Below are 143,104 nucleotides of genomic sequence, written 5' to 3'. Positions count from 1 at the left end.
CAGCTTTGATCTCAAATAATTAAATGTGAGAGCATTTTTGTCTAATAAAATAGACTTTATCTGAATTCATTAACAAGGTCAATTTATTAGTTAAGATGTATCAAACCAAAAGTAATGTTTAAACAATGTTAATTACCTTTTAACCAATTATATCTTATTTTCATCTCCAATTTTGCTGATCATTGAATAAATATTATTGATTGATTCATTCATTGGTAGTCAACAAATTAATAATTACCCAGAGAACTTTGCTAAAAGCAGCATTATTAAACAACAATAGCATGCTAACTATTACTTTAATAATTATCCCAAATTTTGTGATGACCATACAATACATTAAGTTATTTTTGTTTCTTTATATCTGCAAACATCTTTATATCTTGTTTCCTGCAAATTTGACATAAACTTGCATCACACTGCATTCTGACATAGTTCAAAAGAATTCCAATACAGCCTTCAAAGAAACAATCTTCATATGTTATCTTACATTTCCATCAGTTCCTAAACAATAATCATCCACATTAATATGGATAGAAAACAACAGCTGGGCTGTAGATAAACATTCTGTTTGGATGTAAATCTATAATACTATTAAAAATATCATATACTAGGTTATGATATCAACATAGATTGTTGTATATTCATCCTTTACAATAGTTCAGAACATTTTTTTAAAAGGAGTGAAAAAGGGAATCAGGCAGAGTTTGGTTTCATTTGTGCAAAAAAAAAAAAAGTCCTTACAATCTTATAATAGCTGCAGTAAGTTCTCTTTTTTCTGTCAAAAAGTTTCCTTTCTTTGCCTTCCTTTTGGATAATAGCTTGGCAAAAGTTACATGCCAATAATGAGATGGAACCAGATATTGTCCCATTTCTGAGGTCCCCCTGAAATTTCAAGCACATAAAAACAGCCAGACAGTCTTTATAGGAGTAAAGTGTAGTTTGTACTCTCAAACTACACTTTGTCAGCTGTTCTATTTGTTTTTCCTGTCTGTGATTAAATCACCTCCTGGGCAATTAATGATTCATTAAGTCAGAGTATGCAGTTTTATTTCATTTCTTTTCACAACTTCTTTCCTTCCAAATGAACCTCTTTTAGGAAGGTGTAATGCTGAGCTTACATATCTTCTATCCCTAAATCAGGCAAGCATATTGTGGGAACCCAGCTGCAGAGAGATTACCTTGCAGAAGCTATGGAACACCAATTACAAAAACACATTACATATATTTTAAACCTGGTTAACAAAAAAAAAAACTTTAGGAAGAAATTCTGATGGTTTGTCCGTTAATTTCAATAGAGTTCCAATCAAATTGATGGAGTTGGTTTTCTGGTCTGGCTTTTCTCCAAACCCTGAGTCCAGCCCTTGATGGGACCTCCAAGTCACTAGCTTCAATGTATGACACTTTCTATCTTTTCTTATACTTTACTTTTGCAGACAGATAGTGGGCTGATTTGAATTAAAGGAGATACTAAACAATCCACACATTACTTCTAACTCTTAGGAATGCAGTCTTGCTTCCTTTTATCTGAGCTAGTGCTCCTCTTTTAATTTAAATATGTTCTGTATAGGCAAAGAAAAATATCACCACAAAAAACTAAGGTTCTTAAAAATTAAAAAATTGTGTAGCAGTGCTGAATTGTTTGTACATTAATATGTGTATTGCATATATGTGTACTTTCCAATCACTCTGGATTCCTGCTTCGACTAGTCCCCTACATTTTCTTGGCAAAGTTAGCAAGAAATGATTTACCAGATTCTTCTTCCAAGAGCTGAAAGAGAACAACTGGCCCAAAGTCAACATAGCTGGCTTCATGTCTAAGGCAGAACTAGAATTTACAGTCTTGTAATTTCCAGCCTGGTGCTTTTAACTACAGTATTATACCAAATTGACTCACCACATAATGGATTATAGATGCATGGCATTTAATCAGAAACTGTTACTATTTGGTACACATAAGGAATTAACACTCTTTGCTGTTAGATGGAAAGGTTAATTCCAAGAATATGGCTTTGTGTTAGTATGTTCTTTGTCATTTAATCAAACATTTTTCTAATTTGATGCAAACAGCTTGGAGAGAAAAATTGGATAAATTACCCATAGCAGAAAAAAAGAAACAAAGCCAGTGGCTCCCTGATATCCATATCACATCCATTGTGGACTGAAGCAGAAACTAAATTAAAATTTAAAATGTCTTTACAGTACATTCAGAACCATTTTCTTCCATTCCAGTAGCCTATCATGTCTTCTTGTTTAATGTTTAAACCACCAATGTTAAACCAAAGAGTGGAATCAAATGGAATGCCACATGGCTTGGTCTGGCCATGTCCTATTCAACATTTTTATTAATGACTGGATGAAGAGGTTTACTAAAGTTGCAGATGACATAAAACTGGGTGAGCTGGCTAATACCATTGAAGACAAAAACATAATTCAAAATGAATTTGTAAGTTAGACAAGTGGACCAATATTAGACAATGAAGTTCAACAGACACAATTGCGAAGTTCTTCATTAGGAAAAAGAAACCAAGTGCATTGGTTTAGAATGAGGGCTATTTGATCTGGTTGTACTACAGTACTTGTGAAAAGAATCTTGAAATACAACAGTGAAACCCAGCTGCTAAAAAATAAATGCTATTTTAGGCTGTACCAGTAGAAGCACTATTTCCAAATCACAAAAACAGTTTCACTATTGATCAGATTTCACTTTAAGTTGTTTACCCAGTTTTAGATACTGGACCTAAAGAAGACTTTGGACAACCTGGAACAAGTTCAATGATAGATAATCAAGACATTGGAAATTAAGTCCTCTGAAGAGAGTGGGAAGTATTAGGAATACTTATCTTGAAAAAAGATAGTACTATAAACTTTAATAACATATTAAAATATATTATTTACTATCTCATAATATTTTCTCCAGTGAGGGGCAAATGAGAATGCTTTTCAAGTTCTAAAAGGGTGTCAGAAAATCCAGATGTTCTCTGTTCTCTGAAATCCAAAAGAGTTACGGTAAGCATTCTACCAATCATTAATGCTATGCAATGTTTTGGATTTAGTTCCAGAAAGATGTTTCAAAACATGTGACAGCACAAACATAAACTCAAAGCAATCACATCTTTTCTTGGAACGCACAGATACCTACAAACATTATGTCTATATGTAGCACAACCATCCCTTCCATGCAATTGGAATATGATTCTCTCCATGTCTTACATTTGTTTTGTTTTTAAACATCTTGAGTAAAATTATTAAATGACTAGATATTTTCATAAGTAAAGTTTAATATTTTATGATTTTGTTTCATTTCTGTTGAAGAACAGTTCCTAAATATTTCAAGTCATTTCTATAGTAACAAGATTGTTCTAGTCATCAAAGCCTATAATCAAAGGGCTTTTTTTTTACTGATTTGAGCAAAAAAAATCTAGAAGCGACAATGCACTGCTATTAAATGATTCCTTTTTGTTCTATGCCTGGACTTAAAACAAAATATAGAAAAAATAAACAGATTTGGTGCCCCTTGTTGCCCTTTAAAATTATCTAAAAGTGGAACAATTGTATACCATAAACGATTTAGATCTAGAACACCCAACAGACACATAAAAATAAATCACATGTAGTGCTTTGTGCTTTGGCATGGCATTCTTCAGGGTAGGAAGGACTAAGCTCATTGTATGAACTAACTATTCTTATTAGTAAACTATGATAGCTTAGTATAAGCCTATATCTTTGTTTCCTATGATCTCTGAAACCAAGTTCTCTTTCTGTTTCTCTCATTCTGCCATTTCCCTGAAAACAAGTGAATATATTTTATCAGTGGATAATTCCAGTTATTTTTAATTAGAAATCCTATCTGATCCATGATATAATTAAGTTCTCTATCCTACCTGTCACTTCTTTTTATATAATAATTTTATTGAAGTTTTTAATAAACTTAATAAAAATAATAAAAACTAAACTAGAAGAAAAAAGAAAAAGTAAAATGTGGGAAAGAAAAAGACCACAAAAACAATAATGAAGAAGTGGCTTTCAACCTTTAGCACGCTAAGCATAAGCTAATATTGTAACTATTTACATTTTTTAAAAGTTACAAGTAAATTAGACCTCTTCTCCCCATTTTTTAAATCTATACACAATCCAGATATCACTTTTTTCAAATCTAGTTCAGCAAAAGATCCATTAGGAATTACCAGAAATATTGAACAGTTTATCTCTTGTCAAATAGTCTAGGTTGATATTCCTTCTTTTTGCTCTGCTCAGTATCGATCTTTAAATCTTTCCTATTTCATTATATCTGATCTTTCATCACTCTGGCATCAAACTTTCACCAGCCTACTTTAAGTTCCATAAAGAGGCATCCACCTAGTTTTCTTGTTGTAACTGTTCCATATCCAGATTCTTTTCTTGATTTGTCTTTTGTATTCCCATTTTGATAATCTCAATTTTATTATCTTCCATGGCTTCAAACTCAATAAAGTTTGTGTAAGTTAAAAAACATTTAATCTCTATTTCTTCTAAGATATTAGTTATTAACATTTCAGGTCATATTTTAAAAACCAAAAATAAGTTATAACTGGATTAGTCATTTTTGCCTAGTTCTTTAGTTCCCTCTAGTGTTCGTTTGCAATTTTCATCAAGCCTCTGTTCCTAATACAAGTTTAGTTCTATTTCAGTCATTTGTCATGGGTGTATTATTTAATTATATACTAATTTTTCAAATCTTACAGCAAAATAACCAATATTACAAATCTTTCTGGTTTCCCAAACCATTTAAAACTTTGATAAATTTTGGGGGCTTTTTGCCAATTGTATATTATTTTAAATTCTTTTCTCTATTTAAAATTTCTTAAATCCAAAGAAGGTAAAACTCACCAAATGTGAAATTAAACTTGCTATTTTGAAGGTCGCATTAATTTAAGAGATTAAATTAAACATTTCTGAATGTGATCAGAAAGTGAGGAGGGCTCCTTATAAAAAGCTTCGCTGCTGCTGAGGCAGAAGACGTTGTCTTCCTTGTTTTGTGGTTCTCAAATCTGCAGGAGACGGTTGCTTTTATGGTCTCCTTAGAGTACTTATGAGCAACCTCCCCTCCTCCAGGGAGATTTGAAGGACTGGTCAACTCACCAGTCTTTTATCTTCACAGTGGTCATCATCTTCAATCAGCCATGACTCAAACCAGAAGTCCCCATTTTGTCACTTCCAACATACATTGTTTCTGTTTGCTGCATTTACTTGGAATGAATGTGAGCTTTCTCTTTTCTTTTGCCTTTTGCAGATCTTAAATAAGCATGTTGTTTGGCTATGATTGTCCAAATAGGCTATTTCTGCTTCCTGAATTATGTTTATTTATTTGAAGAATTATAAATAAAAATCCTGGACTACAGCTAACACCATTCTCAAAATTCTTGGTGGTAGAAATACAGCCATATCCACATACTAATCTATTTCTGTAAATTCTATGCAGGCATTCAAGTATACATTAGTCAAGGCAGGGGTCTACAATCTTGCATACCCTACATCTATTTTCATACTTTTATCTTGAGTTTATATATAATAAACTGTTCAGTTCAAAGTTCAAACGAAGTTTGAAGAATGCTCTTTTTTCTTTTCTTCCCTACACTAATTTTTCATAAATTATGTAGGAAGAATTACAAACAGAGTTGTCCTTGTGAAGGTATTTTCTGTATATTCACTGAGTCTTGTTTAAATGCCCAAAAAGGGCTATACTTTGTGAACTGCAATGTAATCTCTTGTATCTATGCATTGTCAGAGCTAGCAACTAAGCTCTTTTAATATACTGACCATAGAAACTGTTTTTAAAACAGCATACAATGTATAGCACTGTACTGCAGGTATGAAAATTCATAGTAAAATATAGATTTTATTATAACAATGTTGTTGTTATACTAATATAGATTCAGATATTGCCTAAGGTCACATTTCCTTGTTTTGTAAGTAAAATTGCAGGCAACCCATCTGGCTTCTAGAGTGTGGCCAAGTTCATTTTCATTCCAGCAATACTTTTTACTGAACATGAATTCACTAAATATGTATCTGACTATCCCTAGGATGGAATACAACAATAATTTCCATACAATTCCAGAGACACAATTTATTGTTTGGGTTCTATTTTTACCAAATAAATCTGAATCCTGAGAGTACTTCTTGGACTAGATATCCTCATGGATATTGATTGTAGCTTTAGACAAGTGAGTTCTTTATATGTAACATAATAGTTGATATTTGTAAAACAATATGAATTATTGTCTTCTGTTCTCTGGTAAGATACCTTCTAACTGTCTACATACCCATGTGCAGTGCTTTTTTTTTCTAAAAAAAAAAAAAGGTGCCGGAACTCACACGTCATACAACCTGCCTTGCCTACCCCACAAGGTTCCATCCAAAAAAGGTGTCAGAACCCCCGTTCTGGGCATTATATGAGAAAAAAAGCCCTGCCCATGTGGTATAGCTATGGCATTATTATTTTGTTTTAGGCCCAGTACTCTTCAACATCTTCATCAATGATTTGGATGGGGGGATAGATGAGGAACTCATCAAATTTGCAGATGACACCAAGCTGGCAGGAATAGCCAACGCTCTAGAAGATAGGCTTAAGATTCAGAAGGATCTTTGTGGGTTTTCATGCGCCCAGCGGTCTCCCATGGGTGTTGAAGAACAGACACGTACACGTGGTTTCCTCGGGATGGGAGCCTCGAACAAAGCTGAAGCATCCCTTTTATTGTGTTATCAGAAGGCGGGTTTATATGCACCTGGTGACCACCTTACACCAACCACATTTGTTATGACACAGCATATTAGCATATTACACGTGCTAACTTTGTTTTGCACACACTACTATACAGCTGTTACACACGGCACCAACAAAACACCAAAACACATTACTCCAATCTTTTTACTCTCGACTTCCTCATACCTTGGCCTACTGCAGCTGATGACTCAGCCTAACAGGCCAGATAACCCAATAATTCCAACATCTCCTACTTTTCTGTTTTATTTAAAATAAGGAGGTTGCGCTTTATAGGAAGTCATCCTCAGTGTCGCTTGGCAAAGTGAAGGCTGGTTTAGTTAGCAGGGGTTGCTGAACTGCAGTGATAGGTGTAGTTACTAAATTGACCTGTTGGTGGGTGACAGTTCCTGAAGATTACAGTTTATTGCAAAAAGATGGTTCTTCAGGAAATTGCAGAGGAGAGAGAAGGGCAGAGAGAGAGAGAGAGCACATGGGGGCATGATGGGGCTGACTCCTAGAGTTTGGGTGGGGTATGCAGATATTCTCTTTTGTCTTCTTGATTGCTCTGGCTTCAACTTTCTGATGGTGTTACATTTGCATTTGTATGCGCCTAGCTCTTGCTTGGGGCAGAGAGATAGATTTGGGGCCAGGTTTGGTTTTAAAAAGTCCTTTTGAGGAAAAATATATTTTTCTGCCCTTTTTAATATTTCCTTCTGGGGGGGCTAACTTCCATCAATATCCCCACTTTGTGCCTTAAGTGTGTAAATATATGACATTAAAATTGATCTGGTCAGGGAGACTTGGTAGGCAAGCTTTTAAACTGTTAAGCAAAAAAAGAAAAAAAAAGAAGACATTAATGGAGGCAGCAGAAAAAGATCCCTTTAGTGGCTCCCAAAAGGGGAGCTTGCACCCATAAAGTTCTAAAAGTCAGGGCAAAATTTTGTTAGGTGGAAAAGAAATTTATAGTATCCAATATTCTGTGCCAATCATTTTCAAATGTTGGATGTCACCTTTAGCTTCCAGTCAGGTTTGCATACCTCCCAAAATTCTTCACAGCCATGGTTTTCCTTAGTACATGACCACTGGCTGCACAATTTCAAGGGTTGTTTCCTGCCTTAGCTCTTAATTCAGTGCATCCAGGTTTGTAATGTCCAATATGCCAGTCTATTAAATTTTCTTTAAATTGCACATAATGAGTTCTAGGAATCCAAATCTGAGCTCAACAGTGCAAAATATTTAGGGCATAAGTTTGGGATTTTTCCTGTTGCTTCCTTAGTCAGGGCATATGAATTGCAAATCACCTGAGGGGGCCTAGTTCCCTCCCCCTTGGTATCTGTTGAAAGTTGGTCCCACAAAGCTTTGGTGCAATAGAGCAAAAATCAGCCTGGGGGGAACTTTACTAAAGGTAGGTGGAGGGGACTCAAGTATGATTCTGAATGGTGTGTGTGTGTGTGCACTTTTACAAAATAGTCAATACAAACATTCTGGATAAATTTTCCCTCCCGCAGATAGAAGTCCAAGATGTTCAGTACTTGTTCTGCCACTTATTCCTAAATGCCATCTCTCCATTAATACATTCAACTGGCTTGTTACAATACAAATGGGGCAAGAAAGAAAAGTTTACAATGAGTTTCCACCCTCCCCCCACAGTCTTAATTTTCTCTTCTGAGGCTTCACATGGCACCACCTTCCTTCTGCAGCTCTCACAGGCATCTGGGGAAATGGTAGGACTTGGGAAGATGTTCCACTTAGATTACATGGTGGCTTTTTAGTGGATGGCTGGATTCAGAACTCAATTCCATGGCTCAAATGGATGGAGGCAGCATCTGGGTCTGTGTGTTCTGCTTCCAAAGGCTTGGGAGAGGGTTTCAGGGCTAAAAGATACAAGAACAAGGTCTCCCCCCCCCTTTCTGGGTGGACTCTACCAGGAGAAGCAGACAAAAGGTATGGAGAACAAAGGACAGGAAAAGAATTGGAAGGGGGGTAGCTTGCAGGCAGTTTGAAAATGCTGAAAACTCCAAATAATTTTAAAAGCCTAATATTTTAAGGTGTGCAACTTGCCAAGGGTAGGAGAACATTTATTCTAAAATAGACCACATCGTTTTAGAGATTGAGAAATGCTTGTATATTTGGGATAAGAAAAGTTTCATAGTAGCATCACCAATAAGTGATAGGATATGAAAAGTAATTTTAAAAAATTATTTCCCCACACAAGCAGACTTGAGTTTCAAAAGGCTCTTGTAGATAGACACACATTTTTCAGGAAAAGGATAGATAAAACACATACAGTAAATGCAAGTGAAACTTTTCCAACAGATAAACTTAAAACAATCCCTCCTAGTAACTTAAGGCTATTCTTGAGAGTACACAGAGAGAAAGAGGAAAACAAACAAACAAATAAACAAACAAACAAACAAACACATTTCTTTTTCTTCACTCTGTTTGTTGGCCAGACAAACAGAGTGAGGTTTTTCCTTTTTGTGGCTTATTTTAAGCAGAATTTCTAGCAGACTTTAAAATTCTTTTTCCTTTGGATTTGAAACAGTTAACAGTCACAGTTTTATACATCCTGGTCATTCATGAAAATACTTTCCTAATTTAACCCACACAGACATTTTTAGGGATCCTCCTTCGGGCTATGCAGGGCAATTTAGATATACATATTTTAAGAGGAGGATCAAATCCCTTTTAGTGGGAAGCAGCAAATCTTTCCCATTGTTTTTCAAAACAATTATTGATGACTTGGTCAATTCCCTAAGTTCTGGGAGGTGCGCAACCTGAGGCTTAGAGAATCCTGTCCCCATACTCACGGTAATGTTTTGGGAGGGTGCTTTGTCTAGCTCTGACGACCGGCCCTGAGTTGCAGTAAGCTCTTCTGCTGAGTGAGTAAGAGGGTACCAAGAGACGTAATATTTTGGGAGGGTGCTTCGTCTATCCTGACGACTGGCTCTGAGTTGCAGTACCAAGAGACGTGCTCAGAAACTTGAATCACGTCGGGGTCACCAGTTGTGGGTTTTCACACGCCCAGCGGTCTCCCATGGGTGTTGAAGAACAGACACGTACACGTGGTTTCCTCGGGATGGGAGCCTCGAACAAAGCTGAAGCATCCCTTTTATTGTGTTATCAGAAGGCGGGTTTATATGCACCTGGTGACCACCTTACACCAACCACATTTGTTATGACACAGCATATTAGCATATTACACGTGCTAACTTTGTTTTGCACACGCTACTATACAGCTGTTACACACGGCACCAACAAAACACCAAAACACATTACTCCAATCTTTTTACTCTCGACTTCCTCATACCTTGGCCTACTGCAGCTGATGACTCAGCCTAACAGGCCAGATAACCCAATAATTCCAACAGATCTTGACAGACTTGAACACCGGGCACTATCTAACAAAATGAAATTCAATGGTGAAAAAAATAATTTAGGCAAGAAAAACCAAATGGACAGATACAGACTAGATGGTACCTGGTTCCAACAATTACAGACCTATCAGCCTGACCTCAATACCTGGGAAGATTCTGGAAAAGATAATCAAACAACGAATCAGCGAACACCTAGAGGCAAACAAAGTCATTACTAAAAGCCAACATGGGTTTGTCAAAAACAGATCATGCCAGACAAACCTTATTGCATTCTTTGACCAAGTGACAAAATTAGTGGAACAGAGGAATGCTGTGGATATAATTTACTTGGACTTCAGTAAGGCATTTGATAAAGTAGATCACAACCTACTACTCGATAAGATAGAAAAATATGGGTTACACAGCATCACCACAAGATGGATTCATAGCTGGCTGACGGGCCGTACTCAGCGTGTGGTCCTCAATGGAACCGCATCTACAGGGAGGGAAGTGTGTAGTGGGTGCCCCAGGGCTCTATTCTAGGCCCAGTGTTCTTCAACATCTTCATCAATGATTTGGATGAGGGGATAGATGGGGAACTCATCAAATTTACGGAAGACACCAAGCTGGCAGGAATAGCCAACACTGCAGAAGACAGGCTTAAGATACAGGAAGACCTGGACAGACTTGAACACTGGTGCTATCTAACAAAATGAAATTCAATGGTGAAAAAAGTAAGGTTCTACATTTAGGCAAGAAAAATCAAATGTACAGGTATAGTATAGCGGTACCCTGCTCAATAGTAACTGTGAGAGGGATCTCGGAGTCCTTGTCGTCGATCACTTAAATATGAGCCAGCAGTTGCCAAAAAAGCCAACAAAGATCTAGGCTGCATTAACAGAGGGAGAGAATCAAGATCACATGAAGTGTTAATACCATTTTATAATGCCTTGGTAAAGCCACACTTGGAATACTGCATCCAGTTTTGGTCACCATGATATAAAAAAGATGTTGAGACTCTATAAAGAGTGAAGAAAAGAGCAACAAAGATGATCAGGGGACCGGAGGCTAAAACATATAAACAATGGTTGCTGGAATTATGTCTAATTTAATGAAAAGAAAGAGTAGGAGTGACATGATAGCAGTGTTCCAATATCTCTGGGGTTGGCACAAAGAAGAGGGAGTCAAGCTATTTTCCAAAGCACCTGAAGGCAGGACAAGAAGTAATGGATGGAAACTAATCAAGGAGAGAAGCAACCTGGAAATAAGAAAAACAATTCCTGACAGTTAGAAGAGTTAATCAGTGGAATGACTTACCTCCAGAAGTTGTAGGTGCTCCAACACTGGAAGTTTTTAAGAAGAGATTGTCTGAAATGGTATAGGGTTTCCTGCCTAAGCAGGGGGCTGGACTAGAAGACCTTCAAGGTCATTTCCAGATTCTATTCTATTCTATTCTATTCTATTCTATTCTATTCTATTCTATTCTATTCTATTCTATTCTATTCTATTCACTAACGGTTGGAGGTTTGAATCCAATAGTACTGATTCTTCAACACTTCTTGGCCTAGTGACTGTAAGGGGACAGAGTAGTATTAATAGAGAGCTAAGAATTTACCTGAGCCCTTTTTTGACTGTCATTCTGCAATTTTGTTTCACAAGATTGATGATTCCACCACTTTCTGCTTTTCTTCCTAGAAATACACAGACGCACATAAAGCACATGCTCTTGGACTCTCCTCCTGGAGAGTCATTATGTAATTACCCTAAGTGCTAGGTTCTTCCTATTTTTATTATCCATTGCCTGTAAATAAATCACCTTCTGTTACAGTTATAAACGTTTCCGATTCCTGCTGCCAATAATGTTCATGTACACATCTAGAAATGTCAGTTTCCAGAGTTAGGAGGCATAAGCTTTTTCTTTCCACATAAGCATAAGCCATTTCTCTCTACTAGCACTATGTTTGCGTGGTTCTTTCCAGCCCTATCATCTGCCCAACTCCTCCTTTTGATACCAATTTTTCTGCAGGCCTCCACTAAAGCACTGGAAAGGTAAGCATAGCCCTCAACTTTATCTGTGGAAGAAAAGTGATTGTATTACTCATATACTAATTAAACTATATTCTGAAATGACCTCCACTGTTATGTTAGGGAAGTTATGTTTTTACACTATTCCATTTAACTACATTCTCAAATCTGCACTTACTTTTAGGTATTATAGCCTATTTTTTCTTTATTGCAGTGTACAAAAATAACGAGGTATACCAAATTGAGCTTGTGGCTTTAGACAGTTTCTCAATTTTTCACAGATTATTTTGTCAATTTCAATCATTTTCTCCCTATTCCTAGTGAAATAAGTGATCTGATTGTCCAACTATTAGTTTTAAATATTTCAGGATCATGAGAGTATATAGTGATGGCAGGATTTGCAATCCTCTCCCTTACACTATTTCTGCTTTGGTATCTTTCCATATCTTCATTTATTTCATATTATTTTTAATTCAATAGTGGATAAATGCTATAATGTGGAGCAATAATCAGGCATCCTAAGTGTAGGAGACACTGCTCCCCATTATTAGAGAGATAAATCTTGTTCAATATGAGATAGACCCAAAGTTACACTTAAGGAGTAACATTCCTCCACCTCCCCCCCCCTTTTTTTTCAGTTGTGGAACAACTGGCATTGAGTAAAGTTTGCTGTTGGAACCTGAAAGTTTGTGATAGGTTAAGCATTAGGAATATAGTTATAGAAGTTTTTAAGCTGACTGAGAACAGGTTGTTTTCTGTCATGAACATTTTCTTTTCTCCCACGTGTACTTCTATATGGTATAGCCTTTACAAAACCAAAACTCTCTAGTCTTCAGTGTGGAGTTTTCGTAGTGATGAAACCATTAACAACTGTGTTCTCATGATACCATCTTTGTAATTTAAATGATGTGCTAAATATTTTCTTCCCAAAATTTACACACATAGGCTTCTCTTTGGAGGTATGGGCCAGGCAGTTCCTTGGAACCAATGGAACAAATGCCTCTTCCATATACCATGTATTTTAGTTTGAAGCCTCTATTTTCTATTCCCCACAGAACATAAGGTTGAGTACATGGTACACTAAATTTTTACATGGCTTAACAGAAAAGGCATCCTCCCAGTGCCCTTCATCCATTTCACCATTCTCAGGGAGGAGCAAGTGGGACAGGCAGGTAGTAAGTCAGATATGTTTACTGCCAAGCCATATATGGCTAAGTGTGTCATTTGAAAAAGCCAGAGTATCACTGCTGTACTTTAGCATTAATCAAGCAATGTTTTACATTCTGGATTCTGTTTTTTAAACTTTTGATAGCTATATGTTCATCTGAACAGAAAATAAACTGCAAATAATTATTAAATTATTAAAAATAACAACTGGGTGAAGATTGAATGATTATTGAAAAAGTCAAAGTGTGAGGGCCACTCAGTGCAGGAAGTGAAACATCAGAGGATATTTTGGCAAAGGTTCCTAGAGGTCAAGAAAAAAAGTCTCTTTCTGTAGTACTTGGATGAAAATACATTATTGTTATCTTTCAAGTTTTTCCAAAAAGAAAAATTGTGATTTTAATATCCTAAAACATATAAAAAGGGAAAGAGAGATGACCCTGCCAATTACAGACCAATAAGTCCGCTAAATATAATCAGCAAACTCTATGCCAAACACCTTCAAGATAAATTAAAGGAATGGCTGGATCTTGAGAACTTGATTGCTGAAGAACGAGCCAGATTTAGAAAGTGGAGAGACACCATAGATCAGTGCTTAGTCCTTATTTATTTTATTTATTTATTTATTTATGAGACTTATATACCGCTTTAAGTGCAAGCACTCTCTAAGCGGTGTACACCAGTAAGCAATGGATATATATATTTACTATACTGACCCAAATTCAAAAGTGTTATATTTCAAATCCAGTCAGTTAACTCAAAAGAAACGATCTTATAACAAACAAATATATTTTAATGAGAAAGATTACTTGCGTTCACGTTGAGATTGGTGCTGCTGGGAATACATGTTTGTTCATCTTTCAGATCCTTTCCTTAGGTAAGAAGATTTTGCTCTTTATACCATCTTATAGGGAGACCTTCCATGGCCCATGCTTCTTACAGACAAAGAGATTCCCATGTGGCTTGTGTCCAGGAAGTCTCCCCAAGACCTTTGGAACTCCTCCCACTGACCCATCCACATACCTAGCATTTAACCCAATAACTGCCAGACCTTCCAACATAGAGCTGGGCCATAGAGCTATATGGGCCATAGAGCTATATGGGCCAGAACACTCCCCGCTTGGAAATTTATATTTCCACTATTAAAATAGTGAAAACGTAGCATCAAGGCATGCAATACTCATTGTGGTTAACTTGTGACTAAATAGGTAAAAACTTGGTATCAAACATGCATAACTATAAGGTAAACATAAAACATGCACAATTATGAAAAAGGCAAGTGTTACATCAAACAATGCATAAGACAATACATAATTTGAGGTTTAATCTTCTGGTTCAGTCTTCATCGGCGATGGACCAGTGTCTTTGAGTCACGACCTGACTCACGTGGCTTCATGATCTGGATCTCAGCTGGGTAAACTAGTTCATCAAGTGGGTGGGCCCGGTGCGCAGGAACCGTGGGCCAATAGTTCTGGTATGCAGCCTTGTCTCCCAATGAGACAAGGTCTTCTTCCTGAGAAGGAAACTGGAACCAAATCTGGAACAGAAAAAACTGGAACCCAAGCTTCTCTGGAATGAGGGGAACTGGATTCACAGGATACTCAGGAACTGAAAAACCTGGAAAGACATAAACAGCTGGATCTGGAAATTCAGGAACAGTTGGGGCTGAAGAATCAAGATCAGGAACATCAGGAAACTCAGGAACAGCTGGAAACTCAGGATCAGGAACATCTGGAAACTCAGGAACAGCCGGAGCTGAAGAATCAGGAACAACAGCTGGGACTGAAGGGTCAGGAACAGCAGCTGGAAGTGAAGAATCAGGAACAACAGCTTGAGCAGAAGACTCAGGATACTCAAGAACCGAAGGGTCTGGAGCCACCGGTGGAGTACTGAAGAGGACTGCTACTGTTGTTGTCAGGGTGAGGACTTCATGTGTGGGTGTCAGTGTATTTAATGACATGGAGTCCATGAAAGGCAGTAAGTCCTTGCAGGCTTCTACAAGGCTAATTCTTGGGGTGCTGAGACAAGTGATCAAGACGATCAAAACTATGCCTAACTTCAGTTGTCTGCGCTTAGACAGGGTTTTGAAGCGGATTGGTTGACGTTTACCGGGTGTCTGAGGTTGAGGGTTGGCACTTTGATCTGAAGCTGGAAGTGCATAATGTTTTGGTCTATGTGGCATCTGTCTATTTGGACAGGCCAAGAGCTGAAGACTTTCTAGCCAGATCAGTTCTGTTATCTGTGTGGCAAGGTTGGGCCACTTTACTTGGTTAACAAAGTTCTTATTTGTTGGCACATGTTGCCATTGTTCAGGGCTTAAGGATGTTTCAATCCTTTTCTCTCTGTTGTTTACATGGATGTAGAAGTGTCCACTTTGTTTGCAGATGTAGCTTGACATCACCTTGCTGTCTGCGTAGAAGGTGGTGGACTGTAGTTCAAGGCACAACGTCTTTGCTGTCAAGTTGGTCAGCTTTACAGCCAAAGTGGTGCCATATAGCTGTAACCTTGGTACGGTGTGGCCTTCTTGTATTGTTAGTCTCGCTTTTCCTAAGAAGACATCAAGACTGCAGCACTCCCCGCTGTAGACCCTGATGCATCTTATGGTTGCAAACAAGATAACATAAGTGTGGCTCTCCCCGCTGTAGAGTGAGACGTATCTTAAGGCTGCAGGCACCTTCGTAGGAACATCTAAGGAAGCGTACAACTCTTTCTTCTGCACTGGGGCAGGTGAGCTGGAGACATACATGCGCTGCACTTGCATGCTTTGGAGACATTTTGGGAGTATGCTCCATGACTCCCAGTCTTGGGGGCGCTGTTTGTCTTGTTTGTCCTTTATGGACAAAGCTAAATTGTAGTAAGTCTTGCTTGTCTGGAACACGGTTGCTTCCAAAACAGGTTTGGTTGTTACAAGCGTGCAGTGTTGTTCTAGGCGCGGTTGGAACACTGTTGCTACCAAAACAGGTTTGGTTGTCACAAGCATGCAGTGTTGTTCTAGGCGCGGTTGAAACACTGTTGCTACCAAAACAGGTGTGGTTGTCACAAGCGTGCAGTGTTGTTCTAGGCGCGGTTGGAACACTGTTGCTACCAAAACAGGTTTGGTTGTCACAAGCATGCAGTGTTGTAGGTGTGGTTTTATGGGGTTCAATGGGGTAATAACTGTGGAAAGATCTTGTGGCACTCCCCGCTGTGCAGTTGTTGCCATCAACAAACATGTATTCCCAGCAGCACCAATCTCAATGTGAACGCAAGTAATCTTTCTCATTAAAATATATTTGTTTGTTATAAGATCGTTTCTTTTGAGTTAACTATCTGACTGGATTTGAAATATAACACTTTTGAATTTGGGTCAGTATAGTAAGAAGATTTTGCTCTTTATACCATCTTATAAGGAGACCTTCCATGGCCCATGCTTCTTACAAAGAGATTCCCATGTGGCTTGTGTCCAGGAAGTCTCCCCAAGACCTTTGGAACTCCTCCCACTGACCCATCCACATACCTAGCATTTAACCCAATAACTGCCAGACCTTCCAACATAGAGCTGGGCCATAGAGCTATATGGGCCATAGAGCTATATGGGCCAGAACATTTACATTGCCCCCAACAATCTGGGTCCTCATTTTACCTACCTCGGAAGGATGGAAGGCTGAGTCAACCTTGAGCCGGTGAGATTTGAACCGCTGACCTGCTGAACACAGTCAGCAGGGGATTCGATCAGGAAGCATTGATCATTCGGAAAATATTTATCTCCAGTGACTGCTTAAGGATGAGCAGGCAGTGATCATTGCACAGGTGGCTAGATTCTGTGCAGCAGTATTGGGGATTCGCCAGAAACATAAATAAACATTTTAGGTCTTTTTAATAATCTTTTATAATTAATTTTATTACGTGTTTTTATCCAGTTTTAGACTATACTCAATGTATTTTTATTGTCAGGTCAGTTTGATTCAGTTTTTCTGAAGGTAGCTAGTTTTTGTTATACTGTCTGTAAAACCAGGCAGACCTTGGTCACCCATTGATTACATCATTAATTATAATATATTGCTATGTTTTCTTGTGCTGGTTCTGTTTAGTTTTGTTTATTTGAATGTTTAATTTATGTGTTGGCCTTTGGCTGTAATAATAAATTGATTGATTGAAAACATATTAATATTTCACTATTACAAAATCAAAGCATTGTTTTATTTTCTTATAATTTTTTTTCAATATAATTTCTTAGGCAAGCTTAATATTAAAAGGCATGCTATGATTTTAATAGTACTCTAAGCTATGGATACTAGGTATTTCTGTACAAAGCCACTAGGTGTCATAATTTTTAATCGTTCATTCCACAATGATAAGTTTTAACCATCAACTCTGGACAATTAATACCTCACTTAAATTCAGTGAAATAAATTATAAATATACAAGACTGACTATTATCATTTTTTTCAATTTTTTTCCTTCTTTGCTCATATAACATTACCAACTTTTGCTTGCTTAATCATTTATAAATTTGATAAATTAAATTAATGGATTAGTATCACATTAATAAATTATTATTTATTAGTATACTTGGCAGACTCATACAACACAGAACTAAAACAACAGAGGATGGTTTCATTTAATATTTAAGCTGCTATAAAGCAGATCATATCTTACTTAAATGCACTATGTTATATAAATACCTTCTTGAAAGGAAAATGAATTAAAAGGATTAACTAAAGTTGTTCTTGCCTTCATGCTTCCTAGCTATTTTTTTTCATATTTGACATATTAAGTTAAAACAGTAAACATATATGTACATGACACCATTCTACCCTCCATGTACTGGATTTTAACTAAACAATGAGATATGATGCTATCAGAATTCAAAATACCCATCATTGGGTAAATGGTGGGATCTAGTGGAGTGCATGAAAGTAAAAATAAAAATGAATAAATGATGTGGGATGAAAATGAAGTTCAGAATGCTAGAAGGAATATCTTAAAGATTTGGGGATATTGAAGAATGGAATTGAAATAAATGTGATAAATGTTAGTATCCAAGAAAAGACTGATAGAAATACTCATAAATACTACCAGAATATGGAAAAAATGATAAGGCTGTAGGGAAGTGGGTGTAAGTGATCTTTAAGCATTAATATATGGATGCGAATTGCTTATTGGTATGGTTGTTGAACTTGTTTAACAGGTTTGTGAAGACTGCATATCTGTCCAGAACTGTGATTGAAAGGATACAAAACATGACAAAGAACAAAATGTGCAAGTTTCTACCAAGCAAAGACATGCAATCTATTCTCTTTGGCAGACATGAGAAATGTATTAAAATGAAAAAGAAAGCTAATTACATGTTCATTGATTCAGAAAAAGGATATGACAAAATGAATAATTTTGAATTATAGAATGTTTTACATGAATATGGAGTTGAGGAATGTGGTAAAGATTATGTAGGGATGAAAGTCAAGCATATATGAGAGTAAATGGAAGATAGGACAATTTTGTATGATGTGCCTTTCGTTGTTAAATGATGTATAAAACATTAAATGAATGTTGATTGGGAAATACATGTATATGAACTTTTGTATGCAGATGATTCTATGTTGTTGACTGAGAAGAGAAGCAGAATATTGGCTGTGAATTTTGGAGAAATTGTTTTATTTTATTGTTTTATTTATTGTTTTATTTTATTTATCAAATTTGGACACTGCCCATATCACTAGCTAAGTCAGTGGTTCTCAACCTTTCTAATGCCGCGACCCCAAAATACAAGTCCCCATGTTGTGGTGACCCCCAACCACTTATACATCACCGGGTGCCAGGGGTGTGGCCAAAGAAAAGGGGGAAAAAATGGTGGACAGCCTTGTTTGGCGACCCCCGTGAAATGGTCGTTCGACCCCAAATGGGGTCCCGACCCACAGGTTGAGAACCACTGAGTTAAGTGATTCTGTAATCACAAACCATTAAAATATATAAAAGAAACAGAATTTTAAAAAACAGAATTAAAGTGTGAAATAAAATAAGAAAAGAATTTAACAGGCAAGTTACAAGATAAAGGGAGCACCTCAAGTCACCAACCAACCCCAGGGTTATGTGCTACTCTTCAATCCCATGGCAGTTGCCAAAGCTAGGTCTTCATGTTCTTCCAAAAGGCCAAAGAGTGGGGGCCAACTTCACCTCTGGGGGCAAAATATTCCATAGGGCGGGAGCAACATCAGAGAAGGCTCTTTTCTTAGACCCTGCCAGACAAAATTTTTAACTGACAAGGTCCATAACATATCCTCTCTCCCTGACGGGGTGAGACAGGTTGATGTAATTGGGACAAGACAGTTCCTCGAGTAACCTAGCTGTGAAGGGTTTTAAAGATAATACCCAACATCCTGAATTTAACACAGAAGCAAACTGAGACCCAGTGCAACTCATACAGCAGAGATGTTACATGCATGGTCCTCAGAGCACTCAAACCTGCTTATATGGCCACATTCTGAAGCTTCTGGATACTCTTCAAAGGTAGCCCCATGTAGACCACATTGCACAATCCATATGGTTGATGACCAGGGCATGAGTGACTTTAGAGGAAGGCCTCTTGAACCAGGAAAGGGCACAACTGCACACAACACAAAATTGTGTTCTAAGATCTCACGCAAGTTCCAATTATCAATCATTTAGGCCCAGCAAAAGAAATTTATTCTCCTGTATTCTTGAATAAGGCCTTGCTCAGAACTTAATTTATTCTTCATATTGCCCTGTGTTTTGGATCCAATTATATATTTTCTCATGCTTGGCTTGAGCCTGTCCTTCAAACTCAGAATTCTATATGTTGGAAAAGTCCAAATCTTTGTTTTTGCCAAATTATGTTACTTAACCCAGCATATAACATATAGGAAGTAATGTATAGCAACCAAACATTGACGTAAATAGCATCTGATTGGTTATATTTTTGTTTTTCCATATTTTATCCTTTAAATTCCTAATATTGTTATCTGAACAAAAATATTACAAGTATTAAAACTTTCGAAAGCCTAGGACAATAGGTTTTGCTTACTGTTCAAAATATTTAATTATTCGGACCAGGTTAGTCTCCTATAAAGAGCAACGTTATTCTCACAGAGAATTCCCATAATGTTTAATAAACCAAAAGAATATACTAGTATATGAACTTTTGCAAATGTTGTTTTTAGTTTCAGAAAAAAAATTGTTCATATCAACAGTCCCTAAATAAAGATTATCTGTCTTCATCAGTGTCCATTTAACAAGGTTTACATTAATTGAAAATATTTACAAAGTTACCTTTCAATTTTCATATTGTTGTTGTTGCTGTTATTGTTAATTGCGAAGTTGTGTCCGACCCATCACGACCCCATGGACAATGTTCCTCCAGGTCTTCCTGTCCTCTACCATCTTCTGGAGTCCATTTAAGTTCACACCTACTGCTTCAGTGACTCCATCCAGCCATCTCATTCTCTGTCGTCCCTTCTTCTATTGCCCTCAATCTTTCCCAGCATTAGGCCCTTCTCCAGTGAGTCCTTCCTTCTCATTAGGTGGCCAAAGTATTTGAGTTTCAACTTCAGGATCTGGCCTTCTAAAGAGCAGTCGGGTTGATCTCTTCTAGGACTGACCGGTTTGAACGCCTTGCAGTCCAAGGGACTCGCAGGAGTCTTCTCCAGCACCATAGTTCAAAGGCCTCAATTCTTTGGCGCTCAGTCTTTCTTATGGTCCAACTTTCACAGCCATACATTGCAACTGGGAAAACCATGGCCTGGACTATACGCACTTTTGTTGGCAGGGTGATTTTCATATAAATGTAGATAATTTTCATATAAATGTAGATAAATACAATTAGTTACTTTATGGAAGCTTTCATAGAAAAATATTAATTTTATTACATATGAACAGGTGAGATAATGCTATTACCATTCTGTGCATAATTGTATCTCATGCATATTCAACGTAAGAACATGATTTTTAAAAAAAAGATGGTCAGTGAATGATGAAATCTGGTTAAAGGAGGGTATCATCCTTCTCAGCAGTTTCTTTTTCTAATCTGTTTCTGACTCATCTACATATAATTTCTATGCCTTCTTGCATCTTCCTTTCTTTTCACTAGTACATCACAAATATTTTTAATGAAAGAAGAACAATATAATGGTTAAAAATACGGATAGTCCTTGAGTTATGACTGTAATGGAGCAGTTGCATTTTATCAAGTTTTTTATGGCAGTCTTTAAAGATGTAATAGTAATAGTAATAGTAGTAAAGTTGGAAGGGACCTTGGAGGTCATCTAGTCCAACCCCCTGCTCGGGCAGGAAACCCTACACCATTTCGGACAAATGGCTGTCCAGTCTCTTCTTAAAAACTTCCAGTGTTGGAGCATTTACTGCTTCTGGAGGCAAGCTGTTCCACTGATTAATTGTTCTCACTGTCAGGAAGTTTCTCCTTAGTTCTAGGTTGCTTCTCTCCTTGATTAGTTTCCACCCGTTGCTTCTTGTCCTGCCTTCAGGTGCTTTGGAAAATAGCTTAATTCCCTCTTCTTTATGGCAGCCCCTGAGATATTGGAATACTGCTATCATGTCCCCCCTTGTCCTTCGCTTCGTTAAACTAGACATACCCAATTCTCGCAACCGTTCCTTATATGTTTTAGCCTCCAGTCCCCTAATCATCTTTGTTGCTCTTCTCTGTACTCTTTCTAGAGTCTCACATCTTTTTTACATCGTGGTGACCAAAACTGGATGCAGTATTCCAAGTGTGGCCTTACCAAGGCATTGAAGAGTGGTATTAATACTTCACGTGATCTTGATTCTATCCCTCTGTTAATGCAGCCTAGCACTGTGTTGGCCTGTTTGGCAGCTGCCGCACACTGCTGGCTCATATTTAAGTGATTGTCTACTAGGACTCCGAGGTCCCTCTCACAGTTACTACTATTGAGCATGGTGCCACCTATGCTGTACTTGTGCATTTGGTTTTTCTTGCCTAAATGTAGAAAAATGTGGTGGTCCTTAAGCAGACGCTTAAGCAAACCCATTGTTTGCTTTGGTGTGGCTTTGCCAAAAACCAGAGATAAATGCTGTTTTAAGGCCATCTCCACTTCTCTCATACATGCATTCATACATTTACACTCATGGGCATTCAGGCTGGCACTGCAGCTGCCTTTGACAACTGAGCCACACCCTGGAGTTTTCAAGCAAATGCTGGTGTCCAGAGGCACCCTCACCCCACCAAGGCCCTTAGCTTACAAAAACAAATGCTAAGACTGAGTGGGAAAGAGAGGAAAGATGGGGAAGCGAAGGTGCTCTCTAAAGATTGACAGCTATTACAAGCAGACAAGGGGACTATCATTCAACTGCCAGAATCACAAACTATGGCGACCAGCATATCCTGATGGGAGTTCTACCTGGAGCTTGGAGTTTTGCCAAGAGATTGGAAGCAACTGGAAGAAGAGCAACCATACTGAGACTGTATCTCATCCTAACTAGTGTAAGAACATTTGGAGAAAGACAAAAGTTGTGTATAGACTTTGAGACTTGTTTGAACTGAATATTGAAATATTGAGTATAAAGGATTGAGTATTAAAAACATATTTATGTAGTAACATCACCTTGCCAAATCTAAAAGGGTGGAGTTGACCTAGAACAATAGCTTGTTGCTAGTTTAGTTGTGTGCTGCAATAAAGCATTGTGTACAGATTTGCTATGTTGTGATGTGTCCAGTCCTTGGAAAGCAAAGAACTTTACACAATGCAGTCCCCTTATTAAATCTTAGGGGAAAAAGGAAATGAAAGGAAAGGAAGTTCCAACTGTATGAATAAGATTGTGAGAAAGAGGAGGAGAGAGGGAATATGTGTGCATGGACAGCAGGTCTATGAGAAAAGAGGGGAAGAATGCTGTCCATTCTTTGCTTCTGGTTTAGAAGATAAATAGCATTTATCCATTAGTCTTAAATCCAGGACAACACCTTGAACATGTGCTTTTTTTCCCCTTGCTTCTTCATATGCAAACTAGTTCCTAATCTAGCCACTTCGTAGACCCAGTTACAATATGTAATGGCCAAGAGAAAGTTCCTTTCATTGATTTTCATGGTGTTATTTCAACTTATAGCCATTTGTGAATTTAATTTAATGTTTTATTTTTTTATTTTTTTTATTAGATCTCTTTTTAAATATTGGAGATACTTGGAGATTAGATTAGATGAAATGTCTTCTTTACGAAGCTGAAAAAATGTAGTTATTCAAAACCAGATGTTCTAAATACATAAAGAGAGTGCAAGGAAGCATTATAATACCAGACAAACAAGTCGTTATAATTGAACTTAATTGATGCTTTTAGACGATGCAGCATTACAACTAGTTTACATATCATACCAAAGAATTAGAATATACCTTTCAAATATATTTTAACAATATTTTTCTAAGTCCTAGCTGAACATAATTGAAATTAGCTTTCAAAATAAAACTTAACAGTAAATTTGTGACTTCACTGATTGATCTGTAATATTTTGTGATTCAAATAAAAAAATGAAAATATAAAACCTATGAACCTGCCTGATGATTATGCACCATCAAGTCAATGTCTTAGTGACCACCTAGACATATTTTCTCCAGGATAATCTGTCCCAACCTAGACCTTCAGATCTTTCAATAGTGCACTATATCTGAATCCATCCATTTTGCTGGTGGTCTTTTCTTTCTGCTTCCACCTTTGTCAGTTTTATAGACTTCTCAAGGGAGCCGTTTGATAATTTGAATATGGTCATTTGTGCCTTGAATGAGAATATTGATTTGTTCTACATGAATTTGTTCTTTTCTTGTCTAGCCATGAGCAGGGAGTTGGATTAGAATATCTTCTAGTCCCTTCCAACTCTCTTATTCCGTTATTATCAGGAATCTTCTCCAAAATCAAAGTTGAAAGAATAAATACTCTTCCTATCCTGCTTCTTCAAGTCCATATTTCGTTTCCAAAAAATTGTTACAGGGAATACTGTTACCTACATAACACTGATTTGCAGGACTGAAGAGAAAATGCTGTCTAGAAAGCTAAAATGTCCCGAACTCTTTTAGTGATGTGGTACAAATATAGTGCAATGTGATTAGTGATACACATAGCAACTCTCTAAATATAGTTTAATTTGTGCTTATGATATCAATGACATAACTCACAATCTCTTATCTTATAGTAGAACAAAAGTAATGTGATACCTACTATCTTGCTAATATTAAATAAACATCAAATTAAAAAAAATAATGTAGCACAAATAATCAATTAAATAGAAAGCTACTTTGGTGAGGATTAATGACGTATCCAACAATAAATGGAACATTTTTTAAAATAGTAATGGACACACTATTCGTTGTATATCTGCCTATCTGCCTATATATTATTATATATTATTATGATTAAAATACACATAAAGCTCAATGTATCAGCCAATGTGATACAAGACATAGTCTTATATTTACAGTGTTTCAAATCTGAAGACAAATCTTTTTTATGATGTAGACAACACATGATGGCTGCGATTGCTACCCACAATAATAGATTGGTGGAAGTGAGAAAGACAACTGCACTCCATTGAGATTGAAAGCATTATTTAAGTGTGTGTGCCTTTGAGTCAGTTTTTGACTCTTGGCAACTGCCTGGACTAGTCCCTGAAGTTCTATTATTTAAGGAGACTGCAAGTAATCATATTTTATAAAGTGGGATTAGACCAGTGATGGCAAACCTTTTAGAGACTGAGTGCCCAAACTGCAAACCAAACCCCACTTATTTATCGTTGGGTGCCAGATGGGCGTGGCCCACTAGGTGGGCGTGGCCCACTACTGGGTGAGCGTGGTTGGCATGGGTGTGGCCTACTGGGTGGGCATGGCCATCTCACTGTCACTCACATAGGGGGCACTTGTGCGGGCCTGGGCAGGACTGGGCCAGATCTGAGAGTCTCCGGCGGAGGGGTGGGTGGGATTGGGGCAAGCGCCGGGGGATGGTCCATTGGAGGAGCATCACTGCACCTCAGGCAATGCAGGGGACCCATGGACAGTGGCACGGACTGCCTGGAGCCCTGGGCAGCGGAGGTCAAGCACCCAGCCTGGCCCTTGAGCTCCCACGGCACCAGGACCCCACAGTCCTGCCTAACCTAGCCGCATTTCCCTGAGGGGGTGTCCAACTGCATGGTGAGTGCAGAAGGGCAAATTGCATGGGTCAGAGGGAAGTCCATTCCCTCTCCATGTGAGGAGACCTGGCTTTGTAACCAAAGCATCCTCAGCAATAGAATGGGAGACCACCAGGGGATGGCAAAAGGGCCACAGGGGTGCTGGTGGCCAAGTGCTAAGGCAGGACTTTCCTCAGGCCCTCCCTCTCATTCCAATCTCTCTGCCTCCCTCCCCCCTCCTTCCTTCCTCCCTCCCCTCTTCCCTGCCTCCCTCCTTTTCATTCCCATCTCCTTTCTTCCTCTCTCCCTCCCTCCTTCCTCTATCTCTCTTTCTCCCCCTTTCTCCAAAGTCCAAACACGCGTGTGCTACTTTCCTCGCTCACCCTGTTCATGCTGCGCATGCCCACAGAAAAGGCTCTGTGATAGAGGATTAAACAGCTGGGTGATTTTGGGCCAGTCATTCTCTCTCAGCCCAATCCACCTCCCAGGTGTGTTGTGAGGAAAATAGGAGGACAAAGGTATGTTGGATATGTTTGTTGCCTTGAGCTATTTATAAAAATATTATAGGCCAGATATCAATAAAAATAAAATTAATTCATTAAATAAATACTGGATTTCAGGACCTGTACTGATTTTCTAGACACGTAGGGAAACCAATCCAAAGTAAGCAGCAGGTTGCCTAGAAGAAGACTCCACTTTGCAAAAGATAAGAGAGATAGAGAGGGGGGGGGAGAGAGAGGGAGAGAGAGTTTCATTCTGTGTTTCACAGCCTCATGAGTTTAATGAGATTTATTCCTAGATATAGATGTGCAGGACTGGTGTCTTAAAAATAGCTGCCCTCTCGGCGCACACAGATTGAAATGTTGGGTAGCGTTGGATAGATTAGATTTTTCCTTGTTGCAAAGGATGGCTTCAAGCAGGGATGATGCAAGCAGCCCAATAATTTTCCTCCCTTTCTCTTTTTTTGAAAGCATAACCAGCCTTTTAATGCTGGGAAAGATTGAGGGCAATAGAAGAAGGGGACGACAGAGAATGAGATGGCTGGATGGAGTCACTGAAGCAGTAGGTGTGAATTTAAATGGACTCCAGAAGATGGTACAGGAAGACCTGGAGGAACGTTGTCCATGGGGTCGCGATGGGTCGGACACGACTTCGCAATTAACAACAACAACAAACCAGCCTTTTATATTAAGACTCTGCTCGCCTTCCCAAACTCCAAACTCACGCATCCTACTTTCCTCGCTCACTTTCCCAAACTCCAAACTGGAGTAGGAGGAGGGAAATAGGACGCGTGTGCAAGTTTGGAGTTCGGGAAGGCGAGCGTAGGACGCGCAAATTTGGAGTTTGAGAAGGCAAGCTAATGTTAGAAGTAAGTCTTCATCCTGGTTCATCCAAGCCAGAAATAAATAAGCAAACATGGCGACTGCTTTGGGAAGAAGGTTACAGTTTATTGCAGAAAGATGGTTCTTCAGGAAAGAACAGAGGAGAGAAGAAGAGAGAGATTGAGCACATGGGCAGTAGGTTTTATACCCCCCTAGCCTTTTGTTTGGAATAGTTTCCTGTTCCTGTGGCATGAATCTTGAGGCTGTTTCTGAGTGTTTGTCTAGGCCTTGATATCTGTGGTTTAATTCTATTATCATATCCTGCTTCCCAGGTGATGGGGCTGACTCCTAGAGTTTGGGTGGGGTATGCAGATCTTCTCTTTTGTCTTCTTGATTGCTCTGGCTCCAACTTTCTGATGGTTTTACATCTGCATTTTTATGGGCCTAGCTCTTGCTTGGGGCAGAGAGATAGATTTGGGGCCAGGTTTGGTTTTAAAAAGTCCTTTTGAGGAAAAATATATATTTCTGCCCTTTTTAATATTTCTTTCTCTGGGCTAACTTCCCTCACTAGGAAAGTAGGACACGCAAGTTTGGAGTTTGGGAAGACGAGCCTAGGATGCGTCTCCAAACATGATAGTAAAGGGGGTGGGGGAAGAAATGATTAATAAGGGGGTGGGGTGCGTGTGTGTGTGTGAGAGAGAGAGAAAGAGAAAGAGAAAGAGATCCCCTTTCTGTAAGTTTGCTTACTTTGCAATGCTTTCCTTTCCTGATACTTTTGCTTCCCTGCTGGCTCAATCTTTCTTTCTCTCTGCTGCTTCTGCCGCCCAGATCTAGGGCTGTACAGCAATTTTGCTCCCCCCCCCCGGCCGATCTGGGCAGCAGAAGTGTTTTCAAAGTCTCTGGAACTCACATCCATGGCCATGGAGTGATTGTATGATGCTTCAGCGGCTCGATGCGGGCGCCGGAGACCTGGAAAATGCGGCAGGGGGAGAAAGTAGCAGTGCAATCTGCACGGTGGGTGGGGGGAAACGGCGGCGATCCAGGCAACAGAGGCCTTTTCCCACCATCCAGCCCAGGCTCTCAATGCAGAGAAAGAGAGCCGAGAGCGCAGACGCACATGGAGAGACGGAAGGGAGCGGTCTGGCCCTGCCTCCCTCCAGGGTGATTGCATGCGTGCCCATATGGACGGCTCTGCGTGCCGCCTGTGGCACACGTGCCATAGGTTCGCCACCACTGGATTAGATAAAGCGCAGTGAATAACACATATATCTTATAAAAATGTATTGGAATTTTTGCTGAAGAGAAATAATATAATCCCATTTTAAAACCTTTTTGATATTTAGTTTTATTATGTGAAAAAAACAATAGGAAGAAACATAAGGAAAGACAACAGAAAAAATATTGTGATTGTAGGTTTATCAATGAATACCACAAATATTCATTTTTCCCAAAAAAATAAGTGCATCTCCTGCCACAAACATTTTGCTCATCCTGGCTAAATACCCAGTTTTCTAGGTTCCATGTTTCTATATTTTATGTTTCTATGATGATAGGGTATGCACTATATTCTAAGCTAAAATTAAGCAACCAGGCTTCTGCCTTAATATGATAAGTGAACCAGACAGGCTAACTTTAGCTATATCTTGTTTAGGCACAGGAATTTCTTCACCAGTGGTAGGTTCCACTTTGTGAGATCAATCCAGATTAGACCAATCCCAATGTCTATTTGGGAAGCTGAATCAGTTTATTTCTGACTCTGCTCTACTTTCCTAGAAAATGCTGTAGACAGTCAATTTCTGTCTTGGTGATCATCCTTGCCTTGTGTCACCTTCTGGAGCTTAAGTCACTTATTAGTGCCTCTTTCTCCCCCACCTCACCCCACCCCCAGGATTTCAGCATTATATTTCTATCTTAATATTGGTTAGAACTGATTATATGCTGATAGACCCAAACACACATCCCAAAGCCATTGCGGTAATTTCAACATTGCATACAGTTATACAGGAATTAGCAGATGATAAAATTGCTGATATACTATTCTTTTACCTTCACAACTTAGCTAGGCTCTTAAACATAGAAAAATGATAGCAAAGCAGCTGGGAAGCCTTTGGAAAAGATAAACTTTTACTGGTTTTTGTTATAAATAAAAACTTTCTTTGCATAACTTCTCATTGTAGCCCTTCTCAGCCACCAAATTTATGCAAATACATATACTGGAAAGCATGAGAGAGGAGAGTCGTAGTCCTGTTTTGTTTCCCCCTTTTTTATGGGATAGAAGTGACACTGGAGCAGGAGACTGATTAGATTAATTTCTTTTCATGTAGTTTCAAACTGCTTTGTAGGGAATTAAAGTGTGGAAATGCTGGTGATGTGGCAGTGCTTGTAGTCTTTTGGAAATTAGTACAACTAAGGATTACACAAGAATTTAAAGGCATTTTGTCACTGTTTCTTTTTTCTTCTTTCTTAACAGATTATTTCTGGTATCGAGAAAGAATGGGAATGTGGTAGGAAAATACAAAAGAGTTACAAAGAGGAGACATTATTGTCTACACATTCTGTATAATTCTGAACTTTTAGCTAGGCATGGTATTTCAAGCATCATTTAGCAGCACACACAGCAGAAGACATTTACTATATATTCTGTGGAATTTACATATTTTATATTCTTATTTTTCACTCAATAAACAGTCAGCAAATCATTAATACTTTGTCAGAGAGGACATGTTTTGTATGGAGAATGATTATGAACTGAATAATGCCTGGAATTATAATAATATCTAATTATTCTTTCTTGTGTACACTATTATATCACATATGAAATTGTTTAAGATTTTACTACATTTTCCAGGCATAATGGTACTTTTAAAAATATAAACAAATTAATAAAGAAGCTATCAATGGCAACTTATCATATATGATTAATCATTATATGTCAAGTATTGGAAACTGTATGCCTCTCAATACTAGTTGTAAGGAAATACATAAGAGGCTGTACATATACTCATGGTCTACTGTAAACTTCCAAAGGCATTCAGTCAATCTCAGCAAGGAAAGAATGCTAGATAGACCACAGATTCTTCCAGACGGGTACAAATCCAATAATGGGTGACCACAATATATCTGATTGTGATTATTACTGAATTATTCCTGTATTCATGGTGTTCTATTCACTGATGACGAAATAACATTTTAAGCAGAAATGGCCCCTATGGAAGCTATAGCATATGACTACATTGTATTTTAAGGAGTGGTCTGTGTTCCCATTGGTGGTTGGTTATCAGACCTGTATTGCAAAAAACTGGAATGATCCTAATTTTTATAACTGTATTATAAGGGATGCTTAGTTTGATGTTTTTTCCCAGGCCCTCCTATAACTTTACTATGGTGGTATGATGGCATGGGACTAACATAAAGAGTAGTATTTAAATCAGCCTAAGGAGCTTGAAAGGCAAATGAGGTTTTGTCACATAAATGCTAGCAATTTTCTCCCTGTGTATGTTTGTGTTTAAGAAGGGATGTATTTTTAGGTGCAATACTCAGGAACAGGATGATATTCTGAGCAATTGGCAGTTAAGTGAGTACTGATTGGCTCATGATTCTCTGTGTTCAGTTACAGGCCTGAAAAGGCAAGTACTAACTGGCTTTAATTTTTAGAGTGCTCTGTATACTTAAAAAGGATAAACATTCCCATGCTCTAAGCCTCTGTGTCTACAATCAAACCAACCTGGATCAACCTAGCTTGAAATGGAATCAGAGAACTTGGAAGACAGAAAGGCTGTTCCTGAGTACCATAATATGATCTAGCACTGCTTGTCCTACTGTAGTTGACAGGACAAATTGAGCAAATCAACCTGATGAATAAAAACATACATGCAGTTTCTTATTCCTCACTGTGATTAAAAAGCATACCTTAGGCTAATTGTGTTAAGTAAATCTAGAATGGCTGCCATCTATTAATTTATTGAATTTATATTCTATCTTTCCTCTAGGACTCAAGGCCAAATGTTCCACAACTGGCTTTTGAATTTACACAAGGTAATAAGTGTTAAGTAAGCCTTTTACCCTATTTAAAGGAGTGATTTAGTAGGGGGCGAGAGTAGCACAAGGAGTGTCTATGTATGTGTGGATGGAGGGGGGAAAATATGGTACTATATTATGCTTTAATATGTCATGCAAACTGTGCTATTATAGAACTATTTAATTTTTAAAGAGAAAGTAAACAGCTCAGGCTGCCTATCTGCCCTACAGAAAGGTCCATATTGTTAAGCTTTTACCAATGTATTTTAAATATCGTATTTTTTTTCTTAAAGGTTACGATAATTCTCCTACAATACCTCACACCCTGATTTTTTTTCTCTTTTGGAAATAAATGAAAAAAGTTGTTTTCTACAGCTGTGCCAGGCTTGATAACAGCTTGCTATATCTAACCTATCAAATGAGTAGCACTGTTTTGATTGTATAGATGGTGATAAAGGGGGAAAGGTTTTTCTTCTGCTACTTTGGAAAAGCTATATAATGTTTTACAAACATCACCGCACAACATCTCAATATTTATTTACTAAATACAAAAGAACGCGCTGAGGCCATTTTAAAGAGAGGAGCCATGTCAGTCTGGGCTAGTTAAAAATAAAGGAGTTGAGCCACAAGACTTTTTATTATTCAGGAAGGAGATCTTATATTGAATCTGGATAATATAGAAGGACATTCAAAATCTGAAACCACAGAGCCTCAGAAAAAGAATATTTTTTTATTTTAGAAAGAGATCCAAGTGAGTATACCATTTATTAGTATATCTACCTGCAGCCTTTCCCTACTCCCTATATGGACATCTGAAGCGAGTCAAGCCGAATCATCGCCAGGAAGTCCCCTCCCCCGGCAGGTGTTATGACAAAAGCCTTCTGAGTCGGGGGTCTGCGCCCGCCCAGGGGGTAGTGCTGTAGAGACCGTCCCGTGCTCCTCCGCCGCCGTACCCCGAAGCCTACCCCAGGCGGCGGCGGCGGAAGTGAGTGAAGGGGCAGTATAGGAATTTCCTGTGACGTCCCGGCCCAGACTCCATTAGGCTGCAGCTAGGCAGAAGAGCCTCAAACCGACCAGCGAGTGGAGAGGAACGGGCTGTGTGCCTGGGCTGCCAGGCGGGGGCTGTTTCGGGCCGCGTTCCCTGGCGGGACCATAGAAAGGGTAGCAGCAGCTGCTGCTGTCTAAGAACCCCGGGGAGAGGAACAGCTCCCCGTTCCTTACCCCGCCACCTCCCCCATCCCACCCTACCCCTCCTCCCCTTCCTCACTCCCCCCCCCCCGGCTTCCCACCACGGCCGCTCTCGGCGAGGAAACTCTGGCCTCCGCTTCCTCCTCCTCCGACTCGGACACCGGCGGAGCCTCCCCGCCACCGCGGAAGAAAGCGCGGGCTTCCCCGGCGGCGGCGGCGGAGGGAGCAGGAGAGCCCGGGGCTTCCGCGGGCAGAGCAGGCCTCACCTCGTCTTCATCCCCCTCGCTCTCCTGCGGGCTTGCCCCCCCGGCTGCCACCCCCCTCAGAGCCAGCGGCAGCGCCATGCAGGCCAACGGAGCAGGAGGGGGTCAGCAACAACCGCCGCCGCCGCCGTCGTCGTCGTCACAGGGTCCGGATCTGGGCTGCCTCAACGCCCAAAACGGCGAGGCCTCGTCGGGATTGACCACTGGAGAGCAGTTAGCTCACGCCAATGGGTTGCTGCCGTCGGCCAACAACGGCGACGGTGGCGGCGGACCGAGTGTCAATAATGGGGTCTCGGCCCCCGGCGGGTCTGCGCTTGAGCTGGGGGGAGGTAGCGGCGTCGGCAGCAGCGCCCTGAAGAAGAAGAAGCGACTTTCGCAATCCGATGAGGACGTGATCCGGCTCATCGGGCAGCACCTCCACGGTTTGGGACTCAAGTAAGTGGGGCGACTATGAGTTGCAATGCATCCCGGCTCCCAAATAAACCTGAGGAATATGTGGGGGGAGATCGTCCGGAGGATGACTTTGCCCACCATGTTGTACTTCCAGCCCCTTTCCTCGCGTTGCCTTTGGGAAGGGGGAGGGAGATTTTGAGAGGAGGTGGATGATATTCCTCTTGTTAATATCTGTTTTTGTAGGAAGCAACATCGGATGATTGTTTGGCGAGAATATGGATCTAGGTTTGTGTTGATGAGAACAATAACTCTGACAAGAACAATAACTCTGACAGACTTGTTTATATTAAGATCAATTATATACCTGGGGGGGGGAAGCCAACATTTTGTATGTTGATTTATACTTCTCCAATGGAGAGAATGTTTATTCAAAATTAGTATGTTACAATTTAATACCAAAGACAGAAATGTGAGGGATAAGTAAAAACAGTGAATGTAGAGTTGAAGGCAGTGAGACAACAGGGCCTATTTTTCAGGCCTAGTCCAATGTGAATTTCATTTTAAGAGAACCGGTAAAATTTCTGAGAGACCCAACAGCACTTTATTTAAAGACAAGTAAAATACAGAGATTATATTGGTAAACTAGCATTTAAATACAATAGTGTATGAACATTTTTCAGATGGGTCTAATACAGAAGTGTTTTAGATTACAGCAAAACAGCCTACACATACAGATGTTCTATAATTTTAAACTAACATTTTAAACTGTAGATTGATAGTATTACCTATTGAATATACCTATGTCTAACCCCCTTGGAATGTACTTAAAATTAATGTCAGCTATGTTGACTCTTATGTAGCTTGCAGCACTGCAGTACTTTGAGCTGAGTAATAGGCATGCACTGGAATGGGGGAAGGGTGAAAAGCAAATAAACATGGTTCATCAGTAATTTGAATTACTAAAACAAACCTGAGAGTAGTGTAATATAATAGCAACTGGTTTAATGTTGAGAATATATGGATAGTGTATCCTTGGAAAACTAAGGTCTTTATAAGGTGAAAACTTGAACCACTGCAGGAATGAGCTGATATTAACTTAGAACACAGAATAAACTTGATTGACACAAGTTAAGTTTATAGTAAGAGGCAAACTTTTTGATAGTTATAGAGTTTAACACAGGGAAAATAGCACTTTTCATTTTAAATAATTGGGGAACTAATAATGTAAGTTTATGGATTATTAAGTAAAGTATTTCCTGACAGAAAATATTTTTTTTATCATGACAATAGTAGAAAAATATGTCATATTTGTTAGAATGTATTGAGAAAGCCCAGGCATTTTTTGTTACATTTTTAAAATATGTTGGACTAAGGCTACACTGGATGGCTTATCTGTAAGAATAAGAATAAAGACTGGTCAACTTTTTAAGAACACTATGCCTCTCTCTCACAGCCAGACTGTTGATCTTCTCATGCAAGAGTCAGGATGTCGTTTAGAACACCCTTCTGCCACCAAATTCCGCAATCATGTCATGGAAGGAGAATGGGATAAGGTAATAAAAGAAGCATAAGGTTACCTAATTGTAACATTAATTGCAACCTTATGCATAGTATCTTAAAAGTAAAGCCAATCTGTTCATTACAATGAGGCTTAATTCTGAGTAAACAAAAAAGTCTAGGTTATTAATTTATAGATAATACAGTATATTTCACCAACTTTGGTTTACCTTCTTTATTTCTCTTAACTGTTTTTAACATTACATTTTGTAGGCTGAAAACGACCTGAATGAACTGAAGCCATTGGTGCATTCTTCTAATGCAATTGTGGTAAGAGAGGCTCTTCAACAAACTCTAGATATAAATAATATATTTTAATAGTTTAAGTTATATTAATGAGATATTCATGCTAAGTTATATATGTAAGTCAAGAGCAATATATTTTAAAATTTTTCAATTTAAAAAATGAAATAGCTTATGCTTAGTATGCAAACATCCTGATGTAACAATGTAGCTAAACATTACATATATTTTTGGGATATATATATATCTGTGAGATGTTGCTTAACTTGCAACTAAATAATACATACTGTTTTTACATTTTACTTTCTATTGAAATCATTGGTGTGTGAAGTTTAGAGGCATGGTTATTGTACAGGGTTGGCATATTTGCAGTTACCTAGAATGTCATCTTGCTTTTCACTTAATAAAGCAATAAAGTGATCACTTTAATGATTACTGAGGGCTGTAATATGTAGAATTATGCCTCAATTTTGTAATTAACAGCATTTTAAAGAGACACTAAAAATATTTCTACCACTCCTCGTTTCTTGATGTTTTTTTTGTTTTGGGCTTACATTTGATAAAAGTGCAGCATATTTTCCTCTGATTCAAATGGAAAATAGCCCTGTTTCTAAAAACAGGAATTTACTGATGTCTGCTTAGCTTTCTTGTGGTTTCTTTATTATCAAAAGGATACTTTTCCTGTTCTTTGCACCCTCCCTCTTCAGGGAGGAAGTGGTGTGCAAAACACATGTTTTGCTACATTTACTCTTCACTGTAAAAGTATATGTTGTTTACTCAATCTGAAGGCTAATTAAGTTAAATCTTTCCTTGCAATCCTAACCCTATGCATAGGTAGACGATAATGTAAATGTAGTATACAAAAAAGGATAAGTACTGTACTAAAAAGTGAAGAGGTCATTTAAGGCCTAATAGAAAATGACAAAGTATACTTTCTGTAGAACACTGTTTTTTGTAAAAGTTAAAATAGTTCTTTGTGGATTGGTATCCTTTCAGTAATTTTGAGCATCATCTTGTGTTTGGATACCAGATAATGTTGAATTACATGTCCCATTACTTTTAAATATTGAATAGAAAGTATTAGTCTTAAAATTTATCTATCTGTAGATTTTTGTTCAGGATGCCTTAGGGAGCAATGTTATTTATATAAGTATACACAGGCTAATTTTCTAAAGGTATATGCTCAAATTGTCTTTTTTTGTAAATGAAATAAAACATTCTTAAGGCTCTTGAATAGGTGAAATAAATATATTTCAAATATTTCTATATAAGAAGACTAATAATTTATACTTACCTGGCAGGGGAGATACCTTGATCATGAAGACTAATAATTTATAATAAGAAAAATCATTGTATAAGATATTGGTGTGTAAAATCCATTCGATTGATAAGTAATTATAACTGAAATCTGGAGTACATTGAGAATCTTTCTTCAGTGGCCTTCAGTTGATTTATAATAATGGAAACAGCAATATTGCCTGGAACAGTCATGTTCATCTTCATACCTAAATTACTGTATTGTGTGAAATGGGAAGACTCAAAATCATGTCCATTTAATTATTTTCCTGAATGTATTAATTGGATTTATTTTGCTTATATTCATGTTACACTCTGAAATATGTTGCAGGAAAGTAGCTCAGTGACTTGTGAAGTACTACTCTATGGGAAGTGATAACCTGTTTTGTAAAGGAACTCAACTATTTAAAAAAAAAACATTTAGAATGTTTACAAGAATCCTTGTTTGGGCAACTAATTCTAAATTTTGGTTTAGGCGAGTATTTATTAGGAAAACAGTTGATTCTTTAAGTGAACCTTGGAACTAATTTATGGGGACCCTGTATGACATAAGAGATGGAAGTAAAGTGATGGAAGATTTCTCTGATTTGTGGGGGCTGAGTAAAACTGACATTTTGGATATTATTTTACAATATTTATATTGGATTATGTTATAGTTGTTATCTGCTAATTAAAAGGTAGTATTCTCTTGTAAAGCTCTATTTCCTTTCATGTAATCCTGAAGACCAAAGACAAATATGCAGTACCATGCTTTCCCTTCGTGTAAAATCATATGTGTCTCATCCTATTTGCCCTTTTATTGACATGGTATCCAAAACTAACATAATTTTTTAATAATATTTTTAAAAAATGTTTATACCTGAATTTTGATGGATTGTCAGAAAAAAAATTCTGCACATGGGCCAGTTATTTTTCAAATCTTCTACATATGCATCCATATTCCCAAAATTTCTGTTGCTAAGCAAGAAGTGGTTTAGTGAGTTTTGCCCAATTATATGACTTTTCTTGTTATAGTTGCTAAGTGAATCACTGCAGTTATTAAGTTAGCAAGCAACAGGGTTGTTAAGTGAATCTGGCTTCCCCATTGACTTTGCTTGTCAGAAGGTCGCCAAAGGTAATCACACTGCAGTCATCATAAATACATGTCAGTTGCCAAGCATCCAAATTCTAATCACATACTAAAGGAATGCTGCACTGGTTACAAGTGTGAAAACTGGTCATAAGTCACTTTTTTCAGTGCCTGTGTAATTTCAAATAGTCACTAAACCAGTGGTTCTCAACCTGTGGATCGGGACCCCATTTGGGGTCGAACGACCATTTCACAGGGGTCGCCAAACAACGCAGTCCGCCATTTTTTCCCCTTTTCCTTAGCTGTGCTACTCCCTTTCATTCTATTGGCTTTTGAAAGCCAATAGAATAGACCAGTGGTTCTCAACCTATGGGTCGGGACCCCATTTGGGGTCGAACGACCACTTCACGGGGGTCGCCAGCCCAAGCTGTCCGCCATTTTTTTCCCTTTTCCCTAGCTGTCCTACTCCCTCTTATTGGTGGCCACACCCACTTGGGGGTCACCACAACATGGGGAACTGTATTATGGGGTCACGGCATTAGAAAGGTTGAGAACCACTGGAATAGACTCTCTTGAATAGAGTCTAATTCTATTGGCTTTCAAAAGCCAATAGGAATTGTCCAGGCTGTCTCTGCCCTGCTGAGCCCGCCAAAAGTCCCATTCTGCAAATGGTGCTGCACCAGTTGAGTGGTCCTCGACTTACGACTGGTTGAGTAATCCTCGACTTACGACCGGTTGGGGGGTCGCAGCATTAAAAAGGTTGAGAACCACTGCACTAAACAATGGTTCTAAGTTGAGGGCTACCTATATAAAGCTGTAACAAAAAGCTGTAGTCTGTTGATATTTTGGATCTTTATAAGAATTTCCAGATAGACTATGCTGAGCTCAAATTATTTGATGTTGACAGCCTAATCTTCTAAATGTTTAGGAGCAAGACTCGATGTTTCTAGGAGGCTTATTATTAAATACAAAATCAAAGGTTTATGATGAGTTCTGAATTTTATCAATTTTTCTGTCCTCATTTCATTTCAAACAATTGTCATATAACTGAAGGTAGACATTTAATTGTCTAGACAACCAATACTCATTATGGAAGTCTAAGCTAAAATATCCCATACAGCTAGTTGTCCAGTCTTTGAATGCATTTAGTACAGAATAATGTATCAATTATAATCTTACATGAATTCATTTTTGTGTGGTTTCCTAGCATCTTGTTTTATAAGAGTATTGAAGATTTAGGGATGTGCAAAATGCTTCAAAGTTGAACCATTTTGAAATCAGAAATCACATTTCAAGTATGAAATGGCTATTATGAGTATAGAACAAGCTGTTATAGGAATGTTCTATATGCATAGTGTTTAAACCACTATGATATGGACACGGGATATTTCTTAAGCAATTGAAACACCCCAATTTTCTATCCAAAATGGTGCTTTGAATTTGGAATAATTCAATTTGAAATCTTTTACATATTTTTAGGAAACCACCCAGATAAAACCACAAGTCATCATGCTAATAGCATTGAAAACCAGGGTTCCTCAAGGCAATCCACAACTAAAGCATGCAGTCATCATTATTACTCTGACATTGCTTGGTATCTATTATTTATATCTAATATTTAGTTTATTGCCATGTCAGTATTTTTAATCCTGATCTACCAACAAGCACTTTTAGGACTGCAGAACTTAGGTTGGATGAATGAGGTAGAGCACAATGATGAACCCCAGTGACATTTCTCTATTCTTCCATCCATCCATTTTGATGAGACCTGCAGGAGCTTGTCAAGATGGTTTCTTAAGGGGTCTACTTGTAGCATTGTTACCATATTTTATATGCTTTTCTTTTAAGACAAAGCATGCAACACTGAGGAGGAGGCACAACACACTTAGAGTTGCCATGCCACCCAAAAGTCTAATGAGATCAATAAGATTTGGTTTCCCTTAACAATTTTTAAACAGAACTCATCAGTAAGGGCCACAACTACAGTTTGGTAGTCATACATAAATATGTATGCTTCTAGAGAAAATGCATTCCTTTAGTGGTTAGGTATATTTCATAAATATATCCAGCTGGCAGCTCTTCACAATTTTATTCACAAATTGCCATCAACATAAGCTATTTCTTAATATAGCACTCCAAACAGTCCTTTAATATGTGTCATTGGACTTCTTATGGGAGAGTTGATTTGGATCCTCTGCATTCTTTAGAGCAGCTGCTGCCAAATTATTGTTGTGAACATGTTTTGCAATGCATTTGTCTTAGTTTTTGGAGTATTGAAGTCTTTTGCTAAGAAATATGTAAAATCAGTTCTTCATTGTATGTTGAGATCCTTTTAAACAGTTTATCTTGGATTCATTTACGCTATGAATGGTAATGCTGGTAAACATTTGAAATTATTTGTAGGGCTGATATTTGTAAATATATAGCAGTGTTTGCATTCTCTGATATAGCAGATATTTCATAGGAAAGATTGCTCTATGAGTACACGAGTCCCAAATTAATGAATTATTGTTAGTATTGACTAACACATACTCATCAGTTTATTTCCTGTAAATGCTGTAATGGATCGAGTGTCCCCTGGTTGAAGTGATTGAACCATATTAATGAAAGATACATGCTCAGATATATGGAAAGAGTTCAGTCTGTTTTGCATTAGTTTATTGCTGTTTTTATTACAAACTATTTATGCCTATTTCTGTGTGATGGGAGTTTATTTTTGTGAATGAAGTGATATGCTAGATCTTATAGCGTATGTGATGTTGAAACAATACTGTCCAAGAGCTCCGAAATAGTAGACAGTGATCATAATATTAAAAATGGTGCAGGTGGACCTATTGTATTTTGAGGATAGATCCAACTGATCCAGCCATGTTATTGCAGTTAGTTTACCAACTGTTTCTTTAGCAGTACTGAATATGTGCACTTATAAAAATAGAACAGTAAGAATGATATCTGCCTATTTAATTGTGTTAAACTACCAAAATATTTTTGTTCAGCTATGCAAATTGCAAAGACACATAACCACCCTGTGACAGGAAAAAGAGCATGATGACATGCTAATCTAAAATATCCTATAGATCAGCTTTGCTGGCTGAGGAATTCTGGGAGTTGAAGTGCACAAGTCTTAAAGTTGCCAAGGTTGAGGACCCCTGCTATAGATGCTGTCTTCAGGATCTTCAAAGCAGGAGCAATTCTAATGATGCTTCAGTTGGACATCCAAGCTTTGCAAGGAAGGGCAAGCACACAAAATACAAACCTAATCCCAAGCACAGGAACTGTATACCTCCAAAATTATAAATGTTATAAATAATAAAATAAAAAACACTTAACATTTGGGGGGGGGTCCTTTAATACCTACTTTCATGATTAGGTTTTAATCCAGTGGTTCTCAACGTTTGTGTGACGGCGACCCCGTCACACAAACATGCGCGGCGCCGCCCCCTGAGGAGGAAAAATGGCGGATCGCCTTGTTTGGCGACCCCCGTGAAATGGTCGATCGACCCCAAATGGGGTCGCGACCCATAGGTTGAGAACCGCTGTTTTAATCAAATAAAAAATACTCTCAGGACTAGAAACATATTCCTCAAATCATCAGAATTGTGAGAAAATGTTCTGCTCACATTTTGTTTACATGGAAACTCTTCTTCCTCAAATATGTATCTTTCTTGCACAAATCTCTTTTGTCACCTCATTCTGTAAGCTATTTTTCTACTTCTAAAGCATGAACAGTTACCAGATCTATTAACTTTTATTTCTGCTAGCAAGTAGAATGTATAATCAATTATATTTATGATTACCTCTTAGAACTTTTTAAAAACCTAAGAAAAAAATTAATCTTATTTTTAAAAAAAAAATAAAGAAAACTTTTTACTATCTTGTAGATAAGTCATCTATTTATAATTCCATAAAATATTCTAAACCCACTATTAATCTTTCAGATGTAGTAATTTGGGCAATTGAAATAATTTTTAAAAACATTTATGTTTTAGGATATTCTACAAAATGTTGTAGACATAGATATGACTTATAAGTAAACAGTGCAAGTGTGTTTAGAGTTTGTTATAGTTGCGAAAGAAGCAGGGCAGAAAAGTCCTTTGTCAAATGTAATTTGTTCTAGTTGTCCATTCACATGTGCATCATAACAATTGCTTTTTATATTCCATAATAGCATTTTCACTTGTGGAGTGTGCCTCTTTAGTAAGCACTGGAGATTTTGTTAGGAAGAGCACAATTCTTCCAGATATGTTATCTATTTTAAATAGATAGATGAAAAGGTTACATTGTGAAAAAGATTTGTAAGTGAAAATTTATTTTCCTTCTCTTTATATATGGTTGTAAGATATATTAGTGAGGTATGCAGTCTCAAATAATTAGATTCTGAAATGGAACAATTAATATCTTTTCCATTATTTAAGATATATTAGTGAGGTCTGCAGTCTCAAATAATTAGGAGATTCTGAAATGGAACAATTAATATCTTCTTTTCCATTATGTACGAGACAGAGTGTAGATGTTTCATTATGTAAATGTTTGTGAAACTATGAGTAATATATTTAATTGTGATTTTAAAATGCCTTGTAAGCTGCCCTGGAAAGGCTTTGTTATGAAGGGTGGTGTTCACATTTTAAATAAACAAACATGTTGGCCTACTTCTTGCATAACAGCATGATCTTTTCGTTTGCTTTTGGCTTAGAATAACGTGTGAACTGTTGTTTAGCATGATGTATAAATCAGTTTACTATAACTTTTTCAACAAACTAAAGCTAAAAAATTCTGGATTAGTGGTATTAAAAAAATAACTTTTTTAAAAAAAACATTTACTTTAGACTTGGTTTAATAACTTGATCATATAAATGAAAGTTGGAAAAAAGCTATAATTTACATGAGTGCAAATTTAAGTGAATGGCATAGTCTTTCCTGAAGTTTAAGTTTAAAAATAGGTGACAGAAGTCTATGGGGAGCCTATAGAATGAAAAAATGGCATGCACACAATGCTACCATATTTCTTACTTCAAGATTCTTCAGTGTTTTGTTTGGAAATTTGAGATAATGTGGGAGTACTATTAGAAAAGGCTTCTGGATGGCTGTCCTGTTCACAGAACTGTTATGGGAGATACAACCAATTAAAAAAACACATCTATAATGATATTTTTTCCTTGTAGGTCCCTATTTCTCATTAGGACTTCCCCCTGCTACTGTTGCTTATTTTTGTCCCTTCTCTAGGCTGATGAACATATTTCCAAGCAAAGCCATACATAGCCACCATTATTTTATTTTCTAAAAAAGCTAATGGGTCTCATTTGGCATCCAAAGACATTCTCTTTAAAAAAAAAATGTTGGTGTTGGACATGGTCTTTGCAGCATGACAACTTCCCATTTTTAATAATATTTGTTTTAACTGGTAAAAATAGGCAAGGGAAAGGACCTGCCAGGTACCAAACAAGTTGTCTGTATTGACATTGGTACTTCTGAGTACCACTTTAGGAATCTCAATCCTAAATAAGTCTTTTAATTTATGTTTTGGAATATTTTCTCAGACAGTATAATAAAATTTTGTCTGGCTTAATCATGATACCAGTAGACAACATGGCAACTGTAACATATATAGAAAAATGTCCACATGCTCTCCAGATTAAATGAAAAGTAAATTTTAAAAGTTTCAGAGTAAAGAGCCTTAAGAAATTACTAAATCTAATCAGATTTCTTTGTTTCCACTTAACAATGTGGAATTTTCCAGGTTGAGATTTATTGATCTTTCAACTTTTGGGGCAAATTATTTTATTTTACCAGACTCCAAAGGTACCTATTTTTTTTACAGTAAATACATGTTATTTTTCTTAAATTGTATGAAATATTTTTCATTTCTGCTTTAATTTGGGTTGTTATGATTTTTATTACTTTTTAATCTCTTATTCTGGTGGTTTGTACTAAAAAGAATGTTTCAAGCGATATTTTAACACGGACAATAACAATACAGTCTGTTAACTTCTACTTTCTGCATTGTATTGCCAGCTGATGTAGTTTGTGAACCAATCCATTTTTTTTTTTATCTTTGTGACCTAGCTGTTAGATTGCTACTTTACCATATTTCCGTAAAGAGAAGCAAGCTTTATAAAAGATTTGGGACAAGTTGTTAGGATTCAAGTCTGTTCTAGTTGATGTGTGAAATACGTTTTTTTCTTCCATTTAATCATGTTGTACAGAGTCTGCCTGGACAAAACACTGCAGTTTTCTTGGCAACATTTTTCAGGAGTGTTTGGCCATTGCCTCCTAAGGCTGAGAGAAAGTGGCTGATCCAAGATTCCCCAGCTAGCTGTACAGCAAAGGCAGTACAGTCCTAGAAATCAGGTCGCCCAGTTTCTAGATTACTATCTTAAGCACTTTTCAGAATGAAATTTCTCCAGCCTGACAATTATAGCTCTGCTTTTCTAAATATTTGGTTTCCTGGTGGAGGCCATGTTTTTATATCACTATTAATTGTAAAGGTATGTTGTGATGCATTAGATAATTTTTAAATTACATTATTCATATTAGATCATATATGGTATTCTGTGCTAGGACTATAAAATCAAACATGATTTATAATTGATACTGAATTTATCATAAAATATTAAACTTAACAATCAAATATTTATTTGTGTGTCTTTCATTAAAAAGGTGTAAATAATTCTCCAAAGTAGAAAAACTAGGTGCAAATATAGTATACCCAAAGGTTTAAAAAAAATCATACTTTTTATAGAAACTGTAAAAATTCTTAGTACAGATTTCTATATAAACTGTAGAACAAGAATTCATTAAAATATAAACCATATACTATATATAGATAATCCTCACATAACAATGGTAAATTGAGATTATGTAATTTCTGTCACCAAACTATGTGGTCGTAAAACATGATGTCACATAATGTCACAGCTTAACAATAGAAATTCTGCACTTCCAGTTGTTGACGTTAAGTGACCATTGCAGTCATTAAATAAGAACATAACGTGGTTGCTTTATGCAACCTGCTGGCTTCCCCATTGATTTTGTTTGTCGGAAACCAGTGAAAAAGGCCACAAATGATGATCACACATGACTGCAGGATATTGCAACATTTTAGTTGCAAACTAGGTATCTAGATCGTGATCATGTAACTGTGGGGATGCTGTAGTTTACGTAAGTATGATGATAGCTTGTAACTACAACTTATTCAGCACTGTCGTAAGTTTGAATGGTTGAAAAATAAATGGTGGTTAACTGAGAACCTACCTATAGCTTCAGGTAAATATTTATATGAAATACATAGTATTGTACAGTTCTTCATTCCTTGTGGAAAGCACGGAAGCCATTGTCATTCACAAGCAGTTTTACTCCATTTCTAATATTGAGACATTTTACCATTTTAGAATAGCACCTCACAACCATTATAATACAGGCATACTTTGACACTCAGCTGCTTCAAAACTCGTCAGATTGGTATTCAGCATGTTTTGAAGCAGAAATCTTGTCCCGACACTTGACGCATAAGGAAGAACTTGCTGATATCGGCTGCCTCGTGACATGCTATTTCTTCTGGCCAAAACAGTGGGTCACATGGTAAGTCATGTGGTTTTCCTGGTACCCGTCATTTTTAGTATTCGTCACGTCTTCCGGAATGAATTACCGACGAGTATCAAGGTATCACTGATACAATAGATGATATAGTTAAAGTCATTTGTACAAGATTTTAATTTTTACAACATTTAAACTTGTGATCATGTGAAAGGAAAGAGTCTGGTATGAGTCACATGGAGACATATATTACTATTATTACCACCGTATTGCTACATCTCCTTGGAATGTTGTTATACAGGTTTCTCCCATGTAGCTGGAATTAGTGGATTTCAAGTCATATTATTGTTTCCTGTTTATAATTTGTGTTCTTCCTAAACAAATGTACAAAGTGATTGTTTTAGCAATTAAAACTTTACTTACAAATAATTAAAAGCTTTAATGCTGTCAAGGGGCATATTATAAACTTCTGGTCCCAGAGTTTACACAAGTACTCAAGCAGGCTAAGGAAAATTATTTATTGGACTTGTAAAGTGGTTAGATGGCAAGATGGCGAACAAAGCAAAAGCTGAGATAGGGAGAACAATAAAAAATGGGGGGAAATCTAAAATTGTGACATGGCTTATATAGTCGTAGTTAGTAGAAATTGGTTGAAATATGGGGGATGAAAATGTGTAGATGTTAATACTGTTTCATGTATCAAAATTATCATACGGTGAGTTAGAGTGATTACACTTTCTCAGGTATGGAATGTAATGTGCTAATTTTCTTTTGAGTTAGTAATGAACTAGTATTTATTAACAGACATTCACAAAAAGAAAACTTCCTGATCATATGAGTTTTTGAATGTTAGAGTAACATGCCTTTTCCAAACTTAGCACACAGTTGCTTTGAAATAAGAGTCTGCTTATGATTACTCAGCAGTGACTTATATTTGAGTTTAGAGATCATTTACATTTCCAAGATTTAGCCATAACCTTGATACAGGATCTAATACTCCTGATACGGATTTTTTTTCAGAATAAAGTTTCTTTATGTATCAGAGTTAATTCCTTTTCATTTAATAAAGAGTTATATCTGGTGATTGAGGAGCTGCAAGATTTTGGTGTTTTCAACTGCGTGCATTTAGAAGCAAATAATATGCTGCATTATTATTAGGGCTATGTAACACTTAGTATTCAATTCCAAATGACTGCTTAGGAACATGCGAGAAAATGAACTAGTCTTCAACTCATTAAAACAACCTTTTTTCTGTTTTTTACAAGTTTCATTTGGAATTCAAAGCACTGTATAGGCCTTCCATACAAATTTGCATAGGTTTGGGCAAAAGCTATGTATGTTTCCATTATAAAAATATACTGTAAATGTGACTGAAATAAGAGAAACTTGGCTTTTGAAGACATACTGTTTCTCATCATTTAGAAACTTTCTTTTGTATGTGCATTCGTGTTTGGAGGAGGAAAAAATGCACATTTAAAGGCACGGGTTCCTTATCAATACTGAGGTATGAAAGAGTGATGTGTAAAAATTTTACCCCATCGGTTATGGTTTTTTGTAACAAAATGGATGCAGATATCTCTGAGCCTTTTTTCATTCATAAAGCAATTACATCATGAAACAAGAGAAAATTATGCTGAAGTTATGTGTTGCTGCTGCTGTTGTCTTTCTGGCTTCCCAGTAGCTAAGAGGATCTAACAATGCGACTGAGGCAGGATCTGGAGACTTGTTTTGTTTTACTGATTTAGTAACTTTCATTATCAAAGGTGCTTTTTTCACGAGGCAATTGGATTTTCTTGTTTTTCTCATCCAAGAAGCTTCTTCAGCTCTAACTGGATGGCGGGGAATGGCAGGATTTATACTCCTTGCAGACAGTTGGTTATTTGCATTCTTTTAGCAAGGCCTTGAAGCCCCTGGAAGCTTATTTGCGTTGTCAGGGGCACCTGCATAGTGTAAATGGGTGTGCAGCCATTCTTGGAACTGTTGAGAGGACTGTGTTGTAGACTGGAGATAGATGATGTCATATCCCTCCCCCTCTGTTGAGAGAGGGCTGTTCAATTTTGACATAGATGGCTTCAGTTACCACATCTTTTCCCTGAAATCTGATTTTATGCTTATTGGTAATATTCTAAAATGAGCTTGCATTAAGATCAGATTGCAGAGGAACGTGCAATATGAGTCAATAAATATTATTGGTCATAGATAGTTAGAAATTGGACAAAGATAATTCAGGCTCCCATCACTCTTTAATTTGAATGACATCTAACAAATATAACTATAAATCAGTGCATCTTTTCAAACCACCTATTTGTCATGAAAGTGTACCTATTTCTATTTTTAAAGGGCAAAGTAAAAGTGTATCTTGTTTAGATATATCTTATTTAGGTTGAAATGTTTTCTGAAATTTCAGTCAGCCTTTTCTTCCCACCTGATTATCTGCTTTTTGTCATGTCAGAAGATGAAGTTTTTGCTGCTGCAACAAAAATATCTAGAATATCTGGAGGATGGTAAAGTTTTGGAGGCACTTCAAGTTCTGCGTGGTGAGTTGACACCGCTGAAGTACAACACTGAGCGCATTCACATCCTTAGTGGGTAAGTGTTTTAGACTGAAATTTTATGCATACTTGAATTTAGATCTGCATAGTTGAATGCACAGCATAGGGCAAGTTTGTGGAGATGCCTAGGAAGTGAACTTACCCTGTTATTTGGAAACAATTTGATTCTGTTGCACCCAAGAAAATAGGCAGGGCCTTTTGGAGTATAGTGCCTCTGGTGAATTAGATCCATGTCCCTCTTGGCTGGCCGAGGCTGCTTAGGAGGTCACAGTTTCCAAGTGATGGTGAATTTATCCTTGATGGAGGGAGTGTTTCCAGCTTCTTTTAAAGAGGCACTAATGTGCCCTCTTCTCAAGAAGCCACCACTGGATTTACCATTCTGGATAACTTTTGTCCACCTTCCACCTTTTTAGGGAAGGTGGTTGAAAAGGTGATAGCCTTGCAAATCTAGAGGATCCTACATGAAACAGATTGTCTGGATTCCTTTCAATTGATTTCAGGCTGGGATATGGGACAGAAACAGCATTGGTCACACTTTTGGATGATTTCTGGCAAGAGTGGGATGGGGGTTGTGCACCCATCCTTGCTATTTTTGACATCTTTTGATACCATAAACCATGGTATCTTTGGTCCAATTTAGGGAATTGGAAGTGGGGGCCACAACTTTGTGCTAGTTCACCTCCTTCCTCCGAAACTAGTCCCAGGTGTATTGATAGGGTGAAAGAAGTCCAGCCCACAGCTTTTTTGTGGGATTCTGCTATATGCAATGCTCTCTCCATTTCCATGTACATGAAACCACTAGGAGAGATCAACCATCATAACAAGATGAGGTATCATCAGTATGCTGATAGTACTCAATTATACATCTTCATCCTGGGTGAATTAAGTAATGCTGTGAATGTTCTTTTGTGGTGCTTGGATGGGGAAGAACAGGCTTCAGCTGAACCTTGAAGAGACAGAATGGCTATGGGTAGGGGGCTCCTCAATATTCAGGGGTTTATCATGGTTGCACATGAGTAATCTGGGGGACCTCCGGGATTTATGATTTCTGCTTGAGGTGCAGGTGGCAGTTGTGGCTGGGGATGGTGGTGGCTGGGATTTGCTCAGCTTCATGTTGTGCACCTTCCTAGACCAGGAGGCCCTTGTTTGGATCATTCACATTGATTGCATACTTGAACCCCCTTTGAGTTCTATATTTTTAAAATACTTTAAACAGCTACTTAAGCGATAAATGTATTTGAACATTGCAGATTAAACTTTTTCCTCATATATTAAAGTGTGCTTAGGATTCAGACTCCTGTGTTAAACAGCTCCTTAGCTAAATCAGTCTCTTGAGCATTTGTTCATATAAATTCAGTATGTAGTTCCAGAATGCTTAATCCTTGTGTTTCTTTTCAATATATAGATATCTGATGTGTAGTCATCCAGAAGACTTACGCACTAAAGCAGAATGGGAAGGGAAAGGAACAACGTCTAGATCTAAACTTTTGGACAAGCTCCAAAGTAAGAAAAAATTGTTTTCAAAAGGACACATATATCCCTGTTTAGATTTCCAGGATATTTCATTCTGAACAGACAAATTTTGATCTGAAAGTATAAATTCACGAGATGGTTTGTACCTGTGAAGGGGGAGGTGGCTTGATAGACTACAGTGAAGTGGCAGTTTCCCAGGAAGGAGGAAGCATATTCCGGGGGGGGGGGGGGACAAAACGAGGCAACGCAGTCTAGAGCTGGATCAGAGAAAGAGGAAGAGAGTGAGGATAGTTATTCCCTAAAATCTCCCAAAGTATATCTGTTAAATGAGAATTATATAGATTTAGTTTAGCAAGATTCTGACTTAGTGTGTGCAAATGAAGAACTGAGCTTTGAATGGATGGTTCTAATCTACATCATTCTTGGGCTGGGCTGCTTGTTAGGCAGTTTTCACTTCAGTACTCATAAAGACAGAGTAGAACTAACTAGGTGCTATGCTATCAAATTAGGGGCTATTTTTTCCAGTAGAATGGAGAAATGCATACTTTTGCTTCTCTGAGATATTCCCACTTTTACAATCCCTAAATCTGTTTTGGAGAGTTGGTAGATTTTTGGGCAGATTGGGATGTATTAGAGACTAAAGGGTGCAGTGAAGAAGAAAATGCCATTACGTGAACAGAACCTTACTCACAGAATGATAATATTTCATTTGTTACCTAGGAGTCTTTGGTTTAAATAAGTTAGACACATATATGGAAAATGTACTTCACAAATTTATTTTTTTTAATGAATTGATTGCACTGAAATTGCCTTTTTATTTATTTAAGCTTACCTACCCCCATCAGTGATGCTCCCCCCAAGGCGTCTGCAGAATCTGCTACGTCAAGCCGTAGAGCTACAACGGGACCGGTGCCTCTATCACAATACTAAACTTGATAATAATCTAGAATCTGTATCACTACTCATAGACCATGTTTGTAATAGGTAAGAGATTTTTTTTATTTTAAGGGCAATGGTAATATCTTTTAATGAAACAAAATTACTTTTAATTTTAAACAATTAAAAGTAATTAACTTGTGATAGTTGATTTTATGCTTTATACAAATAAGTATTCATGGTGGCTAACAAGAATATAAAAAATTAGTTTTAGTGTTTTAATTTATATTCAACAATTTAAAAATTAAATATTGTATATTTTTATTTAAGTATGTAATAAGTGGAGGGAAAATATTTTACCTAGCCAGTTTACTTCTTGAAGAATATTGCATTTTTACAAATGTATTAAGGATCAGCTTGAAAACACAATAATAATCAAGATGTAGAATTATATAGGCTTTATATCCTGATTTACTGACCATAAGATATTTGTTAACCACATTTATCTGAAGTAGTTGAGCATGTCTGAATTCTGCCTTTTGGACAATAGTGGTCTCCTGTAATATTAAGTTAGAAGCAAGTTTCACTTAATGGAGCTTACTTCCATCAAACAATATGACAAAGACTGCAGAAAAAGATTTCAGTTTTTTAAAAAAGGAGAATGGTAACATGAATGACAGTTAACATTTATTATGCATTATGTTAAATCCTATTGAACTCAGGAAGATCCAGGCAGCCTTGCTGTATGCAGGATTGCAAGAATAAATTCCTCTACCAGACTTTAAAGTGGTAAACTAGAAATGAAGCTTGGAGGACAAGGCTTTATTTCAGAAATTCTTAATTTTTAAAATATATTTAAGAATTCTTTCTATAAATCTGAAAAATTATAAAAATAAATCTTTGAAGCTAGTTTTGCAGTGAGGCTTGAGTCTGATCAATAGAGAGATGCAAAACATTTGAAAGACCACTCTGCAAAGTGTAGACATCAAAGCATCAGACCTTTTCTCTGGTCATAGCTGCATGCACAATTGCTTTGTTTTGTAGTTTCAGCAATTGCATTGACAGACATGCACAGACAATTTAAGAAAGCCCCCAGAGTTGTTGCTTCAGCCTTTCTGGACCATGCAGCTGCCTCAGTGCTTCAAGGAAGGGTGTTTTATTCATGCCAACATGGTTTGCAAAGTGTTCTTTCAAATGCATTGGACAACCCTGCTGATCAAAAATGAGGCCATACTTGTCTTCATATTTTCAAGGTGTTGATTCAGAGCTCATGTCAGGAGTCATGACGTGAGGTGAGGATAGGAAGGTTTATAATAATATACTCATATGCATTTTCACCAACTGATTTTGAAAGTTGGTTATATTTTAAAACTAATTTATTTTGCATCATGGGAACTGTCTTTGAAACAACTAAAGTTTCATATCCCTTTGGATCCTGGTCATATTTGGTAGTCCCCATATCCATCTCTGCACAAAGAAATAGTATGACAAGTAGGAAAAAAATAAGATAGGAGATAGGAAAACTGTACATTTGATAAGAAGCATTTATAATGTGTTTTTCTTTTTTGTGTATACTCTAGTAATCATTTTCCTGATGCTGATATGGATATTTATAATGGTGACAGAATATTTGTGAACCTTTAGTACTATCTGCAATCCTGTAGTATTTGGCCTACAGTGTAATCAAAGCGTCATCTAAGCCCAAAAGAGAGATGTTAATTAAACAAATATAGAATACAATAATATTATATCTTCACTGAACACATTGAATTGATATTCACTATTATGGGAAAAACATGTAAAATTCTAATATAATCAGCTCTCAAGTGGTTCAGTGATATTGATTGATTAGATTTATAGGGCCATCCAACTAGAACAATGACTTCGAGCATCATACAACAAACTTCTAATCAAACTTCTAATCAGATGTGATTTTGAATAGCTTCCTCATTAAACACACACATACACACATAGACATGAAATTGTGGCCTTACTTTAAGTGGACAGTTTATGCAAGATAGCCTAATAATGGGCAATATATTTATCTCAATCAATGACTGTGGGTGGCTTACAATTCCAAAACTATAAAAACAAAACAATAAAAATCATTTTAAAAACAATAAAAATGTACTTCCAAAATGATGTGCAAGATTGTTAAGTTGGTACAAGAAACATTGGGCTGAAGTCATTATTGCTAAAGGAAATGCCACCAGTTATTAAATCTGATGCATTGCATACTTTTTTCAACAAAGATTATGAAGTTGGCTTAGTATGTTCAGTGGAGATATGATACCATATGCTTTCTTATGCATTGTTTGTTTAATTAAACTCTTTTTACTGATTAATAAGAAATTCAGTTCAGTTTGTAGGTTTCAGTCTGCAAGATGATAGATTGTTCTAAAAGTTCACAAACTCTTGGTTTCCATTGTATATTAGTTCAATAAAACTGATTACTACGTAACCATTGGTTTGTTTTTTAGGAAACATTTTCCATGTTATACTCAGCAGATACTTACAGAGCACTGTAATGAAGTATGGTTCTGTAAATTCGCCAATGATGGCACTAAACTAGCAACAGGATCCAAGGATACAACTGTTATTATATGGCAGGTGGACTCTGTAAGTATCATTCTGTTTCCATAAAATTAAATGCTTTTTTCCCCTCTCAGTTTGATTTCCAATTACTATGTCATTTTTAAATATCTTGGCATGGTCTGTTTGCATGCATTTTTGCCTTAAGCCTTTTATCTCTTGTTTAATTTATCTGCTTTTTTATAGAAAGTATAGTCCAACAAAAGATATGCAAATTAGCTGCAATTTAAATAACTGCAATATTCTGTCTCAATTTCTTGTATAAGAATAAGAACACGAGCATTGTTTGTGATTTGGTGACCAATGTCAGAAGCCAAAAAAAAACATAGATAGGAAAAAAATAGCTGTCTTCCAGTTTTCACTAGGTGCTTTGCAGAAGCCTTCCACTTATTTAATAGCTGCAATAGTAATATTCCCACTAAATTATTGAAATAAAGACTTGACGTAGTCAGGAATATCCAAATATAATAAGTTCAATTCTATTGCAAATATTGCAGTTCACAAAAAATACATCTCAAATTGTGGTTGAGTAAATTGCTTAGAATATATACAGTTAATTAACATCTGTAACAGTTTAAAATGTTCTGAAAAAAGTATTTTTAGGCTTACATTGGATTGATGAGTGTTGAAAGTAAGGTAATCTCCTATTTGTCTTATTTTCCTCTAGTTCTTTTTTCAGTATTCCAAAACTTGTGTTACTCCTTTTAATTTTACGTGTGCATGTTCATTTAGTAGTTACAGTAAATATGTTCCATTAATAATTAATATATGAAGAAATTTAACATTTTAAAATTAAAAAAGCTTAAAGTTTAAATATACAGTGGTGCTTAAAAGTTTGTGAATGCTTTTGAATTTTCAACATTTCTGCATTAATGTGAACCTAAATGTTAACTGTTTTCCACACAAGTCCTGAAACTAGGTAAAGAGAACCAATTAACCAAATGAGTCAAACATACTTTTTATTTATTAATGAAAATTATACAAAGCTACGTATTTATGCATATACAAATGGGACCCAGAGTAAGCAAAAAATCATTTTTCTCATGTATATTTTATTAAAAAATGTTTCTAAAGCTATTACTTCTTCTGTTGTAATTATGCAGATTAGACAGATAGAATTTTCCCTTTTTGTTATGGTTGTTTGAGAGTGGTTGTTTTTGTTTGGTGCTCTATAGCTTATTTTCTTTAATGTTTCTTTTTCCATCACAGTACTATTTTAATCTATTTGAGAATATTTTGCTTTGCATGAATTAGTGTTGAGAAAAGCCACTGACATTTTTAAGAGAGTTACTGGTTACCTCATTTTTGGTTTTTCCCAGTGTAGCCTTTCCAGACTTCTGGACTTCTAGATAGGAAAAAATGAGTTTGTGTCAACTCTTTTTTTTTTTTTTTTTTTAGATAAGTGAACATTAAAAACAACATTTCTGAATTCTACTTCCTAATACGTTGCTTTGCTAAATGTTTTGTGGGATTATGAGAATAAATTACTCTTTTAGATAAGCTACTTAAGCTATATAAAAGGCTTACCAACCAATTAAATTACTTAAATGTTTATATTTCCTGTTTTTAAAGGATACACATCAACTAAAATTGCTCAAGACATTGGAAGGTCATGCATATGGTGTCTCTTATATCGCTTGGAGTCCTGATGACAACTACCTGGTTGCCTGTGGTCCAGATGACTGCTCTGAGCTTTGGCTCTGGAATGTACAAGTAAGAATGATAAATGTATAGTGTTAGCATGCCATATTAAATAACATAGATATATGGACCATACTCAGGTTATTTGATACTTTTAGAGGGAATCCTTGGCTATTATGGATGTTAGAGCCCCATATGGAAAATTTCAAATGTTGACATTTTGACAAAACTTAGAATGAGAGTTCCATGTTGCAATGAAGCAATATTCTGAATGATTTTAGTGTTTTGTCTATAGGAAGTCATGGGGTAAGCCCTTTATTTTCTTGTTTTTCACATTAAGGCCATGAGAGTATAAGTAGTAGCTACTGTCTTCCATCCAACATGCAGACGCACTGGCCCAACATGCTCTACTGTTTGAGAGGTGCTTGTTGGAAAACATTACTTTAGAATGTATTTTATTCATAGATGTGTGAGTTAATAGTAGTATGCTGGGCACACCTGATGTTTATATTTCAGTTTAAGATAAAAGACAGGTTGAGAATAAATGAAGTTAAATTCAGACTGGGTGAGATATTAATGGTGGGAAGATTTGAAAGTGATATCACCTTTCCTCTAGACAAGAATTGTATTTTCCTAGAACATCAATTACTGGCATTATGCTAGACTTGCATGTATCAGCAATAGCCAAAACAGTTTTGAAGCATTTTTAATTAAATATGAACTTTTGATTAAATATGAACTTAAAGTAAGAATGGTCTGAGTTATGTACTGTAATAACTTTTAGTTGGTTGTTACAAGTTACTAAGATAACTTTAAAACATGTTCTTTGTAATACTATTTTTGTTTAGAACTTTAAAATTATTAAATTGGGAACTGCTCCTATAATTTTGGGAATGAACTGAAATAAGCCTACCATATTGGTAGTAGATTATAATAGCACTATATTTGTTAATTAGCATAATTGATTTGATAATTAAAGGCTTACATAGCCTATTTAATGTATATTTTTGCTTTATTGTCTCACCACACGAATTGATCTTTGTGTTCTAAGTTTGTTCTGTCCATTGGAAACAGTGCTGTTTCAGCAATGGCCTTCTTGCTTGGGAACTCTCTGAAATTAATCCAACTTCACTTTCTAAAAATCTCTAGAAGCTGGCTTGTTTTTAAAGTGATCCCTGTTATTATTTTGCTGACATGGTTTTTTTATATGAAAATGTGTGTATATATATCTCACAGACTTCCTTGCCCCCTCCCAGGTGTACTGAAATTAAAATTGCCCGAAGACATTAAGGAAGTTTGATTTATGCTAAGTACTCAATAGCTACTTTATTATATAGCTGAAAGCACTTTTGGATTTTTTCGCCAATTTTGTAAACAATGATTAGACAAATGGTATTTAAGTGTGTCAACTATACTGATGCCCGTGTATATTACAGTTTCAAAGAACCTTAACTATATAACTTCATCTGCAGACGGGGGAGCTAAGGACAAAGATGAGTCAGTCCCATGAGGATAGCTTAACCAGTGTGGCCTGGAATCCAGATGGAAAACGTTTTGTGACAGGAGGACAGCGTGGGCAATTTTACCAATGTGTAAGTTGGAGTGGGCAACCTTGAGGCCAGTGGCTACATTGTTATTCTTGTTTAGTTGTTTGCAAAGAACTACATGGGGGGCTGCATGTTGAAGCCACTGGAGTGGGTGGAGATAGAATTTTCACTCTATTTTGTGGGCTTTCCATGGGTGCTGTGGATTGGAGTTCACTGGAAAACAGATTTGTTAAACCTAGAAAAGGCTCAACATTTTTTATAAACAAAAAGGATACCCTCTAGAACAGTGATTCTCAACCTGTGGATCGGGACCCCATTTAGGGTCGAACAACCACTTCACGGGGGTCGCCAAACAAGGCTGACCGCCATTTTTTTCCCCTTTGGCCACGCCCCTGGCACCCGGTGATGTATAAGTGGTTGGGGGTCACCACAACATGGGGAACTGTATTATGGGATCGCGGCATTAGAAAGGTTGAGAACCACTGCATTAGGGGAATTCAGGCAATCCACCTCCACAGATTGCCCATTCCTGCTATAAAGAAACTGGTTTTTTACTATGCCAAAATGCATCGGTACCTGATATAGGGACTCTCACTGCTGATATGTTTTTGATATGCCTAAAAATATTTTTTCCAATGAAAAGCTCTTTAGAAGTGGCTTGTTACAAACGTTTGGTAAAAACCATGTTAATATTAATGGATCTTATTACCTGAAATATATATGTAATTGTCTATATTGCTGTTCTTACAAAAAAAAAAAAGGAATTCCATGGTGTCAGTCAAATAATGTATTCAACATGACGTACCTGTTCATGTACTAGAGCTTATGTTGGCATATAATCAGTATGTATATAATAAGGATTCTCGTCATTATAATTACTATCATCATTAGCTAGTAAACATTTCACATGATATAAACAAAATTGGTAGGTCCAACCCATGAAATGCAAAATGAACCGTCTATATCCCGCATTCCTTTCTACATTTTCTAAGCAAAGCAAAAGTTGCATCCCTGAATATTCATCAAAAACAAAACAGAGTATGTTAAAATGACACTATTCCTGTGCCCCCCCCCCACACACACACTGTGGTCTTGAGGTTGTGAAGCATCGTGCCCTACTTAGAGAGGCAAGAAACAAAGTTGCACAGAACAAAGTCTGCTTTTTAAATTTTGAGTGACACCCATGGAATCTGTATTTACAATACAACCCCACCTGTTTCATGATGGAGGTAAAATATAATTTTCATGTTTTTGGTAGCTTTTTATAAGTGTTTTACTTTATCTATTTCCTGTCTAGGATTTAGATGGTAATCTCCTAGACTCCTGGGAAGGAGTAAGAGTGCAGTGCCTGTGGTGCTTGAGTGATGGAAAGACTGTGCTGGCATCGGACACACACCAGCGAATTCGGGGTTATAACTTTGAGGACCTTACAGACAGAAATATGTAACTATATTGTTTTTCTGTTGCACTAGATAAATTAATCCTGTGGTTGGCTAAACATTTAAACTGAGCTAATGAAAATAATATTCCATATGACTTCTGGATCATGTGTTAATTCTAAATTGGGCTTTTCAAAATAAAATCCTATATAAATAATAATATAAATGTCAGGAATAAATAAATAAAAAATAAACCTTGAAATGTGAACTACTAGTGCAGTCATAATTGGGCTCATTGTAAGACTCCAATAATAACATTGAAACTATATTTACATTTTTGTACAAATGATAATTTTGACTCATGATTCTAATACAATTGTTTATATTTTCAGAGTACAAGAAGATCATCCAATTATGTCTTTTACTATTTCAAAAAATGGCCGGCTAGCTTTGTTAAATGTCGCAACTCAGGTAAGGGGATATTGTTGTTGTTTTAAATATGCATATTCTTTTGAGAAATATTTACAGTTTTTCACACACAAAAAAATCTTATGGCAAATATGCTCTACAACCTGGCTTGTCAATAGAACTCTTAACTATGGCTCTTTCTTGTCAGAGTGGGAAAAGTCAGAATTTCTTTACTTTGTTCTCATAGTGGCCAACACAATGAGGGCTATTGGCAGTGTTCCTTTCTGAAAAGCTGAATGAAAAAAACCCATTAAATTACTGTGGATAATTATACATGAACCTACATTGATTCTTTTTCTTCTAATTCAGAGGAACTTGTTTGGAATCACTCAATGTCTGAGGACTGCCATACCAAAATTCAGTTTCAAATTGATACTTTTTTGCAGTGCAATTTAAAAAGATTAAAAAGGGTGGGAATGAGAGTGGATGAATAATTCTCATTTTCATCTTTAATTCTCTAAATTTGTCACTTTTGACTATTTGCCTTTGTATGATAAGACTGATTTATATTTACTGTTACTATGTTGTTAATATTTTTCTTTTTGATTGCTATTTGTATTTATTAGATTTTTATCCTGTTTCTATTATTTTTATAAACAATTCAAGGCAGTGAATATACCTAATTCTCCCTCCTCGTCCTTTTTTCCCCATAACAACCCTGTGAGGTGGGTTGGGCTGAGAGTGGGTTGGGTTAAGGCAAGACTAGAATTCAATCTCCTGGTTTCTAGCCTAGTGCCTTAACCGATAGGCCACTGTTGTATTGCATTGCTATACTTTTGTTCTGTTGTATTTTTATCTATTGGGATTGGAACGTATGCTGCTTTGAAATGAAATGGCATATAGGTAGTCCTCGACTTATGAGCACAATTGAGCCCAAAATTTCTGTTGCTACGTGAGACATTTGTTTTGCTCCATTTTATTTCTTGCCACAATTGTTAAGTGAATCACTGCAGGTGTTATGTTAGTACAGATAGTCCTTGAGTTACAAATATAATGGCACCTGCCCATTACAGTTGTAACATTAATTGAATCACATTAAATAAACTAGCTCTATCCCTCTTATCACCAATGCATTTGTTAAATATGGGAGGCCTATAGCACTGCCTCTGACCACCAAAGGTCTCCCCCCACCTACTGAGATATCCCATGCTCCTCTTCCCACCCCTTGGGGTCCCCACCGCTGCTTGGGCCTTCTCTCCACCCCATCACCGATCGCTCACTTACACTTGGAAAATCTCCAGAGTTCTAGATTAGCAGTCCTCAACCTTTCTGGTTTTGGGGACCGGCAGTGGCAGTGTGAGATGGCTCCATGCCAGTGTGAGATAGCTCCACCTCTTGCACAAGTGGAGCTTTGCACACTTGCCGGCTGCTTGCGCGGCCTGGTTCCAAACGGGCTGCAGTGGGGGGGGGTGTTTGGGGACTTCTGCTCTAGATGATGGTACAAAGCTGTTTTTGTTAGATCTCATGTCCTTACACATGCTTCCATCCTCTTTGGAAAAGCGTTTTTAAGCACTTTATCTTAGTTGTTAAGTGAATCACATGGTTGTTAAGCAAATCTGACTTTCTTCCATTGACTTTGCTTGTTGGAAACTGGCTGGGAAGGCTGCAAATGGTGACCACATGAGTCAGGGATGCTGTAACCATCTAAAGTGTATGCCATTTCCCAAGCGCCCAAAGTTTATGTGATTGGGGGGGGGGGTGCTGCGAAGGTTGGAAGTATGACGAGTGGTCATAATTGTCACTTTTTTCAGTGCAATTGTAAGTTTGCATAGCCACTAAGGGTCCTAGGTCAAGGACTATCTGTATACTTTCCAGTCCAAGAGGACTCTGAGCAATTTACATTCTCTTTCTACAGATAGTGTTAAAATGTAAAACTAGTATCATAAAATGATGAGGACAATCCTAGGTGGATGTTCTAGCTTATATTGGGTATCCTCTTAGGACTCTCTTAAAAAAGTCAGACTTCAGCAGCTTTCCCAAAACAACAAGTTAACTATATCAGAAAGTCTTTTTATTTCTCCAGTTCAAATAGTTAAATCTGTTTTGGTTTTTTTTTTTTAAAAAAAAAGTTGTATAAGGAAATGAAGCTTGCTTAAACCAAAATGTTTGCAATAGGATAGGCTCTAGACATTTGAATAGATACAGTGGTTGGCAAATACAAGAGGGCTATTGGAAGTTTATATTCAAACATTATCAAGTAAAAGGCAATTCATGCAATATCTTTTGTCCTTTCTACAATTTAGGAAAAGACCCAGAGTAGTAGAACAAGTATTTTTCTTAAGAAAGATCCCTTGTTCAGTCCATGACATCTCTTGGAGCAACAAGGAAATCTTACTGAAAGCTGAAAAGGCTATTATCAATTGGTGTGATGTTTTGAAACAGTTATGATGGCTTCCTATATTCTGCTTCACCTTCCCACATGTAAAGCATCTACTATAAGCTTTTAAGATGTGACACATGGTATAGTGGGTGGGGAGAATTGGAGAAAATGTTATGGCACCTGGTCTATGTGGGAAACAGCATCTGCTCACATTTTACTGGTGATTGTTTTCATACTGCAGCCCCTATATCACTTATTTCTCTTTCCTGAAGATTCCAGATAGGAGCTTTCAGGAAATGTAAATGGGTTCTTCTTTGTGGAGAAATAAGAAGAAAAGTCCTTCTGTATACAAGACATGTGCTCATGTGATTTTTGCTTGTGGAGAAAAATAGTCCTTTTTTAGTTTTATATTGATGTAATAATGAATCTTATTCGCATTAAATGATATTATTTCTATCATGCTTTTTGTCCTCAGGGAGTTCATTTATGGGATTTGCAAGACAGAGTTTTAGTGAGAAAATACCAAGGTGTTACACAAGGGTTTTACACAATTCATTCATGTTTTGGAGGCCATAATGAAGACTTCATCGCTAGTGGCAGTGAAGGTAATATTTTAAAAAAAAACAAATTTTCCCTCTCCCTCTCTGTCTTTGTCTCTCTGTTTTGTGTCCCCCCCCCTCTCTCGTACTTTCTGCATTAGTGAATATTATAGTCTTCTCACTCTCTGAGTTTTAATAAACAGAATGGGTTGCCTTACATTTCCATAAATTGTGATAATTAAATACTCATTAAAAAAAGGATTCTACTTCAGAGAACAGTGGGATCCACAAGTAGAATGTGTTATACCTTTATTGATAGCAACTTCTATAATTTTGATATGATTTGTACATTACTGAGTATTGTTGCTCTGAGATATTAACTTTTATTTGCTATAGATGTGTTTTCTAAAGGTAGGTGTGGGTATGTAAATTCATATGTCATTTCAATTATTATCAATTATGGTAAGAGAATTATGGTCTCCTATATTGCAGCAGAATTTACTGTATTCAGTATCTTCCATTGTGAGCAACTTGAAACAAATATGGTTGTCTTTTAGCAGATTCTTTTGTCAATTATGTGAGAAGCCAGTTTATCAAATGTCCCAAAGGTGCTTTTTCAAGAGGTAACTGGACTTTTTGTTTTTCTTTGAAAACATTTCGCTTTTCATCCAAGAAGCTTCTTCAGCTCTGAAAAAGCTTCTTGGATGAGAAGCAAAACATCTTCAAACAAAGCAAGAAAATCCAGTTGCCTCTTTAAAAAGCACATTTGGGACAACCATGACGTGGATGACTGAGAATCTCCGTAGACATTTAGCTATGCAGTTTATCAGATGTTCTTGGCATTAAGGGTGCTGATTCACTCAGGTTCTTGCTCTGTGTTGCTAGTAGAACTGTAGCTAATACAGAGTGGGCAACAATACTCCTGTACCCCCAAAACTTCAGGAAGATGTGATTTTGGTCTGAACAGTCATAGGTCAAGTCAACAAAAATAGTATCTTAAAGCATTATTTGTCTTTAACTGGTGAAATGCTCAATTGAGAACAGCACCTTTATTGGACCTGATATTAATAATTTGCCATTGTAAATATTTGTCAGTCATCATATGCATGCATTTTTAATTCCCTTCCCCTTCCAAACAATCTCTGGCCCAGAAATATCTGTAGCTCTGTTGACTTTTGGTGTATTGAATAATTCATACACCACTTAGGATAGCATGGACAAGTCACTTAGCTACAGCCTACTGTTTGTTTGACATGAATATGCCGATTAACTTATCCAGGTCAACTTAGAACAGCTTTTTATTTTTTTCATTTTCAGTGTCTAAAAACTACCCAGCTGTAGTTGAAGCTGATGGCACCTTATTTAGATTCGGACTGCCTGAGGCTGTTGCCTCTTTGCACTGAATTGTTGCAAATATAGCTGCTGTGAAAGTCTCTATGTACAAAAAAAGTAACAGATTTAAATGTCATAACCTCTTAAATGTAAAGGTATGTTTTCAGCTAGGTAGGCATTTCACCTACCAGCCCCAAACATCAAATGGTCTACCCTGGGAGTAAAGTTCACATCTAATTCTGTAAATAAGCATTAAGGTACCATAAAAAACTCGCATGGAAGTAAGTGCTAAGTGTTGTTGCCTTAAGATGAATAACGATCCTTGAAGTTATGCAGATAATGTGTAATCAGATTAAAAATTTTAATCAGATTAAAATTGGCAGAATAAACAGAAATATAAACAAGGGTGTTTGATGTAATTTAGATGTCATGCACTTATTTTTAAAAATCTTATATGAGTAGAAGGATTTGTAATACTTGGGAAGAGACTAAAATACTTTGGATCCTTTATCATTGTCTGAATTTATTGTTAAAGCAAATGATATTAACACTTTTGCACATCTTAAAGTTTTTCTTACGGTGCTTCTATTTAATCATATATTTAAATAAAGCCACAAACTTATTTTAGTACTTAGCAAAAAATATAGTTACTGGCAATTACTTTAATATGTGATTTTTTTACAGTGCAGACGGTTGCACATGTAAGATTTCACCAATCCTTGCTATGATCATTTGACGGGTGTATCAGGATTAGCAGCGGCATAGAAGTTTCCATTTATATGTTCAGCTTTGTAAACGTATATGAGTGTAATAGAATGCACCAACAAGTTACAGCTGTAAATTGCAATTTGGCTGTGTTGTGAACTTCATTCGAACGGTAAAATGGATCGCTTATTGGCTAAAATTTGTTTTTATTGGGCATTATACTTAAAACCAAACAAGAGCTATCTGCATGTGGACTGGCATTGCCTGGTTTCTCCACTGTCTTTTTGATGCAGCAGTAAGTGCCTGAATAGGATATCTCACAGATAATTTAGTGTAGGATGGCTCACTAAAGTCATAGATAAAGTATCATGTTTAAAAACATTTTATTTTCCAATCACAAATGGAATCCTTTATGCAAAAGGCGGAGGGTTTTCTGTGGAAATCCCCATACCTATCACTAAAATAGTCAAATTAAAAAATTCAAGAATTAGAATCCAAAGCTTTTCAATTTTGTATTTCAATTTCAGTCTTGTATGTAAATGTATTATGAGTCAAAATTAGCATTTAAACAGACTCCTAATTAGTTAATATAAATCCTGCCTTTATATTTAATTCTCTACAAATATCTTCATTTTGGAAAGAAAATCAGTACATGCTATTAGTTTAAATACGGAATTTTAAAGGCCTTCTTGAAACTGTTGGATGTAGGATTCAGCAGTTTTTGGTTTTGGGATATGCATGGAAATCTTTAAATGGAAACATGGATCATCAAGTTGATTACAGAGCATATTTTAAATTTTAGGATGGATCTCATGTTTTTTTAAACCTATCTGTCTTAGATCATAAAGTATATATTTGGCACAAACGTAGTGAGCTGCCAATTGCGGAACTGACGGGGCACACACGTACAGTCAACTGCGTGAGCTGGAACCCACAAATTCCATCCATGATGGCCAGCGCCTCTGATGATGGCACTGTTAGAATATGGGGACCATCACCTTTTGTAGACAGCCAGGATATTGAAGGTAAAAAAAAAAAATAAACTAATTTTATGAGAAAGATTTTAAGATTCAATTATCTTATGTTAATATTTTCTTATTGCATTTAAATACAGTGATTTGCAAAGTTTATGGTGTATGCATAGTTTAATCATACAGTGAAAAGTTTGAATAGCCTTAGGTATCTTCTAATCCAACCTTCCGCCCAATATAGGAATTGATCTTATAATACCCCTCCCCCTCCAAATTTTCATCCAGCCTTGGTTCATATGTCTCCAGCAAAGCATTTTGCTAGTATCATAAAACGTAAGGTCTGGAAGGGACAGGGTAAGGAGGAATAAAATAGTGGGTTAAGTCCATCATCCCCAAAAAAGAAGAATCATATGATTTAGATTTCTTCAGTCCTTTCAAAGATTGTACCTAAGTAATTTAGATCTCATCCATACCTAAAAAAATTAAAGAACATTACTAAGCAGAGGGCTAATATTAAGTGATTCTAATGGATATGGAAGTAAGGCAAAGTCTCTATTACATTTTTCTCAGCCTTTTCATGCCTTTGAGGAGACGTTTCTTGACTGAATGGTTGGAACCTACATTCAATATTCAAGGCTTTAATACTTAACCTTTTTTCCCTTGCCTGTTCTTGGAGGAATGGCTGTAACCACTGCAAGAGCCAGATGGATTTAGATGTACATGTACAGCAACATTTGACTAAGTTATTCCATATCTCAATTCATATTACTACAGCAGTGACTATATTCAATACCTTTTTCAGTGATACACCTTATGTAGTGACAGGCAAGGCTACAATCTCATATATTTATGTATTTACTAAACATTACAGACTGAATGCATTTGTCAAAGCAGAAACAGTTTTTTAAAAATGCTAAAGCACATTTCTCTTCTTTTGCAGAATTCATTACTTTTTATTTTTCTCTGTAAAATGGGTTAGCTTTCATATATCATTACTGGATGACCTCAGACATCAAGGAAATGTTGGACATGGAATATGATTGATTGTTGTGGGTTGCCGTGATAGACAAACCACACAAAGATTTTAGATTACTCATTTGATCCAAAGCTAGTTGTGGTTAATATTGAACCACAATTTGTGCTATTCTTAATAGATAAAGACCTTTTTAAATAAATTTCCCAGGATATGCTCTGTGAAAGTAGAAAGAAATCTTGCTACTTTTACTGTATGATCCTATTCAACACTGGGGGATAGCAATAATTGGATCTACCAGTCACATCAGACTAGCTTAAATGCTATTTATTTATTAAACTTCTGGACCACCCATTTTACCCAAGTGACTCTGGGCAGGTTCCAACAACATAAAGATTTATTTCCAAGTCAGATTACAGCTGTGGAGGTTTGAAACTCATCTCCCTGGTGTTAATATAAACTACTGAGGTTAGGCTAGATTTTACAATTACTATATTATGACTGTACGAGGGCTTATGAATGCATTAGAAATAGGAGTCAGTGAAATCCAGTAGCTTACGCAATCGTGTAAGACCACATTTTAAAGAATTGCAAGCTCCTTTTAAAAATTGCAAAAATTCAGGAAATATATATTTCACACAGCTGATAGACTGGTTATGCTTTGTTGTTGATGGATTGAAGTACTGGTTTATGTGTGGTGTAGAATAGTAGATGCTGGCTGCTTGGATAGAAGAGTGTTCAATTCTGAAACTGGATGAACATTTTGTTAAAGGGTAGGATTGCAGCTGTTTGAGTTGGAATTTAAATGAGCTCTCAGTTTTTAGCCGGAGGCCAATCTCTTAGGCACTGCTACTGCCTCCTTCCTTATCCTTGATTGAGCTGAGTTAAAAGGTAGCCTTGACAGTATCACCTAGAACAGTTTGGCAGAGAGGCTGAGCCCATCTTTGTAATGAGTAGATTAATCTTCATCTTTTTTTTCTGTTTTGCCATTTGTATTCTCATAAATTTTATATTTTCAACAGTATCATAATCCACATCATTTCCAAACAGACAATGAAGTATATACATTTTTGTATCTATGTAAAAACGTCTGCCCAACCCATCTCACCCATCTGTGTTTTGGTACTGCTTTCAGGTTATTATTCATGATAGACAGCCATCATATCCTGAATTGTTGTCAAGTGAGCAACCTTCAAAACTGATTTAATAAACAAAATTTTCTCCTGATTCTGCTGCACTTGTAACCCTTCTCACTTTTGTCATTTGAATAACTTGAGCTCCATCAGGTGGGATTACAGTCCTGGCTGTGCCTTTTCTAATATTTCTAGTTCAAATATATTTGGGAAAGAAAATTATATAAAACAGCTTTAGCATAAAAACTTTCTGAAAACTAAATAGAATCAAACCAAATTGTTGTTGAAGGAAAACTCAATCCCCTCCCTGAAAGCCAGTTTGAAAATGGGCTTAGACAGAGGTCTACAGCTCAGTAAATCAGTCAGCGCTCTGTCCCAAGATCTCCTCCTCCTCCTCAGTAATGTGATCAAGAATGGCATATATGCAGTTTGCCCCAAGGTTTCTGGTGCACACAAACAGAGAAGCATGTGGTCACAATTGATTGAGGATTGGAAATAATTCCAGACATCAGTTGCAGAAGCCAGTTTGGTACACAACCTTTGCTGGAATGTGGATTCTGTCTATCACCTGCCTATAATTGCTATAAAGGAGAAAATTCTCAAGGACTGGTTTCAGCTGATTTGGCAATATACATTGATATGGAAACTATATATTGCCCATTTTTTTTGTCTCTGCATATACTTTTTCTATCAATTGCTCTTTCATTCCATTTCATTTCATTTCTTGCACAGTATTGCACAAGAACCTTGTAAAAGCTCTTGCTGGGTAGCCAGAATGAGTGCAATCTTTATTGTTGCTGTTCAGTTAGTTTACAGTAAATTAACTTAATTTACAGTGAATGATGTTTTGTGTGATTAAAATATGCATATATCATGACTGAGATACACAGGATAATATGGACGTTCTTAATATTTTTTTTGTTTACATTTTATCTCTTCCCCTTAGAGGAATGCAGTAGCATGGATAGTTGATGGTGAATTTGGAGCAGACGACTTCTGTTTAACTTAAATTTAGTCGTATTTTAAATGGCTTGGGATTTGGTGCAAACAAACATGATTGATAGCTGGACAGACATGCTCATCATGAAAATGAACCATTTTTTAAGCCCGACTGGGGCCAAACATTTTACCACCTTGCTTCATAGTAAACAGTTGAGATGAAGCACGTCGTTAGAACGTTGTTGGACACCATGTTGAAGTAACCCCCCATCGGTTGTGAAGAACTGTGCTACATTCAGGCTAACCATTGAACTCCGTATATACATTTTCCCCTTCTGCCATTTTGTCAGGCAGACTACTGTTCTTGTTGCTCTTCTGTGTAATGAAGTTTAAATGCTTGTTTGGAAAACCTTTTATTTAACAGTTTAGAAAGCTTGATAGAAAGAGTGCTTTAGTCTGAAGAGTACATGTTGGATAGGAAAGTATTTCCTTCTCTTGTTTCTCTGAGTCTGCCTTATTTAGCTCGAGATCTTTGCAGCTTGGTTCATGGATTCTAGCCTTGCCCGTTGCGCAGTATATCCAAATCCAGATGTAAAACCAGTGAATGACATGAAAAGCACTCTCAGTATCACACTTGACAAAAGGTTTTGTACTTTTCACGTAGCTTGTAACCCTATAAATGGGTGAACAGCACAAATTTTTTTAAGAATAAATTATTTATAGCATTAAAATGACTTTGATTTGTATACGTTTGGAAAATAAACCAGCTTAAAAAGTGTCATCTACAAGTTAATGCAGTATAATTGGTGCTCCTCTGAGTGTTGTGTAAGACCATTTGGCTAGGAGTTTTACACAGATTATATAAAGTATTATTTTAAAAAAAGCCTTTGTTTACCAACAAAATAATTCGAAAGGTTTCAGAATCACCAATAAAACTATTACAATGTAATTTCTGAAGTTAATAAAATGAAAATTCTAGATTGGCTAAAAGTTGTGCAATGATTCTTATGTCTTTCATTAGCCGGAACCATAACATCTTATTTGAAACATTAAAAACTAAAATGGGGATGGAGTAATATTTTAGGATCATTTTCCAAAATTAGTGGATTGACTTTGTGAATTTAAATATGTACATTATACAAATGTTCCACATAATGTTCACCCCGTAATTGTTTTCTCAGGGGATGCTTGTTAATAGTTTGATGTTAGGAATGGGTTGTTGTCTTTAGTTTTTTTTATACAACCCGCCCCCCCCCTCCTCCATGGCCTGGTATTTGCCCTGAGTAACTGTTCTAAATTAAAAGATGGAAAGACACCTCTGTGTAGCAATGAAATAACAACAAATCATATGGAAAAAAAATCAAGCCCAATCAAGCTAAAATAAATGGAAAGCTCTTTAATTTTGGGAGGAAAGTCCCATATTTGGAAGAAAACGTACATTGCTTGAGCTTAAGCATGATCTTTCATACTCAGATTCTGTGATAAGCAATCACAGTCAGTGCACTTCAGTGTATTTCATAACTCAGATTTAACACATGCTTCATAGCATTTGATTTAATCAGTTATGTCTCACAAATTTTCTTTAAATACTGTCAAATTAGGAAAGCTGGTACTCCAATTACTTAATGTAATAACTTAGTTTTTATAATTCAAATGACAAAAACTATCTTAGAAAACCAGGCCTACAGAAGTCTTTTAAAGTAACATTGCTTTCCTCTTATGTTCTCTAATAGATTGAACTCATTTTATTTCAGCTCATTTTATGCCATAGTGTTTTTTTCTGTTTGCTATAGTCAATTCATATATATATTCTGTTCATTTGGCATTAAGTTCTTTTATTTGAAATTGCTTAATAGTTATTTTTGAGCTTCTGTAATTCTTATTTATTACAGATACTTGCAGATACTCCCATTCAACATCTTGAAATGCTTTACATCTCTATAACCAACCTGGTACTGGCACTAAAATTGCATATTAACTCAAAACTATTTTAGGAGATTAGAGCAAAAATTAAGACTGGCTGAACCTGAAACGGCTTGCATAATTTAATTTATTCAGGTTATTCAAAGCAATCTGATGCTGGCAAATAAAATTTCATGCATAGACTTTAATGAACATGTCTGAACCTATAATTTACCCTTCTTTGAAATATAACACTAAAGGGAAACTAAGTTAAAAGCACTGAAGGGAGCATATTACTGAGTTTTCTTCTAAGGAATTAAAAAAAAATACTTGTGAAAGCATTTCAGAAGCTATGCAGTTCTTAAGTAGCTGCTCCAGATGTAGAATTAACATTTGTTGCCAAGCTGAACTTCTTATGACTACATTGTGAGACAAATTGTCCCACAGTGTTAACACTGCTAGGACTTTTTGTGAGTGGACAAAACAGTGTTTTCTGGCATGTAGATTGGAAAGCATCTGTGTCACTTTTTATATAAACTAAAAACTAAATTCACCATTATAAAAAGATATGGAAGAGGCGTATCTGCAATATTCTCATTTTCATACAGTAGATATTTCTCAATCTCAGCTATAAATTCTAGAGCAATCATTAATTGTTCATACAACAGAGATGATCAATGAAAACAAGTTAGCATTTTGACCATCAATTCCAAACTAGGCATGCCAACCATAAATTATCTTGCCACAATGCTTCTCATCTTTATCAGGTAAGTCACTTTAAAAATAGCACAAAAGAGGAAAAGGAATTTAATTTTTATGTAACCCATAAATAGCCTTGTAAATGTGTAGCTAGCTTTTCTCAGTTTTGAAATGAGGGGAACACAAGAAAAAGTTAATATAGAGTCACAGGTAGAAAACTACCCAATTTTTTCCCAATAATTTCATTCTGATTTCCAAACTGGTATTGTTGAATGACATTTAAATAATGCTAGGTGTTTAGTGCCATGTTAACTACAAAAATCTCCCACCCTTTTAAAATGGCTTAAAATTATTTCTTGTACTAATTTTATGCTGGCAATATATTAGGGAAAGGAGAATTAGTAACCTTTTTAACAGCAAAAGAATGTCTTAATTTGTAATTTGGGCAGAAAGGGAAAATAAACCAATTTTCAGTAAGATTTGGTTCCCTTTATCTGTACCCCAAAGCACACAAGTTGCCTCGGATTGATGCATTTCAGATAAATTACTAACCATGTATCGTTAATACTCCATATATGTAGATATATTTATATCTATATCTATATATCTTGCATTGGCTTGCATCCATTTTCAGCTGCCATACAAAAAACCACTCTTATGACAGATAATTATAATTTTGGAAACATTCTGGAATAGGGAGGACTAATTGATGTATGCAGTGTTGTCTGCAATAGCTGCTCTTGTTGCTGGAACACAAACTAGAAACCTGTTTGCTACTTGCTGACTTCATATAGTTGGATTCAGCAAAGTGTGTATGGTATGAATGTGTGTGTAAAACAGAATCAGTCATGGAACCAACTAGGTACATGTCATGTTTTACTGAATAATTTTAAGTCATGTTGTGTGTATTTGTCTTGTCCTCTAACATTAAGATTTGGTTCATACAAATATATTTTTATAAATTTGAAGTACAGTGTGCCCCATTTTTTAAGTGTTTCATTGTTAAAAATAAGTGTACTAGATTTGATTCTTAACACTTACTGGCACAGATGGAAAAAGCTATTGGCTCCAAAAATGTAAGAGGAAGAAACATTCTCAAACGTATGTGTGTATTTACAAACCAAGCTGTAGAGATCAAGAAAAGAACATTTTACTGTTCTCAAATTTCTAAATTGTCAAGATTTATATGGAGTTGTGGTGGAACTAGTTAACACTTAGAGCTTTTGGTATGTAATGACTATTTGCTATGGACTGATATTAAATGTTTCAAAGGATTGCGTTATTAAATTTTCTGGATTTTGTTACTTTCCTCTTGAATTATATTAAGTAGTTTAAATTTCTTTTCTGACATTAAAACCTGAATTTTGGGGCTCCGTATTTATTTTCACTAGTTTTACTAATTATTTATGGGGCACATTAATTTTTTATTTTATAAATATGTAGTATATTAAACATATCTTAAATCGTTCAATTCAAGCTACATTAATTCCTGATTTGTCTATTGGAGTTTTTTTAATTAAACTTTTCCATGTTGGTGCACAGCACTTATCAAATATTTGTATTCCCTCTTTCCAGTTCAATAAACAAAATAAATAACTGGATTTGATTAGTAGTTCTTAGCTTCATAAGCTTTGACATCTGTTTCATACTAGAAAGGAACAAAAGTTCCTTTCTTTTCTAAGATGTATACATACACATATGATCATACAACTGCTCAACCCATGAATAATCCAGCAAGAATTCTTGTGAGAATGGATCCCATACTGCTCAGACTGAACATGAGTTACTCACTTGGAGCACAAAGCCATCCCCATAAATCTTACCTATTGTAGCCTAACAGGCAAGCAAAATCAGGCTGTTTGTTGAACCAGTGGCTATAGGCTGTAGTTTGAGATTGCAAACTCTATTGAATTGATTAGTACCAAGTGTCCAACAGCAAATGGGATTGCAGATATAACACAGCTTCAATTTGGATCTGGCCTACTACCATTATAATACATACAAACTATGAATATATATACTGTCTGCAAAATATATTCATATATTAAAAAAGGGTGTTTGAAAAATCATTTCACAAAGTATTATAGCAGCTATGTGTGACCTGAATGTTAGAAGTGAACTTCAACAGTCTAAATAGAAGGACACTGGTTGTGCACGTGGAGGGTAACACTGAACTGACAAATGTTTGGCCATTGAACATACTTCAGCCTTCAGTTAAAACACATAAATGAACTATATTTAAAATGTTGCCTATAGGAAGGAAAACATTGGTCATTCGTCTCTGATAAGATTCCTTTTATATGATAAAACCTTCTTCAATGAAACTTATACCTGTTGCTTCACTCTTAATAGATGAATCTGCTGCATTGGGTAACCAGTATTCTTGCAAAATCTTTACATTACATAAGAATTAAATACAGTAAGAAAATGGATTTGAGTAAGAACAAAACAATAGTTGCAAAAACATAGTATTGTAGTTTCTAAAATATTTTATATGTTAAAAATACAGCAAAAATATGTTTTGTTCAAAGAGGAAAAAATATACTGCATGACATCACTGGTCTTGATTTTCTTGAGAGTTGCTCATGGCTTCATAGTATTCAATGGAGTAACATCAATTTGGCAACCATAATACTGCCACTTCAGTTTCAATCATTTATTAAAGCCAGGATCATACTATAAAGAGTGAAAAGACAAGACCATGTCAAAAGGTGTAAAGCTTGAAATAACCTGATTGCTCTTTGAAATTTATGTCAGCAAAACTATCAATGCTTCTAAAGGGACAGAAAAGAGTATTTTTAATAAAATTTAAAATCCATGAAACTACAGTTTCTATGAAGTAAAGTGGTATATAATCAATTAGATTTCGTAGTTTAAAAAAGTATCCCCATCAGATGCAGAAAATGTAGCATAAACAGAGAAAGCTAACAGTTTGGGATATTTTATACTACTCTGCAATGATAAAAAATAACATTGCTTCCACCAAGGCTCTTCCAAAGAGTTAAACCACATTAAAATTATAACAAACTATTCTAATAGGAATCTTAAGAATAGCTTTACTAATCTTTACTAATCTCAAAATGCAAGCTTTGAAACCTACCTGTAAAGATACATGAAGAAACAAAGGAGATGAAAACCAAGCTTTATCATAGCCTCCTTCATGTGTGATTTTAACTGCCCTCTGTTATGGATTTCTGTAGGGTCAAATACTCCCATGTTTCCACTGGGAACCATAATACACCTGAAATGGTTTCAGGAAAATTGTTTCATTATCAATTGTGTGCCAGCTCAACAAATTAATGATCTCCATATCAAAAAAGACAAAACATGCAAAATAAAGTGAACTGAATTGGTGGTTGAGTTCTTTCCAACAATACATCATAATGTTAAAGTGTTGCATAAGGGTTTCAGAAAAATGAAACAAAATTAGATCATTTGAGCTTCATTTGAAAAGTTTTAAATTCCAGTAGCAGCAATGCTAGGAGAAATCGCTTTTCTGCATTTTTCAGCAATTTCTGCAGGGCTCCATCTAGCATTACTCAAATACACCCTGCTTTTGCAACTTCCTTTGTAGTCAACATGTATCCCAAAACTGTTCAATACATGTCTGCCGTAAATAGCAGGACAGACAAATGCCTTTGTGCAGTGGAAGTGCATTACTGGCATTAATCAAAAGATCTTTCAAATCTGATGCCAGCCTGTTTTCTCCAATAAATATGAATATCTGAATTTGCCATGTTAAAATTAATATGCAGTTTTCAATCAGTCTTAAATCATCTTTTAAAGCAGACATGTCAAACACAAGGCCTGAGTGCCGGATGCGGCCCGTGAAGTGATTTCATGTGGCCCACAAAACCATCCTAGAAACAGTGAGGGAATGCCCCCCCTCTGCCTTGGCCCTGGCCCAGACCAGCTGGGAGCCAATGTACAATTTTGTGGTGGCCATCTATGCTGAAACACATTCAGTCTTAGCTCCATAAGCCCCCCCCCCGCATGGCCTGAGAGGAACAGTGAGGCTTCACCAGTGGACCATGCCTTGGCACTTGCCCTGGTCCCACCCCCTTCTGCCAGAGACCCTCAGATCTATCCCACTCTTGCCCAGGCCCACACAGGCACCCTTGACACGAACGGTGTGGGGCTGGCCACACCCACCAAGTAGGCCACACCCACTCCATCCACACCCACCCAGTAGGCCGCACCCTCCCAGCCCTCAATGAAATTGAGTTTGACACCCCTGTTTTAAAGCTTGGGCACTGTTTAGAAATGGTGAGCTCATTACCAAAAAATTTGTTAAAATATTTGACTTATTAAACAAATTTTACATTTAAATGACTTTCTGTTCAATATATTGCATTAGAAATAAATATATGCATAAAAAACTTGAGACACTTAAAACAATATCCTACGCTTTTTTATTTGCTTACTAAATATAAATTGATTCAGCCCACAGTCATTTCAAAGTAGAAATATTGCATTTTTTTTCTTCCAGGACACCCACATCAAAGAAATTATTAATACTCTGATTTGCTTCAAAAGGGCTATACCCTCAAGCATTATTATGAGGCTATGTACATGAGACTTTAATGCATCTTATATAAATCCTAAATCTGAAGTATTGCCAAAATTGAAAAATAAAAATAAGTATATTTATTAGAGGCAAATTTAAGCCTGGGCAGTAATTTGCAAACAAACTCTTAAAAGGAATTCAATTTTCTTCTTTTTTCCCTTTAGGTGAAAGCAAAATTGATAAAATTCCAAAAGTACTGGTTCATGCCATCTGAACATTCAAGATATATATATATATGTACTTCGTTAGAGTTACATATATCCTGCCTTCCCAGGATTGTTTTTACCATCCAAAACCACTCTATGAACAAGGTTGAGCTGAGAGAGATTGGTTCACGATCTTCCAGTAACTTTTACAGCTAAGCAGAGCTGAATCTAAATATTTCCAGTACTGGTTCAATGCTTAACTTCTAATTACTACATTACTAGATATTTTTTGCACCAGCAAATAATGATACTTGCTCCTGGCAAAGTACAAAAGTGGCTTTATACTATTTACTTCTCAGGATGGGGTAAAAAATGAGTTTTGAGTAAGATTAATGATGCACTAGATTTTCACATGATCATGCTCAAAGTCAGTTTTTAAACTTAACACTTTTAACAACAATGTAGTGAGAATATGCCCGTATACTTGTGAAAAGGAAAGTCTAGTATATCTATTGTTGGTGTTATCCAAAATTCATGCTGAAATCCAATGAGAAAGGAAAAGTAATAATTACGTTTCTCTCACTTCCTGCTGACATGGCTGGACTAGTAAGTGCTTGAAGAAGGCAGAGTTTATAAAAATATTCATTAAAAGAGAAAAACAATATGAGCAACATCATGTAATTCTTAAGTCACCAAAATAATGGTCTTACCTGTATATGTTCCACGTTGCCACGGGAAAATTGAGAAGGAAGATGAACCAGTGCAGTGAAATAAGCATTAATACAGTGACAATGGTATGGCCGATCAATTCAGGGATCACCCACTAGAAAGATTTTTAAAACAATTTAAAAAGTAAAAACTATTATAAAGATTTTGCAGGAATCTTCTACCAGCAAGTTGACAAGGGCTGCAAAACTGTTATTTCATTAAAAAGAATCAGTAATTGATCTCTACCAGATGTTTCAGATATAAATTGTAAATGTAATTACAAAGCAGCAATTTACAAAATAAGGATTTCTTTCTAGGATACCATCAGAAATTTTGAAATACTTTACGAGAACCTGATCAGCATTTCTAATATCAATAAGAAATACGAGCAAGCAACAGTTTCGAGTTAAATCCTGTATATTCAACAGTTCTGGATAAACCAAAATGCTAGTACCAGGTTTATATATTTCAGCCTAATTTTCAAATTAGCTTTATTTTTCATGATTGAGAATTTGCTATCCATCAATCTGAAATCTTGCATCAAGATGGTACTATAAAAAGGGTGAGTATAGACATTTGGCATAGGCTAGCAATGGATTCTAATCCGTACAAGGTTAAATAAAATAATTTATAAAGATTTCTTATTTCAGACAACTCAAATGTGACTGACGATAAACTAGTAGATAAGAATAGGGAAAGGCAAGCAGAAAAAAATATCTTCTGAGACCAAGCTACACATAAAACACTGGAATGCTGCAAGAGGAGAAGATTATATATAGTCAGCATTCAGCAAAGTATATGAAACACTGAAGGAAAAAAAATGAGATAGGGAAATAAATAGAGGCTGGTCTGAAAATCTAATACTATCATACAGACAATTCAGATTCTAGTATTAGGCCTTCAAGATTATTTCTTGTTTTTTATATTAAGAAAACTATGCTAAGGAAGCAATTCTAGGTTCACTATTGTTCCTCTCTGAATTAACAATACAGGCAGTCCTTGATTTAAGACTAAGTAAAGTGGTTAAGTAAATAGCACCCAATTTCATTAACTTTTTGCCATGGTTGTTAAATCATGCAGTTGTTAAGCAAATCTGGCTTCCTCTATTAACTTTGTCAGAATCCAGCTGGGAATGGTGATCACATTACTCCGGGGATGCTACAACTGTTGTAAGTACATGCCATTTGCCAAGTGCCCAAATTTTAATCATGACCATGAGGATGCTGCAACTATCATAAGTACAAGGACAGGTTGAAAGTCACTGTTTTAATGCCATTATAACTTAGAACAGCCGCTAAAGAAATGGTTGTCAGTCAAGGACCACCTGCAGAAAGGAGATATTTTTTGAAAACTTAAAACAGTGCAAACAATTTAGTACTGGATATAAATTTGAACTGCAAGTTCCGCAATATTTTGGTAATGAGGCTGATGGGTTAATTCAAAATCTCTGAAGAAACTAACTTAACTACTACTGCTCTAGAAAGACATTTGTCCAAAGCACTCTTTAGTGAGTTTATGAATTACATATAATAACAATATGCCTTCCAACTCCCATCAGCGTAGTCCTATGCTTGCCAATCATACTGAGTATAACAGTAATTATTCTCAGATGGTACTAGAACTACAGTCTATATATATTCTTATATGCCTAGAAATAGGAATTGCCAATGTCCCCAAAGAACCTATCATTGGACTATGTTGGTTTGCATATTCTACTTACTAAATAAAACAGAGAAAACTAAAATATCCCTCAAATCAGTAACTAATATAGAAGCCATTCTCTGGCAACATACATTTTACAGTTGAGGCCAACAGTACAATATTTGTAAAAAATTGCATTTACTACATTACTGTATTAACAATAATACAACATTTAAAATAATTAAAGAGAGAAAAACAACTTACTTTATTTAGTTTTGAGCAGCAAGATCTGGCATTAATGTAATCACATTCCAAATCTGATAGTGTAATTATCTGATGATCAAGATAAGAACAACTATTATGTCAGCTATACCCCTGCCTCTTCTAAATAAGAATTAAACTAATTGTGCAAATTGTAAATAGCACCATAAGAAGATTTTGTATAAAAATCAGCAAGCAGGCCTCCAACTTAGGACTTCCAGAAAGAAAGCATATAGACAACAGCAGAATCCATACCCCTGTTACCTGTTGGTGTCTTCACTCAATGCCACCCAAATTCCAAATTATAATATGCACAATATAGATGTAGCTGGGACACAATGATCACTCATTATTTCCCCAGCAGCTTGTTTTGTGACTTCAAAATTTGAGTAAGTATGGTAGAACTTCTGCTGGCGCATAAGCACAGTCACTTACTGATCTGATTCAGATGTTGCCCCTCCCCCATTAAGACAGTTTCCCATTATCAATACGAATATTTGAGTTCAAATTCTCCCCCCTTCTTTTTATCATATATTTATTTTAGTTTATTATAGCCACCCAACTCCAATGGATTCTGGAGAGGGCACAAAACCAATTGCTCTATAAAAACGGGGGGGGGGGGGAATCTACCACACAGCCTGGACTAAAACAATCTAAAAATGACACAAATCAAAACACACACACCCAACACAACACATTAATCCCAGGCCTGGGACCAAAGCCAGATTTTAAGAGCTTTTCAGAACCTTAAGAGAGGATGCCGTCCTCTGAGGGGCTGCTGTTTCAGACAGTGGGGGCTATGATAGAGAAGGTACACTTCCTCAGTCCCCTTAATAGAGTGCACCCACTCTGCTGGAACATACTTTATGGGCAGAAACCATTGAAGATAAGCAGTCCCTCAGATATCCAGGTTCCATGCCATACAGGGGTTGATAGATAACCATACCTTGAATTGCACTTGGAAGTCAATTGCCAACTGGCTATGCAGTAAAAAGTTAAAACATTTACTTCAAGATTTAAAGTAACCAGAATTTGCTAATGTCTGAATTTGGAGAACCTGAGCTATTTAAAATCTAACAAGCACAATTTGAACCCACTGTTAGATACTCATTGTTCAAAGAAACATTTGTTGAAAGCAAAAAATTCTAAAGTTTAAACTTCAGGGCAAAATGTGGATTGGGCGTTCATAAAAAATGTGGCGTAATATGTAGGCTTATCCATTTCCATAAGAAATTATGGTTTTCTGATACATACATATCAGGTCATTAGAATTTTATGTTGAGCAACAGCAGAGATATTCTTCTAAAATTTTGGAACAGGAGCCTAACACAAGCCACTATCAAATATGCTGCCTAAGACCAAAGTCAATTGGTGTAAGACTTATTTAACAGAATAATAGAGCTGGAAGGGACTTTAGAGGTCATCTAGTCCAACCGTCTGATCAAGCAGGAGACCTCTGTACCATTTCAGACAAATGGTTGTCCAGGAAATTTTTCCTTATTCCTAAATTACTTCTACTAATATTTCATGTGATCTTGATTCTGTCCCTCTGTTAATACATCCTAGGACTGCATTTATAGTATTATAAAAGAATATTATAGTATTATAATATTACAGTATATAGTATTTATAGTATTATGCCTCACAGATGAAATGATGCACACCATATTTTGGCATATCAAATTTTGCTACATGTACAGTATGTTGGTATATATGTAATATATATATATTTATACAAATGGATAAGCCTACCTGCATATTACAGCACATTTTTTATGACTGCGGAGTCCACACACTATAAGTAACCTTTTGTTGCTCTTTAAAGTTTTACAAAATCCTCTAATTCCTAAATAAACTGTAGCAAAATTTTATTCATGAAATTAAAAAAATCTGTTGAAGAGCTTCTTTTAGAAAATTCAGTCTTCTAATGACAACATAAAAAAGTTTTATAATTTTCAGGATAATTTAAGTGCTTGGAAAGGTATCTAAAATACATGTTTAAAAACTGTCCCTTCATATATCCTATATGAAATAACCACCAAAGTGTTTATACAATAGTCAGAATGATAAAGATCATAATGTACAGATTTAATTCTAAGCACACACATCTATCACTACTGTGAAACTTCATCGCAATTCTACATATCTTAATCTATATTAATTAATCTGTCACAATCAGGTCAACAGAGGTCAATTTTTAAAAATATGTTGTTTCAAGTGGAAAACTAAAAAGTATCATTGAATAGAACAGACCCCAAGCAATAAGCTTTACACTTCAAAGAATGCATTACAGAATATCACAATAACTGGGGTTTATGCGAACTTTAAGACAGGAGGGTGTATTACACTGGAAATAAATCTTACATTTTAGCAGGAACCAGGCTTTTTGCCATATCCAAACAGAACGTAACCAGAAAGTTGAATGGTAGATCAAACAATCTAGTGAACAAATTATCAAAAGAGAATGAAGCACTGTATCTTTCTTCTATAGCCAATCTAAAAACTGCCCTTCTTGTTCATCTTGTCCGCTGCAACCAATGCAGAATACAAGGCTTCAACCTCCTTCTACAAGACCTCGACTACATGTAATCAACCCCCTGCAAAAATATAGCTAGGGGACGGGGATTTGTAAAAGGCTGGTGCAGTTGTATTTTTGACAAGATATTTAGCTAAGTAAGAAACAGGACACACCATGCCCAACCTGCGCAGGTTCTGGACATAGGGAAAACATGCTTTAGAGTCCGTATAGCTTTGAGATAGATCCTGCCTTCTCTTCCCTTGGCCATGCCTTCAATTCCTCTCACACCCTCCGAGAAGCCCAACCTTTCTTCCAACCGCGCCTCCTAAGGCTCAGCCTGTCACCCACCTTACTCGAAAAGCCGCTTCTCTCTCGCTTTCCCCAACCAACGCTCGTTGCTGCTGGTCCCCGCACTCTTATGCCACCGCCACCGCCGCCGCCGCCGCCGCTACCCCTGCCCCAGCCAGACCGCCATTAACGCCCCCGCCTCAGCCAGTCCTCTCAACTGCAGACCGGAGGAAAGAGCCAAAGAGCGGGTCGCCAGCGCTCTCGGGCTCCGACCCCCCCTCGCCCAAACAAATAAAGAGGATACAAAGTAAACAGAAAGGAAAATCAGGGCGCAGCAATCAATGAGCGAAAAAATGAACACCATCGACTCCATCGTGCTGCGGAAATTGCCGCCCTGTCGTCCTCTCGGCCGCCGTACAGCGCCCCGCCTCTCTAGTCCGTTCGCAGCTGCCGGAGCAGAGCTTCCGCCTCTTCTTTCAAGTTCCTGTGATTTATCCCTATTATACATTTATTTGGAAAAGATTTCTTCGCACAGCACGCTGGGACTTGAAGTCCCTTTTTAGGCGTCTAAAGGAGGCGCCCGTTCTCTCGAAAACCCAAAGAAATTACGGGTAAAATTGACAAGAACATCCGAGGGAACTACAAAACATGGACTTCTGGTGACTCTTTTTTTAGGCGTCTAAGAAAGTGCCTGTGTAGAAATACGAAGGAATTGCCTTCTGCCTATTTTCCCCCCTCTGTACTGAAACGTGACAATTTATCTTCTAGATAATCATAGTCCATCGTTTAGTGAAACGGCCTGAAAAACCTCGCTGCTGCCAGTACATTTAGGGTTTTTAAAGGCAGCCTTAGCTGGGGTCCTACTTTAGTCCGGAAAAACTTTGCCTGAAAAAAAGGGAGGAATTTGCACGTGGGAAACTGCGATGCGGAATCGGGGAGGAAATCACTCTTTTGGAGGGGATCCCAGACTGAAACAGCGAGTTAAACAGGTGATTTCGCCGTTCTTGTTACATTCCTATTTGGCTTTATCGTGATGAGCAGCCGCCCTTGTATAAGAGGCAGGTTACGGTTGAATCCCATCTTCTTTTTCATAGCGGGCTTAGGACACGAAATGAAGAAGTTTTCTCGTGAGTGTAACCGTTAATTTAATTTATACGCCGTCCGACTCCCAGTGCTGTTGGCGGTTCACAAAAGAACACGGAAAACTATAAAATAATATAGTTATAAAAAAAAGGAGGAAGGATGACAAAACCGGGCAGCAACTCAGTCATGTCCTTCCGAGCCAAAGATCTGGGTGAAGAGCCAGGCCTTCAAGGCCCTCCGAAATGCCTGTAGGTGAGACTCCCTCCCCCGGTCATCCCAGAGGACCAGCACTGCGACAAGGTATACTTCTGGGGTCGCAATACGTGGCATTGTTTAATCGAAAGAACCTGAAGCCAACCCTACTGGAAGGAAGCTTAGAGGAGATAGGAATTCCTCAAATAAGTGGACCTTATGGTATGCTTGACTTACAGCCACAATTGAGCCCAAAATTTATGTTAAGTGAGTTTTACCTCATTTTATGACCTTGCCACAGTTGTTAAGTGAATCACTATTATTAAGGTAGTAACATGATTGTTAAGCGAATCTGGTATTCCCATTGACTTTGCTTGTCAGAAAGTTGGAAAAGGTGATTACATGACTGCAGGACATAGCAACCATCATAAATATAAACCAATTGCCAAGCAGCTGAATTTGATCACATGACCATAGGGAGCTGCAGTGGTTTTAAGTAAAAAACTATAATAATTCACTTTTTTCAGTGCTGTTGTAACTTTGAATGATCACTAAATGGATGGTTATATTGAGTTTTATAGATAATGACCAGCACTTTCAATTGTCTTAGAAGCAAACTGACAAGCAGTGCAGCTCATAGTGCAAAAATGTTACATGGGCATATCATAGCATCCCCATCAGTGCTTGTGCTGCCGTATTCTGATCAAAGCATTTGTATGGTTTTCAAGGGTAGACCACTTTGCAGAAGTCAAGTTGCAAGGCGACCAAGGTGTGAATGACTATCTGAAACATTTCGCAAACTGAGAAGGCTTTTAAAGGGTTTGAATACACCCATGAGAAATAAGTTTATTATGGATTGTTAATTCTTCCTCAGAGTAGGGTTAACATGCTTCCAAATTCCATTTGTGAGCACTCCATAAGTATTATTCTGGCAACCATGACAAATGAAATGCTGGCTAAGATGGGCGTTGAGTTGATTTGAAAGAGCTGCTCTTATTTGTACATATTAAGTTAAAGGACTGATTAATGACCAGTTAACAGCAACCCTATCTCTATTAGTCAAGACTCCTCAAACACTTAGACTAGGTCAAAAATGTGGTGTTTGGCTTCATTATAAATTCTGCTTTATGTAATGCCAACATGGCATCAGTTCCAGGTTTGATATTTTGATAAAGAGTATATAAAACTGTAGCTTTTTGAGGGGAGAAGACAAAGTCATAATACAGGTGGTCCTCCTACAATTAGGACTGGCAACTCCTAAGTGACATGGTTATTAAGTGAGACATTATATGACCCTGATGGAGTTAGTCTCATTTCTGCTACAGTTGTTAAGCAAGATATCATATAACCCTGATTTGCAGTTTTACTGCCAGCTTTTCTATTGACTCTGCTTGTCAAAAGTGAGCCATGACCAAGGGACCTGTGACAATCATAATCACTTATTGGTTATGAAGCAATCAAATCTCGATCACATGACCATGGGATGTTGCAATGGTCATAATTACTCATTGGTTACAAAGCAACCAAATCTCAATAATGTGACCATAGGGATACAATACTGAGACACTTGTAAAGTTAGTTTTTCGGTGCCATATCTTTGAATGGCCGCTAAATGGGGACAATTAGGTTTTAATCTTGTGGAAGCGCAATCAGTTGTTATTTATTTGACAAATTGGTTTAGCACATGTATGAGTAATGGATAGTGTTATCTTAATCCCTGACAATGTTATTGTTCTGTGACATATCTTGAGGTAACTAAATTTCAGAAGATTACTTCAACAAATTGGTTTTTGAATTATTAAAATGTAGAAGGTTGATTACGTATTCCATAGTATTGGATCTAGTTTTTTTGCTTCACAAGTAAATTAAGATACTATTCTTGGGGGTGTGATTATTGTTTCCACTTGAATTCTTACCCAAGGAAAGGACTAGAATCTTGGACCAGAATCTTTTGACTGGATTCTTATTGTTGTAACTCAATACATGCATCTATTCATTTCATATATAATGCCATTCCTAGTATTGTATTTATATCTGAATAAATTATATTCTTTAATTCTTTGATCCCACCTCTGACTTTCATCCTACCAAATTTCAGTAATGCCTGCTATGTCACACTTATCTGCCTGCGTTACGTTTTCCAGTTCTTCCTGGTTTTTTTCTCCTATACTCTATTTTACCATCTCCATGTTCTTTTGATAAACAAATAGTAACAAAAGTCACTTTCCTATTAGATCACCTCTAGGAGGTTGATTCCTTATATATACTCCTCTGATGCTATATCCCAACTAGGTCAACAGCAAGCAATGCTCCAGTCAAACAGTTACCATTTAGTAGCATAATGTGCATTCACAACTCTTAGGAAACAGCAGAATCATTCAGTTAGCAGTCTCCTCTGCCTTGATTCTTCCCTTCTGTTCTTCCTACTCTTCCTTTGTTCACTTGCTTGTCCTGCCAAATTCCACTAGTTTGCTCACTCAGAGAGCTCAGTAATTTGAAAAGAAAGATAAAAATCAGTATGGCCATCCTTCACTAGATTTATTTACAATTAAATATTCTAGTTTGCCTTTGAAATTGCTTAATTTAATTCTCACGATGTTGCAAAATTAATATACACTTAATAGTCCATTATCTGGACAAAAAATTGATCTTGCAATCAAAATCTGCTAAATGGGGATCTGGTAAATTAAGATTTTACTTTAATCTCTTTGCTTTTAAAAACCAGTGTAGATAATTGCTGTGCTGCATCTATTTTAAATTGTTCACATATGATTTTATGCTAGTACTATTTTTCATATTGTAAAGAATTGTATGCATCTTTAAATATGCTAACTTAGTTATATTTATTACAGTATCTAAGCAGTAATAAATGTGGCCAGTATGTTAACACTGAAATTCTAGCAGCAGAACTACAGAAAATATATAGGTGAGTAGTAAGAGATTTAATACTTTACATTTTCTATGAAAGGGGCAGTGGAATAGTGCATGTATAATAATAAATGGCATAATAATTAAACTTGTAAAGGTATAAACCTCAGGGCTTAATGATCTTCTCTATTTCTTACATTGTGTAGCTGCAAGAATGAAATCAATACAGATATACAAACATAAGAGATAAGCATAAGTATACAAAGCACATAAAGAATAAATAGCAAGCAAAACAAATTAGAAGCATGAAAGAAGAGAAAGGGAAATTCAACAAAAACTCTAACCCTAATTATTTACTACATCTCTCTATATCTTTAAAACTATTCTTGCTATACCATGTTTATATACTAATTCTTGCATTGTCTTTTGTTCCTTACGTCCTTTCCGCATAGGATTAATGTTAAGATTAGTCTAATCTTTTCAAACAGAAGCTGCAGATGACCAAACCTGGATAATTTACACAATATAATATAATATTTATTCTAATATGTATTTGAATGTATTTATTGGTCTTTTTTTTTTTACTCTGACATTGGTAATTATGCATTAGGCTACTTTTCCTTATGATGCTTACACTGGGCTTCTACACTGAAAATGAGGTATACAAAGAAATATTCACTGTGGCTTTTAAAATTGATTTTCAGTGCTGATTATGGACGAAGAAAAAGAAATGCCTTTAGAATACAGGTTGAGAAAGGTATGTTTGTTAATATTGTATTTGAAGTGAAATTAGGCCATGCAAGCTAGCTTATGTAAATAATGTAAAATATCTTGGAGAAAGAGAAAGAAAGAAAGAAAGGTGTATATGAACTTGGTCATGTGAGAACCAGCTAGCTTTAATATTTTAGATTGTGTTTTTAATTTAAGACCAATATCTTTGAATACTCTAATCTCTCTAGTGCTGGCTGTTGGTTGCATTCTGTACAAAATATAATTTGATTCTTGTTTCACATATGAGCAAGTTATTATTATTATTGATTCCATATGTATTTTTCTTTCTAGTTATTGGGATAATCAAAGATGAGGTAAAATCTACAGATTTAGCCATTCTAGAAGATGAATATTTAACAAAGAAAGCAAAAAGGGATGAAAAGTAAGTTGCAATCACTATAGTAAAAAAAAAAACCTTCAAAGTAGCTTTACGGCACTTTAAAGATTAACAAATTTATTATCGTGTACACCTCCTTAGACACAATGCACTTCCTCAAATGCATGGTGACCTTCCAGAACGTTTTTGGTAGTTAATCTAGTGTAATTTATACACTTTGCAAGCAAATATTAGGCAGTTCGGAATACTTTTGTCCCTTCTTTATTTTTATGTAAGTATTGATATAATTAATTTTTAGCTTTGGAGTAACTGTGGCTAGCATTATATGTGCACTTGTGTTTTTTCTAATCCCACATTTAGATAAATAAAATTCTGATTTGCTTCTAGCTGTAGTAACAAAGTATATGAATTAGAAAAATATGAATATATAGAATTGGAGGCTGATAATATTTGGAAAAAGGGGAAAGGATCTGAAGCTTAATTATGGAAAATTTACACAGCACTACATCTTACTAAAAGTTTTAATTTTCTACTATGCACTACTATTATTCGTTCCTTAGGCACGAAAAACTAGGAACTATTGCAGCTGATCCTTGAAATAGAAGGATTACACATTATATTAATATACCGTCAATAATATGGGGAAAATAAATTGCAACTTTTTGAACAGACCATTTTTTTAAAAAAAAATGCGTTCTTCATTCACAATATGACTTGATTTAAGGGAGATGCAAACAGTTCTGCTTTTTAAAAAAATATATATTAGAATCTTTATTTTTAATTCTCTCTCTCCAAAAGTGATTCAGAGACCAGCATGGATACTTCTGATACCGATACTGAACATCCTGTAAGTGTGATTGCTTACATAAGCCACTAGTAGTAACAGTTAGTTTTTTAAAATCTGTATTTATAATTCTGAAAACAAACGTATGCACCGACAGATTCTTTGTTTTTTTTAATCTTGGTCAAGCCAATTGTGGGACTTATATAACTACAGATAGACCTCAAAACAACAAATGAGCCCAGATTTGGGGCAAAAGTCATAGTGGTTGTTAAGCAAGGCACGCATGTGATCATTTCGCTCAACAGTCATGATCCTGGCTCTCCCTGCTGTAGTCATTCAGATTGCATGAGTCATTAAGTGGAGCATGGGGTGCCTCAGGGTGGTGCAGTCCCTGGGAAGCCCGTATATTTTTTTATTGTTTGTAAGCCACCCAGAGTCACTGCGAGTGAGTGGGCGGCCATATAAATCCTGTAAATAAAAATGAAATAAAATAATAAAATAAATAATAAAATAATAATGCTTCAGGCCCAGCCCATACTGTGCCACCTCCCCCCAACTTGCATTTGGCCTGCACTAGGCCTTCCAGGGAATCCACCCTCAGATACCCCCTGAGTATATAATGGTACTCAGTGGCAGCACTAAGGCTTGAAGCAGAAGTCCAATCCTTGACATTATCTCTAGCACTACCACTGACATTTGCAAAGCTTCCTTAGGGAATAGTACTTACCTTCAAGCTCCAAATTGCACAAGGCCTTTGTTATTGAAGCAGCTTTGGAGCATGATTTTGTGCAGTTTCTGCAGCTTCTGAAAACTAAGGAGTATGCCAAATTTTGTGAGAATTAGCCAAGAAATAATACTCCAGAGTTTGCGGCCAATGTAGTATTATATTGCAGTCATCCTAAAGCAAATGATTCTGAGACTACTTATAAGCAAAGTCTGTACTGAATAGTGGATCTAGGTCCAGGAGAACTATACATGCCTATTAATGGTGACTTTCAGTATTGGGAATGAGCGTCCTCTAAGATTATTGGAACCTCAAACTTAATTTCTAGTTGGACTTTTCATAAGTGATATGTTTCTAGGATGTTTTAAATGCTGGGTCTGCTTCTACTTTGTTCCAATTTTTGTTTTTATGCTTTTGACTGTCTTTGAATTTTAAATAATGGATTTTAGGAATCATTGTGATTAAATAGCTTTTAAAATATACAACAGTATTTGTTGTGTCTATAATTCATATTCTATTTATGATCAACATGATTTTGAAAATATTTACATTTGAAAAAGTCAGTTTCCTGTTGACATCTGTACCTGATTTCTCTTTCAGCATTCAAATCACATGAATACCTCTTTGTTAACCTTATATCGGGAAAGAAATCCGGATTCTTTGCCTTCATCTCCTAAAAATGATTTAATGATGTCTATCACTCCTTCACAATCAATGTCTAGATCAGATATTATTGCCTCTCCTCAAGCTCCATCAGTGACTAAAATTTCAGAAGGTGGATGGTTTATTGATAAGACCCCAGGCCCAAAGGAGGAAAACTTTTTAATTGATCTTTGTGCAGAAGAAGAATGTGATAACATTAAGCAGAAAGCTGAGGTATTTTTCTTAATGTCTCTGTGCCCTTTTCTATTATCCCATACAAAAAGCCTCACGATCAACGATAACTTTTAAAAAATATTTTGGTACCATAGAATTAAAGAGGAGAATATGAGAAAAGATTGAATTACATATAGACTAATATATTTAAAATGTGGTATTGTAACATTAAAATTAAGATATAGGGAGGGATACAAAACTTAATAATATGTGATGAAATTGCTTGAAAATCCTGTTTCCCCTGTGTCAAAAAAGGATCAATATGGGTATTAAAACACACACATTAAGAATCTAGTATTTGAAATAAAATGAAAATGTATCTTTCCAATATTCTGTAACAATTCTTTTTTTCACCAGCACCATCTGAGGAAAACTTTCATAATTCTTGATATCTTAATAAATTTGGGGTACGGTGATTAACCAGAAAAATGCTCATATTCTTAACATGAAACAAATGCTCTACAACAGGGGTGTCAAACTCAATTTCACTGAGGGCCGCATCAGCATTGCGGTTGCTCTCGGGGGGCTGGGTGGGTGTGGACTACTGGGTGGGCATAGATGGAGTGGGTGTGGCCTACTGGGTGGGCGTGGTTTCGACAGGCAGCGGGGCACTCTCCTCACAGCGCTGAGAGGTTGAGCTGGGCGTTGCGAAGCCCTCCAACTTTGCATCTTGCCGCCTGCTGAAACTAGGCAGGCTGGGGGCTAGGCAGAATTGCACTTCTCATCAGATTCATGTCACCCAGCCCAGTTCTTGGCGCTGTGAGGAGAGCGCCTTGTTGCCTGCTAAAACCGGGCAGGCTGGGAGCTGGGTGGCCTTGCATTTCTTTTTGGATTTGCGCCGCCTGGCTCAGCCTCTTGGCACTGTGAGGAGAGCGCCCCGCTGCCTGTTAAAACCCCTCCCCCAGAGCCCATCAAGCTGAATATGTGAAGTAGGCGAGGGCCACTTCCAGGTGATGGTGCATTTCTTCATTCCTCACAAAGGATGACACCTCCCCAGCATGCACCCAGGGGGCAGGGCTGACACGGCAGGGGCTGGTTCCTCACTGTTTCCAGACAGCCTTGTGGAGCTAAGACTGAATGTGTTTCAGCATAGATGGCCACCACAAAATTATACATTGGCTTCCTCCCGGCCGGCCTGGGCCAGGGCTAAGGCAGCAGGGGCCGTTCCCTCACTGTTTCCAGGATAGCTTCACGGGCCACATGAAACCACTTTGTGGGCCGCATCCGGCCCCCGGGCCTTGTGTTTGACATGTCTACTCTACAACTATATTAGTAATATTTTGGATTTCAGCTCAAAATGTGAGAATTAGGATAAATCCAATCCATTTAATTTCCAGGTCATGGATTGTATCCATCAGCTAAATGATGCCATTTAATAAATAATCCTTACTAAATATTTTCTGAGATCTTAGCAAGATTAATACATTTTTCTGTGTGTTAATTTCATAAGATGAAAGGAGACCGATTCTTTAAATTTTGTTCCACTGATTTACAAGAACACAGTGTTCAGATCTGTTACCCTAAATATACTAATGCTATTACATTATTTCAGTTTCTCATAAAAATGGAATGTTGGCTTTGGAGCCAACATTAATTCCTCCAATAGATATAAAACTATTGAAACAACAGTAGCGCCACGATCTAATAATTCACATAACAAAAGCATAAGTTAAAATGACTAGGAAGCTTCCTGAAATAAATGAAATTTGTTTTTTTTTAAAGTTTTGCAAGATTTTTAAGAATGGACTTGTTTTAAAAAAAACTGATTCAGTCCAAAAAAAATAATAGTCTGAGAGGTTTATCTAAAAATGGATGATCAGCTTTACTAGATATTTTTAACTGTGGCTATCATGTAATAGCAGCTATTTAGGCAGAGGTTTAAAGATATCTATATTTTAAAAACTAAAATGAATAAAAAAAAGGGAGAAGCGTGCCATAAAAAGTGTTGAAGTGCTAGGGAAGCCGCAGAAGCTCTTTCAGTGGTGGGATTCATCTGGTTCGCACCACTTCAGCAGAACCAGTAGCTAATTTTTTGTTGCCCAGGCCAAGAATAGATTTCTGGAAGTGGCATTCACACAGAGAACCAGTTGTTCACATATTTGAATCCCACCACTGAGCTCTTTGTATCTTAGTTTAAAATCCCATTATATTGCCCAGACTTTGCAATTGTATCTTGCTGGATAAAATGTATCAAGAGACTTTTCTTTGTGATGTAGAATGCAGGAAACATTTCTATTTTGGAGACCGTGAGAAAGAAGTCCAAGAATAAAAAATATAAACGGAGAAAAGTTGAATTTCCTAACGTAGATGAAGAAATAGAGTCAGTTTTGAAGCAACAGAAAGGTAAGAGATGGCCTGTTTGTATTTATATAGGAAAAATGCAAAGTGATATTTCACTGTTTGTCAGTATAAAATTTGTTCAGTTTAATCTTTATGAAGTTTGTGGCTGTTTTTCTTCTGTTTAAAACAACCCATCAGCTGTGATTGTTCTTTTAATATTTTCTTATTTTTTATGCAGTTAAATCAAGAGAAATAGAGCTGCAAACTTCCTCAGTGACATTTGAGGATATAGGAGGCAATGATGAGATTTTGAAGGTTAGATTTAACTAATCTCTTTTTTAAAAATTTCAGCCGAAATAGTGTGAAGTTTAGAAGGCTTTAACCATAAATTTAATTTAAAATGATGAGTACTAAGTGTGCTATGTTGGAAAGCAACTATAATTCTTTGTTAAATGAAATCCAGTTATCTTAACAAGCCTGTTAAGTTACATATTCCTGTTTTTACCAATTGGAAGGGGCATTGAAACTCAGGCCTCCTTAACAGTTAATTGGGCATCTTTCTTGATGTTAATATTGCATTATATATCATTCATAAACTTTCAAGTATATCTTTTGTAGCATTAAGAACTAGAAACCTGCTAAGTTTCAGAATGAAAGCTGCAGTTTTCAAGAAATTGTAGGCAGATTTTAGGATTAACAATTTTGCTATCACAACAACTCTGGTGACCGTGTCTGTTCATTACTTTTGCTGAGATTTCTTTGTCAGACTTCATTTTTCTCTTATCAGCATTTATGTATAAGCAGTATGATTATTTGAAAAAGTAAAATAGATTGTTGAACGAAACTCTCAAGTCCAATTTACAAAGCAAAATATCTGTTATTGCATTCATGAATAAGAGAAGATATTCGGTGTTTCTCACTCTGGATGTGCCTTCCTTCATCAGTACATATAAATATACTTGTTAAAAGACAAAGAAAACATTTGTAGCAGCAAAACTACAAGCATTCTTTCATTAACCTGACTCCTGTTCATTCTGCAGTGTTTATCTTTGAAATTGCTAGGACTGAATTCCACATTCTCTCGAGGATCATTAGAGCTACAACTGTCTTACAACTTACCCTTATGCAAAATAAGGACAGAAGTTGAGATTAAAAGTCCATTGACAATGATAGACAATATCCAGCGTAATCAACAAATCCATGTAACCATTTCCCTACATATCCTGATTTGGAATCTAAAAGCAGAGCAGCAAATGATAGCAGTCAAATTAATTTTATTTCAACATTGCCATTTTTATTGTAGGAGATATGTAAGATGTTGATACATATCCGCCATCCTGAAGTGTACACTCATTTAGGAGTTGTTCCTCCTCGAGGATTTCTTTTGCACGGACCACCAGGGTGTGGGAAGACGTTACTAGCGCAAGCAATTGCTGGGGTGAGATTGTTAGAGCAATTACCTTTCCTTTCTCTGTTGTAAACTGTGTTCATTATTTAAAATGTTCACTTTCAGACATGTTTGTTTTCTTAAAATGCTGCTTCTTCCAGGGACAAATTCTGTCTTCTTCCCTGCATTTTGGGCCCCCTGGAAAGTCACAAGGTTGCAATCTGAGGGCTCTTCTGTGGTATCTTATTGAACAAAGCAGGACCTGCAGGGTAAATGTTTGCAAGGCAAATGCCTTTTTGATCATTGCCTGCTGGAACAGAATGTGACCCCACTATTCATTTTTCCTCTGTTTAGCCCGAATCTTGCTAAATGTTTTTACCTAGATTAAATCTGTTTGTTTTCCTCTTTTCTTTTTATTCTAGGAACTTGAACTACCAATACTCAAAGTGGCTGCAACTGAGATTGTTTCTGGAGTGTCTGGTGATTCTGAACAGAAATTAAGGGAGCTCTTTGATCAAGCTGTTGTAAGACCCTCAAAAAATAAGTATTTTATTACTTCATCCATCTTCTAACATCTTTTTTTTTATTGAAAATTTTTATTTTTTCCATTTAAACATTATAAAAATACAATACAATTGTATTTACATACAATACATCCATCTTCTAACATCTTCATTATGAATATGGCCAAATATATGAGAGAAGAAATTATTAAGCAAGGTTTAACATTGTATCATAGCTGGCATATCATAGATTCCAATCCATTTTTATTCCTTCCCTGTTTCACCTTTTTGTTCCTTGAATATTGAATCTTTCTCGAATAAGGATATCACTACACAAGTGTATTGTTTTTAACTTCAGCATAAAACTACATTCAGATTGCCTGTCATCACCCAATGGATGTAACTTGACGTTTGGTCACACAGTTTTGGATTTCAGTTTTTAATTTAGTATTTTTTTTAATTATTCTTGGATAGAAATCACTAAATATTTCATTTCCTTCAGCTTGCTGTTCTGTAGACATGAGTCGTATTATGATTTTTTTTTACATGTTGTGTAGTCCTCTCAGAAAAGATTTTTATTGGGTGAATGCAAAAATATAATAAATGCCTAGTGAATTGGGTCTGTCTACAGATAAACGCTTTTACACCTGGCGCTTCAGATGTGTGTTATGCTACAATTCATATTCTTGTTCTATTGGCTGGAATGAGAATTTTAGTCCAATTACTTGTGAGAGAGTGAAGTATACCATTTTCTTTTGTCACTTTTTCCTTTTCCTTTAACCCAAATGGTATTTTTGTTTTTCTGTGGATTTGTTTCTTTTTTCCTGTTTTTTTCTTTCTCTTTTTTGGTCAACAAAGACGATCCAAGATTGACCCCATTTTATCCCGTTTGAGTGCAGGATAGGCAAACCATTAGGCAGTTAGCCATCTAGTATTGCATTCATTTAAGAAAATGTCTTTAATAACTATCTCTGTGTCACTTAACAAATATATACAAACTTCCTGTCTTTATAAGTATTTTTGTTTATTAGCGAAAAAAATAATTTATATTGTAGTTAGTTAACCTGTACTTAAATTATAGGTCCTTTCTTATAGAAGATTGTCTCTTGAATAGGTTAGCTAGGTGGCACAATTGTTGCACAGTTGAGAATATGTTTTATAATATTATGTCATGAATACATATAGCAATGTGCCTTGTAAACTAATAGGAAAAAATACAGAAAAGTGTTTTCCAAAGTGCAGACATTCATATTTTAACTATGCTAGACTGCTAAATCATTGATAGATATCAAACATTTTTGTCAAAAAAGTAATTGCTAACTCCATTATTTTAAATATTTCATCTTGTTTTCAAATTTAATTATTTGCTGTTCATGGTAAAACTACTTACAGCAGTGGTTCTCAACCTTTTTAATTCCGCAACCCCGAACCGGTCGTAAGTCGAGGACTACTCAACCGGTCGTAAGTCGAGGACTACTCAACTGGTGCAGCACCGTTTGCAGAATGGGACTTTTGGCAGCTCAGCAGGGCAGAGATAGCCTGGACAATTCTTATTGGCTTTTGAAAGCCAATAGAATTAGACTCTATTCAAGAGAGTCTATTCTATTGGCTTTCAAAAGCCAATAGAATAAAATGGAGTAGCACAGCTAAGGAAAAGGGGGAAAAAATGGCGGAGTGCGTTGTTTGGCGACCCCCGTGAAATGGTCCTTCGACCCCAAATGGGGTCCCGACCCACAGGTTGAGAACCACTGACTTACAGAATGATTTGATAAAAATTAAGTATAAAGAAGGATTTGGAAGTAGCCTGGCATGAAGTAGAGTAGAATGGCAGAAGGAAAAAAGGAGCATAGTAAGATATTCTCTTCCATGTGCAGAATCCCATTTTCCACACACCTCAAATACGTATAACGTAGAAACATGCAGATCTCTTTCTCTAGCATGGGGAAATAATTAAGGTTTAATGTCCAATACATACGTGATGAAGTGAAAATCTTGGTTCAGGTTCTAAAAGTCAATGTCTTAGTGAATGTATATTTTAAAATTATAAAATGAAAACCATAGCATGCTTTAATTTATATAATTTCTGGGCTTATACTGATGGAGTATTTGTCTTATATTTCTAGACCAATGCACCATGCATCCTCTTCATAGATGAAATTGATGCTATCACACCAAAAAGAGAAATAGCTTCAAAGGACATGGAGCGGAGAATTGTAGCCCAGCTTCTGACTTGCATGGATGGTCTGTGTTTTAATTATTTAAAGTAAATTGTTATTTACTTCTCCATCAACTGGTTGCAACAATAAGATAAAGGCCTCTGCATTCACAAAGTTATCAACACTGAATCTGATTGACACAGAACATTTCTGGGGAGCTCATAAAATATTGTAGTTGTGCTGATCTGGAGAGACTTCTGGCTTTAATGAACAATCTTATTTTATTTGATACTTCCTTAGTGGAATTGGGATAGATTGATATCTTAATTTGTCTAGAATTCCACTTCAGTGGAGATTTTATTGATTCCTGATAAAATATATGTAAAATCTCATATCTTCTACTAACATGAAGGAATTGCATGGTAATAGTGTTGGAACTAATTTCAGTTTTTCACCTCATTAGAGGAATTTTAAACACATGTTCAGTCTTGACTGGAAAGTCCATTCCCAAAGACAGGAACTTTCTGAAAATAATCATCCATAAGTGCAGCTGGGTTTGATTGATTAGGGGATCAATACTAATAACGTAATTGTTTTCTTCTCAGTTTGTGATGCTAAGTAAGTAATTTGTTTATCCAAAATATTATGACTGGCTTGAGTTATGGTCTTGTGAGCATAATTGGTCTTCCTACTTAGTCATATTTTCTTAAATAATTCTTAAACTGGGCCAGATCTTGTTGGATCAGCTTCAATACACTGTATGTCTATGGAGATTTACAAAGGTGCTATGGAGTTTCTTGGATTTTTCCCTTGAAAACATTTTGTTTCTCATCCAAGAAGCTTTTTCATTCCTTTAAGACTTGTATTTGAGTCAGGATCTCTTTTAACAAGTTAGTAAAAGAATCTTTTTCTGCCATTTTTTCCAACTCAGCAGATAGTGACGCAGTTGGAATTAATCTAATTGTTGATTGTTTGAGTCTAGCTGCCATGCCAATAGCTTGTTAAAAACAAGATAATACATCACAAAAATTAATTACCCAATGGTCAAAGTCTTTATTCATCGAGTCCGATAATATGGGAGTTTTTATTTCCTTGAATCAGAAGAGAAGCAAGCAACATGCCTATAGCAACATCTCAAAAGTGGAAATTCTAAATACAAACATAAATTTACCTCTTGCTCTAGTCTAACTCTTTTCTTCCTATAATCTATCCTGTCTAATCATCAAAACTGTAAATCAAACATTCATTTTTTTTCTATTACACAAAGGCATTTCCAGTCAGTGATAAACATAAATACTGACTTTTCTGATCAAAAAAGTCAATTTAGCTATCTCAGCAAATCTCATTACCAGCCTTCCTTCATTGTGGATAATGCTGAATCCTTCCATCTTTGTGCATACAGTAATCTCATTACAGTTACTGTACACAAAAATAAAGTTCCATGTCTTTTCAATTGTTAATCCCAAAAGCAAAAAATTCTGATCTCAACTGTATATTAATATTTAAAATTCTGTGAATCATATTTTCTCATTGTTCCATCTGTATTGTGACCAAAATTTTAAGCCATTTTTTTCATACATTCTCTTACTTTTTCTTCATTTCTTCTGTTTCAAATTTCAGTAAAACCTTTTTAGCAATGACATGTTCATAATTTGTACACAATTCTGTTTCAGACTCAGTCTTAACAATGTTCAAAACCATAAACTCTCTTGTCTACTTTGAATTTTTCTAATAACCGTAAATAAGAAAATCATTGACAACGATATCACTCTGCCACTGGTTCTCTGATTTATATTTTATATTCCCCTTGAACATAATTCTTTCACAATAAATTAGACATTTGTGTTTGCCTATTATTTCTCATCTATAAAATGTTTCTTCTGATGATAGCCATAAAATGTTTTTGGGCAGAACCTGGCTTTTTATCTGTTCCATATTCTCAATATGGCACATCTAACATAATTATTTTTAAATTCCACATTAACCTTAATTTGTGTCATGCCACAAATATCCATGCCACCCAACTTTCAAGTTGGGTCCTTCTAACATCAAGAGCCTTTTACTTCTCAGCAGTATCTACTCTTTTGTTCATGCCAAACAGCAAGCTGCAAAATACAATTTCAAATCACTAGATCTCACTTTCATATTTCCTTTGACTCTTATAACGCCTAGAATAGTTATGAGCTACATTCCTATTGCCAATTACCTATGATTAATAAATGTTATGAAACCACATTTTTTCTATTGTCTTTTGATGTGGTCATGATAATAAATCAGTTCTTTGCTAAATGAAATATTATTCAGTTTCTGTTGTTCCCAATACACTCCTCCTGTTTCTTTACTGCCTGTCTTTTTCAAGCTTTTTGCAACATCAGACATACATTTAGACAAATAAGAGAGTGAGTTTGGTCTGTTGGTTAAGACACCAGGCTAAAAGCCAGGGGATTATGAGTCCTAGTTCCACTTTAGCCATGAATGTTGGCTGGGTGACTTTGAGCTAGTTATTCTTGCTCAGCCTACAACGTCAGGTTCAGGCAATAAGCTGGCTGGTCAATTCCTGTCATAGCCAATGGATCAGTGCTGGGATGAGCGAAAAGAATCAATCCCTGCAATTGCAAGAAAATGCTGGGAAATAAAAAAAACCTGTATTTAAACAAAGGGTACTTAGGAAGATTTAGTATGTTAATAATTAAACAAAATCTTTCACTATAATTATTTGCATTCCTATATTAACACAGGATTCATCAAGTCCCAACCATATTCAGCCTCAGACCTACTGTTGTAATTCACAGAGCACCTCAAAAATGGCCCATTAAAATGATAACAGAACTGACAATATTCAATAAGTTGTTAAAAACAACTGTTTTTCAGCAGTTTTATTATTAAATCGATTTGCTGCCCATCTCGCCACAGGGCAATTTTTTTTTAGTATTTTTAGGTTGATCTTGGAGATTTAAACCCCAGCAAGAAGTAGTCTGGGAAGGAAGTGATTATAAACCAAACAGATGGCTTGGTGGGATTGGCAGATGATGAGGGAAAGATCAAAGATTTGTGTATCAAGGGGAAGCTGGCAGAAAATAATTTGGCAGGCAAAACCAAGGGACAGAATTGCCATCAAAGCCTTTCCTACCTCTAGAATTGGAACCTAGAATGAGTATAAATAGAATGGTGCATGCAGATATTAAGCTTGCATTATAATCTGCAAATGCATGCTGAGAGTTGCTCTGAGGCTGAAAGTTGTTTGGCAAAAAAACACTAGCTTGAGGAAAGAGAAGGAGCGAGGCAGAGCAATAGCACATGCACTACTCAGAATTAGCATACATATTAAAATGTCTGTCCTCTTGGGTGTGCTATGTGAATAGTTTTACTACAGTATTATTATAGTTTTGGTAACACACCATCCACTCTTTCATTAATTGCGGTTTCCTTCTTTGCTTCTTCTTTCAGACTTGAATACATTGACCACAGCAGCTCAGGTCCTTGTAATTGGAGCAACCAACAGGCCAGATTCACTGGATCCAGCCCTGAGACGTGCGGGAAGATTTGACCGAGAAATTTGTTTGGGGATTCCAGATGAAACAGCAAGAGAAAAGTGCGTCAGTTTTCTTTTTAATTTGCACATTATCATGCAAAGTCATTTGAAGTCCTAATTGGATAGATATTTAACAAGGGAAGATTAGAGGACTTAACTACTGCTTTAGTAATAAATACTGTAGCAGTATTAAAAGAAGCTCATGGAAACTATAAAGCTGCCTGTTATATAGATTTGAAAGTCATAATTGGCATTTGCAGTGCTAGCAGCAAAATCTTTAATAAATTGACAGAACAGCAACAGAAAATGAAAGATTTTATTTACATTAGGTAGGCTTATGTGGGTTCCTTTATCTCTTTCAAGAATGTATTTCTTTTATATTCCAAAAAGTGAGAAGGTTTGAACTAGTTGACCCTCTTCTTCCCAGAGTGAGCTCTTCTGCTATCTAATAATTGCAATAATTGGGGAAACAAGCTTTCTATTGCCTGATTGGGAGATGAAGTTTCCATATCTGTCATCTTAAAGAACAAGTGGCACATTTCACCTTGAGCATAGTTGACACGGGCATTTGATTACGAATAGATTTTTTTCACAAGAGGAAGGCGCTCAATTCTGATGAACTTATAATTTTATTAAATTATAAATAAAAATGACTGCATGATAAGACTGGTTATCTCGCAAGTAATGAAAGTAAATTTGAAGGAAATTAACTTTGATGTGTTGGCTGTCATATACAGGTAGTCCTTGACTTGCAACCATTCGTTTAGTGACCATTTGAAGTTACAAGAGCACTGAAAAAAGAGACGAGCAGTTTTCACACTGGTTGCAGCATCCACCTGGTCATGTGATCAAAATTTGGGCACTTGGCAACTGCCATGTATATTATGTCAGTTGCAGTGTTTCAGGGTCATGCGATCACTATTTGCAACCTTCCCAGCTGACTTGTGACCTGCAAAGTCAATGGGGGAAGTCAGATTCACTTAACAACTATGGCAAAAAGGTCATAAAATGGGGCGAGGCTCACTTAACCACTGCCATGTTTAGCAACAGAAATTTTGGGCTCAATTCTGGCCATACGTTGAGACCTACCGGTAGTCAGAATTGTTTCAGCATAGATATTTAAATGCTTCTAATGTTTTCTAAATATTGTGTCAACATAGAATTAGACATATTTCTAATATTTTGAACACTCTATATCAGTGGTTCTCAACCTGTGGGTCGGGACCCTATTTGGGGTCGAACAACCATTTCACGGGGATCGCCAAACAAGGCTGTCCGCCATTTTTCCCCCTTTTCTTTGGCCTCGCCATTGGCACCTGGTGATGTATAAGTGGTTGGGGGTCACCACAACATGGGGGACTGTATTATGGGGTCACGGCATTAGAAAGGTTGAGAATCACTGCTCTATATCTTAATCTTTTCACAGATTATACCTTTTGGGGGTTGGGGAGGACTAAACAGAAATGATTTCATCAAGCTCTTTCTTTTGGAAGGTGACTCAAACTAAATTATTAAAACAATATTAAATACGTTTAATTAATAAAATCTGGGATTTTTGGATATAAGTTCAGCTGCAAAATCATCTTCATTTTCTTTTCACCAGAATTCTGAAGACATTGTGTCGAAAGCTTCGACTTCAAGAATCCTTTGATTTTGGACATTTGGCTCATATGACACCAGGCTACGTTGGGGCTGACCTTATGGCCCTTTGCCGTGAGGCGGCAATGTGCACAGTTAACAGAGTCCTTGTTAAACTGAATGGGAAGAAATGTGAAGTTACGAAAAATGAAGAAGTAGCATCTGGACAAGACATGCAAAGGAGAACAGAACAAAATGTGAAAAAAGATACCGAAGAACAAGATCTTCCTACTAAAGTATATATTTCATATATAGCTTATTGTATCTATTTGTTCCATGTTTGGGTATATAAAAGAGGGGATTTTCCTAGAAGAAAATTGTAGATATTAAGGACAGATATATTAAAAATGAAAATAAAAATGTATAACTAAATATAGAGCCAGCTTAGTGTAGTAGTTAAGGTATCAGGCCAAAAAATGGGAAAGTTAGATGGAAGTCCATTTGGGACTTGAGCCAGTCACTCTCTCTCAGCCCTAAGAAGGGGACAATGGCAAACTATTTCCAAAATCTTGCCAAGAAAAATGCAGGAACTAGTCCAGGCAGTTGCCAGGACTCAACTTGAAGGCATCTGGCTGGCTGTAGTTCTAGTCTGAAGGACATAGGGAGAGGAGCCATAAAATAGGAGTATGAACCTTTTAATAATGCTTAATCTCTCTGGCTTTCAATACCACTGAACATGTCATGTAGGGATGGCCAACTATGGCAACATTATGACGCATGGACTTCCCAGAATTCCTGAGCCAGCATGGGAGTTGAAGTCCACAGGTCATAAAATTGCCATAATTACCCACCCTTGATGTTATGACTGCCTCCTCCTGACTTAAGGACGGGGAGCAGTGAATGCACTGGTTCTCCTCCACTCCAAAAAGTTACTACCAATCATTGGGAATAATGGTGGAGAGAATGTGCTCTAGGCTCCTCAGTTATAGGATACCACAAGGATTGATGTTATCCCCACTCATGTTGAATATCATCTAGTTTATTTATTATCTAGTCTATGAAATAGGTTCTATGAAAATTATCTGTCAAAAGATTAGAATCATCATCAGCATACTGGTGACAGACACAGTACTATCTCAGTCTCAGCCAGGCAATAATGCCATCCAGTACTTGGATGCGATTTGGTGTAGATGGCAAAGAACTGGCTAAAGCATAATCCCAGTAAAACAGAATCATTCTAGACTGATAAATCCTATGATTCCAGAGAGATTCTATCTTTAGTTCAGGATGGAGTCACACTCCCAGTGCTGAGTGGACTTGAAACTTGAGAGTCCTCTTGGTCTCACAGCTACTGCTCAGGGTACAGCTAACAGCAATGGCCAGAGGACCTTGATACGTCTTCATCTAGTGCAGGGGTCCTCGACCTTGGCAATTTTAAGACTTGTGGACTTCAACTCCCAGAATTCCTCCCAGAATTCTGGGAGTTGAAGTCCACAAGTCTTAAAGTTGCCAAGGTCAAGGACCCCTGGTCTAGTGCACCAGTTGTGACCACTATTGGAATGAAAGAAGTTTGGGTTATTAAATGTCCCTGTCACATGTAAGAGAAAATCTCCAGAAAATTTTAAAACGAGGATTAGTGTGCATTATGTAACGGAAAGAGAAAAATGTTCCTATTCCACTAAAGGCAATTACTTATCAGTATTTTATGTTTTGTTTTTTGTTTTTTAAAAAAACATCACAATATTCCTACAATCTGTTATTCTGCTAAAGAAATCAATAAAAAACAAAGATTATCTTGAAAAATCCATACTAGCTGTCATTACTGTTAGCATTTTAAAATACCTTGCATTTGGACTCCAGATTTTTATCGGTAAACTTAAGGGTGTGTTTCTTTTACCCACAGTCTAATCTAGTTTCGTTTTATTTTCCTCCTCCTCCTCTAATCTCTCTTCTTTAGAATGAATTGCAAAGATTGCTCCAGTTGCTGAAGGAACCAGATCCCCTGGGGGAGGCTCAGCTGCAGAAGCTGTGCATTGAGCTGAAGGATTTCACTCTTGCTCTCTCTTCAGTGCAACCCTCTGCAAAGAGAGAAGGCTTTGTCACCGTTCCTGATGTGACCTGGGCAGATATTGGAGCCCTGGAAGAGGTTCGGGAGGAGCTGACCATGGCTATATTGGTATGGGTGGATGCTTTCACCAAATGTTGATGTACTCTATATGTGATGGTCCTCACTTTCTGAAATTAACTACGGGAGTCTTCCAGCCACTCTGAATTAAAGGCATGTAGTGCATTTTGCATAAAAGGATGTGCAAGGAAATCAGCTCTGCTTTGATTTACAAAGTTAACAGTAAACTAAATTGCTTATTATTGCTCCATTTTGAAAGGGAAGCTTATTCCTGTTAGTTTTAGTATTTAGTATCAGAGGACTTTTGGTCCATTGTTAGTATAATGAAGATATTAATCCAAGGAAAGTAAATAATGTCTAAAAATGATTGCATAGGTGATAGTGAGAATGGTTCCAAAGGAGCTCAATTTGATTGATGAAAGAATACTGAATAAGCTTTGTGGTTATAAATAACCATATACAGTAATAAATAGTCTAAAAGACCCTAAAATAATGTTTACACTTCAGATTCCTAGATAAAGTGAGTCATATTCAACTGGCATCCTAAAGAGTCGCAGGAGGAGGGGGCATCTGTCATTCCCTCCAAATAGTGTGTAATAATGGGGGTGTCACTACCAGGAAGATCCTATTCCTGGCTATGGCACCACAAGCTGAACTCAAGTTGGCTGTTATCAGGGGAGCAAATCATTTAATTAAAGATCATTTAAATTTAATCAATGTCAATACATTGAATTGGGCCAATGTAGAGCTTATAGAACTGGTGATATGTTTACATTCTGCACCAGGTGCAGCTTCTAAACCATTTTCAAGAGTAAACCCACATAGAATTTTTTTTTGCAGTAATCCAATTAGGGCATGAAACACAAAAGCTATGCTATCTTTGTCCCATCAGCATTCCAGCTGCCACAAAGCTGGGTGTAGGACTTCCTTGTTAATTAGTATGCCTTGGTCTGCCTGACCGATAATAGTAGAAGAAAAATAATGTATGTAAGGTGTTTTTTTAAACAGGCACCTGTGAGGAATCCTGAACAATTCCGAGCCCTTGGACTTCTAGCTCCAGCTGGGGTGCTGCTTGCTGGTCCTCCTGGATGTGGCAAAACATTGCTTGCAAAGGTAATTTTGGCTGCTTATTTGCTCAGAGAATTCCAACACTTAAGGATCACTTTTCCCACCAATCTGACTGCATCTGGTTGCTGACGTTTAGAATCTTGGAGCCCAATTCATTAAGGAATTTTTCCCCAGTGATAACCTGATTAACCAATCCTTCAGTTTGCATTCATCTTGGCCTTGTTTATTTTATCCCAAAGAACAAAGCATCTATCAGCATCCAAAGAAATCTCCATGTCTTTATTCAAATTCAATTTAATTACTGGGAAAATAGCACATGGAATAAAAATATCTAAGTAATTAAATTCAGGATATATATGAACATTATCCCCTTTATGGATTACTGCCTTGTCGTGGCGAAGGGGCTTGTGTAACTCAGTGAAGCTATAAGCTATGCCGTGCAGGGCCACCCAAGACGGACAGGTCATAGCAGAGAGTTTTGACAAAATGTGATCCTCTGGAGAAGGAAAGGGCAAACCACTCCAGTATCTTTGCCATGAAAACTCCATGGACAGTACTAAAAGGCAAAAAGATAGGACGCTGGAAGATGAGGCCCTCAGGTCGGAAGGTGTCCAAAATGCTACTGGGGAAGACCAGAGGGCTAGTACTAGTAGCGCCAGAAAGAATGAAGCGACTGGGCCAAAGCTGAAAGGATGCTCAGCTGTGGATATATCTGGTGGTGAAAGGAAAGTCCGATGCTGTAAAGATTTTTTCTCCATAGGAACCTGGAATGTAAGATCCATGAATCAAGGCAAGCTAGACGTAGTCAAAAAAGAGATGACAAGACTGAACATCGACATCTTAGGAATCAGCGAACTAAAATGGACAGGAATGGGTGAATTTAACTCAGATGACCATCAGGTATACTACTGTGGGCAAGAATCCCTCAGAAGAAATGAAGTAGCCTTCATAGTCAATAAAAGAATAGGAAAAGCAATACTGGGATACAATCCCCAAAATGACAGAATGATCTCAATTTGAATCCAAGGTAAACTATTCAATATCAAAATAGTCCAAATCTATGCTCCAGCCACTGGTGCTGAAGAGGATGAATTTCGAAGAGGCAGAGGAACTAGAGATCAAATTGTCAACATACGCTGGATCATGGAGAAAGCTAGGGAGTTCCAGAAAAACATCTACTTCTGCTTCATTGACTATGCTAAAGCCTTTGATTGTGTGGATCACAACAAATTGTGACAAGTTCCTAAAGAGATGGGAATACCAGACCATCTTACTTGTCTCTTGAGAAACCTGTATGCGGGTCAAGAAGCAACAGTGAGAACTGGACATGGAACCACTGCTTGGTTCAAAATTGGAAAAGGAGTTCGGCAAGGCTGTATACTGTCGCCCTGCCTATTTAACTTATATGCAGAGCACATCATGAGAAAGGCAGGGCTAGATGAAACAAAAGTTGGAATTAAGATTGCCGGGAGAAATATCAACAACCTAAGATATGCAGATGATACCACTCTAATGACAGAAAGTGAAGAGGAACTAAAGAGCCTCTTGATGCGGGTGAAGAAGGAGAGTGCAAAAGTTGGCTTGAAACTCAACATTAAGAAAACCAAAATCATGGCATCCGGCCCTCTCAATTCCTGGCAAATAGATGGGGAAGAAATGGAGGTAGTGACAGATTTTATTTTTCTGGGCTCCAAGATCACCTCAGATGGGGACTGCAGCCAAGAAATTAAAAGACGCTTGCTCCTGGGGAGAAAAGCTATGGCAAATCTAGACAGCATACTAAAAAGCAGAGACATCACCCTGCCAACAAAAGTGCGTATAGTCCAGGCCATGGTTTTCCCAGTTGCAATGTATGGCTGTGAAAGTTGGACCATAAGAAAGGCTGAGCGCCAAAGAATTGAGGCCTTTGAACTATGGTGCTGGAGAAGACTCCTGCGAGTCCCTTGGACTGCAAGGCGTTCAAACCGGTCAGTCCTAGAAGAGATCAACCCCGACTGCTCTTTAGAAGGCCAGATCCTGAAGTTGAAACTCAAATACTTTGGCCACCTAATGAGAAGGAAGGACTCACTGGAGAAGGGCCTAATGCTGGGAAAGATTGAGGGCAATAGAAGAAGGGACGACAGAGAATGAGATGGCTGGATGGAGTCACTGAAGCAGTAGGTGTGAACTTAAATGGACTCCAGAAGATGGTAGAGGACAGGAAGACCTGGAGGAACGTTGTTCATGGGGTCGTGATGGGTCGGACACGACTTCACAATTAACAACAACAAAACAATGAACATTATAATTACTTAATGCATTAATATGTAATTCTTTGTTTATCAGTATCATTTCTAACTTAGACTGATAAACAGAGTATTCCACAACTCACCCAGCGCATTAAGCAAATGCATGAAGACCAGAATCAAAGTACTCTTTGAAGTTCAGAAATAGACAATTAGATGTCATCAACATATAATACTAAATTATATTCTAATGAATTGTGAGGAAAAACTAGAGATATTATGATTCTATCTAACAGCACAGGCTGAACGTTCTAAAGATGTATCAAAGGACAAAAAGGACATTCTTCTGTAGTATTTTATAGGGTAAAAAGAAATTTTAAAAATTTACCATTTTTTGTTTGGGAGCCACATTCAAGAGGAATGCTGTGGACATAATTTACTTGGACTTCAGTAAGGCATTTGATAAAGTAGATCACAACCTACTACTTGACAAGATAGAAAAATGTGGGGTAGACAGAACCACCACCAGATGGATCCGTAGCTGGCTGACCGGCCGTACTCAGCGAGTGGTCCTCAATGGAACTGCATCTATATGGAGGGAAGTGTGTAGTGGGGTGCCCCAGGGCTCTGTTCTGGGCCCAGTACTCTTCAACATCTTCATCAACGATTTGGATGAAGGGATAGATGGGGAACTCATCAAATTTGCAGATGACACCAAGCTGGCAGGAATAGCCAACACTCCAGAAGACAGGCTTAAGATACAGAAGGATCTGGACAGACTTGAACACTGGGCACTAACTAACAAAATGAAATTCAATGGTGAAAAAAGCAAGGTTCTACATTTAGGCAAGAAAAACCAAATGCACAAGTACAGCATAGGTGGCACCATGCTCAATAGTAGTAACTGTGAGAGGGACCTCGGAGTCCTAGTAGACAATCACTTAAATATGAGCCAGCAGTGTGCTGCAGCTGCCAAAAAGGCCAACACAGTGCTAGGCTGCATTAACAGAGGGATAGAATCAAGATCACGTGAAGTATTAATACCACTCTTCAATGCCTTGGTAAGGCCACACTTGGAATACTGCATCCAGTTTTGGTCACCACGATGTAAAAAAGATGTTGAGACTCTAGAAAGAGTACAGAGAAGAGCAACAAAGATGATTAGGGGACTGGAGGCTAAAACATATAAGGAATGGTTGCTAGAATTGGTATGTCTAGTTTAACGAAGAGAAGGACAAGGGGGGACATGATAGCAGTATTCCAATATCTCAGGGGCTGCCATAAAGAAGAGGGAATAAGCTATTTTCCAAGCACCTGAAGGCAGGACAAGAAGCAACGGGTGGAAACTAATCAAGGAGAGAAGCAACCTAGAACTAAGGAGAAACTTCCTGACAGTGAGAACAATTAATCAGTGGAACAGCCTGCCTCCAGAACCAGTAAATGCTCCAACACTGGAAGTTTTTAAGAAGAGACTGGACAGCCATTTGTCTGAAATGGTGTAGGGTTTCCTGCCTGAGCAGGGGGTTGGACTAGACGACCTCCAAGGTCCCTTCCAACTTTACCACTACTACTACTACTACTACTACTACCACTACTATTATTATTATTATTATTATCTTTTTGAGAAATACACATTTAATTAAGGTAGCTCACATGTACTGCTTTCAGAATTATCAATAGGTTTTTCGGCATCAAAAATATTGTGCTTGCTAAATGCAATTTGGTCTTTTCTGTCTTTATATAAATCAATTATTATTATTATTATCTTTTTGAGAAATACACATTTAATTAAGGTAGCTAACATATACTGCTTACAGAATTATCAATAGGTTTTTCGGCATCAAAAATATTGTGCTTGCTAAATGCAATTTGGTCTTTTCTGTCTTTATATAAATCAATTATTATTATTATTATTATTATTATTATTATTATTATTATTATTATCTTTTTGAGAAATACACATTTAATTAAGGTAGCTCACATATACTGCTTACAGAATTATCAATAGATTTTTCGGCATCAAAAATATTGTGCTTGCTAAATGCAATTTGGTCTTTTCTGTCTTTATATAAATCAATCACATTCACTGTGATCTTCAGTTATTTTGAGTATGTTTCTAATTTCCTGGATTTGTATTCTCTGTACTGTAATTTTTTTTAAAAAAGAAGTGTTTGAGAAAGCCAGTGTTTCATCATGGTGGTAGAATAAAGATATCATATGGATTTTCATAGATAAAAGGCATATTGTGATGATTATTATGATATAAAATGAAGAAACAGTAGTCCACCTAGTTAGCTGCTGCAAGAAGATTGCACGAAGTAGTTATAAACAGCAGAAAATAGCAACTTGAGAAAGTAGCAACAATGGTGGACTGGTATATCAACAAGAATTACTATTAACCTGCAAGCAGGTAATGGTGGAACTACAAAATAGACAGTTGTAGAAAATGAAGACGCTAGGGTGTTCTGGAACTTTAGAATTCAAACAGACAAGCACCTGCTCTATTACACCCCAGACTGAACAATTGCTGATAAGATAGAAAAAAGTTTGGATAGCAGACATGGCAGTATTAGGAGACAGCAGAATAGAAAGAATTGGAGACAATCACAAAATACAAATACCTACAAATAAAAAAACTGTGGCAAAGATGGCACCAATAGTGATAGGTGCCTTGGGTGCAATCCAAAAATATCTGGAGCACCACTTGAACACCATCAAATCAATTGCAAAGGGCAGCTTTACTCAGAACAGCCTATATCCTGCGCCAGTATCTTTAAAACCATCAAACAAGAAAATCTGCCTATCTCAGATCCTTGGGAAGAATTCAGTAGGTGGATAAAAATGTCACATCTGGTCTAAACATCTGGATGCCTGCGGAACCAACCACATTATGTAGTAACTAAATTATTTTTTTTTACTAGGCTGTAGCAAATGAATCTGGATTGAACTTTATTTCAGTGAAAGGCCCTGAACTATTGAATATGGTGAGTTTTTTTCTAGTTTGCTTGGTGACCACTGTCTTTTAAGCTTTTGCTGATACAAAAAAAAATGTTTGACTGAACTGCATAACTGAGCTATATCCATATAATGAAAATGATTGCGGCATACATATTTATTGACCCCACATTTCCTTTTGCAGTACAGATAGTTCTCAAATTACAACAGAAGTTGGGACCGGAATTGCCATCACTAAGTGGTCACATGACTGCGTCACTTAATGAGGGCAATCCAAGCAGTTGACATAACTCTAGATGTGCAGGTCATTAAGCAGAAAGTGGAAGGATCCCAGGAAAGCGTGCAGGCTGCACAAGGGCTAGGAAACAGAGGCCATGCATGAGCTGAGGATGTGTCTGTGATGTGTGGCTTAAAGTGAGAAAGACTGGAAAAGAGCATGGTGCGTGCATGTGTATATGTGACCACAGAAAGGCCGAGGAAAGAGAGGTACATGTGAGCAAAGAAAGGCCAGAATGGAGGAAAATTTATCCAAGTGACCTTCCCTGCCAGTTTCCCTATAGACCAGCGGTTCTCAACCTGTGGGTCGCGACCCCATTTGGGGTCGAACGACCATTTCACGGGGGTCGCCAAACAACACGATCCGCTGCCGTGCATGCGTGCCACGCAGGGGGCGGCGCTGCGCATGCGTGCCGCACAGGGGGCGCCGCCGCACATGCGTGCCGCGCAGGAGGCAGCGCCGCGCATGCATGCCGCGCAGGGGGCGCCGCTGTGCATGCGTGCCGCGCAGGGGGCGCCGCCGCGCATGCGTGCTGTGCGGGGGGGGCGGCGCGCACGCACGCCGCCTCCTTATGACCGGGGTCGCCGGTATAAAAAGATTGAGAACCACTGCTATAGACTTTGCTTATAGGAAGTAGGCAGGGAAGCCCATAAATAGAATCATGTGATCGTAGAAGAGGGCAGCTGGTTGTAAATACAAGCTGGTTACCAACCAGTCAACTTTTGTTCACATGACCACGAGCCCATGTCATGGCCATAACTTCAGGGACCAGGGCTCAGTCCCTTCGTTTAGCACCAACATAACTTTGAATGGTCACTGAACAAATACAGGTTCATGAGTCTTGGCAGTTGTTAAATAGGTCATCATATGACCAGGTTGAATTTTACTACGTTTTTTGCAGTGGTCATTAAGCAAGGATGGTGGTGTAAGTGAACCCATTTTCTCCAGTGAGTGCTTTTTTGTCAGAAATTGAAAGTGAACACTAGAAACTAGCAAAAACAATTGCTGAAAATGACGGTCATGTGACTTCAGGACACTGCAAATGGCCATAAATGCAAGCCAATTGCTAAGTGCCCCAAATGTGATCACATCACCGGGGTGTGTGCATGTATTGCAGCTGTTGGAACTTGGAAATCAGGTTGTCAGTAGCTCTTGGGAGGTCTGTCATAATTCAAATGGTTGCTAGATAACTTGTCACTAAGTGAGGACTGCTTGTAAGCACAATTACAGAAAGTACAAGAAAAAAGTAGACCGAGCAAGGCAAAGAAGTCAAAGACAGGCAATAAGCGAAAATGAAAGGAAATCTAATTAAATATGGCTTGCTTAGTATATTTATTAGAGAAGGAACTGAGAAATTGAATTTGGTCATTCCATCTAGTCTTGTTCCATAAATTTATACTCATTGGCAGATGGTAATTGTGGCTAGAAAACTGTGTACAATTTCAAAACTTGTTTTGTATCTGGTCATGGCAGAATCCTAAGCATGAATTAATTTGTGACCTAGATCAGAGGTCCCCAACCTTGGCAATTTTAAGACTTGTGGACTTCAACTCTCAGAATTCCTCAGCCAGCTTGGCTGGCTGAGGAATTCTGAGTGTTGAAGTTCACAAGTCTTAAAGTTGCCAAGGTTGGAGACCCCTTGACCTAGAGCAGGGGTCTGCAACCTTAAATACTCAAAGAGCCACTTGGACCCATTTCCCAGAGAAAAAGAAAACACTGGGAGCCCCAAAACTTGCGCGCACATGCACGCGCGAGGGGAGGGGGAGCTCGATTGAAGACTTTAATTAAAAAGAAATAGAGGCTGCTGTGCATGAATTCTCTTTTCTCCCCCTCTCTCTTTCTCTCCCTCTCTCTCTTTCTCCCTCCCTCTCTCTCTTTTTCTCTCTTTCCCCCTCTCTTTTTCCTCTCTCCCTCTCTCTTTCTCTCCCTCTCTCTTTTTCTCTCCCCCTCTCTTTTTTCTCTTTCCCCCTCTTTCTCTCTCCCTCTTTTTCTCTCTCTCCCTCTTTTTCTCTCTCTCTCCTTCTCTTCCCTCTCTCTTTCTCCTTCTCCCCCTCTCTCTTCTCTCTCTTTCTCTTTCCTCTCCCCCCTCTCTCTTTCTCTTTTTCTCTCTCTTCCTCTCTTTCCTCTCCCTCTTTCTCTCTCTTTCCTCTCCCCCTCTCTCTTTCTCTCTCCTCTCCCTCTCTCTCTTTCCTCTCCCTCCCTCCCTCTCTCTCTTTCCTCTCCCCCCTCTCTTTCTCTCTTCCCCCCCTCTCCCTCTCTCCGATCTTCTGCTCATTTGGCAAGCTGGCTTCAAGCTGTTCTCCAACAGGCTGGCTCTCTCTTGCCCTTCCTGCTTCCTACAGAGACGTAGTCAAGGCAGGAGCCCTGCCTAATAAGCTTGTCATCTCATCCATTCTCTTTTTTCTACACACACACACACACACACACAAGCACAGAGAGAGAGGGGGGGGAAGTGCAAGTGCCTCTCTCTGTCTCTGTCTCTCTCTCTCTGCAAATGGCAGAGGAGGCTGGGAGCCGCAAGAGAAGGCTCAAAGAGCCACATGCGGCTCTGGAGCCACAGGTTGCCAAACTGTAACCTAGAGGAATTCCTCTGAACAATCCAACTTCTTATTAAATAAGATTGCAAAATAATATTCTACAGAATTTCATAGAAATTTCCTTTTCCTTCCTGCTTCTAGTACGTGGGGGAAAGTGAACGTGCTGTCCGTCAGGTTTTCCAGCGTGCAAGAAATTCAGCACCTTGTGTCATATTCTTTGATGAAGTGGATGCTTTATGCCCTCGGAGATCCGACCGTGAAGTGAGTCTCTAAAACATTCCCCTAGAGATATTTAACTAAGATGAGATACAGGTTGCAGTGTATATATATCAGTTTGTTATTCTGTATGTTTTCAGAGAAGCCCTATGATGTAAATTAAAACTGGCATTGTACAGATGCCACATCTAGATGGAAAGAGAGGGATTACTAAATGTTGTACGCTGCAATAAAATTTCAACCTATTTTTGCAGACCTGCCTTATATTACCACGGCTAAGTGATTGTTTGCTTGAGGTTTAAAGGTGATTCTGGAAAAAGAAAGCAAACACCAGCCATGTGGGGTTCTGGTTTAGGCATTCTTACAGCAGTAATTACATAAACTGCTTTTCCACTTGGAATTGAAATGTAACTCTGCATATCCAAATCCATTAATGGGTCAGTCATAAAGGACTCAAATGCCTGTATACCAATGTACAGAGTATGAACAGTAAACAGGGTGAACTAGAAATTTAGGTAAATGAGGGCAGATATGATATTGTTGCCATTGCAGAAGCGTGGAATGAAACCCACAAATGGAACACACAGGGATTTAAATTATTTAAAAGAAACAGACCAAATAAAAGAGGAGGTGGAGTTGCTCTCTATATAAGAAATAACTACATCTCTACAGAAATAGAGCACAACAATGGTGAAAACTGTCTTGAATGCATTTGGGTCAATATAAATGGGGGGGGGAATGACATTGCCATAGGTGTATACTATAGGCCACCCAATCAAACAGAGGAAATATATGAACTTTTTGCTAGTCAGCTAACTAAGGTATGTAGGAAGCACATTACAATAGTAATGGGGGACTTTAACTACCCTGACATCAACTGGGAGGCAAACTCTGCACCAAGTGGAAGATCAAACAGATTTCTGACAAACCTAACAGACAACTTTGTCTCCCAAAAAGTAGAGAAGGGAACTAGGGAATTAGCCATATTGTATCTAATCCTCAGTAACATAGATGAAATGATAGAAGGTGTTGAAGCCACAGGAACTTTGGGGAGAAATGATCATGCAGTATTGGAATTCAACATTCTGGAAGCAATAGAACACAGTCAAAGTAGAATCTTGGACTTTAAGAGAGCTAATTTCAATTAACTTAGAGAGGGCTTGAGAAGGATTCCAGGGATGAGAATCCTCAAGGGGAAAACAACTCCAGAAGCTTGGAAAATTTTGAAAAATGAGATAATAAAAGCCCAGTCTAGCACAATACCAATAAAGAAGAAAAAAATAACAATTGTCAAAAGAAACCAGCATGGCTGCATAAAGAACTCTGATAAACTGAAAGATAAAAAGGACAAGTATAAAAAAGAGGGGCACATAACTAAAGCAGAATATCAGCAAATAGTCCAAACTTGCAAAGATGAAGTGAGGAAAGCTAAGGCTCAAAATGAACTAAGGTTTGCGACTAAAATCAAAAATAATAACAAAAAAAGCTTCTTTCAACATGTAAAAAACAAGAAAAAGGTTAAGGAAATGATTGGTCCATTAGTGGGGTGAAGTGGCAAGAAGGTGACAAGCAGCAGAGAGAAAGCAGAACTATTTAACTCGTTTTTTGCATCTGTTTTTATACAAAGGGAAAAAACAGTCCAACCTATCAAAAACAGTAGTATAAAAAACAGATTAGAAACATAAGTTAAGATAGGCAAGAAAATGGTAAGTGAGCACCTGTCCAGCTTACACGAGTTCACATCACCAGGACCAGATGGATTACACCCCAAGGTTCTCAAGGAAGTGGCAGATGTGATCTCAGAACCACTGAACTATATTTTTCAAAGATCCTGGAGCACTGGGGTAGTACCAGAGGACAGGAAAAGAGCTGATGTAGTTCCCATCTTCAAAAAAGGGAAAAAAATAAATCCAGGAAACTACAGACTTATCAGCCTGACCTCAATACCTAGGAAGATTCTGGAAAAGATAATCAAACAACAAATCAGTGAACACCTAGAGGCAAACAAAGTCATTACGAAAAGTCAACATGGGTTTGTCAAAAACAGATCATGCCAGTCAAATCTTACTGCATTCTTTGACCAAGTGACAAAAATAGTGGACCAGAGGAATGCTGTGGATATAATTTACTTGGACTTCAGTAAGGCATTTTATAAAGTAGATCACAACCTACTATTTGATAAGATAGAAAAATGTGGGTTAGACAGCATCACCACCAGATGGATCCGTAGGTGGCTGACCGGCCGTACTCAGCGTTTAGTCCTCAATGAAACCGCATCTACATGGAGGGAAGCATGTGGTGGGGTGCCCCAGAGCTCTGTTCTGGGCCCAGTGCTTATTAATTTGCTATACAATCCTTTTGTTCTTTAGAATTTCATGGTATGATAAATTAGAAATGCTTATATTTTGGTTTTTTGTTTGTTTGTTTGTTTTGAATGATCAAAGGTCAATAGGAAATTAGGGAATAGGATATGGGAATTATGAACGTTCCAGGGGTTTTCTTTTAAATCCATGGTTGTCATTTTTGTCTTACCCCATATTTTTATTCTTACAGTCAGGCGCCAGTGTCCGTGTAGTGAACCAATTGCTTACTGAGATGGATGGACTGGAATCACGTCGTCAAGTTTTCATTATGGCAGCCACAAATAGACCAGGTATAGATCATCAAACAATCAGATATAATCTCAAGTATTTTTGTATTCTGCTCATGTGCAACATGCCTGTGAGTTGACAGTTAATTGGCTTGTTTTCATGAGCTAATTATATTTCCGCATACAATAGTGGGTAAAGAATTTGGTGCACTAGGACCAGAGAGATTTTGCTTCAAAACCACTCACAGATATATATGATTATTGGAGCCTTTTGGTCAAAGATATCTCATGAGATGCTTGGAACAGGGAAAAATTATAAGATGATATGGTTTATCCAGTACCCTACTTCTAAAGGAAAGGTGGGATATAAATCTAATATACGAAAATAACTGTTTTTGGGACAGACTGAATTGTGAAGCTGCTAGACTTGTAAGTGACCATCGGGCCAAGAAATGGTCTCCTTGCGTAATTTTGATGGGCAATAACTTCTCAAGCCTTGTGTATGCAAAATACTAAGCTGTGATTTCCTACAATTAAATTGAAATGATGCTGATAGGATGCAATAAGGAGCTCACATGCGTGGTCAACACTCCTTAAATGAAATGCATATTTTTCTGGGATCCCAAAGCTATCTACAAGCCCAGGAAAAGAGAGAGCTGCTTTAAAGAGGTGCCTCAGTTCTCTGTGTTCCCATCCTTGTTTCAAAGTTTGGCTTTGGGCTGAAAGAGCATGTCCCTAGCAGAGACTTGTCATAGCCATCCTTTTAGTATCATGAGTTTACAGTAGCAAGTAAAGTAATTATGAAGCAAGAGATCTGCACACCTCTTCTTAAAGCTATGGCATCCCTATTACTGAGCTGAAATACTTATTTCTAGAAATGTTGGTTTAAATTTGGGTTTAAAGAATGAATAATATTTTTATTTGTTTTATTATATTATTTTAACACATAGGCAGGACATTATATTATTTGAGTACAGTATTGTTTATAAAATATTAACTAGACATAATTAGCATTCTTAATGTTTGAATAACTTAAACCTTTAAAAATAAAAAGAAGCACTGATGATGTTACTTAGTCTGGTAATGAACGTTTGCAAGGAAACAACCAAGCTCAAAGTACACCAAGGAACTCACATAAAGAAAAAAATTATATCGATGTTAACTATGATTTTTGAAATGTCAGTGTGAATAAGCACAAGTTTGTTTGATTTTTACATCCAGAACTAAATATGGCATTAATAAGCAATTATAAATTACATCAACGTATTTGTTATATGTTTGAAGCATACCATTTCTTGGCTTTAAGTATCATAGCTGCAATGTATATTTATTTTGGATGTTCTTATTGTTTTAGAATGCATTTTGTTGTTTTAATTGTTTTTATATTTTGGGAATTGTAAGCCACCCAGGGTCATTGATTGAGATGGTGGGGGAGGCTACAGAAATTGAATGAATGAGATGAAGTGAATGCTTAATACTAAAGGTCTCCATTGTATTGTTGTTGCATTGTGCTTATTTTTATTATTTATATATTATATTCCACTATATTAAAAAAGAAAAACTAGACAAAACAAAATAACAGCAACAAAGGGAAGTGGTATTTTTTTTAAAAAAAACAAAAACCCGAGTTTCTAATTTTCTCCTTTTTTGTGCCTCTACCAATTTGCCTTTTTTTCGAGGGGGGGAATGTAGCCCCCCCCTAGAAGCCATACCATCAGTGTTTTTATTTATTATGCTGTGTAATATATTATATATATGGGAATCATTCTTCCTTGAATTTGATTAAACTTCTATTATGAATGCATGCTGTTAATTTTGCTATTGCTACATATTTTCTAAGTTTAAGTTCCTAACCAGGTATTGTTGGAATTAATTTCTTTCACCAATGTTGAGCAAAATTTATTGTAATTGTTATGGGCGTATATCTCAAAATATTATTATATTTTTGTTTGATATATTCTGGGATGATGCTTAATAAAGGAACAAGTTGTAATTTTCTTCCGAATTTAATTTTAAAATTTTCTGCATTGTCGTATGTATATTTTTCCAGTAGTTTTAAGGTTTTTTTTCACACCTCCACCTCATGTGGTAAATGTTCCTTTTGTTTTCTGGTATTTCCAACATTTGTTACTGTATGATTTTTTTTTATCTTGGAGATTATTCATGTAGTTGTGAACCATCTGTAAGACATTTTGTACCATTTTTTTTTAGTTGTAAGTTAGAAAAAAAATGTATGCATTTGGTCCATAATTCTTCCTATGGTTGTGTTGTGCATATTTCTTTAAAGTTTTGCACCTGTCTAATATTATTTTCCCATTTTCCCATCAGATATTATAGACCCAGCTATTTTGCGTCCAGGAAGATTGGATAAAACACTTTATGTTGGCTTGCCACCACCTTCAGATCGCCTTGCGATTTTAAAGACTATTACTAAAGTAAGTTTTTTTTAAAAAAAAGCAATATTGTATTGTTCTTAAACTTGAGTCTAATATATATAGTAACATTCTATATACCTTTATCTTGCTTGAGGATTGTGAAACTAGCAAGATCGGGGAAAATTTTTTCCTTGCAAATTTAGTTTCAATTTCTGTCATACTTACTCTGACCTGAGAAGAATTGCAAAATATTGGCCCATCATCTCATGCAAGTGCAGTATGATGCAAGTAACATTGGTGCAAAAATAGTTTTCCCAAGAATTACATACAAGGAAAAGGAATCCTTTTTATTTTATTTTTCTCACTCTTAAGAACTAGATTTCATAGCATTTCCTTGTTGCTCTTTGCCATTTACTTACTACAGACTGGAATTTTAATATAACTCATTCATAACACTGTACAAATATGCAGAGATTAATCAGACATTGAATTGGGTGTTCTCGAACTACAGTATTCGTATTTTTTGTCTCAGTTGTGAGGGACTTCTATCTTTAACTACCTAACAGCAATACTAGACTGCAAGAAAAAAGAAAGATAGAAAATTAAGATGCTATCATAACATCCTTTTTATGTATTTATTTATTTGATTTATATCACACCTTTTGTACTGAATAAGTTGACGGTGTAGATAACACTCCTTTCACTAATTTTTCTCACAACAGAAGCTCTGTGAGGTAGGTTGCTCTGAGAAAGAGTAACTGGCCAAAAGTAACCCATTAAGCTATAATAGCTGAAGATATTGTCAAAGACTTGAGTCACAGTCTACAAAAAATTGATCCTCAGCACAAATGGTTGCCTTCAGCAACCAGCACCTCCCACACCTTCCCCTTTTATAATTCAGCCAAGGCATGGCTTCCTAATGCCTACTCCTTTGCCTTTGGAGCCACCCCATTGTATTCCTCTGTCCCACTCGCTTCTTCTGTCTGCACATTCGTGCATCTGGGATTTGTCCCAGCTGTTCCTCATCGCTGTCCAACTCAGGCTCCCAGCACAGCTATGTCTCAGCCCTAGCGTGAGTAGAGGGGCCAGGCTCCTCGTCTGACCGTAAGTCTTGGAGCTCTTCAGAGCCTTCCTTTGACTCTAATGTCACTCCAGCCCCTCCACCTCATCTGAGTCCTCAGACTGAGCTTCCGGATCCACTAGCTGGCGAGGAATCACAACAGAGAAGGGAAATTAGTGGCCCATTCTGATCCTTGTTGCTGTGTAAGCTTTACAGATCTACTGGCTATATCATTTCTGCCAACTGTAAACAAATTCCACTCTTAGTCACTCAAATTCTCATTTTCATGTACTCAGGAAGCAAGTTTCTAATTTCCCTTATGGAGGTTTTTTTCTGACATATGTAGTTGGCAGTGTGATTAAAACTATATCAATGTATGGTTGTTAGATAGTCACTCCAAACAAAATTTTGTATAATAATACAAAGCAAAGGCTGTATAGGTAGCAGTTTTACTCTTAGCAATTTGCTTTGCTGAACTGAAAATTCTGCAAAGTGCAGTAATAATAGAGGTAACTAATTCTTGGCCATCTTCCCCTCCTCTTGAATCTAATTCTTACCTTAACACCAATGTCCAAACCAAAATTTGTGGTTCACTTTAGCTACATTGTGACTTTTTAAGACTAGTTTGAAATAGAGTAATATACCTTGTTGATTTTAAATTACTAAATCCTACTGAATTCATTGTATATAGATTTTCAGCTTTAATATTTTCTACCAAATAACAGTGAATCTTTTGATATGGTACTGATTTAACAGGGTAAAGCATTTGTAATTTTAGGATTCCCTTGATTAGTTTTCAGGCAGCCTCTGCAAAGTATCAGTATAGTATCTACATACAGTAGATAGCATCTAAAGAGCAACATATACAAAAGTTTTGACTGAGCGTCTAAATAGGTGTGTTTTAATCGCTGGATTGAAAGATCAGATGGACAGTGCAATTTCCTGTACTCAATCATTGGATATCTTTTTCAATATTAGTATGTATTTACTGCAATTATTCCATAAACATATTTACTAAACATTTTTAGTTTATTGCATTTACATCTTGCTTGTTCAGTGATTTCAGAGTTTATCCTAAGTGTAGGGGGACTCTTGGAGCACAAATAGGACCAGAGATCTTAGAGACTGCAATCCAGAGATTGCATTCCCCCATTATATTGTCATGTATTAATCCTGCCAGGTTCAAGACTGCAAGTTGTTTTATCTTGGCTCAATGAACCTGATTTTCTGAAAACCTATTCCAAACATTCCAAACCTATTCCAAGTATTCCTCAATGTGAGCATAAATTTATGTTTATAATCAACTGTCAAGAAATCATCCAAACCTAATTCAGAGAATCATACTGTCCTCTTATGTTTAAAAGGACAGGAGGGTTCCTCGGATTGCATTGTTAATAATTGCTGAACTTGATGAAAGGGTGAAATTAAAGTTATATAATAAGTTAACTTTTGGCAGATGTCAGCATTGAAGTATAAATGTCATGAACATTCAGTACTTCACGTATTGCTTGTTTTTTTAATTGCATAGATTTTCATTATGCAACTTCCAACACATATGGAGAAAGGCCAACAGACTCTTCATAAATTACGGCATTGCCTATTGAATGTGAGTTCTCTCTTCTGATAGGAACAAGAACTACAAAAATATTGAAAGAATTGTATAAATCTCATGTTGGCCATCACAAATACTTCTTTGTGCCAGATAGAACAGAGCTAAAAGAAAAACAAACTTGATGTTTATATGGTGTTAAGCAAGCCAGGTGTGGCAACCTGTGGTCTCAGGACTGAATGCAGCTTCCCAGCCCTCTTTCTGGAACCTTCTCTGATCATGACTGATGAAAATTGATAATACAGTTTCTTGGCTCTTTTGAGGTAGAAAATAAATATGGTTGAAAAAAAGAACATGAGTCTTAGGCTTACCAGTAAGAAGTAGTTTATTCTGTATTGGTTAGTTTCTTTTCAAATATTATATATATACAGTAGTTAAATTAACACTTTAAGAAGGGTTCACACAAACTAGACCAGATTCACAGAAGAGCTACAAGAATGAACATATTACAACCTATGAAAAAGAGATTGAGAGGGATATGTAAATATTCTTCAAATTATTGAAAAAATGCCATTTAGAAGGAGGCCAGAACCTGTCCTCTTGCTGAAATGACCTATGACCATTTTTCACAATTATGACCATTGCACAATGCCCAGGGTCATGTGATTTATATTTGGATGCTTGGCAACTGATTCATATTTATGATGGTCACAGTATTCCAGGGTCATGTGATCCCCTTTTGCAACCTTTTGACAAGCAAAGTCAATGTCAGGGCTGCTGGTGGCCAAGTGCTAAGGTGGGAGTTCTTTCCCTCCTTCCCCGCCTCCCTCTTTCTTATTCCCACCTCCTTCTGAAGGAAGAATTTGAACCCCCCCTATTTTCCCTCTTCCATATATTCATCAAACAAGGAAAAGCCTTCAGAGACAGAAAAGACAAGCTGCTGAGTGAACTAGCTTAAAAAGGCACATTCCTCTTTAAGAATTAGTTACTGGCTAGAAAGGAAAGTTAAGGAGCACATCTGGCACTTAAGGAAGAAAAAAAATGTAATAAGTATTGGCTAAGGCATCCTCCCCAAATGGCTCCATTCATAAATAAAGGAATGCTACAAGCAAAATCCATTCAGGAGAAAAATACTTCAAAATCCCTTGCAGCAAAACTTACAGCTAACAATAGCAGAGCAGTAGAAGCTAACACCAGCCATCAGCCAAATAGAAATTGCTAAACACTCCTTAAGAACACAAAGCCCTCATTGCACAAATCCCAGAACTTCAAAGTCACGAAAGCACATAAGAATCCTTCCACTCTCCATCTCCCTCCCTCCGTGTCTCACCTACAGCTAATGCTACCTTTCTTCATTCCTCGTGGAGGGCAACCCCTCCCCTGCTGAATTTCTTGCCTGTTTGTTGCTGCCAGCACAGGTGGCTGCCATAGAAGTTATAGATCGGCTCATGGCCCCCTACCCTCCTCCTTCCCCTTCGGTGCAGCTAGAGCTGACTCCACCTCCTCCCAAGGTTGCTTCTTTTTCACTCTCTCCCTCTCCTGCCCAAACTGCCTCCTTACCTCCCACTCTAAATTCTCTCTGGGGGGGGGGGAAACTTCTCCAATCTGTTTGCCTTTTTTGACTTTCCCTAGATTTATTTAGCGCTTCAAACACTTCGAGCCATGTGGCTTTTAGAGTATCCATCCAGTCAACTAATGACTGAGTATGCGGCTTCCTGTGGGAGCTCTGGCATGGGTACAAACTCAATCTCTGTGGCCACTTTGAAAGAGGTAAAACCTGTGCTCCTGTGCACCAAGTTGCCACTGCTGAGAAAGACAATTAGAAAGCCCAATTAGTCTGTGGATAATTTACATAAAAATGCAGGTATTGGTCTACTAATGAGTTGGTGCATTCAGCAGCCCCATTGGTACAAGGATGATAGTCCCCGGGAGGAGTGTATCATTTTCAAAAATTCCTGCCAAAATTTTGAGGTAAATTGCACCCCCCTGTCCAAGATAATGCACTTCAGGACCCCGTGTAGTCTCTAGATGTGTTGCACAAACATCTTGGCCAGGACCCAGGCAGAAGGAATCTTAGGACATGCCACAAAGTGTGCTTGCTTCAATAACAGGTTGATGACAGCCCATATTACTGTGTTCCCAGCACTCTTAGGCAACTCAATGATAAAATCCATGGATATCTCCTCCCATGTGTTAGCTGGGTTGGCTACCAATTGTAGCAAGCCTGGAGGCTTCCCAAGTAGTCATTTCATGGATTCACACAGAGGGTTCTATGTCCTTTTTCATCTTTGGCACCAGAACTGTCTTTTTGCCAAATGAAGTGTTTCCACAAACCCAAAATGCCCTGGGAATTTTGTGTCGTGGCTCCTCTGCTGGCTTAGACATACAATTTGCTCCCCTTCCATGCCAAGCCCTCCCTTAACATTAAATCATCCATATGCCTTTGGAACCATTCATTCCCCCACCCCCACCCCCCACCACCAGCATATTTTAGCAGCTATGTCAATGAGTCTCTAGCTGGCTGCAGAGGGGCCATTCTCTGCTGCCTTGTAATGTTGGTGCTGCAAGCTGCTTGGATGGGATGATGGAGTTAACTACTTCTCGGACACTTCTGTGCTGAGGCATATGAGAGGGCATCCACTAGGAAATTCCCCACCCCCAGCAGGTAGCAAGGGGTGAAATTAAAGCGGTTAAAATACTGAGCCCACCGGACATGCTTAGGGGATAACTTCTTTGGGGTCTTAACACCTCTAGGTTCTTGTGGTCAAGTCACACCTTAAAGGGATCTTACTACCCTCTAGAACAGTGGTTCTCAACCTGCGGGTCGGGACCCCATTTGGGGTCAAACGACCATTTCATGGGGGTCACCAAACAACGCAGTCCGCCATTTTTTTCCCCTTTTCCTTAGCTGTGCTACTCCCTTTTATTCTATTGGCTTTTGAAAGCTGATAGAATAGACTCTTTTGAATAGAGTCTAATTCTATTGGCTTTCAAAAGCCAATAGGAATTGTCCAGGCTGTCTCTGGCCTGCTGAGCCTGCCAAAAGTCCCATTCTGCAAACGGTGCTGCACCAGTTGAGTAGTCCTCGACTTACGACCGGTTGGGGGGTCGCAGCATACCACTGCTCTAGAAATTACCTCCATGTCAGAAGAGTCCACCGGACAGCATAAGCCTCCTTCTCTCAGATGGTCCAATGCTTCTCCATATCAGTTAACTTGTGAGACGTATAGGCACAGGACTGCAACTCCCTTTTTTCGTTCCTCTGGAGTAAAACCACCCCCACATCGCTAGCACCTGCCTGGATTACAAAAGGCTCATCTGGGTTTGGGTGTTTCAAAACTGCCTCTGCAGCAAAGAACCACTTCAGTTTTTTGAAGGCCGCTTGACATTCAATGGACCAATTTAGTGGCTGACTTGGTTTGGATTTCACCCCTCCCCCCCTTTTGAGAAGGTTGGTGATGGGCAGGGTTGTCTGGGCAAACGTGGGAATGAACTGCCAATAAAAGTTTGCAAATCTCAGGAAACTCTGTAACTGCCTCCTAGTCTGGGGTTTCCCATTCCAGGATTGCTTTCACCTTACCCAGCTTCATTTCCACCCCATCCTTGAAGATGCAGTACCCCAGGTAGTCTAGACTGGTCTTGTTGAAGTCACATTTAGATAACTTCATGTACAACTGGGCTTTACACAATTTCTCAAGTATTGTCCTTACTAGCCTTACATGCTCTTCTATGTTGTTGTTATTTTAATTAGAATTATTCTTTATGTTAAAATATCATTTTCAATTCTCTATGTTCCTCAACACTATTCCTCTCACAGCATACCAGGGAATCTCTTTCTGTGTGTGAAAAGAGGAGTAATAGAGACCCTAAGGAATTAAATAATAGGGATTCTTTGCATTAAGACACTGCCAGTGTCTTAAAGCAATTGCTCACTTGTTTTGCAAAATGACATGAGAAGGGTTGGCCAACCAAATTCAGCCGATAGACCAGATGTTCTCCATCATTTATTATATTTGTAAAAAAACCTGCAGAGGCAAGAGTTTTGCCTATAACATTTATTACCCAATCTCTATCTAAAACAAGTCCCATCAGCTACACAGAATAATCCTTTAATCAGAAAGCCAGATTTAATCTTTCAGTTAGAGAAGTCCTCTATGCATACTGTTCAGAACTACAAAGATCTGAAGAGATAACCATTCAAGAGCCCTACCTTCTGCGCTTTATGTCAGGTCATCTACACCTAGGCTTCTGACTTTCTGCCAACTTCCCAATGACTTTGTTTATGGAAAACTGGCAGGGAACATTGGAAATCAGGATTACATGACTGTAGAGATGTTGCAACAGCCAGAACTTTGAATTATCACTAATTATCATAAAATTGAATAGTCATTGAACTAGTAGTCATTAAAGGAAGATTCCCTGTACAAGTTCAGACTCACAGCTCAGGAGTGCACATAATTATAGCATTGCTCCTACAAAATGCTTTTGGTATAAGTTAACTTTATATCCCCGTCTTTAAACCAAAATAAAGACCAAACCCAAATAATATGTATTAATTCTTTTAAACATCTCCAGCATAAAAAAATCTGATAGCCAGTGTTTCTTCAAAAACCACAGGAATGTCCAGAAAACATGAAAAATGTTTTTTAATGAATTAGTTCAATTTTAAAGTTATAAGTCCCTAGAATTCTATTCTAAATTTCAATTAGAATTCTATTCTAAATTTATAAGACCTTAGAATTTTATTCTTTAGAAAATCAGGTTTTTAAAAAAGTAATCAAATCCAAATTCAGTAATCAACAAACATTTTAATTTGGATATTAAACTATGTCAGACAGTCCAAAATCTTTTTGTAGTGATTCAATGCTTGTAAAAAAAGTTTTAAAGATCAATTCATCTAAATATTTTTTGCCTACATCCTTAAAAAATAGTTTCCATATTAAAATTATGATTATCCCAAAGAGTTAGTTTGTCATAAGAACCAAGATCAAGACTCATTCTAGAGTCTTCCAAATATGTTTTGCTATTTTTAAAGCAGGAAAAATATATCTAATGAGACTTGGGAGCAATGACTTTGGATCCCATGGAAATTTCATATTGAAGAATTTCGGAGGCCAGTAGTTCCAAAACCAAATTAAATATAAGATAAAGGATAAAGGACTGCCTTCATGAGTTCCATGATATATCAATAAGTGAAAAACTATACCATTCATGATAAACATAGCTGGGGGATTTTAATACTCTGTTCTTATAAAAACAGAAATAAATCCATTTTTTTTCTTAAACATGTTAAAAAATATCCAAAGCCTTTTCAACTGCTAGATGCCAGAAAACTAGATCAAATTTCTCAGATTGAATTGCAAAAAATATTTACCAACTGCCTGCTATTACAAGTTGTTAGATTTTTAAAATAAAACTGGATTGTGCAAAGTAAACTAACGAAGGAAGTAACCTCTGTACTAAGGTTATAATCAAAATTTTATTATCTGCAGCTAAGAAAGATATTGGATAATAACCAGTACAACTAGTTGGAACTTTGCTCAGTTTCACTATTACTGCTGTATACTCTTCCTGAAACAAGGCAGGAAATTTATGTTTCACGCAAGCCTCCCTCACTAAATATATGTTACCAGCAACATGAAAGAATCAGTTTAATACAGTGACTAAGGCATTGGGCTAGAAATTGTGATACTTTGAATTCTTGGGCATGAAACTAATTTGGTGATCCTGGGCTCTCTCAGCCTTAAGAAGGAAGCAGTGGCAAACCAGTTTTGAAACATCTTGTCAAGTAAACTGCAGGGACAAGTCTAGGCAGTTGCCAGGAGTCATCACTGCCTTGAACACGAATATTTATGTGTTCCATTTCCATAAAAGTCATAATATCATTTTATCAAAAATCAATCTGCATCAGTAGCCGCTTTCATAAATAATTTCTTGTAACATTAATGGTACAACTAGGTTGTCCCAATGGGAAATTTCTTGGGAAATAATTAGATTTATTTTATTTTAAACAGTATAAATGGGGGACACTCATGCAGTGTCAAATGTACACAAGGAGTGGGGCTTCATCACAACAACCCAACACTGCTTTCATCAATTTGTCTACCACTCAACTCCACTAGTGCTACTGATGGCCATATGGAACAGGGCCTTTCAGTGAAGTATTTCAGCAATGAAACTCTCTCAGAGGAATATAGTTCTCTCTTCCATTTATATTGTTACTAGTTGTTTTGTTCAACTTCGCTGTTGTATGATGACATTTTTTCCAATGCTTATTTTCAAAATAGAATGCTGTTTTTTTTCTTGCTTTAAAACTTTCTAGCTGTGATTGTTTAACATCTGTAAACATTATCTGGAATTATTGGTCTCTTTGGGAAGCTTTCAAAATGCAACTCAGAAATCTTATATATAAACTAAATAATTAGTGTGATTTCTCATAAGTATCAAAGTCATTGAATGTCTTTTTTATGGTTACAGGATGGAACTCTACCCCCACTTGATATTGATGTGCACCTGGAAGAAATTGCTTACAATCCCTCTTGTGATTATTTTACGTGAGTAGTATCCTATTGGAATCAGTTTTGAAAGCAGATAAAGGAACGTGTATGCTCTGGAACAGACTTGTTCAGAAATAATAGTTTGGTTAATTGCAGGGAAGAAGGATCATTTCCAGCAGAGAACATGTGAGTCACAGGATGATATATGTATCATTCATGTACAAGGCTGCATTAGTAGAATCTGCACTTTACTTACACTTATATTGAAACTTTCAACACGGTTGTAGATTTTGCTTGTATTATAAATATGTAGTGCTCAAAATTAAAAACAAATATAAGTGCAGAGATTTCTTAGCTTTTCAACTTTAAAAAATAAAATCTTTGAAAGTAGCCTGGCCTTTAGGAGGTCATATTTCCTGGCTTCCATTATAGAATTCTATGTATATTTATTTCATTGTGTTGGTATCAAACTATGGCAGAAGCATTTATTAAATCAAGTTTAGCCTGCTCTCCATGCTGTTTTGAGACAAAAAATAATTCAGTAAAACCATCGCATTTTTAAATTTCATTTTTATTGTACAGGTTAATCTATTGGCATGTTAGCTTTAGACAAAAGAGTGTTGGTTATCATTTATATCTTTTTGAGTGGGACAGAAGGCCTCCTTGTTTAAAAGAGGCAATTATTAGATTATTAGACCTCTACTTAAAACTTCAGCACTGGATCTCTCAGAGATCAGCAACTATAAGGATTGTGTGAAAAAAGAATTGTCTCTTTTCCATTGGGGTCAGTTCTAGAGAATAGAGATTATCTTGACTCATTTCAGAATGACTCAGAGCTTTAATGCATTTCTGTACTAGATTCATATCCCTTTATTTTCTGCAACTCTGTATCTAGTGTTCCCTTCCTCTGTTTTCTCACAAACCATTCCATGAGATGGATTAAGCTGAGTCAGAGTGATTGGCCCAAGGTAATCCAGTTGACTTCTGTGCCTAAAACAAGATTAAAACTCCTAGTTTCTAAGCCAGCACCATAACTATTATATTATAAAATGGCTCTGTTTGGTATCAGTGAGCCTGATCTTTATTTGGATATTATTGGGGAAGTGTGATTCTAGTGATTTGAAGATTGCTGTGATATCCTTCTCTGATGCCTTTTTTGTAAGCTAAATATACTAAATTCTTTAACTGTTCTTTATGGAGCTTTTTCCAGAACCTTTACCATCTTGCTAGCATTCCTGTGAACTAATTCCAATTTGTCACTGTTCTCTTTCAATAGTGGTGTCTAGAACCAGCCACAGTGTCCCAAATGGGATCTGATCAGGATAGAATAAAGTAGAGCATTTGCTTCCAGTGATGTGGACTCTGTTCTTTGATCAATGCACTTCCAAATAGCATTTCCTTTATTGCATTAGCATAATTCTGCTAGCCCATGTTTTGCATGTGGTTGCCAAGGACTTCAGTTTTCTTTCACATATGCTACTGCCAGGTCAATCCTTCACCACTCTTTACTTGTGCTTTATATTTTTCCCACCCAGATGCTGAACTCTTCATGTTATATTAAATTCCATTCTATTTATTTCAGCCCATTCCAGTCAGTCTAGATCTTTTTGAATCTCCTTTCCCTTATTTATTATCTACCCTTTCAAGTTCTCTGTCTTCTGCAAAGTCTGAACTCTGTCATTCAAGCTGCTGATAAAAATGTTAAACAGCACATGACATATGACATGACGCTATGGCATGCCCCTTGATAATCTAATAAGTTTATTGGCAACCTAGAATGAGAAGGAAAATGGCTGCAGCTATGCTCATTTGTAGAGTTGGGATTGATTTTGATTTTGGATCTACATTGACTCAGATATTTCAGTAATTACAGAACTTAGTAGGCAGATTGGTCTATGGAAATATAGCATTTATCTGTGCTACAATCATTTACAATGTCTACCAGGTTATCCCAATGCAATATAGAATTCAACCCTACTGGATATACTGGATTCACTTAACATGTGGTTCACTTAGCCATGTGATTTGCTTAATGGCCATGGTGACTGGCTCTATGACCATTGTAAAATTGAGTCATGTCACATGGTATCTCAACTTATGACCACAACCTTTGACTGAAATTCTGTATGAATTTCCAAATTATTAATTCATTTTTAAGTTTATCTGCCTATCTTGGAATGCAGTAACAAGATTATAAGATAACAAATACATTTATCAAACAACTTCTTAAAGGAACAGGCTGTTACCATTGAGTACTAGCAATTATTTGGTTATATTTTCGTGTTTTCTTCTTAATGATTTTTATCTTAGTATAATTGCTTTTCTATTTTTTTTTCTTTATAGGGGAGCAGATCTTTCAGCTCTAGTGCGAGAAGCTTCTGTTTGTGCCCTAAAACAGCAAATGACAGTGTTCAGTCCTGCAAACAAGAACAGTAAGGAAGGAGAAATAGCATATTATAACTTAAGGCAGATTTTCTTAATCACCAGATGTGAACCTTTGGATGTTTTCATTATTTTATTTGAGAGTTCCAACAAAAACTGCAGGATTGTTATACGATTGTTCTAAACTAAAGACACACTAAAAACAGTGAAAGGAAGTTGTTAGTTAAAGGTTTGGTAGGCATGAAAATTTTAGTATTTCTTTGTCTACACTGGGCTGTCTAGCACTATGATTTTTTTTAAAAAAAAATCTGTAAATATGAAGGAAAAAGGGGACAAAATATCCAAAATACTGAAATGTATATTGGTTGATCCTGACAGCACTGATCCTCTGTAAAAAGTGGTAAAATGAAGGATGCCGTTGCAAGACTAAGAAGCTAGTGTTCGAGGCAGTCTAGAAAAGAGTTGAGCATGAAACATTGGACAGCCTTCGCCGGTCAAAATAGTAGACAGTTAGGAACTTAATTGAACTAAGGATATGATTTAGAATAAAATACACTGATAGGTAGAACCCCCTTTGGTGCAAGAAAAAAATGCAGAAATGTAGCTGAAATTTCATTTGGCATGTAAGAGTTGCTCTTGCTAAATAGAAACTTGAACAAGCAGTATAATTCAAGCAAACTTTTCCATTTCTGTCTCTTTTCCACCAATCATTAATAAACAACTCTGTGGTAATGTTTACTTGAAGACTTTGTGAAATAAGCCTGTGATGTATGACCACCAGTATAATGTCCTGTTTTGTTTGCGGACACTGTAGAGCAACAAAGAACCAAGAGGTTATAGAAACTAAATTACTCTCACCTAAATATTTTCAAGCAGTTTCCTCTCAATATGATCTATATATAAGTAATTTGGATTCATTTCTAAACAATATGACATCTGTTTTCAGATTTAAGATTAAAGACAAGTCATGAAATGAAGAGGATTTTTTTATTAATGCCAACAGATCAAAGATTTATTTCCACAATTAATATTCTATAGTAATGGAATCTCTTTAAAGGTTAGGTTACCTTTTAGCTGATGGTGATATTAAAATCCTGTGGTGAGTTATTTATGAATTACATCCTTATTTTTAATGGGGGCTCTCTGAGGAAGGAGAAAGAGCACATGTTAACTTCACTATGTTTCAGTGCTGTCTTAATATATAAATTAGGGCAAAGTCTCGGTCACTTTTGAGTAGATACCTATCTCATTGAATAACCTGTGGAAAATAGTCGTTCCTGAACATAGATGCTGTTTCTTTCCAGTTCCTATAGTTCATGACGTAATATAACTCAGCTCTTGGCAGGGTGCTTGAAATAATTGTGGAATTCAAGCTTCTCACTTCTTTAAGCAGAAGCACGGTATAATAATGGTTACTGAATTAGTTGTGTGTGAAATTCTCAAACATCTTGATTTTTGCCTTCTCTTGATAAATCTGATAAACAGAATTGACTAAGGGATGTTTTCCCATTGAATTAGACCTGAGGACGCACTCTGTTTTTTCAATAACTTCATAACTCTAGCAAATCAGCATGGAAATGCATGGAAAATAAGTAGAGAGAATAAGTAGTTCTGTGGCAAATCATCTAATTAATAAAGAACTTCTTGTTTCTCTTTCCATCTTTAATAATTTGTTGATCAATCTGCATTTTATTTTATCAGAGTTATCCTTTTCTGCAATTATAGTGTTTATTCTACTATAGTCTTCACAGGGGAAATTAGAGTTGGCAAAAAACATTTTGAAGAAGCTTTTAAGAAAGTGAAATCCTCTATAACTTCAAAGGTAAGAAATACTTTTAAATTTTCAATTGGTAACCCAAGTTGTTCATAGAACATTGTAAAGAAATATGCATGGCTCAGAGCTTCATACTTTTTAAAAATCTCCTGTAATATGCCGTAGATCAAATTTGGGTGAAATGCAAAATGCATCAAGTATCCTAATTGTTCAAAATATGATGCCTTTATTCATTTAAGGCTTCTGCCTGATGCCACATCTTTTTTTTTTTTTTTCAACTGTACTGGTGGTAAGTATGACTATTGCAGAAATGTTTTAGGAAGGAAGGTGTGGTTTTTGGAAGGATTATTATTATGTTAAATTCCCAGTACAGGTAGTCTTCAGTTAATAGTAATTGGGACTGGAATTGCATTGCTAGGTGATGCAGTTGTAAAATGTCACATTACATGACTGCACCACTTAGCAATAATTCTAACATGCCCGGTTTCATTAAGGAAATCACTACAGGTTCTTAAACAGAGACACCATGTCTGCTCTGCTTTCCCATTGACTTTGTTTGTTTGAAGCCAGCAAAGGTCCCAAATAATGATTATTGGATGCTGTAATAATAATAATAATAATAATAATAATAATAATAATAATAATAATAATAATAATAATAATAATAATGAAGAAGAAGAAGAAGAAGAAGAAGAAGAAGAAAGTTGGAAGGGACCTTGCAGATCATCAAGTCCAACCCCCTGCTCAGGCAGGAAACTTTATACCATTTCGAACAAATGGCTGTCCAGTCTCTTCTTAAAAACTTCCAGTGTTGGAGCATTCACCGCTTCTGGAGGCAGGTTGTTCCACTGGTTATTTGTTCTCACAGTCGGGAAGTTTCTCCTTAGTTCTAGGTTGCTTCTCTCCTTGATTAGTTTCCATCCGTTGCTTCTTGTCCTGCCTTCAGTCGCTTTGGAAAATAGCTTGACTCCCTCTTCTTTGTGGCAGCCCCTGAGATAGTGGAACACTGCTATCATGTCCCCCCTTGTCCTTCTCTTCATTAAACTAGACATACCCAATTCCAGCAACGTTCCTTATACGTTTTAGCCTCCAGTATCCCAATCATCTTTGTTGCTCTTCTCTGTACTCTTTCTAGAGTCTCAACTTTTTTACATCGTGGTGACCAAAACTGGATGCAGTATTCCAAGTGTGGCCTTACCAAGGCATTGTAAAGTGGTATTAATACTTCACATGATCTTGATTCTATCCCTCTGTTAATGCAGCCTAGCACTGTGCTGGCTTTTCTGGCAGCTGCAGCACACTGCTGACTCATATTTAAGTGATCCCTTTCACAGTTACTTCTATTGAGCAAGGTACAACATATACTATACCTGTACATTTGGTTTTTCTTGCCTAAATGTAGAACCTTACTTTTTTCACCATTGAATTTAGTTTTGTTAGATAGCGCCCACTGTTCAAGTCTGTCCAGATCCTCTATCTCAAGCCTGTCTTCTGGAGTATTGGATATTCTTGCCAGCATGGTGTCATCTGCAAATTTGATGAGTTCCCCATCTATCCCCTTGTCCAAATCATTGATGAAGATGTTGAAGAGCACTGGGCCCAGAACAGAGCCCTGGGGCACCCCACTACACACTTCCCTCCCTGTAGATGCGGTTACTTTGAGGACCACACGTTGAGTACGGCCGGTCAGTCAACTACAAATCCATCTGGTGGTGATGTTGTCTAACCCACATTTTTCTATCTTATCAAGTAGCAGGTTGTGATCTACTTTATAAAATGCCTTACTGAAGTCCAAGTAAATTATATCCACAGCATTCCTCTGGTCCACTATTTTTGTCACTTCGTCAAAGAATGCAATAAGATTTGTCTGGCGTGATCTGTTTTTGACAAACCCATGTTGGCTTTTCGTAATGACTTTGTTTGCCTCTAGGTGTTCACTGATTTGTTGTTTGATTATCTTTTCCAGAATCTTCTTAGGTATTGAGGTCAGGCTGATAGGTCTGTAATTTCCTAGGTCTATTTTTTTCCTTTTTTGAAGATGGGAACTACGTCAGCTCTTTTCCAGTCCTCTGGTATTCCCCAGTGTTCCAGGATCTTTGAAAAATATAGTTCAGTGGTTCTAAGATCACATCAGCCAGTTTCTTGAGAACCTTGGGGTGTAATCCATCTGGTCCTGGTGATTTGAATTCGTCTAGGCTGGACAGATGCTCACTTACCATTTTCTTGCCTATCTTAACTAATGTTTCTGTTCTGTTTTTTATGGCACTATTTTTGATAATTTGTTCTGTTTTTTCCCTCTGTGTAAAGACAGATGCAAAAAATGAGTTAAATAGTTCTTTTCCCTGTTGCTTGTCACCTTCTTGCCACTTTCACCCACTAATGGACCAATCATTTCCTTAACTTTTTTCTTGTTTTTTACATGTTGAAAGAAGCTTGTTTTGTTTTGTTTTTTTACTTTGGTAGCAAGCTTAGTTCATTTTGAGCCTTAGTTTTCCTCACTTCATCTTTGGAGGCTCGGGCTATTTGCTGATATTCTGACTTAGTTATGTGCCTCTCTTTCCACTTTCTGTACTTGTCCTTTTTATTTTTCAATTTATCAGAGAGTTCTTTATGCAGCCATGCTGGTTTCTTTTGAGAGCTGTTATTTTTCCTCTTTGTTGGTATTGTGCTGGACTGGGCTTTTATTGTCTCACTTTTCAAAATTTCCCAAGCTTCTTGAGTTGTTTTCCCCTTGAGGATTCTCATCCCTGGAATCCTTCTCAAGTCCTCTCTAAGTTTATTGAAATCAGCTCTCTTAAAGTCCAAGACTCTACTTTGACTGTTTTATTTCTTGTACTTCCATAATGTTGATTCCAATATTGCATGATCATTTCCTCCCAAGGTTCCTGTGGCTTCAACACCTTCTATCATTTCATCTCTGTTAGTGATAATTAGATCCAAAATGGCTAATCCCCTAGTTCCCTTCTCTACTTTTTGGGAGATCAAGTTGTCTGCTAGGTTTGCCAGGAATCTGTTTGATCTTCCACTTTGTGCAGAGTTTGTCTCCCAGTTGATGTCAGGGTAGATAAAGTCCCCCATTACTATTGTGATGTGCTTCCTACACACCTTAGTTAGCTGACTAGCAAAAAGTTCATCTTTTTCCTCTGTTTGGTTGGGTGGCCTATAGTATACACCTATGGCAATGTCATTCTCCCCCCCCCCCTTTTATATTGACCCAAATGCATTCAAGACAGTTTTCATCATTGTTGTGCTTATTTCTGTAGAAATGTAGTTATTTCTTATATATAGTGCAACTCCACCTCCTCTTTTATTTGGTCTCTTTTAAATAATTTAAATCCCTCTAGCTGTGTGTTCCATTTGTGGGTTTCATCCCATGTTTCCGTAATGGCAACAATATCATATCTGCCCTCATTAACGTGAATTTCTAGTTCACCTCGTTTGCTGTTCATACTCTATGCACTGGTGTATAGACATTTGAGTCCTTTATGACTGACCCTGTGTTTACTTTCTACATAACCTGTCTGGTGCTTGAGTTCCCCTATTGTCTTACCACCTATTTGGTTAGTGCACTTTGTGTGGCACTCACTATTAAAAGCTTGATTTTGCTTGACAGCAAGGTTGATATTCTTGTCCACACACACATCTATGTTACATGCACTGATAGCCCTATAATTTTTAGATTGCCGGGGACAGGGATGTTCTGTATCAATTAACTCACTGTCCCTGCTGTTTAGTTTAAATATTCCTCCAGAAAGTCTGTGAATTTCTAGCTGTGTAACTCAGTCCCTTTCTTTGATGGATGCAAACCATCTCTTTTGTACATTTTTTCATTGGAACTGACATTGTGACTAATATATCCAAAGCTTTCCCCTTTACACCACTCCTTTAGCCACATATTGAATTGTGCTATACGCTGGCCTTTTCCATTTTGCTCCTTATACACTGGTAAAACCTCTGAAAAAGTAAGCCTACAGCCTATTCTGCTAAGTTTCTGCCCCAGGCTCTGGAAATCATTCTGCACAGAGAGTACATCTTTTTGGGACAGATCGTTAGTGCCAAGATGTACAATAGCCTCCACATCACAGTCCTTGCTGGCATTCTTGATTATTTTAGAAATACGCTTCTTGTTCCTACTGGCAGTAGCACCTGGAAGACACCTGACCTCTTTCGAACCCTTGTGAAACATTCACAATCATGTGATGCAAGGACCAGCAACAGCCAGAACTCTGAAGACCAGGTTATAAATACTGTCCGTTCATACCATTGCAAGTTCAAACAATTGCTGAATGAGTGGTTGTAAAGCAAGGATCTCCTGTAAGCCCAACAGTATAACAGTAGCCAACAAGACTTTTTCAAGAATATCATGTTCCATTAATGTAAAATTATATTCTCCGGAACTATTTGAAAACTTCTAGCCTGAACATTGGCATTTTGTAATATTTTGTAACTTATTCCATTTATCAGTTTGAGTTTTATTATGCTTTTGCACCTGTTAACAATTAGACATTCTTGCCGCCTTTTGTTCAGCAAGTCTTCTAGAACTATTTTCTATTCCAGCCAGCTGTTATCTCTCATTCCCCAATGTTAATAAGTAGAACGAGCATTTACCTTATGGTTATGTTCTTTTTTATTTATCTCAATTTCCTTTGTTATGTTCGTGTGTGTGTGTTAGAAGTACCTCAGACTGACTGGAGTAATTGAATTTTGAATTAGAATCAAATATATTTCATTAAAAACTCTGGTGTGGAGGGAGTTAATGTGATATATTTTATTTATTTATAAGATTTATAACACAATTAGTATCAGTCTGGGCAGTGTACAATTTAAAAACAAGCATTAAATCAAAGAAAGAAAGAACAAAAGCCACATAATAATAAACAATGCAATATATAAATACCAAATATAAAATGGCAACCAAGTACATAACAAGATGTATAAATACCAAATATAAAATGGCAACCAAGTACATAACAAGTCACAAAATATCTCTCTTTCAACTGGCCGCAATGCCTGGAAGAAGAACCAGATCTTAACAGCTTCTCTACAGGCGAGTAGAGTTGGAACTTTTATATTGGGGGGAGCAGAAAAAGCATACTTCATAGATCCCATAAGATGACAAGATTTAAAAGAAGTACTTGACTGCATTCCTTGCCTGTGGGATCATGTGGGGTGTGCAGAGTTTCTTAGAAAGGAGTCCTTCAAGTAATCTCTTCCTATGCCATACAGGGATTTATAGCTCTTTTAATCACATCAAAAGCCTATTGGAAGCCAGTGCAGCTATTGGAGTAGAGGTTTTGTATGACATCATGAGATACACCCATAATTATCTGCACTGATGCATTCTGGATTAGTTGAAGTTGATAGTTTTCAAGGGCATCCCTGTATAAAGCATGTTGCCAGTCAAGAGGTGTAACAGGCTGTGAAAATAACCTTGAGGTGGTAAAGGAAAAAGATCCACAATCAAGGCAATGGTGGGATATGAAAAGCAGGAATGCAATTTGAGAAGGTTTCTGATTTGACCCTCTTTCTCTTGAACATAAAGGCAGGAAGGGGAGGGATACATTCTATAACCTAAAAATAAAAGTAATATTAGCATTCATAACTTTGGCTTCCTGGTGTGGAGTATCTAATAGGAGGTGACCAAAGCATGAGTGAACATAAGCAGGACCTCCTGATCCAAGAATGGATGCAACTTGTGCACAAGGTGCCGCTTTGCAAAGGCCCCCTTGGCCATAGTTATAACCTACTCTTCAAACATCAGTTTTGAGTTTGGAGAACATCCGGATTGCACACCATGTGCCACCTCAAGGAGAACCAAAAACCAATTCCCAGAACTGGGGGACACAAAATCTTTAGCCACTGAATTTGGCAAGGTTGAGCCACAACCTGTTCTTTCCCATCCAATTATGGGAAATAACCTTGGTAACTTCACTTGGACAGCTGGGGACAGAAATAATAACTGAGTACAATCCGCATATCAGTGGTACCACACCAAATTGACAGATGACTTCCCCCAGTGACTTCATGTAGATATTAAAAGGAGGGGTGCAGAGGACATGATTGTCAGTTGCAAGACACTGCATTAGGAAAGCCTGATGTGGCTAGAGGTTTATTTAAAAAAAACCAACAATCTTCAGATCCTCGTGTAGCGTTACCTCCTCAGAGGCTGCCAAAAACCAGGCCCTCCCAGCCCCGTCCCCCTTTGTCAAGCCCTGCAGTAGTGTTCTCTAGGGGTTGATAAGATGTTTCTTCCAGCTGGAGCGCATGCAGAATTAGTAGGTAGCAGGCTCTTGTCGTCAAGGAGGGGCTTCCAGGAACTAAAATAACCAGCCACAATAGTCAATGCTATGATGATATCCAACAGCCCAAGGCCGTTATAGCAGCAGGAATAAAAGATTCCTCAGCGATCGTTCAGAGTCAAGTGGGATGGAGGAAAACCCCGGCTCCAGACAGTAGTAGAAACAACAACAGTCAGTGTGCTGTAGCAATAGCTCGTCCCTCAGGGCAACTCCCCCACAATGTCTAAAACCTGTACCAGCAGCAATAGTCACAGTCCAAATAGCCTCCAGGCTTCGCAGCAACAGTAGCCACCACTAGTCTCTCCTCTCCTTTTGTTGCTTCTTCTTCAGTCAGGTCTCAACGTCAAAGCCCTCCCCCCTTTTATGTTTATTGTTAAAATCTGACTCTAGGAGCCTCAGCCAACTCCTTTCTACACACTCCCCCTTGCCTCTGTTTGAGATACCCTCCTTACGAAGGAAAGCAATAAAATTCCACTCCCCCTCTCTCTAGTCTCTGTTTAAAATATCCTCTTTACGAAGAAAAGCAAATGAAACTTCCAGTCCCTCTTTACCTACCGGCCCTTTCCTTTCCTTCCCTATCTTTTTCCTCCGCCCACGCCGGCCATACCCAAAGCCAGCAGCAGCTGTCCCAATCTCTGCCTTCCCACCAAGCTTCTGCAAACACTCTCAGACAACCCCGCTACACTCACGTGACATGATTTTGCACAATATTGCTGATCTCAACACTTAGCTCCCGACACTTAGCTTCTGAATTGACTTCTGAATTAAATTATAGCATTATTTTACATTTTAATTACAGTTCTACTTTAACTGGTTTCTTTTAAGCAGCTTTTTAACAGAACAATGCAAAAATCTTGTAGCTTGTCTTGAAGTAGGGAACAGAGAATGCTGACAATAGGAACTGCTGAGACCGCAATCTGCATATTTTAATCTACTGATGTAACAGTGAAACAACAGTTTATAAAAGAAAAAAAAAAGCAAATTATACCGTAAATGCCGGCGTATAAGACGACTTCCGCGAGCGCTGAAATCGGCGCCAAAGACGGGGGTCGACTTATACGCCGAGTCGTCTTATACGCCGGAAATACTGGTAGTTTCCGGCGTATAAGACGACGTTCTAGGAATGCGGCCCGGCTATAAAGACGGGGGTCGTCTTATACGCCGGGTCACCTAATACGCCGGCATATACGGTACTCCTTTCCCTTTGCTTCACCTTCCAAATGGATAGCCAAATCATTGCCAATACACATGATTATATATTTCTTCCTGGAGCAAAGTTAAAATAAAGCTAGCGCTTTAAAGTATTGTTTTATTAAAGGAGTTTTCAATTTTTCCTCTATTTATTGTCATTATTAGGACCAAATAATGTATGAAGAGCTGCGCCAATCACTGAACAGGTGACATTTGGATGACATAGAAGACTCCTAAAGGCTTGCCATGCATTCTCCTGATCATTTTCCAGAAGGCCTTTTGTGATATAGAACATGGTCTCAGTTTTGTATGTCTGTAATTTCAGAATTGTTGAACTTCTTTTAAAGGATTTATATGTTAATGTATAAGCTAAGCTCTTCTTTTAGCAGCAGGACTCTTTCAAGAAAGAGTCATTTCTGTGCTAGAGCTCTCTGTCTGATATCAGGTGATCCAAGTCCTGAAGACTATTTGAATGCCTAGGAATCTGTTGCCAAATAGCAGAGTACACTTAGTAAGTGAATTGCTGATTTGCTATAAACTATGTAAGTCCCCACCATCTATATTTCAAGTAAAAGACAATACAAAGTAGTCAGGCATTATAGCCTCCCCATGTAAGAACTACATGCTTGTATGTAGTTAAATGATATAATAAATTAGGCTCAGCACAAGTATCTTTATCACTTTAAGAGTTTTTTCCTTTGATTTAGCAGTGCAAGCATGAAATATTTTTATTTAAAGTCTCTTGTTGATTATTCACTTTCTAAAGTGGGTTCTGAATGTAAATCATGGAACACTGTGGGTGACTGAGACAAAGTCTCTTTTGAAACTTGCCAAAGGTCACATGTAAATGGGTGGAAATAAAGTAAAGCCTTGTACTTCCATTATCAACGTGAGTTTTCTTTTATATATTGTGATGTAACTAAATTTAAATAATTTTAAAATGAATTTTAAAATAAAAATAATAATAATAAAATGTAAATCTTTGCTAATAATGTAATGCTAAACAGCTAGAAGTTGCTTTTGCCAACTATGATTACGGGTCACTTAATTTGCTAGAGCTCATGTTAGTTAGAGCTTTAATGAGATTATATAGCATCTTGGAGTCTTGATGCTCTCTGAGCTTGGCTGTCTGCTTGCAGATGTTTTGCTCCCCAGCTAGGGAAACAACTTTATTGCTAAAAAGGAATGGGGCTTGCTCTGTTTATATAAAAATAGCACCATTATTGAAACTAGGCAACAAAATATTTCCTCCTCAAAATAACCAATACAATTCTGCCAAATCAAGGATCATTTGCAAATCTTCTACAGCAGGCATGTCAAACTCACGACATCATGTCGTGCAATGTATCATGTCTTTTTCCCCATAGCCGGCAATGAGTGGGCGCGGTTTCAGTGTGACGCATCTGGCCCGTGGGCTGGCAGTTTGACGTGCCTGTTCTACAGCATGTAGAACCTAGACCTAAGGAGAAATTTCCTGACAGTTAGAACAATTAATCAGTGGAACAACCTGCCTCCAGGAACTGTGAATGTTCCAACACTGGAAGTTTTTAAGAAGAGATTGGACAGCCATTTGTTTGAAATGGTATAGGGCAGTGGTTCTCAACCTTTTTAATGCCGCAACCCCAACCAGTCGTAAGTCGAGGACTACTCAACCGGTCGAAGTCGAGGACTACTCAACTGGTGCAGCACCGTTTGCAGGATGGGACTTTTGGCGAGCTCAGCAGGGCAGAGACAGCCTGGACAATTCCTATTGGCTTTTGAAAGCCAATAGAATTAGACTCTATTCAAGAGAGTCTATTCTATTGGCTTTCAAAAGCCAATAGAATAAAAGGGAGTAGCACAGCTAAGGAAAAGGGGAAAAAATGGCGGACTGTGTTGTTTGGCGACCCCCGTGAAATGGTCGTTTGACCCCAAATGGGGTCCCGACCCACAGGTTGAGAACCACTGGTATAGGGTTTCTTGCCTGAGCAGAGGGTTGGACTAGATGACTTCCAAGGTCCTTTCCAACTTTATTGTTGTTGTTATTTTCACTTCACTTCAGATGCTGGTAGCAGTTATGAGACTACTTGCCCTCTCCAACAGTATAGACATGGATTTGATTTTAAAAAATGAACCCAACACTGAGAAGAAGAAAAATATTTTTTGCAAACTAAGGGAAAGCAGAGTTTTTACCGAAGTTGATAGCTAAAAGGTAGGAAGGCCTGGGGATCTGAATTGCTGGCCAGTGTACCAGTGGCTGTTTCTATTGTTAGGCATAACCAGGGTTTTCAGTTCATTGTTAAAGGAGATGGAAAGTTGAGGCCATCAGCTGAGAAGATGGATCTTTGGGGATTTTTGAGGTTCCTATTCCCTTGTTTAAGGGTGCCCTTGGGCTGTACTATTTTCTGGTGAGGAGGCTTCCATTCTTTGGTTTGGGTGGTCTTGTAGGGGGACTCTCTGGAGGCAGGAGGGTCATTTTGGGTCTGATAGGGTGGAACAAGGTGATGAACTGGTTTGACTATGGTCATATCCAAAAGACTTTGGAAAAGAGTGCAGCCTCCATTTTGTTTGCTAAGATTTATTTTTCTCCTAACTAGTATTTATATTGGCTGGCAAATTAGAAAATATATTTGATGTCACTTTAGACCCTTAAGAATCTATCTCTACCTATATGTTCAGTCAATGTAACAATTATAAAAGTCAACCATAATTTAGCATTAGTCCTCCCAATTACAGTTGCCTGAACCGCAAGATGGATGGCAAATAAATTTGAAAAATAAAATATGTTTAAAACTACTGAAATGCTTTATTTTTATGCTAGTTTTTGTGCATTAGATGTATTTAATGAGATTGATAAAAATTCAAAATATAAAGGACAGATGCAGTTTTAGAGAACAATTTTTATGATTTATGGAAAAAAGTACATAATATAATGTGATCTGTGCTACCCATAACTAAGAAAAGCTCTTGGGGTCATAGTGGATAACTCTGAAAATGTGAGCAAGATGAAGCAGCTGTGAAAAAGGAAAATCCATGCTAGACATCATTAGGAAATGGATTTGAGTGTAGAAATACCAATATTGTACTGCCATTATATATATTTATGATATGCCCCCTTCTGCAAAATTCTGTCCAATTATGTTCCTTAAGATATAATGGAAGTGGGGAAAATGCAGAAGGGAGCTACCATAATGCTCAGAGATCTTAAATATCTTCCCTGTAAGAAAGTCTGAAATGTTTGATGCACTTTAGGGGGGGGGGGAATCCTGAACGTAACAAAAGTAAGAACATGGCAAAGGTGAATAAAATAATTAATGACATAGAAAAGTAGACAAGAATCATTTTTATGACACTAGGATCATGGGTCATATAATGAAGCTGATTGGAAAGAGAAGACAAAAAGCAGTTCTTCATAAACTTGTAGTTAATGAATGCAAAATGTTGGCCTATAACAGGCTTTGACTTTAGCTAGCACTGCTGTTCTTTAGAAAGGAAACAACATTCTGACCCTGAAAATGTTTTCCTAATCAATTTGTTATATTAAATATGTCACCTTGTGAACCTCCATTTAGTGTTCAGAAATCAATGTAATCTACAACTTATCTTTCCTTTTAAATGGATCAAGCCAAGTTTTATGCCTGTCACTAATAGCTGTTTGCATGAGGTGCTCTTTGAAATGCAACCTAAACAGTTGATAGGACGATAGTAAATATATAATTTGGCAGCCCTTCTAGCCTATCTACCTTTTTTCAATACTTTCTATTTCAAGGTTCATAGTAAAAAGTTTTTATGCCACTCACTTCCTAAAGCACCATACTCAAATAAGATTTTAGAAGCCATAAAAAATTAGCTTCACAATATTTATTTTTACTATGCTTTCCAGAAGATTGTGCATAGTTGTATTGATAAAATTTAGCATATACCTTTATTCATCCTAGATGGCACCGCTGATGGCAGCCTCAGTGAAATGCTCTCTGATAGTTTTGTTATTTTCTATTATTCTGTGACTCACTTCGGATTTCCTACTCAAAAGAACATCTATTAAGCATCAAGGAATCTTTTTTTAATGGGCAGCTTCCTGTGACCTCACCTCCCCCTTTTTCTTACAAATGCTGAAGAGATTCTAATACCGGAAGAAGCATCTTCCCTTGAACAATGGAGTAATGTAAACAAAAGGAGAAAACAGCCTAGACAAAGGAGACATAAGAGAGCAGGGATTTTGAATAGACCAAGGAAAAGTGGAACAAAAACTCCTCTTCCTTCAGTCTATCTAACTAATTTATGTTCACTTGCTAATAAGATGGATGAAATACTTCTTTTAAACAGATGCAACTCTTGATTTTTACAACTCATCAGCCCTCTGCTTCACTGAAACCTGGTTTAATAACTCAATTGATGAGAGAGGCTTGTATATCCCAGGGTTTCCGAAGTAGTATAGAGTAGCAACATAGATGATACATAGATAATAGTAGTACTACTAGTAGTAGTAGTATTAGTAGTAGTAGTAGTAATAATAATAATAATAATAATAATAGTAATAATAATAATATCATCAGGAAGGCTTACTGACTACTGGAGAGACCAAACTGGCCTATAAGAAAGACCAAATGAAAAACAGAATAGAGGCATGAGAAGACAAAGCACTACATGGCCAATACATTAAAAAAAATAGCTGGGAAAGCAGATAATAACAAGACCTGGCAATGGCTAAGAGCAGGAAAATTGAAGAAAGAGACCGAGGGACTAATTCTGGCTGCACAAGACCAAGCCTTAAGGACAAATGCATATAAAGTCAAAATTAAGAAGACAGCAACAGACAGTAAGTGCCGCCTATTTATTTATTTATTTATTTATGAGACTTATATACCGCTTTAAGTGCAAGCACTCTCTAAGCGGTGTACACCAGTAAGCAATGTATATATATATTTATATTGCCCCCAACAATCTGGGTCCTCATTTTACCTACCTCAGAAGGATGGAAGGCTGAGTCAACCTTGAGCCGGTGAGATTTGAACCGCTGACCTGCTGAACACAGTCAGCTAAAGTGGCCTTCAGTAATGCACTCTAACTGCTGCGCCACCTCGGCTCTTATGCAAAGAAGCTGAAGAAACAGTGGACCACTTGGTAAGCTGTTGCAAGAAGATTGCACAGACTGGCTACAAGCAGCGGCATGACAAAGTAGCAACAATGGTGCATTGGAAGATCTGCAAAAAATATCATTTGCCTGTAAGCAAAAACTGGTGGGATCATAAAATAGAGAAAGTCATAGAAAATGATAAAATTAAACTGCTCTGGGACTTCAGAATTCAAACAGACAAGCACCTGCAACATAACACCCCAGACTTAACAATTGTCGATAAGAAAGACAAAAAAGTCTGGATAGTGGATGTGGCAGTGCCTGGAGATAGCAGAATAGAAGAGAAAGAACTGGAGAAGATAACAAAATACAAAGACCTACAAATAGAAATAGAAAGACTGTGGCAAAAGCAAGCAAGGGTAGTACCAATAGTCATAGGCTCCTTGGGTGCAATCCCAAAACAACTGGAGCACCACTTGAACATCATTGGCATTGACAAATTCGCTATTAGTCAATTGCAAAAGGCGGCCTTACTAGGAACTGCTTCCATCCTGCGACGATATCTGTAATACCATCAAACATCCACATCTGCCTATCCCAGGTCCTGGGTAAGGACTCGATAGGTAGACAAAATGCCAAATCCAGTCTGAACATCTGGCTGACTGTGCAATGATCCATAATAAAAAATATAATGATAATAATAATGTTAGAAGGGACCTTGTATGTCATCTAGTCCAACTCCCTGCTCAGGCAGGATATCCTATACCTGTGATGGCAAACCTATGGCACGTGTGCCACAGGTGGCACGCAGAGCCAACCCTGTGGGCATGGGCGCCATTGCCCCAGAGGGAGGCAAGGCTGGGCTGCTCCCCTCCCCCTCGCCACGTGCACCAGCACTTTCACTCATGGTGCAAAGAAAGAGGTGTTGAGCTCAAGGGCCAGGGAGGGAATAGAGAAAAAGATCGCTCTTGCCACAATCTCCCTTCTGCTGGCCACCGCACAGATCGCTTGCTGCCGCCAGCGTTCCCTCCCCATTGCATGGATCGCTTGCTGCTGGCGTTTTCCTTCCCATCCCTGCATGGATCACTTGCTGCCGCCAGCATTTCCCTCCCTGTACAGATTGCCTCGCTGCCGCCGGCGCTTCCCCTCCATACTCCTGCACGGATCGCTTGCTGCCACCGGCATTTCCCTCCCTGTATAGATTGCCTCGCTTCTGCCGGCAGTTTTCCCCCACCCCCTGCACAGATTGCTTGCTGCCGCCAGCATTTCCCTCCCTGTACAGATTGCCTCGCTGCCACCGGCGCTTCCTCTCCACCCCCTGCATGGATTGCTTGCTGCCGCCGGCGTTTCCCTCGCTTCTGATCAGCTGCAATCAGGCTCTCCATGGCGTGCTGCAGCTGGTTGATATGGGCAAGGCAGGAACGCACACAGACTCTGCTTTTTTCCTTTGGCAGCGATGGGGTTTGGGGGATAATCAATCCCCATTTGTGGTGTGGCCACCAACCAATCACCGCGCTCTCCTCTCAGGAGGGCAACACCAGCAGCCAATGCCGCAGCAGGAAAAGCGGAAGGCAACGCCCCCCCACCAGACCCGCCTGGTGACTCAGTAACTGCACTTCTCCTTAGCTCCAGGAAGCTTGTGCAATGGAAACTTGACAGTGAGGGCTGTGGGGCAGTCGCTGAGGGACCTGCTGCCGGTAATGGAGCCGGGGAAATGGGCTAGGTGGGGGGAGCTGCCAATGCTGCTGCCCTGAGGCTTGGCAAATCCTCCCCGCAAGCAGCCAGTATTCCTCCTCCCCAGCCAGCCAGCCACCATCCCCTGACTTATTTCTTACCTGCCCGGCCGGCTGGCTCAAAACCTCACCACTCTTCTCCTCGGCGGTGGCAGCCTAATGGACCTGAGCAAGCTGCTGGTTGCGCCGACCTGAGGCCCGGGGCAGGGGGAGAAGGAGGCAGGCGGTGCCGCAGCTTGGGTACCTCCGCTCCATCCAAGTTGAAAGCAGAGGCACAGCAGCAGGATTGCTCTCAAACAATAAGAGCCGGGTGTGTTGCTCGCTTGTGTGCACTCGCCTTATTGAGAGCAATCCCGCTGTTGCGCCTTCGCTTTCTTCAACTCGGATGGAGCCCAGGAGCCGCTGCTGGCCACTTGAGTGGGGAGGACAAGCTTTGCTGCTGTTGCTGGACTGCGGCAGGGCGCTTCGTCCTGGGGGGAAAGCAGCGGCATCCTAACCCTAATCCCCACCCTGCCCCCTCCCTCGCCTCACCTCGCCCTGCAGGACAAGCCTCTTGCCCACCGCCCTACCTGCCAGGACCCCCTGGATCTCCCCCAACCCGGCCAGGCCCCCAGAGGCATCCATCTCCAGGAGCAACATCAAGGTGGCCATGCCCACCCTGGCCACGCCTACTCAGTCTGCCGTGACTGCTGTAGCCACACCCATCCAGTGGGCCACGCCTACCCAGCACCCGGCGATACATAAGTGGGTTTTGGTTTGCAGTTTGGGCACTCGGTTTCTAAAAGGTTCACCACCACTGCCCTATACCTTTTCAGACAAATGGCAGTCCAGTTTCTTCTTAAAAACTTCCAACATTGGAGCATTCACTGCTTCTGGAGGCAGGTTGTTTCACTGGTTAATTGTGCTAACTCTCAGGAAGTTTCTCCTTAGTTCTAGGTTGCTTCTTTCCTTGATTAGTTTCCACCCATTGCTTCTTGTCCTGCCTTCAAGCGCTTTGGAGAATAGCTGGACTCCCTCTTCTTTGTGGCAACCAGTCATGGGTCAACAGGGTGAACAGCAGTGGACTTAGGACGCGGTCCTGAGGAGAACCTGTGTTCAAGAAAATGGTGTTAGAAATATTTGTCCCAGCTCGCATATATTGGAGTCTGTTAGTAAGAAAATCAAGAATCCAATTACAGAAAGAAGTGTTTAAGCCTAAAAGGCCCAGTTTATCTACTAGATGCTGGAGAATGATTGTGTTAAATGCTGAACTGAAGTCGACAAACAACAAACGCACATGAATATTTCTTTCCCTAAATACTCCAAACTCAGATGGAGAACAAAAGAAATAGCACCCTCTGTAGAGTAATTTGGTCGGTAAGCAAACTGAAGCAGATCAAATGCTGGCGGGAGTCTAGATACAATAATGTCCTTTATCAGCTTCTCAAAGCATTTCATAATAATGGATGTCAGTGCAACCAGACGATAATCATTGAGGCCTGTAATTATGGACTTTTTTGGCACTGGCAAAATGATGGCCATCTTAAAACACAATGGGACCACTGCCTGCTGCAATGATAGATTGAAAATAACTGTAAGAACACAAGCCAGCTCATCAGCACATTTCCTAAGAACCCGCCCAGGGATATTATCTGGGCCAACTGCCTTCCGAATGTTAATTTTCCACAGTGT

At 37.5% G+C, this 143,104-nt stretch overlaps 3 protein-coding genes across 13 annotated transcripts; 2 read left to right on the top strand and 1 right to left on the bottom strand.

The window, feature by feature from the left end:
* The first annotated feature begins 28,625 nt into the window (after positions 1-28,625).
* WDR26 (WD repeat domain 26) lies at positions 28,626-66,713 on the top strand. 3 transcript variants are annotated; one of them, XR_005556471.1, is made up of 15 exons: positions 28,626-32,627; positions 32,829-32,870; positions 34,039-34,138; positions 34,356-34,412; positions 46,736-46,872; positions 48,241-48,338; positions 49,136-49,292; positions 51,665-51,803; positions 53,349-53,489; positions 54,890-55,009; positions 56,262-56,407; positions 56,736-56,814; positions 59,607-59,736; positions 60,988-61,157; positions 62,547-62,684. XR_005556471.1 is itself a non-coding variant. In XM_039341699.1 (15 exons), exons 1-15 carry the CDS (start codon positions 32,272-32,274, stop codon positions 65,754-65,756), a joined length of 1,914 nt encoding a protein of 637 aa, XP_039197633.1. In that variant the 5' UTR covers positions 29,658-32,271; the 3' UTR covers positions 65,757-66,713. The 3 variants fall into 3 exon arrangements, 2 of the variants coding, with proteins under 2 accessions (XP_039197633.1, XP_039197634.1); XM_039341699.1 differs by lacking the exon at positions 60,988-61,157 and adding an exon at positions 65,731-66,713 and having other exon boundaries at positions 29,658-32,627; positions 62,547-62,732; XM_039341700.1 differs by lacking the exons at positions 32,829-32,870; positions 60,988-61,157 and adding an exon at positions 65,731-66,713 and having other exon boundaries at positions 29,682-32,627; positions 62,547-62,732.
* A 1,844-nt stretch (positions 66,714-68,557) lies between these two features.
* CNIH4 (cornichon family AMPA receptor auxiliary protein 4) lies at positions 68,558-78,987 on the bottom strand. 4 transcript variants are annotated; one of them, XM_039341703.1, is made up of 6 exons: positions 78,514-78,558; positions 78,012-78,086; positions 75,651-75,719; positions 73,748-73,860; positions 71,425-71,565; positions 68,558-71,000 (listed from the first exon to the last, which is right to left on the bottom strand). In XM_039341703.1, exons 4-6 carry the CDS (start codon positions 73,813-73,815, stop codon positions 70,973-70,975), a joined length of 237 nt encoding a protein of 78 aa, XP_039197637.1. In that variant the 5' UTR covers positions 73,816-73,860; positions 75,651-75,719; positions 78,012-78,086; positions 78,514-78,558; the 3' UTR covers positions 68,558-70,972. The 4 variants fall into 4 exon arrangements, with proteins under 4 accessions (XP_039197637.1, XP_039197635.1, XP_039197636.1 ...); XM_039341701.1 differs by lacking the exons at positions 78,012-78,086; positions 78,514-78,558 and adding an exon at positions 78,758-78,987; XM_039341702.1 differs by lacking the exon at positions 78,012-78,086 and having other exon boundaries at positions 78,514-78,628.
* Positions 78,988-79,305: 318 nt separating this feature from the next.
* NVL (nuclear VCP like) lies at positions 79,306-135,623 on the top strand. Of its 6 annotated transcripts, none has more exons than XR_005556469.1 (24): positions 79,306-79,442; positions 82,581-82,654; positions 83,301-83,353; positions 83,659-83,749; positions 84,503-84,551; positions 85,813-86,088; positions 88,305-88,431; positions 88,607-88,683; positions 89,672-89,806; positions 90,178-90,279; positions 92,382-92,499; positions 95,862-96,006; positions 97,550-97,820; positions 99,482-99,700; positions 100,658-100,762; positions 105,864-105,926; positions 108,853-108,972; positions 111,481-111,580; positions 113,846-113,952; positions 116,481-116,558; positions 122,979-123,055; positions 125,342-125,430; positions 127,082-127,202; positions 134,810-135,623. XR_005556469.1 is itself a non-coding variant. In XM_039341696.1 (24 exons), the coding sequence occupies exons 1-24, from the start codon at positions 79,377-79,379 to the stop codon at positions 134,852-134,854; spliced, it is 2,667 nt and encodes an 888-aa protein (XP_039197630.1). In that variant the 5' UTR covers positions 79,306-79,376; the 3' UTR covers positions 134,855-135,623. The 6 variants fall into 6 exon arrangements, 2 of the variants coding, with proteins under 2 accessions (XP_039197630.1, XP_039197631.1); XM_039341696.1 differs by having other exon boundaries at positions 127,123-127,202; XR_005556467.1 differs by having other exon boundaries at positions 125,342-127,202; positions 134,810-134,837.
* Positions 135,624-143,104: the final 7,481 nt, after the last annotated feature.

Source organism: Crotalus tigris, unplaced genomic scaffold, assembly GCF_016545835.1.
Source record: "Crotalus tigris isolate CLP2741 ecotype Arizona unplaced genomic scaffold, ASM1654583v1 scf7180000017771.5222438, whole genome shotgun sequence".
NCBI lineage: Eukaryota > Metazoa > Chordata > Lepidosauria > Squamata > Viperidae > Crotalus > Crotalus tigris.
This window is presented reverse-complemented; position numbering and strand designations above follow the sequence as displayed.

What these genes read in the sequence shown, in the direction of transcription:
- WDR26 (XM_039341699.1), top strand. Translation starts at nt 32,272, where the DNA reads ATGCAGGCCAACGGAGCAGGAGGGGGTCAGCAACAACCGCCGCCGCCG. An exon ending in TGGAAGGAGAATGGGATAAG is followed by an intron (nt 34,139 to 34,355) that starts GTAATAAAAGAA and finishes TACATTTTGTAG; the next exon opens with GCTGAAAACGACCTGAATGA. An exon ending in TTATATGGCAGGTGGACTCT is followed by an intron (nt 51,804 to 53,348) that starts GTAAGTATCATT and finishes CTGTTTTTAAAG; the next exon opens with GATACACATCAACTAAAATT.
- CNIH4 (XM_039341701.1), bottom strand. Translation starts at nt 78,961, where the DNA reads ATGTATAATAGGGATAAATCACAGGAACTTGAAAGAAGAGGCGGAAGC. An exon ending in GCTGCTCAAAACTAAATAAA is followed by an intron (nt 73,861 to 75,650) that starts GTAAGTTGTTTT and finishes AAATCTTTCTAG; the next exon opens with TGGGTGATCCCTGAATTGAT. An exon ending in GCAACGTGGAACATATACAG is followed by an intron (nt 71,566 to 73,747) that starts GTAAGACCATTA and finishes AAACCATTTCAG; the next exon opens with GTGTATTATGGTTCCCAGTG.
- NVL (XM_039341696.1), top strand. Translation starts at nt 79,377, where the DNA reads ATGCGGAATCGGGGAGGAAATCACTCTTTTGGAGGGGATCCCAGACTG. An exon ending in TGAAACAGCGAGTTAAACAG is followed by an intron (nt 79,443 to 82,580) that starts GTGATTTCGCCG and finishes TATTTATTACAG; the next exon opens with TATCTAAGCAGTAATAAATG. An exon ending in GCCCTGAACTATTGAATATG is followed by an intron (nt 105,927 to 108,852) that starts GTGAGTTTTTTT and finishes TCCTGCTTCTAG; the next exon opens with TACGTGGGGGAAAGTGAACG.